General features: G+C 41.6%; 1 protein-coding gene across 1 annotated transcript; it reads right to left on the reverse strand.

Moving 5' to 3' along the window:
- Positions 1 to 16,447: 16,447 nt before the first annotated feature.
- On the reverse strand, positions 16,448 to 88,341 carry LOC136881265 (serine/threonine-protein kinase 33-like). The gene is made up of 4 exons (XM_067154035.2): positions 88,151 to 88,341; positions 80,530 to 80,634; positions 79,569 to 79,704; positions 16,448 to 16,746 (listed from the first exon to the last, which is right to left on the reverse strand). The coding sequence occupies exons 1-4, from the start codon at positions 88,292 to 88,294 to the stop codon at positions 16,544 to 16,546; spliced, it is 588 nt and encodes a 195-aa protein (XP_067010136.1). The 5' UTR covers positions 88,295 to 88,341; the 3' UTR covers positions 16,448 to 16,543.
- Positions 88,342 to 144,179: the final 55,838 nt, after the last annotated feature.

Consider the following 144,179-nt stretch of genomic DNA (forward strand, 5'->3'; position numbering starts at 1 on the left):
GATTGGTCAGGCGACTACCGAATTATCAACACAAAATCAAGCAGGAGAAATGCAGGAGTTGGTTTAATAATGAATAAGAAAATAGGGCAGCGGGTAAGCTACTATGACCAGCATAGTGAAAGAATTATTGTTGTCAAGATAGACACCAACCAATACCCACCAAAATAGTGCAGATTTAAGTGCCTACTAGTTCAGCAGATGATGAGGAAATCGAAAGAATATATGAAGAGATAGAAGATTTAATACAATATGTAAAAGGTGACGAGAATCTGTGATGGAAGAGGGGAATGCAGTGGTAGGCCAAGGAAGATAAGGTAATACAGTAGGAGAATTCGGATTGGGACAAAAGAAAGAGGAACTTGGCTGGTTGAATTCTGCACAGATCATAATTTAGTCCTTGCCAATACTTGATTCAAACGCCACAAACGACGGCTGTATACGTGGACGAGACCTGGAGACACTGAAAGGTATCAAATAGACTTCATTATGATTAGGCAGAGATTCAGAAACCAGGTATTGGATTGCAAAACTTTCCCAGAAGCAGACGTGGACTCTAACCACAACTTGTTAGTCATGAAATGCCATTTGAAGTTCAAGAAATTGAAGAAAGGAAGGAATGCAAGGAGATGGGATCTGGACAAGTTGAAAGAAAAGAGTGTGAGGGATTGTTTCAAGGAACATGTTGTACAAGGACTAAATGAAAAGGCTGAAGGAAACACAATAGAGGAAGAGTGGATAGTCATGAAAAATGAAGTCAGTAGGGCTGCTGAATAAATGTTAGGAAGGAAGAAAAGACCAACTAAGAATCATGGATAACTCAGGAGATACTGGACCTGATTGATGAACGACGAAAATTCAAGAATGCCAGAAATGAAGAGGGCAGAAAAGAATACAGGCGATTAAAGAATGGAGTGGAAAGAAAATACAAGGTAGCTAAGGAAGAATGGCTGAAGGAGAAGTGCAAGGATGTTGAAGGTTGTATGGTCCTAGGAAAGGTAGATGCTGCATACAGGACAATCAAGGAAGCCTTTGGAGAAAGTAAATTTAGGTGTATTAAGAGCTTAGATGGAAAGCCATTTCTAGGGGAAGAAGAAAAAGCAGAAAGTGGCAGGAACCTATCCAACAGTTGTATCAAGGTAAAGATGTAGATGATTTGGTTTTGGAACAAGAAGAGGCTACTGATGCTGATGAAATGGGAGACCCAATTTTGAGGTCAGTGTGTAAGATGTATGAGCCAGGAGAAGTGCCATCCGATTTTCAGCAGAATGTTGTTATACCTATTCCCAAGAAAGCCGGTGCTGACATGTGTGAAAACTACTGCACCATTAGTTTAGTATCTCATGCCTGCAAAATTTTTACACGTATTATTTACAGAAGAATGGAAAGACAAGTTGAAGCTGAGTTGGGAGAAGATCGATTTTGCTTCAGAAGAAATGTAGGAACACGTGAAGCAATCCTGACTTTACGTCTGATCTTAGAGGATCGAATTAAGAAGGACAAGCCCACGTACATGGCGTTCGTAGATCTAGAAAAGGCATTCGATAATGTTGATTGGACCAAGCTATTTAAGATTCTGAAGGTGATTGGGATCAGATACCGAGAACGAAGAATTATCTACAATCTGTATAAAAATCAGTCTGCAGTGATAAGAACTGAGGGCTTTAAAAAAGAAGCAGCAATCCAGAAAGGAGTGAGGCAAAGCTGTAGTTTGTCCCTCCTCCTGTTCAGTGTTTACATAGAACAGGCAGTATAGGAAATCAAAGAGGAATTTGGAAAGGGAATCATAATCCAAGGAGAGGAAATCAAGATCTTGATATTTGCCGATGATATTGTTATTTTATCTGAGACTGCAGAAGATCTCGAGAAGCTGCTGAATGGTATGGACGAAGTCTTGGGTAAGAAGTACAAGATGAAAATAAATAAGTCCAAAAGAAAAGTAATGGAGTGCAGTCGAACGAAGGCAGGTGATGCAGGAAATATTAGATTAGGAACTGAATTCTTAAAGGAAGTAGATGAATATTGTTACTTGGATAGTAAAATAACTAACGATGGCAGAAGGAGGACATAAAATACAGACTAGCACAAACAAGGAAGAGCTTTCTTAAGAAAAGAAATTTGCTCACTTCAAACATTGACATATGAATTAGAAAGATGTTTCTGAAAACTTTCATCTGGAGCGTGGCATTGTATGGAAGTGGAGCGTGGACGATAACTAGCTCAGAAGTAAAGAGAATAGAAGCTTTTGAAACGTGGTGTTACAGAAGAATGCTGAAGGTGAGATGGATAGATCGAATCACGAATGAAGAGATACTGAATCGAATCGGTGAGAGGAGATCGATCTGGCTAAATGTGACGAGAAGAAGAGATAGAATGATAGGACACATCTTATGACATCCAGGACTTGTTCACTTGGTTTCTGAAGGAAGTGTAGGTGGTAAGAACGGTAGGGGCAGACCAAGGTATGAATATGACAAGCAGATTAGAGCAGATGTAGGATACAATAGTTACGTCGAAATGAAAATGTTAGCACAGGATAGGGTGGCATGGAGAGCTGCATCAAACCAGTCTATGGACTGATGAATCAAACAACAACAACAAGAACAACAAAATAATGGATGGATTATTCCTGTTGTCCAGTGCTGCGAAAGTTTCTCTGCGATCCATATTTCTACTAGATGTTGATTTATTATAGCAGATTTTCCGGCGTTTTTCCAGATGTCTGACTCCATGACTAAATGGTTAGCGTGCTGGTCTGTGGTCACAGGGTTCGATTCCCGGCAGGGTCTGGAATTTTAACCATAATTGGTTAATTACGATATGTGTCGTCTTTATCATCATGCCATCCTCATCATGACGCGCAGGTCGCCTACGGCTGTCAACTCAAAAGACCTGCATCTGGCGAGCCGAACTTGTCCTCGGACAATCCTGGCACCAAAAGCCATACATGATTTCATTTCCAGATGTCTGCAAAAAGTAGGTCTTCACCACATGCCTTGTAATAATAATAATAATAATAATAATAATAATAATAATAATAATAATAATAATAATAATAACGAGCGAGTTGTTCATGCTATTAAGGTTGCGTAGCTGTGAACTTGTATTCGGGAGATAGTGCGTTCGAATTCTACCGTCGCGTCGGCAGCCCTGAAAATGGATTTCCTTGGTTACTCATTTTCTCACCAGGCAACTGCAGAGGCTGTACCTTAATTAGGGCCACGGTCACTACATTTCCATCCTTGCATCGCGGAAATCCGATGTGTTACTTAGTGCGACTTTAAAGCACTAGCAATAATAATAATGGTGGTGGTGAATATTGTTTTAACAGGAAGTACAACTTGGTAACCATCCTCCATTTACACTAATCAGAGGAGGAAAATAGAAGAGACCCGTTACTTCTAAAGAAGAAGATGTCGGCCAAAAGAAAGACAAGGGCCACGAAGGGCGTGAAAATGAAGGACTCCTTAGGCCTCGATTGCTCTAATACCGTCGGGGTCGGAAAAGAATTGTCCAAAGGAGGTCGAATAGGATAGATGAAAGTGAGAAGCCTGGCACAAATAAGTGGAAGGAATGCCAGGACTCAGCTAAGGGCCCCTTGGTTGTCAGCCCACGCTCCCAAAATAGGAGCCCCTAGTGTCCCTTATAGTCACCTCTTACGAGAGGCAGGGGATACCGTGGGTGTTATTCTACCGCCCCCACCCACAGGGGATAGAAAGACAAAGGTCAAGAAGGGCGTGAAAATGGAAGACTCCCTAGGTCTCGTAAACCTAATACCGTCGGGGTCGGAAAAAAACAAAAGTTAACCAAGGGAGGTCGAATAGGATAAATAAAAGTTAAGGAGTCTGACACAAGTAAGTGACATCAATGCCAGGACTCAGCTAAGGGCCCCGTGGTTGCCAACCCACGCTCTCAAGTTAAGAGCAGCTTACGACAGGCAAGGGTTACCGTGGGTTTTATTCTACCACCCCCAACCGCAGACAGGGGGGTACATGGAAACATTCTACTGTACTACCCCCAACATAAGGCAATGAGTGCTGTCTGTAGTTTTCCGTTGCTTTCCTCACTATAATAAATATAAATATTATTATTATTATTATTATTATTATTATTATTATTATTATTATTATTATTATTATTATTATTATTATTATTATTATTATTATTATTATAAACTGAGACGTGCTTCTTCACCTCAACGCTCGCCGCTATAGACCACTCACTATAGACTCAAAGAGCGTTAAAATTAACGTAATATAGAATAGCACCCTCCTACAGCGACGACAGATGGCTGAAACGTGCGTAGGGAGGGAACGACTAGACACAATGAAAGCCGCTTCACGATAACAACTCTTTCCACTATTAAATCCACGCAGTAACGGATGTCGAATACACCATTCATAAAGTGAAAAGCTTACTCTGAATCTGTTCTGCGTGCGCATGTGCAGTTCCTGTTGTCGAGATCAGCCACGTAGCTGGCTGTGACGTCACTGTCTCCATGGCAACGTTCATCGAGCCTAATAATACAACAAAAAGTAGTCTTTAAATAAACCTTCCAAAATAACACTCTAACGATGTGGAAATGTCCTTTATTTCCTTCATAGCGAAACATTTCTAACGCACTTCCTATGAATGACGCCTGATTGCATCACGCTAGCTGATCCATTAAGTGTGTTTTCGCTGTTAGCTTATGAGCCTGTACATCTACACTTGCAATATTCAGAAAGCGAAAATGCATTAATTTTAGGTTTAAAGGCATAAACTTATTTTCATACAAGGAATTAAAATGATGTATTTATAACCTCCCACAATTTGTTTACTTTCTTTCTTTCTTTCTTTCTTTCTTTCTTTCTTTCTTTCTTTCTTTTTTTTCTTAATCTGTTTACCCTCCAGGGTTGGTTTTTCCCTCGAACTCAGCGAGGGATCCCACCTCTACCCCCTAAAGGGCAGTGTCCTGGAGCGTGAGACTTTTGGTCTGGGATACAACTGGGAAGGTGGGCCAGTATCTCACCCAGGCGGCCTCATCTGCTATGCTGAACAGGGACCTTGGTGGGATGGGAAGATTGGAAGGAATAGACAAGGAAGTGGGAAGGAAGCGGCCGTGGCCTGAAGTTAGGTACCATCCCGGCATTTGCCTGGAGGAGAAGTGGGAAACCGCAGAGAAACACTTCGAGGATGGCTGAGGTGGGAATCGAACCTTCCTCTACTCAGTTGACCTCTCGAGGCTGAGTGGACCCCGTTCCAGCCCTCATACCACTTTTCAAAATTTCGTGGTAGGGCCGGGAATCGAATCCGGGGCCTCCGGGGGTGGCAGCTAATCACATTAACCACTACACCACAGAGGAGGACATTTATTTAATTCAATGTATTAATTTATCTTGTGGTAACTCCGGATCAGCTCAGCAAGTAAACAATCCGAATTATTTGAACTTATTCGAGCATTTTCACGACTGAAAAGGCAGACAAAAGATGCTACTCACAAAACTTCATGACCAATATCAATATCCTGATGTAAATTGCATTACATTTCTCTTCATATTTTGTTAGAATTAAGAGAAATGATGCTATGTTTAGTTATTGAACTACCGACTAGAATCTTTTTATGACACTCATGTGAAGCAGCTACAGAACAATTTTTGCTTACATTTTCAGGTTCTGTACTTCTTTTCTAATTTAATTAAGTGAATACTTTTCCCGCGCGTTTCATATCTTGTATCTTATTTTTCATCGTGTAATACCCATTGGTACCACACATAGTTTCTAAGAATATCTCTGCCGGGCTGAGTGGCTCAGATGGTTAAGGCGCTGGCTTTCTAACCCCAACTTGGCAGGTTCGATCCTGGCTCAGTCCGGTGGTATTTGAAGGCGCTCAAATACGACAACCCCGTGTCGGTAGATTTACTGGCACGTAAAAGAACTCCTGCGGGACTAAATTCCGGCACCTCGGCGTCTCCGAAGACCTTAAAAAAAGTAGTTAGTGGGACGTAAAACAAATAACATTATTATTATTAAGAATATCTCTCGTCAATGGAATATTCCGATTAATGGCTTTGCAGTCCTATTTTACAGAACTGAAGAACATCCATAAAAATAAAATTCGATCTTCTTTATTACGCCTCATAAATGCTTCTTCTTCTTCTTCTTCTTCTTTATCTGTTTACCCTCCAGGGTCGGCTTTCCCTCGGACTCAGCGAGGGATCCCACCTCTTCCGCCTCAAGGGCAGTGTCCTGAACCTCCAGACTTTGGGTTGGGGATACAACTGGGGAGGATGACCAGTACCTCGCCCAGGCGGCCTCATCTGCTATGCTGAACAGGGGCCTTGCGGGGGGATGGGAAGATTGAAAGGGATAGACAAGGAAGTGGGAAGGAAGCGGCCGTGGCCTGAAGTTAGGTACCATCCCGGCATTTGCCCGGAGGAGAAGTGGGAAACCACGGAAAATTACTTTCAGGATGGCTGAGGTGGACTTCCCGGGGCTGAGTGGACCCCGTTCCAGCCCTCGTACCACTTTTCAAATTTCGTGGCAGAGCCAGGAATCGAACCCGAGCCTCCGGAGGTGGCAGCTAATCACACTAACCACTACATCACAGACCACATAAATTCACTAATATTTAAACGTTAGAAATATTTGTAGCACCATGTTCAAAATGTTCACTTTTTGCTTTTTCCATCGCTTGAAATAATTTGGGCTGGAAAGGGTTGAGTCCTCGGCACGAAGGTTGGTTAAATGCCTAACAGATGCACCATCAGCTGTCAGTCGTCACTGAAGCGGCGTACTAGGAAGATGAGGAGTGATTATTAGTCTCCGTCTGTCCTCACCGAACCAGGAAGTGCTATTCCGTACCAGTCTGCAAAGCACAGCGAAATATTAATTCACATTGTGGATCAGTGGTTGAGTGTCTACCTCCGGATCCCAAGATCGCTGGTTCAAACCCGACAGAGGTTGGTTGGTAGTCGGAATTTTGAAGTGCAGAAAAAGTCTATTCTACACTCCATGGCGTACGATGAAGGTGTGTAAAAGAGTAAAAGATCTCTGATGACACATTCGGAGTTTACCCGACAAAATTAATTAAATCTCAGTCATAGATCGATATTAAAAAGCCTGCGCGTGTACTGTATGTTGCAAATCCCGCAGTGTCGAGATTACCTGTGCGTAATTTCTGAAAAGGTAATCTCACTGTTGCTGACTTGCAATTTTTTCTTTAGTTCTGAAATTTCCTCGGATAATATGCAGGCAAATAGTCTGCTGTACACCTTAATATATACATTGTAATGTAAATTACAAACATTAGTTTAGTAGCATTTTTTACGGTTAGCTTCAAGGCCAGACTTGAGGTGGAATTGGATTTACAATGAAAGAGGACATTCTGTAATTTACTGACGTTACGAATGAAGGTTTTTTTTTTTGTTTTTTTTTTACAGCGCGTTAAGTTGGCGGCAATCAGCTGTCTGACATGGCGGCATACAGATAGCACGGCCAACGATATCTGCGCTGCGCTCAGCCAGCTAGAGCGACGCAAGTCGGCCCAGCTATAGGGACGCATGAAGTCGGCCGCGAGAAAGGTGTGAGGTAACAGGGTCCGTCGTGCAGATGGCGCGCCAGCTGAGCTACAGAGCAGATGATTGTAACTTGCTTATCAGCGATAAGTGTGTGGGCTGACCGGCATAGGCCCTAATGCTTACTACATTTGTACTTGACTGCCACTTTATACCTTTCAGTAAATGATCCGTGTATACTATGACCAACGAAGGTAAAATAAAATGTAAACTCGTACCCTCATCCCTCGGTGGTGCAGCTCTTTTCAGGCACACCCCCAATGGAGGTGAGCTGCATGTACCATTTCAAACACATACCAGCCCTCCTGCCATTCTTAAATTTCTGACAGCACCGCGAATCGAACCCGGGCCTCTTAAAACGACAGCTAGTAACACTAACCGTTGCGCTACTACCATGAATCACCTTCCTATTATTATTATTATTATTATTATTATTATTATTATTATTATTATTATTATTATTATTATTTGCGAATGGGTCACGCGGAATCAATTTCTTTTCCTTTTAGCTCAGTATTCCTTCATACGTAGTGAATGGGTGTGTTTTCGTTGCAGGGACCATACATGTCGGTTAGTCTATCTCTCCTCATCTTCAAAACCCCGCGTGAGTTGTGATTTTATTTGAATCCATCTCGGTCCAGTAGATTCGGTGACCCTAATTCCTTCAATTGCCTTTGCTGGCGGGACCTAGTGTTTACAGTGCACTATGTCTTCTGGTATGGGCTAGAGAAAATTTGTTGCTTTCATCGATTTGTTTCAGTCTGATCCTTGGCATTGCCAATATGAGGTAAGAGCGATGCCAGTAATGCATTCCTTATGCAGCCAGTCCCTGTTATGAATGGTGTGAAAATGTTGCTTTTGGGGTCGGTTGATGTATGCATTTTAGTGGGCTTGGCAGACTGATATAGAATAGCAACTTCTGGCTCGGTGAGGAAAGCAACGGGAAACTACCTCACTCCTCATTTCCCTAGTACGCCTCTTCAGTGATGCCTAGGCCATCTGTGACAGCTGATGGCGGAGCTGTTGAGGATCCAACCAGCCTTAGGACTGAGGACTAAACATACATACATACATACATACATACATCCGATTCCTTCAGGTCTTTCTCTGTCTGTTTGTACTACTTCGATCTAATGGTTGTATTCTTTAAGAATGCGTGAATTCCGTGAATTGAAAAAAATATTCTCCGCACGGGGAGTCGAACCCACGACCATCGAATTACTAGTCCAAGCTCTTACTGCTATGCCAACAACTGCTCGGCGTGTGCGCTAACGTAAGTGGCTTATACGGTGCGGGAGCCACGTCAACATTATTATTTTTATTTTCTATACGCTTGGCCATCTGGAGTTCCAACTTGAGTACTTTCATTTGTAGCCAAGCCCTGCATGTTCTATAAATTTGAGCGAAATCGGTGGTGACGAGTAGGGAATGCCCCCTTGTGAGCCCATTTTTTCTAAGCACCCATGAATTGTATTCTTCGCATGCGCATTGTGTCTGTAATTTTGGAGATTCTTTGATATATCTACGCGTTTGGTTTTCGTAAATGTAAGCCTACTCCATCTTTGATTCTCGGTCCTAAGATTTTTCTGGTTATTTTACATTATTTCACTTCTGATTGTCCTTTTAGTGTTTTGTGTTGGAGATTGAGAGTTTCTAATGCGCAGAGAACTTCGGGTATAATTATTACTGTAGTACAGTGCCGGATTTTGCAGTTTCAGGAGAGACTTTTTTTGTTGTATTTTTGTTGACTGAAATGCAGTCTCCATTTTACGGGGTCGCGATTCAATGGATTTTTTTTTTCATTACAATTTTCAGTAATCCATTCACCTAAATATTTAAATTCATTCGCTCAAGAGATGTGGTTGGAGGCAATTTGGAGTTCAGATGGGGCAGTTTTGATGTCTGTCATAAATGTTTCTTCAAATGAAATTTGTAACCCAATTTTCGTTGCTTGTTCTTGCACGAGTTCAAGTTGGTTTTGTGCATCGGAGATGTCTTTCGCAATTAGTGTCTTGTCGTCTGCAAGTGCTAAACAGTCCAATTCTATGCCTTTATGTTTTGTTTCTTACAAATTTTTCAAGCGCACAATTAAAGAGTAATAGGGGTAATCCATCTCCTTGTCGTACCCCTGTGTCTGTTGGAAATTCTCTGCTCAATTCTCCTATAAATTTTACCTTAGATTTGGTCTCTGTGAGTGTATCTTTAATGATATTTGTTGTCTTGTGATCTAGTCCGAATTCTGTTGGTAATTTGAATCCATTATATTCTATATTCTATATATTCCATTATTATTATTATTATTATTATTATTATTATTATTATTATTATTATTATTATTATTAACAATAATCATTTTTTTAGCTCCAGTTTTCTGGGTGTGGTGTAGAAGCGCTCGGCACTGGCCTCTCCCCTATTGGCCACTACTGGCCTCTTTCTCATTTCTCTTTCAAAGCAATAATTCCTTGCTGTTCTCGTTCTGTCCATCCTCTTAACATGTCCAAACCATTGTAGCCTACGTCTTCCTAGAAGCTCGGTAACAGGTATTTTGATGCCAGCCTCCTTCCTGTTTGCTTCTCTGTTCTTTTGGTTCATTATTCTGATGAATTTCATTTCTGTTGACTGGGTTTTACTATTAGCCTTGTTTATGTAGGGCACATGTTGCGAATCCATAGGTGATAATTGGAATAAAGTAGGTATGAAACATGGATAATTTTGCCTTCTGGGGTATTTTATCATCCCAGAGTTAATTTCTCTCTTGAAAATGAAGTTGAGAAGCTTTCCGAATCCTATTAAGTATTTCTTGGCTTCTTGTGCTGTTTTTTGAAATGATGCCTTTGCTGGCAGGACCTAGTGTTTACAGTCCGCTATATCTTCTGGTATGGGCTAGAGCAATGTTGTTACTTTTATATCCTTGGCTTTGACAATATGAAAGTGACTGAGGTATGCGCGATGCTAGTAATGCCATTCCTTCTGCAGCCAGTCCCTGCTATGAAATGTGTGAAAATGTTGCTCATAGGGTCGGTTGGTGCATGCATTTCAGTGGGCTTGGCAGACTGATATGTAATAGCAACTTTTGGCTCGGTGAGGAATGCAACGGGAAACTACCTCACTCCTCATTTCCCTAGTACGCCTCTTCAGTGATGCCTAGGCCATCTATGACAGCTGATGGCAGAGCTGTTGAGGATCCAACCAGCCTTCGCGCTGAAGACTGAACGTACACATACACCTCCAAGATATTTGAAATAGATTGTAAGAGAGTTCCCTCCAGGAAAATATTTGAATCTGTGCCTTTCCTGTTGATAGCCATTTCAACAGTTTTTGTTTTACTGATGTTTAGTCCATCTATATATATAAAATAAGAGTTTTGTCTGTACATTGCTCAGAATTTGAAAATAATGGTATTTCTGTATCGGCCATGTCCATAGTAACAAGAAAATGCACTTTTTACTTTTCCGTAATTTCTGTCTGTCTGTCTGTCTGTCTGTCTGTCTGTCTGTCTGTCTGTCTGTCTGTCTGTCTGTCTGTCTGTCTGTCTGTCTGTCTGTCTGTCTGTCTGTCTGTCTGTCTGTCTGTCTGTCTGTCTGTCTGTCTGTCTGTCTGTCTGTCTGTCTGTATGTACACGCATCACGAGAAAACGGTTGAAGAGAATTTAATGAAAATCGGTATGTGAAGTCGAAGGATGAACCTCTACAATCTAGGCTATAAATCATTTTACTCATGCTGAGTGAAATGGTAGTTTAGGGGAAGGCCTAAAATTGAATTCTCAACTATTTATGTTATTAGTGGTCGTATTTTAAAGAAAATGGGTATGTAAAGTTGGGGAATAAGTTGCTACAATCTAGGCTATTCACGCTGAGAAAATGGTAGTTTAGGGGAAGGCCTAAAATTTAATTCTCAAATATTGTTGTTATTGGTAGTCCTATCTTGATGAAAATCGGTATGCAAAGTCAGGAAATAAGTCGCTATAGTCTAGGCTGTAAATTATTTTATTCACGCTGAGTGAAATGGTAGTTTAGGGGAAGGCCTAAAATGTAATTCTCAGATATTTCTTATTAGAGGTATAATCGATGAATGCTACATAACTAAGTTTATATAGTATTAAATTTCCTATTATTCATGTCTTATACATTGTTACCGTTCTGGCTATGATCACAAAGATATTCATGAATTTGGATTTTTGTTACTAAGTCCATATCAGCACCGAGTAACGAGAAAATGGATAAACAGTATTTAATGAAAATCGGTATGTAAAGTCGGAGAATAAGAAACTACAGTTCATGATATAAAATATTTTACAAATCACAGAGTCGAAAGAAAACTAAATGTGACGGCCTACAATATAGAAAGCTCATACATAACATTGATCAACAATAACATTACATTGACCATTGTTTGTCGTGATGTGCTTTGTGTCTTCTCTTGCCCCTCATCTCTGGCAGATAGGATTACTGCTGCGTACAGAGTATTTTTTTGCAAGTTATGAATCTCATTCCGTATTGACGGTTATCACTTTACAAAAGAAAATATTTATAAATATGTATTGATAGGAGGATTTTATAAATATTTTCAGAGTATTTTTTATTTGATTTACGTCGCACTGACATAGATAGGTTTGATGGCGACGATGGGATAGGAAAGGGCTAGGAGTGCCTTAGGCCTTAATTAAGGTTCAGGCCCAGCAAACTGACTGGTGTGAAAGTGGGAAACCATGGAATACCATCTTCAGCGCTGCCGACAATGGGGTTCGAATCCACTATCTCTCGGATGCAAGCTCACAGCTGCGCACCACTAACCACACGGTCAACTCGGCCAGTTGTACAGAGTGTAACAGCCTGTCTAAATATTGATGGGAAGTAGCTGGGGCGTTAGGTAACTTTCTTTTTTAGCATGCCATTCCCCTGGTTTATAAATTTTCTGATACTACTGGTACGTAACACACTGGATCATCATAGCATTCGGGCTATTCAACCCCTACTCTGAGGCACTGATTGGAATGAACAGTGTGCATATTTAGCGGAATAATGGCAGATGAGTGTTCATGGCAATATGCGGCCTGGTCATCCCAGCTCTGGAACTTTGGACTATTAAATTGGCACCGCAATCTAACCGCAGCACTGTTCGTTAAAAGTGATAAAACGTGCGGCTTTCCATTTGATCGAGTATTTTATATGATAGCATTGCTTTTAATCGCTACATTCATACTTACGTTTTAGTAATGACCTATGTTGATTTTAGGTTAGGAAAACCACAAAGTCAGTCTTTCTGAGAATCCCGTAGCGAAGCACGGGTACAACAGCTAGTATTATTTAAACTTGCCATTCCAAAGATTTAGTTTCTCCCGTACTTCCGATTCTTTTTCTCCCTAAATCAGAATATCGTCTGCAAATATCAATAAATATGTGATTGCGCACAATGCGCATGAATACAAGTATACAAAGTATACATGTTGCGAATTTCATCTTTCTCAGAGATTCTGTTCTCAATTTGCACTTCAGTACATGGTATCTCTCGCAGAGTTCACCACATCTTCTGCACTTACAGTCATGGCAGGGGTCATGGAATTGCTTGGATTCACACAGTTTATGGTGAAATCCATGCACGGCGAGCCTTGTTAATATATGTCTTAATTCATAACCCCATTGCATCCACTCTAAGTTAATCATTACGTCACTGAGGTAAAAATCGTCCGATATGTTGTTCCTCTTTTGATGAAGTTCCTGCAGTAGTGCTTTATACGCCGCGGTGGTGGGGAGCAGGAACTTCAGACGCAGCTCTTCTACATAGAACAGTTCCTCTTGTCAGCACGTAAATATTAGAGTTTTTGATGGATCCACGACAATGATGAACAGGAGTAGTGACATGGCACTTACCTGCTGGACTCCTTTTATTATTATTATTATTATTATTATTATTATTATTATTAACAATATTCAAGCTGCAATGTCTCTTTTCATCATAGACACAAATATCTGACCTACACAAAACACAGCGTGGGTTCTTATATTTGCTACCAGATTGTTTTCTTTTCATAGAAGATATCAGTTTATCTCAACATTTACAATGTCGGCAACTTTGTAATAAGGCCACGGTGAGCGCCGCAGTCAGTCTTTTATTACTGGCCGATGGAGCTCACATGACAAAATAATTATTAGTCAGAGCGCTAATCGTCACAAACCAATGATCTGTCACTCGCCATGCACTTCAACAGAGTCATATCCATTATGACTCTTAATAAGATCAATGAATATTCAAGATACGATTTTATTACATGACGTTATATTTATTTCATCTTCCATTTCACGTTACTTATATTTAAATTATTTTTTATTTTATTTATTTTATTTCAGATAAAATTATATCCATTACCACACAGAACTTTACCATCACGGCCCCGATCTGACTTTAAATTCTGAAGCATTTAAATTTTATTATACCATCTAAGGAATGCTTAATAAGTTTCAACAAATCTTTCACCAAGAGATACAAATCAAGTGCGCTATTTACAACAAATGATATTTTAAGATTTTATAAGCAAAACTGGTATTTTCCAAGAACATCAACAAGAGAAATATGGACAATTTAACTGTTTTATCTGTCTTATGACATAATTTTAACAAAAAACCGAAGATCTTATTTTAAATGTCAAAAATTTTAAGGTGTCTTTCCAATTTTAATATTTCTGGTATATTAATGTTAATTTATTATTAGTTGTTGATGTCCCTTAGGGGACGAAACATGTACTAGATATAATAAATTATATATTGTATTGAATAGGCGGACCGCTTAATTATAATATTTAAGTTTATCTTGAATATTCATTGATTGATTATAGTCAATACGGGATTAGTATTACTTGAAATGAAGCTGTTAAAGCTTATCACTTGCAAATCTTAATGAGATGAATTATTCAGCATACATCATCATATATTTCTAGAGTTAGTATTTCAATCTTTCTTTCTTTCTTTCTTTCTTTCTTTCTTTCTTTCTTAATCTGTTTACCCTCCTGGATTGGTTTTCTCTCGAACTCAGCGAGGTATTCCACCTCCACCTCCCCAAGGGCAACATCCTGGAGCGTGCGACTTTGGGTCGAGGGATACAACTGCAGAGAAGAACCAGTACCTCGCCCAGGTGGCCTCACCTGCTATGCTGAACGGGGACCTTATGGGGGGTTAGGAATATTGGAAGGGATAAACAAGGAAGAGGGAATAAAGTGGCCGTGGCCTTAACTTAGGTACAATAAAATGCAAGATAATTTTTACTGTATTTTAATGACAATAATGTGTTTCATGAAATTATATATAAAATTTAAAACATTTTGAATAATAATACATTAAGTATTCATTTTTGCCAGTGCAGTATTGCAATGCATAACCAGCAACTACCGTATTTCGTCGAATGAAAATGATGGTCACCTCTTATAAGCGTACCTTTATTTGAAGCTAGTCCGGCTCCATGGCTAAATGGTTAGCGTGCTGGCCTTTGGTCACAGGAGTCCCGGGAACTTTAACCATCATTGATTAATTTCACTGGCACGGGGGCTGTGTGTATGTGTCATCTTCATTATAATTTCATCCTCATCACGACGCGCAGGTCGCCTACGGGAGTCAAATCAAAAGACCTGCACCTGGCGAGCCGAAAATGTCCTCGGACACTCTCGGTACTAAAAGCCATACGCCATTTCATTTCATTTGAAGCTAATGAGTTAACTTCACAACCCAAATTTACATTGAAGGTCAAGATGTAGAATTTTCCTGAGCCTAAGCTATTTTTATTAGGACTTTTTCCATCCATACTAGTTAGAAAACTCGCCTGGTGTCGTTAATGCGTCAAGCTGGTATCCTCTCAACCCGTGCTTAGCCGGTTCGAATCCCGTTAGTGGAAAAACAAATCACCACCAGAATGTTGGTCGACAGGATAGGAGAGGTGGAGGTAATAGAATTTCTAAACACGAGATTGCGTGTCAAAAGCCTGGATTCAATTCCAAACTCACAACCAGGTGTGCGGGTCACCCATGGACTTCAAATAAAGAAGACCTGGACCAAGCGAGCCGAACATGTCCTCGGATACGCCAAGCACTAAAATAAATAAAACTAGTTTGAGAGGAGATAATAGTAGCGCATGGGCTCCGAAGAGGTGGTGGTGATTATTGTTTTAAGAAGAAGTAGAACTGGGCAACAATCCTCTGTTAACACTACTCAGAAGAAAAAATAAAGGATTTGTCAAAAGAAATACAACGGCCACGAAGGGCGTGGAAGTGAGACTGCCTAGGCCTCGAGTGATCTAATATCGTCGGGGTCGGAAAAGAACAAGAGTTGATCACGGGAGGTCGGATAGGAGAGATAAAAGTGAGGAGGCAGGCAGAAGTAAGTCGAAGCAATGCCAGGACTCAGACAAGGGCCCCGTAGTCGCCAATCCACGCTCCCAAGTTAAAAGCCACTGGGGCCGCTTTTAGTCGCCTCTTACTGCAGGCGAGATACGCGTCTGTGAGAATGGGGCTCTACCTAAGATGCGGAATTATCCATCGAAAGTTAAAATCTCTGACCCGGCCGCAAATCGAACCCAGTAACGCTTCGACCAAAGACCAGCATGCTAACTATTTAGCCATGGAGCCGGTGAGAGGTAGCATGTATCCTTGTTGAAACATGTTTTTGTGTGTCGACTTCGTACAAAATAACGTGTAAGTTTTCCAGTCTGTTGAAACAAGACCACACGGTGCATTTCATTTTTTGATAGGGCCAACTGTTTACCCGTTATTTTAGTTGATGTACGGAAAAAATGCTCAAATTTGGGACATATCCCTGAAAAATCCCCAGTAGTTCGAAACGATGAAATATATTAAAATCAAAAGTGTTCCATGAGTGACACAGGGTTTCAAACTATAATCCTTACCAAAATTCAGCCCAATCGGTCGAACAGTTTTCGAGCCTATTCAGAACAAGCAAGCAAAGAAACAAACATACAAAAAACAAGCAGACACACTCTTATGGTTATTAATAGTATAGATATAGACGAACTTTCTCACCACTGTAGAATGAATTTCCAATATGAGCTGGCAGTCTATACTTGCAGTCCCAGGAACTCATCGTAACACTGGCTCCGAAACCCGTCAGCTTCACGTACATCTCATCGTTGAAATCACGTGGGTTCCTCACCAACAAAACTGTTTCTAGTGACAAGTCTTTGTGCACGATATCTACGAAAGGAAATACAGTTTTCAGTTTTAAAACACGCTTGTTTCTCTGCGACCAATAACACTAGGACCTACAATATACTGCTGTATTTTCTTAAGTCTGTACATACATTAGTAGGCTACAAGTAATCAGAGTGGTAGTGATTATTGTTTTTAGAGGAAGTACAACTAGGCAACCATCCTTTATAGAGAGTGGTTGGAAACAACGAGAACCAGGTAAATGAGCGTTACTGGGTGTTTATACATCTCTTATCAGTTTACCCTCCAGGGTTGGTTTTTCCCTCGGACTCAGCAAGGGATCCCACCTCTACCGCCTCAAGGGCAGTGTCCTGGAGCTTCAGACTCTGGGTGTGGGGATACAACTGGGGAGAATGACCAGTACTTCGCCCCGGCTGCCTCACCTGCTATGCTGAGCAGGGGCCTTGTGGGGGGATTGGAAGGGATAGACAAGGAAGAGGGAAGGAAGCGGCCGTGGCCTTAAGTTAGGTACCATCCCGGCATTTGCCTGGAGGAGAAGTGGGAAACCACGGAAAACCACTTCTAGGATGGCTGAGGTGGGAATCGAACCCACCTCTACTCAGCTGACCTCCCGAGGCTGAGTGGACCCCGTTCCATCCCGCGCACAACTTTTCAAATTTCGTGGCAGAGCCGGGAATCGAACCCGGGCCTCCGGGGGTGGCAGCTAATCACACTAACCACTACACCACAGAGGCGGACTACGGGGTGTTTATACCGATAAATAACTTGAAAAATAATATTAGATATCTCGCGCCGTTGTCATTCAATTCGTGGGCGAATTCAAATGGGCTTTACAATACGGTGTTGCTAAATTTGCACGTGACTTAAGAGAAGACCGGCTTGGAAACCCCAGTCAGGGAGATAGTGGGTTCAAACCCCACTGTCGGCAGTCCTGAAGATGGTTTTCCGTGGTTTCCCATTTTCACACCAGGCAAATGCTGTGGCTGTACCTTAATTAAGGCCACGGCCACTTCCTTCCCACTCCTAGCCCCTTCCTGTCCCATCGTCGCCGTAAGACCTATCTGGGTCGGTGCGACGTAAAGTAACTTGCAGAAGAAAAAAGAAAAGAAAAAACAGTCAAAGAAGAAAACTTCGCAAGAGGAGGGGATTAAACACGGTCCTGCGAGCTGACAGGATCGCACCACGGTGTCCGGCTCCATGGCTAAATAGTTAGCGTGCTGGCCTTCGGTCACAGGGGTCCCGGGTTCGATTCCCGGCAGGGTCGGGAATTTTAACCATCATTGGTTAATTTCGCTGACACGGAGGCTGGGTGTATGTGTTGTCTTCATCATCATTTCATCCTCATCACGACACGCAGGTCGCCTACGGGAGTCACATCGACAGACCTGCACCTGGCGAACCGAACCCGTCCTGGGAACTCCCGGCACCAAAAGCCATACGCTATTTCATTTTTTCATCGCGCCACAGTAAATACGCTACAGTAACACCGGGTGAAACCCACGGTGTGTTTGTGTTTGATGCTGATTTCTCAGCATGGCTCCCAAGCCTATCTTTAGTCACGTGCGGATTTAGCAACTTCGCCCGACAAAGCCCATTTGGATTCGCCCGCGAAGCGATCTGATTGGCTAAATTCAGCAGCTGATAAAAGACAAAGGCACGAGATCAGGGTTGCCAGCTGTCCCGTATTATACCGGATTTCCCGCATTTGAAGGTCCGAAGTACTGTTCTGTCTAAAAAACATACGGGCCGCAGTGGCGTCGATTTTGGATGGGCAAGGCGTTTTCTGCACCCGCAAAAATGATCTTAGCCCCCCCCCCCCCCAAACGTACAGTTTGGTAGTCTTCGGAGGATGCTAAGGCATTAAATCTGAAGAAGATGGCAGAAGATTTTATATCAAGAAATGAGATTAGAAAGCGGGCATTCCTTCAGAGAACTACATTTCCCAATGGGGACTGTTCAGGCGGTACGATAGAGCTTTTCACAATTCGTATCATGAAATGCATAATATGCATTAATAGGATCATTTATGAAGTAACTTCTAATTCTTTTATAACTTCATTTATAAAATATTCCTTCAAAATATTTATTTATAAATCAAGTTCTATTTTCCTGTTTACTTGTGAATATTATAGAAAACTCCGTACATAAGACTCGTTCAAAAATGTATTTGAGAAACAAGCTCTATTATTGTTCTTTTTTCTATTTGTTTGTGAATATAGTTATTATTCAGGAATGTTTGTATTGATAGTTTTTCCTCATTTCACATGCCTGTGTTCATGATAACAGTGCCCCCCCACCCCCACAATAATTACCCGAAGTCTGACGGGACGCCCTCTTTTCCTACATTTAAAAAAGTCACTTCTGCCATGGTTCAAATTATCTGTTTATATTATCATTTACCGATCCTGCATTTCTGCACTATGATCGGAACCAGTGTTGCCAACTTATATTTTCAAGATCCGCTAAATGCTACTAAAAATCTGCTAAAATTCCGCCAAGAAATCCGATCTTAAATAATGAGCAATAATAATAATAATAATAATAATAATAATAATAATAATAATAATAATAATAATAATAATAATAATAATAATAATAATAATAATAATAATAATAATTGTACCGGGCGGTACACCGCCGCGCCGCTAATTCAAACATTGCGCCTGTTGGAACTCCTCTACTGGAGGAAGCCTGAACTTTAACAACCATGTTAATTCTAAAGTTTCTCAGAAGATGTCTCTACTGTAAATTTTGAAGTGTTCTGAACTATGTCAATTTCGATTCGTGTTTGTCTGCTCCATAGCAAGAACTTTGAACATTCTCTAACAGATATCTCTACCAAAACTGATAACGCTCTCTGGTGTAAAGGAATGAACTGTCCGGAAGAAATTTAACATTCATAAGTTTTGTTTTTGCTAAATTTTGTTCTGTGGTTTGAGAGTTGGCAATATAATCCTTTCTTTCCGCCTGTTTTGTATGTAGCCAATCAGGAATTTCTGTAATTAATTTTCCACCAATAAGGTGTTTCTTCTTCGTCTGGTGTATTAGTTTTGCTGTTATCCAATAAAATTTTGTGGGCGGGTTGTAATCATTCATGAAACGTCTCGAATTTTCCGCGAGGGTATATAAACTGCTGATTTTCTGGTCTCCTCGCCACTTCAGTAACATCTTTCTTAGTGTGATTACGTAGCAGGGCGCGGGAAGCGCCTTTTTCTTCAGGCGGCAGTTCATCCATCACGTAATGGCCTTTTAACAACTTCTTTACTTGCTAGCTCAGCAGTTTAACCCTCGGGGCAGGTTCGAAACTTTTATCATGTAACACTTGGTATAAAATTCTGTCTCTTTGACTACAAATCGGGATAGAGAGTGCCTACCCTCTCGAGCTCCCTCTCATATTGTTTTTGAGGTGACTACGTTTTCGTACCTGTTTTGTTTTGTTTCATAATGTAATTAATTTTCCTATCGTGTCACCTCCGCAGTATGGGATTAGCCCTTGTATAAGCGGCCTAAGAGCCAAATAGGTTTTAAAAAGGTGTATTAGGAGTGCATGTTACGCCTCCACTCAAATTGGTATTTTGGGGTCATGTAATTGAACTGTTTCTTTCTTGAATAGGCTTCAGTTGGTTGGGTATTATTACCCCCTTCTGGCGTGCCCGGAGGGCAGCTTGAAAGTGGAGTTTGGTGTGGCCTTTGAATTGGCTTGAACTTTGAGAGCGGGTTGCTCTTTCTTGAATTTGGTTTCTGTGTGCCTCGAGCAGGCTTTACTGGGTAATTGGGAGCTAGAGCTCCTTGGTATGATTGGGGTTTTCTGCCCCTTTGTTAAACCTTGTGTATAAGTAAAGTTGGGCTCATTGCTCAGGGATTGTGTTTCTGGAACTCGAAGTCCAAAATACATTAATAAACTGTAATTGTACATTCTTATCTTGTTGCTATATAAATGAGTTCCTGTTGTACTTGTTATTTCTCGATCTCGAAAAGAAAATATAACCTTTGTTGAATTTTAAATTAACTTTAATTTCGTAAGTTGAGACCTGTTCATCCCAGCACCTTCTTTCACCTCTAACTACCACGGAGAACTCCGTAACAAGTGGTAGCAGAGCGTGGTTGAATGGGTCTCAATTTAGCCCCTTTTGACGGCTGAACATTGCTCTGATTCGAACTCTAACAATTTTCTCAGTTGCTGGAATTTTTTTGTTTATTTTTCTCTCTCAAAAATTTTCTGTCATCATGTCCGGCCCTCGCGAGGTTCTCCATCCTTTCTATTTGCGTAAAGAGGAATTAATTTATGAACTATCTCTCAGAAACGTTCAATCTGGAGGCACGGTTGCAGTCGACTCCAATAAGCTAAAAGATTCCCTTGATTTGCCTATTACCATCCCGACTTTGGGAGAAAAAGAGGTTGACGACGCTCTCTCCACGATCAATGATAATACTACTGAGCTAGCATCTGTAGTTAGTTTTTTTTGAAGTAAGTGATCCATCTCCTAATCAACTCAAATGAGTACAGGCTAGGCTGTACCACTTTTATAATAGGGTGTGTGATCTATTGTCTCTGAAGTTAAATGACCTTCAGGGTAAGGAAGCTAGTGCCCTTGCCGAAAACTTGTCCCAAATGTCCAGTAAAGTTAGTCAGTTGTTATCTGGACCTGCTATCCCTAAAGTCGACCAACCTATGGTAGTAAATATTGTAAATGGGGAGGATTCCTCTAAAGAGGAAGGAAGTAGTACTAAGGTGATTACACAACGAACATCTGCCCCATTAGGAACCGAGTCCGATCGTCGCACGTCCATTCCACCCTTTGTGTTAAATAATGCTCCCTCTGAATCTGCTTCTCCGCCACATATGCCCTTCCTACTACGTCTCCGGGTTTCAGCAGTTTGCCCCATCCTTTAGCAATGTTGCTCAGAGGTATTTCTAACTTTTCGGTTAACTCTACCAGTGACGTGATTTCATTCTTAAGGTTTTTAGTTGAGTTTCAGGATCATGCTCTTGTTTTTTCTCTTTCTGCTTGACAGATTTTGCAAATCATCTATCCCTATGCAATGGGTGTTCTCTCCGACAAAAGAGTTAGGGCAATTGCGGAACAGTCATCCATAGAAGACTTCCATGCCCACCTGTTGGCAAATTTTATCCCCGCCCGAGCTAGGTCTTCGCTCATTCAAAAGTACTACTACCGAGTACAACGGTTGGATGAAAATTTAGCAGACTTCATCCAAGACATTAAGTTTTACACTAGGGTATTTGCCCTCCATTTTCCCGAAGATTAAATTGTTCAGGCCATAGTGGAAGGTATTTCCCCATCATTCCGCTCATACTTGTGTTTTGCGTCGCGTCCGCAAACTTTCGCTGAGTTAGAGGCTATGGCTGTCTCAGCCGAAGGAGTCAGATACGCAGATACCTTGCGTGTAGCGAAAGAACCCCCTCCATCATCTGGTAATTTTCGGCCTCCACCTCGCCGACCCATCACACCCCGTCAATGTTACGCTTGCGGGTCGCCTGACCATCTTCGTAATAAATGTTCATTGATCAAAGCTAGTAGGACAAATAATGGAGCAGGTTCATCCCAAGGCTGCTTTAAATGCGGCGCGTTTTCACATATTGCCAAGAACTGCCCTAATGCTAACAGCACTCCCTCCTGCTCAACTTCGAACAACAATCAAAAGTGACTAGGGGCTTCGGCTGAGACGATCCATCCTTCATTCCGAGGCTCAGCCCCAAGTAAAACGGCCGAATTACCAGGGAAAACTCTGTCTTCAAATTTATCTTTTGAAGGTTCCAAAGAATGCCTTAGGATTGCGGCGGATCCCCCCGCACCTGTTCCTTTTCTCAAAATTGAATTAAATAATGAACCTGTGACTGCTCTTTTAGATTCTGGCAGTGTTTGTTCCATTATCTCGGCCGAATGGTATTCGAAATTGAAATCTGTTTGTAAACTTCCTGCTTATTGCTCGTCTTCGGTTCAATACGTTTCGGCAAATTCTTCTCCATTAGAAATTTTAGGCTCTTTAAAAGCCAAAATTCGTATTTCTAAATTTACTTGGAAAGTTAGATTGTTTGTGGCAAAGCACTTGTCTTGCCCCATTATATTGGGAGCGGATTTCATGTCTTCTACTGGTTTAGTTCTCGACATCCAGAGCAGGTCGTGCACATTCAAATTTGCTTCTAATTGTAAAATCCCCTTATTGAAATGTAATTTTGTATCATGTTCATCTATTTCGCCTACCCAGGATGAGATGTTGTTAGATCTTAGACATCTACCTGAGGAGCAGGCTGATAGTATTCGTAAGTTGTGTCAGTCGTTTCCAGAGGTGTTCTCGGATACTCTTGGTGTTACTGACCTTATTGAATACACGATTGAGGTTACGGATTCGATTCCTGTCCGTTTTCCACCTTATAGGCTATCTCCACCTAAAATGAAGGCGCTGAAAGAAATCATTGATCAGATGCTGAAGGACGGTATTATTCGGCCCTCTAAGTCGGCGTATTCTTCGCCTATTTTTCTAGTCCCGAAACCCCAAGGTGGCTTCAGGCCTGTGATTGATTATAGGGCTCTCAATCGGAAGGTGGTGTTACAATCTGTGCCCCTTCCAGACCTTCACTCGTGTTTTTCATGGTTTCGTAAGGCTAAGTTCTTTACTATCCTAGATCTTAACCAGGCTTATAATCAGATACCGTTAGCAGAGGAATCTAAACACCTGACAGCGTTTGCCACGGATTGGAATTTGTATGAATACAACCGCGTGCCTTTCGGGCTCCACACGGGAGCAGCTGTACTCACTAGACTGCTAGATAGGGTCTTCTCCGACATCAAATTCGAGTACTTGTACCACTATCTTGATGATGTCGTCGTATTTTCGGAGACCTTCGAAGAACATCTAGATCATCTGAAAGAAGTTCTCAATCGCCTCCGTAAGGCCTCCGAACTTCTGCCTTCCAATTTGATGTTACGCATATCAGAGGTACTGAAAACGTGGTTGCTGACGGACTAAGCCGTATGTTTTCTAATGATGTAGAGACCCCGGATCTGGATGATGGTTCTTCACCTCCCGAGTCCATACCATCTGAGGTTAATGCCATCTTAACAGATGCTCCCATGCTCTTTAGGGATATTGAGAAATATCAACGTGAAGATCCGACGCTGGCTCAGATCATGGAAACCCTTTCTTCTGGGGAACATGTCGTCCCTTATGTTTTGAGGAATGGTGTTTTATGTTGCCCCAAATAGGCATGATCAAAAAATGAAAGTTGTAGTTCCAGCGGTTCTTGTACCAATGATCTTCAGGTACTATCATGAGACCCCATTGGGGGGGGGGGCATTTAGGCATCTTCAAAACCCGAGAAAAGATTCGTGAAATGTTCATCTGGAAGGGTATGGACGGAGAAATCCGTGAATTGGTAAAATCTTGTAAATCATGCTGGCTTAGTAAACCCACCATGTCAACTAAGCAAGGGCTTTTGTCTTCTCACCAAGCGTCGCGCCCCATGGAACGTCTTTACATCGATTACGTAGGACCCTTTCCCCAGTCAAAGGGGAACGCCAATAAGTTCATCCTTGTATGTGTAGATGGTTTTACTAGATTTTCCTGGTTATTCCCGACTAAGCTGGCTACCGCTCAGTCCACCATTACTTGTTTAAATTCCATTTTTGCTTCTTTCGGTCCGTGTCAATATATTGTATCTGATAATGCTAAAGCTTTCACATCCAATCTCTTTCATAAATTCTGTTCTGATCTGTCCATATCTCATGTGACTACTTCGGCTTATTATCCCCAACCATCTCTAGCTGAACGGGTCAATCGTAACCTGAGGTCGGCCCTTATTGCCTATCATCACGACGATCATTCTAGGTGGGACACGTCCTTGCATTGGTTAGCTTTTGCTTTGAATTCGCCGGTTCATGAATCTCATAAATTTACTCCAGCTTCTTTGATGTTCAAATTCTTTCCCAACACGCCGCTCTCTAACCTTTGGTCTCTTAGTGATATTCTACCTGAGACAATAGATCCAGATAATATTAAAGATCTTTGGAAGAAGGCTAAAGCCAATCTTAAAGTGTCTCATGAAAAGATTAGGGAAAGATATGATCGTGGACGGAGACCCACCCATTTGAAGGTAGGTGACCAGGTGATGGTCAAGAACTTTGTTCCCGCGGGCAAGCTTGCTCCCAGATTTCATGGGCCGTGCATAATTGTAGATTTTCTCACGCCGGTCACGTTGTTGCTAAGCAATCCAGCCACCGAGAGGATATTTAGGGTTCACCTGTCCCAGGTGAAACCTGTGTAATTTCCGCACTAACTTAGCTTGTTTTATTTCTTGTTACATTTTGGAAGAAATCTGAAGGTTATATTTTTGGTTTCATTTTGAGGCCTTCTGCCCGTGGAATTATGTTCTTTGTTTCCTAATGTTCGTTGTACAACCTCCCCCGAACAGTTAAACTGCTATCCTGTCCTTGTCATGGCCATTACCACGCTCCCGTCTCCTGCTTAACCACACACAGTGGCTAATTAAAATGAAATAAAGATCTCCACGCCGCTGGCCCCTCAGCCCCACCACAATTACTGTACCCGAAAATCATTATGGTCCAACAAATTCTGCCGCCGAGATCTTAATGTTTCAGTGCCCCCGCAGCCGCGCGGCGCCGTGCCGCTACTGGAGTAGAGCATGGGCCCGATCTACTTCAGTGAGGTCAACCAGTGTACGGCGAGCCGGAGCCCTCCTCCCGGCCAAGACTGACGTGCGGCGCACCACCTGCAACTTGCCCGCGGCCTGTAAACGTTCGTCGCGTGTGCGGCGTGCTTCACCACCACTAACCCTCTCATGGTGCGGGCGAGCGGTATCTCAGGGTACTTGAGGGGTCCGAGCGGCCTCCTCTGGACACAAGCAGCGGCGGCTGGTCTGGCCGTCAAACTTAATCAACATTTAATGTACTTAATTAGCCACATGGACATTTCATATCAACAACTACTACATTTTTGGATTCAACTGCAATATTTGGTGGACTTAAAAAAAATTTTCTCTCAAGAATTAAAAGTTTTCCTTCTGCATTCAACTACTACACGCATAAAGACATTACATCAAAGTTACTACAAATAATTTTGAAACTGGATCCAACCAATTTAAGAAACTTGTTTGTAAATCCTCCTGCAATTAATTTCTATATCAACATCATAACTTGGACCTTGTTTTAAAACAAAATCTGGTGTTCTTCTGTGTTACCCCTTGGAGGGTCTTTTGGGGGGGGGGTCTGTACCGGGCGGTACACCGCCGCGCCGCTAATTCAAACATTGCGCCTGTTGGAACTCCTCTACTGGAGGAAGCCTGAACTTTAACAACCATGTTAATTCTAAAGTTTCTCAGAAGATGCCTCTACTGCAAATTTTGAAGTGTTCTGAACTATGTCAATTTCGATTCGTGTTTGTCTGCTCCATAGCAAGAACTTTGAACATTCTCTAACAGATGTCCCTACCAAAACTGATACCGCTCTCTGGTGTAAAGGAATGAACTGTCCGGAAGAAATTTAACATTCATAAGTTTTGTTTTTGCTAAATTTTGTTCTGTGGTTTGAGAGTTGGCAATATAATCCTTTCTTTCCGCCTGTTTTGTATGTAGCCAATCAGGAATTTCTGTAATTAATTTTCCACCAATAAGGTGTTTCTTCTTCGTCTGGTGTATTAGTTTTGCTGTTATCCAATAAAATTTTGTGGGCGGGTTGTAATCATTCATGAAACGTCTCGATTTTTCCGCGAGGGTATATAAACTGCTGATTTTCTGGTCTCCTCGCCACTTCAGTAACATCTTTCTTAGTGTGATTACGTAGCAGGGGGCGGGAAGCGCCTATTTCTTCAGGCAGCAGTTCATCCATCAGGTAATGGCCTTTTAACAACTTCTTTACTTGCTAGCTCAGCAGTTTAACCCTCGGGGCAGGTTCGAAACTTTTATCATGTAACACTTGGTATAAAATTCTGTCTCTTTGACTACAAATCGGGATAGAGAGTGCCTACCCTCTCGAGCTCCCTCTCATATTGTTTTTGAGGTGACTACGTTTTCGTACCTGTTTTGTTTTGTTTCATAATGTAATTAATTTTCCTATCGTGTCACCTCCGTAGTATGGGATTAGCCCTTGTATAAGCGGCCTAAGAGCCAAATAGGTTTTAAAAAGGTGTATTAGGAGTGCATGTTACGCCTCCACTCAAATTGGTATTTTGAGGCCATGTAATTGAACTGTTTCTTTATTGAATAGGCTTCAGTTGGTTGGGTATCATTACCCCCCTTCTGGCGTACCCGGAGGGCAGCTTGAACGTGGAGTTTGGTGTGGCCTTTGAATTGGCTTGAACTTTGAGAGCGGGTTGCTCTTTCTTGAATTTGGTTTCTGTGTGCCTCGAGCAGGCTTTATTGGATAATTGGGAGCTAGAGCTCCTTGGTATGATTGGGGTTTTCTGCCCCTTTGTTAAACCTTGTGTATAAGTAAAGTTGGGCTCATTGCTCAGGGATTGTGTTTCTGGAACTCGAAGCCCAAAATACATTAATAAACTGTAATTGTACATTCTTACCTTGTTGCTATATAACTGAGTTACTGTTGTACTTGTTATTTCTTGATCTCGAAAAGAAAATATAACCTTTGTTGAATTTTAAATTAACTTTAATTTCGTTAGTTGAGACCTGTTCATCCCAATCCCAGCACCTTCTTTCACCTCTAACTACAACGGAGAACTCCGTAACAATAATAATAATAATAATAATAATAATAATAATAATAATAATAATAATAATACTAATAATAGTAATAATAATAATAATCTGAGTAAAATTCTCCGCCCCCGGAAAACAGAAGATGGATATAGACTGAGGTCACGCAAAGTGACAGAAGAGTTTTCCAACACTGCAGCAGACATACGCAAAAGACATCTGAAATTTTATGGGCACGTCCGCAGACTGCCGGCAAGTAGACTAACACACAAGATTATCACCTACATAGAACATCTAAAAAGTATTCCATGGGTACTGGAAGTGAAGAAGGATCTGGAAAAAGCCCAGATGAACTCAAATGACACCGCGGACAGAAACCTCGATAGGAAAAAGATTAATGGATGGAATGTGCAACCAGAGAACGAAATGAAGAAGAAGACTGGAGCAAAGTGGACAGAAGAACGAAAAAGGATCCACGGAGAAAGGATGAGAGCTGTTTGGCAACTCAGAAAACAGAATCGTTAGAGCTTTGCGTGATCCATTGGGTTCATACGAATATAATAATAATAATAATAATAATAATAATAATAATAATAATAATAATAATAATAATAATAATAATAATAATAATAATTGTACCGGGCGGTACACCTCCACGCTGCTAATTTAAAATTTGCGCCAGTTGAAACTCCTCTGCCGGAGGAAGTCTGAACTTTATCTACGGTATTAATTTTCTACTTTCTCAGAAGATGTCACTACCTGGAAATTTTGGAGTTTTTGAACTGTGTCATTTTCGACGTATTTTTGTTTTGCTTGTAGTAAGAAGTGTGAACTTTCTCTTCTAGAGGACACTACTGAAAAACTACAATGGTGCACCCTAGTGCGATGTGAAAGAACTATTTTTTGGAGAAATTTTTATTTCAAAAGTTTGTTTCTTGTTAAAAATTTTTCTGTTATTGTTTAAGTTGGCTGTATACCCCTCTCTTTCCCCTTGTTTTGTATTTAGCCAATCCCGAATTTCTTTAATTAATTTCTGACCAATCTGATGTATCTTCCCCCAACTTGAATATGTTGCTGTACCCTACCCAATAAAGTGATTGTGGGCGGGTGTTTTCTTCCCTAAAACGCCTCGAACTTTCCGCGAGAGTATATAAACTGCTGATTTTTGGGTCTCTGCGCCACTTCTGTACCATCTTTCAGTGCGTAAAGTACCTAGCAGGAGGCGGGAAGCGCGTCTTTCTTCGGCAGCGGTCAACAACAAGGTAATGGCCGATTAATAACTTCCTTCTTTGCTAGCTCAGCAGTTCAACTCTCGGGGCGGGTCCGAAGTTTTTCCATAATGTAACCTTCCTTAAAATGTAAAGACCCTTGGTATCTATTCTCTCTTTAAACTGCATATCGGGATAGAGAGTGCTTAACCCTCTCGAGCTCCCACTCATATTGTTTTGAGGTGAACTTATTTTTCTCAACCTATTCTTCTTTAACGTAATGTAAATTGTTTCTTTCTTAAGTCACCTCTTTAGTATGGGATTAGCCCTTGTATTAACGGCCTAGTGCCAAGTAGGTTTTAAACAAAGTGTATTAGGAGCGCAAGTTCGCCTCCTCTCAAATTGTTATTTTAGAGGTCATGTAATTAATCTTTTTCTCACTTAATAGACCTCAGTAGGTTGGGTAGTTTACCCCTGTGTCTATGTCCTGAGAGGACAACTTGAAGGTGGAGTTTGGTGTGGCCTTTGAGAGGCTTAAAGTTTGAGAGCGAGTGGCTCTTTCTTGAAAATTGAGTGTTGTATGCCTCGAGGAGGCTTTTCTGTGTAATTTGGAGCAAGTGCTCCTGAGCATGAATGGGGTTTTCTGCCCCTCTGTTAAAACTTATTTTGGAGTAAGGTTGGGCTGATTGCCCAAGAATTGTAAAGCCGGGGCGCGAAGCCCAAATCCGGTAAATATTGTAACTATATTTTGTTGACTTGCTACTCTGTACCTGCCATGCTTGTTATTTCTTTATTTTGAAAAGAAAATATAACCTTGTTAATTTTACATGAACTCTAATTTCGTAGCTTGAGACCCGTTCACACCCGCACCTTCTTTCACCTCTAACTACCGCAAAAACACGGTAACAAGTGGTAGCAGAGCGTGGTTGAATGGGTCTCAATTTAGCCCCTTTTGACGGCTAAACATTGCTTTGATTCAAACTCTAACCATTTTCTCAGTTGCTGGAATTTTTGATCTTTCCTGTTTCAAAATTGTTCTGTCATCATGCCCGGCCCTCGCGATGTTCTCCATCTTAACTATTTGCGCAAGGAGGAGTTGATCTATGAGTTAACTATCAGAAATGTGCAATCTGGAGGCACGGTTGCGATAGACACCAACAAGCTTAGAGAGTCCCTTGATTTGCCCATTTCCAACCCAATTTGGGTTAGAAAGAAATTGACGACTCTCTTTCCACGATCACCGAGAATACTACTGGGCTAGCATCGGTAGTTAGTTTTTTTGACGAAAATGATCCTTCTCCTAATCAGATTAAGCGTGTGCAAGCCAGGCTATATCATTTTTCAAATAGAGTTAACGATCTGTTGTCTCTGAAGTTGAATGACGTTCAGAGGAAGGAAGCTAGTACGTTGCTTGAAAGTATTTCTGAATTATCTAGCAAGGTCACTCAATTGTTGACTGGGGAAGTTCCTCCCAAAATTGATCAACCCACCACGATGAATGTAGGTAGCGAGGAAGAGCCTCCTAAGGGAGAAGTCAATAGGATAACCGTTGCGGCTCAAACTATCTCTGCCCCACTGGACAACGAGTCTGAACGCCGTGCATCGTTGAATAATATACGTTCTGAATTAACTTCCTTGCCACTGAAACCTTTACCTACTATGTCACCTGGGTTTAGCAGCTTGCCTCATCCATTGGCAATGTTGCTCAGAGGTATCTCTATGTTTTCCGTTAATACCACCAGTGAAGTAATTTCATTTTTAAGATTTTTAGTTGAATTTCAGGATCATGCCCTTGTGTTTTCTCTTTCCCCATGTCAGATTTTGCAAATCATCTACCCCTATGCAATTGGTATTCTCTCAGACAAAATAGTAAGAGCCATTGCCGAGCAATCATCTATTGAGGATTTCCACGCCCACTTGCTAGCTAACTTCATCCCGGCTAGGGCCAGGTCCTCCCTTATTCAGAAGTACTATTATCGTGTACAGCGTTTGGATGAAAACTTAGCAGACTTCATCCAAGATATTAAATTCTATACTAGGGTGTTTGCCCTTCATTTTCCTGAAGATCAGATTGTACAGGCTATTGTAGAAGGAATTTCACCATCCTATAGGTCATATTTGTGTTTCGCGGCGTGCCCGCAAACCTTATCTGAACTTGAAGCATTGGCCGTCTCAGCGGAAGGAGTTAGATACGCCGATTCTTTGCGTGTCGCGAAAGAACCCCCTCCTTCGTTTAGTAATCCTCGGCCTCCACCTCGCCGACCAGTCACACCCCGTAAATGTTATGCTTGCGGGTCGCCTGACCATCTTCGCAATAAGTGTCCATTGATCAAAGCTAGTAGGGCAAATAATGGAGCTGGCTCATCACAAGGCTGTTTTAAATGTGGGGCTTTCTCACATGTCGCCAAGAATTGTCCCAATTCGAATAGCACCCCCTCCTGCTCAACTTCAGGGGCAACTTCCAACAACAATCAAAAGTGACTAGCGGCTTCGGCTGAGTCGACTAATCCATCTTCCCGAGGCTCAGCCCCTGGCAAACAGGTCGTAAATTCAGGGAATGTTCAATCTGCAAATCTATCTTTTGAATGCCCCAAAGAGTGTCTTAGGATTGCGGCGGATACCCCCGCACCGGTCCCTTTTCTCAAACTTGAGTTAAATAATGAACCTGTAACAGCTCTTTTACATTCAGGCAGTGTTTGTTCGATTATTTCGGACCAATGGTATTCAAAATTGCAATCTGTTTGTAAACTACCTGACTATGTCTCTTCTCCTGTTCAATATGTTTCGGCTAATTCATCTCCATTGGAAATACTAGGTTCTGTAAATGTCAAAATTCGTATTTTTAAATTTACATGGAAAATCAAATTGTTTGCGGCTAAGCACTTGTCTTGCACCATTATATTGGGAGCCGACTTCATTTCTTACACTGGTTTTGTGCTCGATCTCCAGAGTAGGTCGTGCACATTCAAATTTGCGTCCAATTGTAAAATTCCCTTGTTAAAGTGTAATTCTGTATCATGTTCATCTATTTCGCCTACCCAGGATGAGATGTTGTTAGACCTTAGACATCTACCTGAGGAGCAGGCTGATAGTATTCGTAAATTATGTCAGTCATTTCCAGAGGTGTTCTCTGATACTCTTGGTGTTACTGACCTTATTGAATACAAAATTGAGGTCACGGATTCGATTCCTGTCCGTTTTCCACCATATAGGCTATCTCCACCTAAAATGAAGGCATTGAAAGAAATCATCGATCAAATGTTGAAGGATGGTATTATTAGGCCCTCTAAGTCGGCGTATTCTTCGCCTATTTTTCTAGTCCCGAAACCCCAAGGAGGCTTCAGGCCTGTCATTGATTATAGGGCTCTCAATCGGAAGGTGGTGTTGCAATCCGTGCCCCTTCCTGACCTTCATTCTTGTTTTTCATGGTTTCGTAAGGCCAAGTTCTTTACTATCTTGGACTTGAATCAGGCCTATAATCAAATTCCCCTTGCCGAAGAGTCTAAACATCTTACAGCGTTTGCCACGGACTGGAACTTATACGAATACAACCGCGTGCCTTTCCGGCTCCCCACGGGAACAGCTGTACTCACTAGGCTGCTAGATAGGGTCTTCTCCGACATCAAATTTGAGTACTTGTATCACTACTTGGATGATGTCGTCGTATTTTCGGAGACCTTTGAAGAACATCTAGATCATCTGCGAGAAGTTCTCAATCGCCTTCGTAAGGCTGGGTTAACTGTCAAGTTGTCCAAGGTTGCCTTTGCTAAGCCCTCTATGTCATTCCTAGGGCATATTGTGTCACCTGAGGGTGTTGCCGTCGATCATTCCAGAACACAGGCCATCCGTGATTTTAAACCTCCCAAGGACGTTAAAGGTATCGCCAGATTCATTGGTATGGTCAATTTCTTCAGGAAGTTTATTCCTAACTTCGCTAATAGAGCGGCGCCCTTAAACCTTCTTCGTAGGAAAGGCATCAAATTCGAGTGGGGACCTTCTCAACAAGCCGCTTTTGAAGATCTTAAATTAGCTCCCTGTAATGCGCCTGTACTTGCTATGCCTGATTTCTCGAAGAAATTCATCGTCCAAACCGACGCGTCGTCGTCAGCAGTAGCTGCAGTCCTTCTTCAAGAGACTGAACTAGGGAGGCGACCCATCGCCTATGCATCTAGGACTCTATCGGCTCAAGAAGCCAAGTATTCTATCTATGAGCTCGAAGGGTTGGCAGTCCTATTTGCCTTAGAGAAGTTCCGTCTCTATCTGGAACATGTCAAATTCGACCTGGAGACAGATAATCAAGCCTTAAGCTGGGTCTTAGGTAGGCCGCGTCGTACTGGTCGTATAGCCCGTTGGGCCATCCGTATTTCTGCCTTCCAATTCGATGTCCGGCATATCAGAGGTACCGAAAATGTTGTTGCTGATGGACTCAGCCGTATGTTTTCCAACGACGTTGAGAACCATGAACCGGTCGATAGTTCATCTCCTCCCGAGTCCATGCTATCTGATGTTAATGCCATCTTAACAGATGCTCCCATGCTCTTTAGGGATATCGAGAAATACCAACGTGAAGATCCGAGGCTGGCTCCGATAATGGAAACCCTTTCTTCTGGGGAACATGTTGTCCCTTATGTTCTGAGGAATGGTGTTTTATGTTGCCCATCGAGGCATGATAAGATGATGAAAGTTGTCGTTCCAGCTGTTCTTGTACCTATGATCTTCAAGTATTATCATGAGACCCCATTAGGAGGGCATCTTGGTATCTTTAAAACTCGTGAAAAGATTCGTGAAAGGTTCATCTGGAAGGGTATGGACGGTGAAATCCGTGAACTAGTAAAAGCTTGTAAATCTTGTTTGCTCAGTAAACCAACCATGTCCACCAAGGTAGGCCTTCTGTCTTCGCATCAAGCGTCACGCCCCATGGAACGCCTGTATATTGATTATGTAGGACCCTTCCCCCAGTCAAAGGGAAATGCCAACAAGTTCATCTTTGTATGCGTAGATGGTTTCACAAGATTTTCCTGGTTATTTCCGACTAAGCTGGCTACCGCTCAGTCCACCATTACTTGCTTAAATTCTATTTTTGCCTCTTTTGGTCCGTGCCAATATATTTATTTATTTATTTATTTATTTATTTATTTATTTATTGCACACTACAGGACTTAGTGTCCCAATTACAGTGGCAACTACGACAGACAAGCTACAGTTAACATGGTGAAACTTATATCTAAACTATATTCTACAATTTTATCTAATCTCCTATACTATTGATATAAAATATGAAAGTATTTTTCTAAAGACTAAAGAGGCTTATGTTAATGCGGTGGAACAACACACGACAAAGTAAAATGATAAAATATATAAAGCGATACATTATATTGCATAATATTGATATAAAATATGAAAGTATTTTTCTAAAGACTAAAGAAGCCTTATATTAATGCGGTAGAACAACACGCGACAAAGTAAAAAGATAAAATAAATCAAGCAATGCATTATATTACATAGTATTGATATAAAATATGAAAGTATTTTTCTAAAGACTAAAGAAACCTTATATTAATGCGGTGGAACAACACACGACAAAGTAAAATGATAGAATAAATAAAGCAATACATTATATTGCATAATATTATAGAACTTCACCTTACAATTTCCCCTGTTTTTGGACTTCATATAATTGCGCGATGAAGTTCAGTTACAAACTCACTCAATGGCAAACTGAAGTCAAGGCCATTATTTTTCTGAATGGCACTGTTGAAGATACTGCAGAGTCTGTTTACCGGCGAGTTATCATGGGCACACGTCCTGGATTTTACGTTTAAAAATGTTATATTATTTCTGGAATTGAAGCGAGGTACATGGAAATTTAGGACAGAAAGTAATTCAGGATTATCAACAGCATAGTTTACAACTTTAAAAAGAAATTTTACTGCATCCTTCCGTCTGCGAATTTCTAAACTCTCCACTCCGAAATTTAAAAGGATATCACTATAGGGTACCATACGGGGATAGCAGCCAGTTTTTTTATATTGTAAGTATTTTAAAAATCTTTTTTGTAATTTTTCAATCTGATAAACATATGTTTGACACCTAGGGCTCCAAACGATGCTGGCATATTCTATTTTTGGTCTTACTATGGTATTGAACAGACGAATGCAAGTTTGTGTGTTTTTGAAGGGTTTTATATTCCTGATAATGAATCCTAGGGTCTTGTACGACTCAGCTACCATTTTCAGTATATGCGAATTGAATGTAAGCTTGTGGTCGAATAAAACCCCGAGGTCTTTCATCTCGCAAACTGATCGCAAATCACTGTCACCTAGTTTGTAAGTGTAGTGGACGGAAGTTTTCCTTCTAGTGAACGACATCGATACACATTTTTCTACATTTAAGTACAGTTTATTTTCAGTCGCCCACTCCAATACACTTTTCAAGTCTAGCTGAAGCTGTTCACAGTCGTTTATGTTTTCAATGGCTTTGAACACTTTGAAATCGTCGGCGTATAGCAGACAGCTGGAATATTTCACTTGTTCAGGCAAGTCATTGATGAATGCGAGAAAAACCAAAGGGCCTAAATTTGACCCCTGAATTATTCCTGAATTTACAGGGTATTCCCGAGAAGAATGTCTCTGGAAAGAAACGAACTGCTTTCTATCACCCAGATAGGAACTGAAAAAATGCAAGAGTTGTTTCGAGAAACCGAACAGGTTTAACTTACTTAGTAGAGCATCGTGATTAATTTTATCGAATGCTTTTGCGAAATCTGTAAATACTACGTCCATTTGTCCGCCCGTGTCAAGTTCTGTGGACACTCGCTGAGTGAAGTTAACCAAGTTTGTGACTGTGGAACGTCGTGAAAGGAAACCATGTTGTTTGTCTGATATAAGAGGTCTTAAAAATGTTGTTAGTCGATTACATAACATAAATTCGAAAACTTTTGCTATCGCGGATAAAATAGAAATAGGCCGGTAGTTGCTTATTAGTGTAGGATCCCCTGATTTAAGTATGGGGCACACTCGTGATAACTTCCAGGCGGATGGAAATATAGATGTTTTAATAATCAAATTATAAATAAATAGAAGTGGATGCTTAAGAACTTCTGAACATCCTTTTATCACATACGGTGGTACATGGTCTGGTCCTGCAGATGCTTTAGGTTTCAGCTTTTTAAGTGCTACTTCAACCTCTTCTAAAGCAAAGTTGTCAATATGCAACGTATCGTTAGTGTAAGATGGAGCGTTAGGTATGCGATATTGTGCCTTATGCGGGGAATATACTGATTGGAAGTAGTCCGCAAAGCCTTCTACAATTTCATCTTTAGTATCTAATACTTTATTTTCATATTTATAAGAGTCGCAATCCCTACTATTCTTTCTCCTATTTTTAACGTATGCCCAGAAAGATCTAGTGTCATTGTTGATACCTTGTTCCACTGTCTCAATGTATCTTCTGTGTGCGGACTTAATTTCAGATTTAATTTGCGCTCTCAGAATTTTATATTGACTATCATAATGTTCCGTAATGTGCTTCCGCTTTCTGTAATATTCTTTTTCTTTCAGTTTTCGAATTATGCTATCTGTAAACCAAATGGGGTATGTTTTGCCGTTACCTGTTTTTATCGTGGGAACCGATTCGTTTATAGCTGAATAAAGGTTGCCGTAAAAACAATCTACTGCAGCATCAACTTCAGTGCATTCATAGAGAGAGTTCCAATTCGTATCCCTAAGCCTCATGAACAGTCGTTCGTAGTTCGCTTTTTTAAAATTATATGAAGTCTGGGGAGTAGTGTTAGGTTTAGCCCGTTGCAATGTAAATCGTAGCTCTATTTCTAAGGCTGGGTGGTGTACATCCTCTGGCAGTAGCGGGTCTGTGCTCCTTGTGCATTCAATATTTGAAATATTTTGATTAGTCATTACTAAGTCTAATGTTTTTCCGTTACAGTTTGGAACTGAATTACATAAGAAGAGATTATGAAGATTAATAAAATTTCTTAATTGTTGACTTTGCGTATTTGTGTTCAAATCACTGTTAATGTTATTTATTGACGGTATGTTGAAATCACCGACAATGACGACATTACTGTCGTGTAGCTCGTAATGAGATTCTAGCCATCCAAATATTTCACTGTAGACAGCTGATTTTGAGGAAGGAGGTACATACACATTACCGAAATACCATACCTTTCCTTGAATGACAACTTTCAGTAAGAGCCCCTCAAAACTATTTGTGACCTGTTCGGCCTTGAGCACAGTTAATCCTCTCCTGACAGCAGTGAGCACACCCCCACCCCTCCTAGTGCTACGGTCAGCCCTGTACACTCTGTACTGCTCACTACAGACCTCACTATCGAACACAGTAGAGTCCAGCCAAGTCTCTGTTAGGGCCACGAACTGATATTCATTGGCCTGAATGTTCTGACTCAGTTCATCAAGTTTTGTTTTTAACCCGCGCACATTTTGATAATAAATATTAAGCCTAGTGTCATCCATTAATTTACAGCTTATTTAGATCATCCTGGTTGTTAATTACAACTACTTTGGAACCCTGAGTTTTACGCATTTTAATGACTCCGTTTCTTACCCATATGTACGCGTAGTCCTTCTCTCTGCGGATGACTCGGGCCTGGGCTAGCAGTTTTCTTCTCTGCGGTGACAGGCTCTCGTTGATGTAGATGACATTGTCGCCTGGAAGATCTGCGTGCCTGGTGGAGAGGTTTCTCTTCACTCGCCGTCTTTCCATGAACAGATCTTTGTCCATTCGCCTTACCAGCTTCACTATAATTCCGCAGTGTTGTTGGTGCGGGGCTTTGGGGAGGCGATGACACGCGTCCACCATTTCTTCTTTTACCTCTATGTCCAGAGCCCGTCCAATCTTCTTAACTGTGTCCAGTACACTTTCGTTTTGGATATCAGGAACCCCCTGGATTTCAATTGTGTTCCTTCTTGAGTACATTTCCGCGTCATTCACTCGGCACTCTAGGGATTTTATTTTTTCCCTTAAATTGTAGTTTTCCTGAGTCAGGTTTTCTATGTGATTAAAACACTTATCGAGATCAGTTTGTTGCTTTGAAATAAGCTGGGCCGTATCGTCCAACTTCTTATGACACAGTTCGAGTGAGTTCCCTAAATCAGTCTCTCTTGTCTTTTGGTCTTCTTTCATTTGCCGAATTTCTTCGGTTAGCTCTTTTAGAAGAGAAAATATACTATCTAAGGATGGGATAGTGTTCCCCACTGATTTCCTTTTACTGTTGTCTCCTTCATTTACACTGCAACTTTCACAGGACCACACACTATACCTATTCAGGTTGTTCACACAATTCTTGTGGTACCACTTTTTGCACTGAGCACACTGTACCTTAAGGGCTCTTCCCAGCTCCAAACCACATTGCTCGCAAGCGCCCATTCTGCTATGTCCACAACAAGCTCCGGAATTAATACTATTACGGGATTCCCGATAAGTAAATTCGTGTTTTTCTTTAATCACTTCACAATAGATATCACACACTTGAACACGTTGTATGCGTACACTCAAAATCTCGCTGTTAAACACTTGAAATTACACACTTTTGAGGAGCTCGTTTCGCGCGTGCCACTCACTCAGACGCCACGACCATGGCGTCGATAATGCTAAGACGTTCACATCAAATCTTTTTCGTAAATTCTGTTTTGACCTGTCCATCTCTCATGTAACTACTTCTGCTTATTACTCTCAACCATCTCTGGCTGAACGGGTTAACCGTAATCTCAGGTCCGCGCTTATTGCCTATCATCATGAAGATCATTCCAGATAAATTTACTCTAGCCTCTTTGATGTTCAAGTTTGTTCCCAACACGCCGCTCTCTAACCTCTGGTCCCTGAGTGACATTCTACCTGAGACAATAGATCCGGACAACATTAAAGATCTTTGGAAGAAGGCTAAAGCCAATCTTACAGTGTCTCATGAAAAGGTTAGGGAAAGGTATGATCGTGGACGGAGACCCACCCCTTTGAAGGTAGGTGACCAGGTAATGGTCAAGAATTTTGTTCCTGCGGGCAAGCTTGCCCCCAGATTTCATGGGCCGTGTGTCATTCTCGATTTCCTTACGCCGGTTACGTTGTTATTAAGCAATACAGCCACCGAGAGGATATTTAGGGTTCACCTGTCGCAGGTGAAACCTGTATAATTTCTGTGCTAACTCGCCTCATATTATCTTGAAAGGAATATGAAGGTTATATTTTTTTTGAGTTTCACCTTTAAGGCTTTCTGCCCCTTCTATAATATTTTGTTTTATATGTAAGCATGTTTGTAAAACCTGCCCCGAACCGTTAAACTGCCATCCTGTCCTTGCCACGGCCATTACCACGCTCCCGTCTCCTGCTCCACTACACACAGTGGCTCGCATCTGTAATGAATTGCTGCACGCTGCTGGCCCCTCAACCTCTCCACAATGAATGTACCCTACTATTATTCTGGTCCAACAAAAATTCTGCCGCCTAACTTTAATGTTTCAGTGCCCCCGCAGCCGCGCGGCACTGTGCCGCGACTGGGGTAGAGGAAGGGCCCCCTTGATCCCAGCGAGGACGACATGTGCACGGCGAGCCGGAGCTCTCCTCCCGGCCAAGGCTGATGTGCGGCGCACGACCTGCTACTGGCCCGCAGCCTGTATATGTTCACCGCGGGCGCGGCGTGCTTCAACACCTCTGCTCCCCTCATTGTGCGGGCGAGCGGTATCTCAGGGTACTTGAGGGGCCCGGGCGGCCTCCTCTGAACACAAGCAGTGGCGGCTGGTCTGGCCGTTAAAATCATCAACGTTTGAAGTACATATCCAGCTATATGGACATTCCAGTTCAACTTTACTACCTTTTCTTGAGTATTCTACTGCAATATTTGGTGGACTTAAAAAATTTTCCTCAACCTTAAAAACTAAAGTTTTCCTTCTGAATTCAACTTCTACAAACATAAAGACTTTACTTACCAGTAACTACAAAAATTTTGAAACTGAATCAAACCAAATTAAGAAAATCTTATAAATACTTCTGCAATTAATCTCCATATCAACATCAAAACTTGGACCTTGCTTTCAAACAAATTTCATGTGTCACCCCTGGAGGAACTTTTGGGGGGGGGGGAGGTCTGTACCGGGCGGTACACCTCCACGCTGCTAATTTAAAATTTGCGCCAGTTGAAACTCCTCTGCCGGAGGAAGTCTGAACTTTATCTACGGTATTAATTTTCTACTTTCTCAGAAGATGTCACTACCTGGAAATTTTGGAGTTTTTGAACTGTGTCATTTTCGACGTATTTTTGTTTTGCTTGTAGTAAGAAATGTGAACTTTCTCTTCTAGAGGACACTACTGAAAAACTACAATGGTGCACCCTAGTGCGATGTGAAAGAACTATTTTTTGGAGAAATTTTTATTTCAAAAGTTTGTTTCTTGTTAAAAATTTTTCTGTTATTGTTTAAGTTGGCTGTATACCCCTCTCTTTCCCCTTGTTTTGTATTTAGCCAATCCCGAATTTCTTTAATTAATTTCTGACCAATCTGATGTATCTTCCCCCAACTTGAATATGTTGCTGTACCCTACCCAATAAAGTTATTGTGGGCGGGTGTTTTCTTCCCTAAAACGCCTCGAACTTTCCGCGAGAGTATATAAACTGCTGATTTTTGGGTCTCTGCGCCACTTCTGTACCATCTTTCAGTGCGTAAAGTACCTAGCAGGAGGCGGGAAGCGCGTCTTTCTTCGGCAGCGGTCAACAACAAGGTAATGGCCGATTAATAACTTCCTTCTTTGCTAGCTCAGCAGTTCAACTCTCGGGGCGGGTCCGAAGTTTTTCCATAATGTAACCTTCCTTAAAATGTAAAGACCCTTGGTATCTATTCTCTCTTTAAACTGCATATCGGGATAGAGAGTGCTTAACCCTCTCGAGCTCCCACTCATATTGTTTTGAGGTGAACTTATTTTTCTCAACCTATTCTTCTTTAACGTAATGTAAATTGTTTCTTTCTTAAGTCACCTCTTTAGTATTGGATTAGCCCTTGTATTAACGGCCTAGTGCCAAGTAGGTTTTAAACAAAGTGTATTAGGAGCGCAAGTTCGCCTCCTCTCAAATTGTTATTTTAGAGGTCATGTAATTAATCTTTTTCTCACTTAATAGACCTCAGTAGGTTGGGTAGTTTACCCCTGTGTCTATGTCCTGAGAGGACAACTTGAAGGTGGAGTTTGGTGTGGCCTTTGAGAGGCTTAAAGTTTGAGAGCGAGTGGCTCTTTCTTGAAAATTGAGTGTTGTATGCCTCGAGGAGGCTTTTCTGTGTAATTTGGAGCAAGTGCTCCTGAGCATGAATGGGGTTTTCTGCCCCTCTGTTAAAACTTATTTTGGAGTAAGGTTGGGCTGATTGCCCAAGAATTGTAAAGCCGGGGCGCGAAGCCCAAATCCGGTAAATATTGTAACTATATTTTGTTGACTTGCTACTCTGTACCTGCCATGCTTGTTATTTCTTTATTTTGAAAAGAAAATATAACCTTGTTAATTTTACATGAACTCTAATTTCGTAGCTTGAGACCCGTTCACACCCGCACCTTCTTTCACCTCTAACTACCCCAAAAACACGGTAACAATAATAATAGTTAATGTCTGTACTCACCTGATCTGTGAGTTTCACTAGTACCGAGCTCGATAGCTGCAGTCGCTTAAGTGCGGCCAGTATCCAGTATTCGGGAGATAGTAGGTTCGAACCCCACTGTCGGCAGCCCTGAAGATGGTTTTCCGTGGTTTCCCATTTTCACACCAGGCAAATGCTGGGGCTGTACCTTTATTAAGGCCACGGCCGTTTCCTTCCCACTCCTAGCCCTTCCCTGTCCCATCGTCGCCATAAGACCTATCTGTGTCGGTGCGACGTAAAGCAAACTAGCAAAAAAAAAGTTTTACTAGTATTAAACCCCCGCCTGCGAGCCGGCGAGCTAAAACTTGTAGGCGTTGTAGTGCCGGGTACAAACTAGGTGAATCCCCTACCTCAAGGGCCACAACAGAATAGGCCACTTCATTAAACGGTCTTCCTTCATAGCATAAATATAAATGCTACTCTCTCAGTTTCATTATCTGTCGTCATTTGTCAACGAAGAGATAAGTACCCTTTCCCCACGCATTACAAATTTATGATATCACGATCTCATAACATCAGATCCAAATACCATGTTTTCCTCATGTGACTGCTAGCTCCTGACAAGAAATACGGAATAGCTCAGGGACAGACTGGAGTACATTTTTTTAAAAAAAGTAATATAGTTAAAACGCTAAATTCCGCTATAATAAATCTAGAATTCCGCCAAAAAATCCGCTGTCCGCTAAATGGTATATTTCTTCGCCGACACTCTTCTAATTCCGCCAAATTCGGAACGTGTAGTCGGCGAGCGAACCGCCTGCGCCGAGCCAAAGCGCGGGACAAGCGGGAGCAAGACGCAGAGCCATCTGTTTTGAAATCCTGCGTTCTTTCATTTTCAAATGCTTTTAACCAAAACCAAACCCCATGGCACTACAGCCCTTGAAGGGCCTTGGCCTACCAAGCGACCGCTGTTCAGCCCGAAGGCCTGCAGATTACAAGGTGTCGTGTGTTCAACACGACGAATCCTCTCGGCCGTTATTCTTGGCTTTCTAGACCGGGAAATGCTTTTAAAAGAATTGTTAAAGCTAGCAGTTTGTGTTGTGCTGTGGTGTGGTGGGAGTACTTGTTGTTAAGGGAGATTCGGCATTATTGAAAAAGGCTAATAGTGAACAAAAATACAAGTTTTTAATGTTGAAAATGAAATGTCAAAATACCATAATAAAGATAGTGCCTATAATGTAATTATACCTAGTACAGTAAATTAAATATCAGTGTTTTCTTGAACAAATGTCTACGTCGTGTCCCTTATTGGCATTTCTGAAACCTGGCAAGCCTACACGAGATACTGATATATATATTTCCAAATTATTTATCAGTATGATCAAACCTGTAACGTTCATATACCGGGTCACGTTGTTTCCGACCACACTGTGTAACACTAATCAGAGAGGAAAACAAAGTAAAGGGATCCGACACTTCGAAAAATGAAAGTATCGGCCAAAGAAAGATGAGGGCCACAAAACATGTAAAAGAGAGAGCGTATAAGTTTGTCGTAAGACGCCAATTAGAGTATGGTTCCAGTGTATGAGACCCACACCAGGATTACTTGATACGCGAACTGGAAAAGATCCAAAGGAAAGCCGCACGATTTGTTCTGGGTGACTTCCGACAGAAGAGTGCTGTTACGAACATGTTGCAAACTTTGAGCTGGGAAGACTGAGAGTAAGGAGACGAGCTGCTCGACTAAGCGGTATGTTTCGAGCTGTCATTGGAGAGATCGCGTGCGGTGACATTAGTAGACCAATAAGTTCGAGTGGAGATTTTAAAGATAGGAAGAATCATAATATGAGGACTAAAATTGGAATTCAAAGGACAAATTGGGGCAAATATTAATTTACAGAAAGAGGAGTTGAGAGTTGGAATGATGTTATCAAGGGAAATGCCGGATACATTTCCTAGTACTTTGAAATCATTTAAGAAATGACTGGGTAAACAATTCGTAGGGAATCTGTCACTTGGTTGATAGCCCTAAATGCAGAACATTGATTGATTGATTGATTGATTGATTGATTGATTGATTGATTGATTGATTGATTGATTGATTGATTGATTGATTGATTGATTGATTGATTGATTGATTGATGAAAGACTCACTAGGCCTCGCAAACTTAACTCAACAATATGCTTTACGTCGCACTGACACAGATAGGTCTTATGGCGATGATAGCATAGGAAAGGGCTAGGAGTGAGAAGGAAGCGGCCGTGGTCTTAATTAAGGTACAGCCCCAGCATTTGCTTAGTGTGAAAATGGGGTTGGAACCCACTGTCTCTCGAATGCAAGCTGATAGCTGTGTGACCCAAACCGCACAGCCATAAAAGAATAAGAGTTGAGCAAGGGTGGTCAGATAGGAAAGATGAAAGTAAAGAACCTGGCACAACGAAGTGAAAGCAGTGCCAGGACTCAGCTAAGGGCCCCGTAGTCGCCAAACCACGAAACAAGTTAAGAGTCCCTGGAGCCACTTTTAGTCACTTCTTACGACAGGTAGGGGATACCGTTTATGTTATTCGACTGTCCCTACCCACAGGGGGTATCAGTAGAAAGATGGCGTTCGGATGACATCAGTAGACGAGTAAGTTTGAGTAGGAAATATCATAATATGAAGATCAAGTTTGAATTCAAGAGGTCAAGTTGGGTCAAATATTAGGAAGAGGAGTTAGGAATTAGAATAACTGACTAAGGGAAATGATGTATTATTATTATTATTATTATTATTATTATTATTATTATTATTATTATTATTATTATTATTATTATCTATATAAAATAACTTGTCCTGACTGACTGACTGACTGACTGACTGACTGACTGACTGACTGACTGACTGACTGACTGACTGACTGACTGACTGACTGACTGACTGACTGACTGACTGATTCATCATCGCCGAGCCAAAACTACTGGACATAAAGAAATGAAATTTTGGGGATGTATTCATATTAAGATGTAGGTGCTCGCTAAGAGAGGATTTTTGGATATTCCGTCGCTAAGGAGGTGAAAAGGGGGGGGGTGAAATTTTAAAATGAGTGTATCTATATCTCAAAACTTTAAATGTTTACAGATGTGAAAATTGGTATTTAGAATCTTCTTTAAAAATAAAGAAACACGTATTTTTTTGTTTTCGGAAAATCCCAATAGGAGGGGTGAAAAGGGGTGAAAAATGGGTTGAATGCCTTTAATCAGGATACCGGTACTTATATCTCAGAAACTGAAGATATTGCAGACCTGAAAATTGGTACTTTTGATCGCTTTTAATAATAAAGAAACACGTATTTTTTTGTTTTTGGAAAATCCAATTAATGGGAGGGTGAAGAGGGGGTGAATTTTTTAAATGAGTGCATTTATATCTCAAAACTTTAAAAGTTTACACCTGTAAAAATTGGTACTTAAAATCTTCATTAAAAATAAAGAAACACGTATTTTTTTGTTATCGGAAAATCCCAATAGGAGGGGTGAAAAGGGGGTGAAAAACTGTAAAATGCCTTTAAAGATAATACTTATATCTCAGAAAATGAAGATATTACAGACCTGAAAATTGGTGTTTGGGATCTCCATTAAAAATAAAAAAACATGTATTTTTTTGTTTTTGGAAAATCCAATTAATGGGGGTGTGAAAAGGGGGTGAAATTTTTAAATGAGTGTATCTATATATCAAAACTTTTAAAGTTTATGAATCTAAAAACTGGTATTTAGAATCTCCTTTAATAATAAAGAAACATGTATTTTTTGTTTTCGAAAAATCCCAATAAGAAGGGTGGCAAAGGGTCAAAAGGTGGTTGAATGCCTTTAATGTGGCTACTTATATTTCAGAACCTGAAGATATTACAGACCTGAAAATTGATGTTTGGGATTTCCTTTAAAAATAAGGAAACACGTTTTTTTTGGAAAATCCAATTAATGGGGGGGGGGTGAAAAGGGGGTGAATTTTGAAAATGAGTGTATCTATATCTCAAAACTTTTAAATTTTATAGATGTAAAAATTGGTATTTAGAATCTCCTTTAATAATAAAGAAACACGTATTTTTTGTTTTCGGAAAATCCCAATAGGAAGGGTGGAAAAGGGTGAAAAAGAGGTTGAATGCTTTTAATGAGGCTACTTATATTTCAGAACCTGAAGATATTACAGACCTGAAAATTGGTATTTGGGATCTACTTTAAAAATAAAGAAACATGTATATTTTCGTTTTGGGAAAATCCAAATAATGGAGGGGTGAAAAGGGGGGTGAACTTTTAAAATGAGTGTGTCTACACCATAAAACGTTAAAAGTTTACAGATATAAAAATTGGTTTTTAGAATCTCCTTTAAAAATAAAGGAACACGTATTTTTTTGTTTTCTGTAAATCCCAATGGGAGGGGTGTAAAAGGGTGAATAATGGTTTGAATGCCTTTAATGAGGATACATATATCTCAGAAACGGAAGATATTACAGAACTGAAAATTTGTATATGTGATCTTCTTTAAAAATAAAGAAACACGTATTTTCTTGCTTTTGGAAAATCCAATTAATGGCGGTTAAACAGGAGTGACAAATTGGGGTGAATTTTTTGATAGACTACATCTACAGAATATCTGAGAAACGTAAAATGTTACAGACGTAAAAAGTGGGTATTTGGAATCTCCTGTAAGTATAAAGAAACATAGGTGATTTGTTTTTGCAAACTCCACTTAAGGGGAACTAAAAAGGGGTGAAATTTTAAAATGAGAATTTCTACAGTATATCTCAAAAACTTAACATGTTACAGAAGTGAAATAGGTATTTTTTTATCTCTATTAAAAATAAAGGAACGTGTTTTTTTATTTTTCGGAAATACCCCTTGGATGAGGGGTGGGGGGTTTAAACGTGACTGAAAATTGTGTGGAATTCTTTTATTAGGCTACTGATATCTCAAAAATGATGATGTTACAGACATTAAATTTGATATTTGGAATCTGTTTTAAATGAAAAGAAACACGTATTCTCGGAAAATCCAATGAAGTGGGGGAGCTTAAAGAATAGAAAAATTAATTGACTTAATTGTATGAGAATACATACATCTAATAAAAACTAAAATTGTTACAGACGTGAAAATTAGTATTTTGATCTCCTTTAAAAACAAAGAAAAGCGCGTTTGGGGGGGAACCATCTTGGGGGGCGGGAGTGGAAAGGAGTTGAACTCCTTTCACGAGGACAAATAAATCAAAAACTGAAGAAGTTAGAGTCGTGATAATTGGTATTTAGAAGATCCTTTACTATTAAAGAAACAAATATTTTTTGCTGGAAAATTCAACTGGGGGGCGGGGGGGGGGAGTGTGAAAGGAAGTGAAAAAAGTGAATTTTTTATTGGGGTACTTATATCTCAAAACTGAAGGTAATAGCCGTGAAAACTGGTGTTTGGAATCTCCTTTAAACATAAAGAAACACGCCTTCTTTTAATTTTTTGGGGGTGCGGGGGGGGGGGTAAAGAAACTTAACTACGGTGGGGTGTAAACGGAGGTGAGATCAATTGATTTTACTGTTCATAATGTAACTTATAAGGAGCCTCCGTTGCTCAGGCGGCAGTGCGCCGGCCTCCCAGAGCTGGGTTCCGTGGTTCAAATCCCGGTCACTCCATGTGACATTCGTGCTGGACAAAACGGAGGCGGGACTGGTTTTTCTCCGGATGCTCCGGTTTTCCCTGTCATCATTCATTCCAGCAACACAGTCCAATATTTCATTTCATTTGTCATTCATCGATCATTGCCCCAGAGGTGTGCTTCGGCAGCCGGTAAAATTCCTATTGTCGCCGCTAGATGGGGCTTTATTCATTCCATTCCTGACCCTATCGAATGACTGGAAACAGGCTGTAGATTTTCGATGTACGTATTCTGATCATAAACCGATCATTTTTAATCTTTCCTGCGTTCGTTTTCAACAGCCATCTTTTCCTTCGGAGAACGTTCTTAGATTACAGCAGATTATCCTGACATATAAATACAAATTTCAGTATAATACCGTAGCGAAGCACGGGTATCTTGCTAGTCTATATATAAAACACTAACGTATATGTTTCACAAAACTCAAGCTGTTAAACGAGAAGGAGTTAAAAGGTGCGGTTTGTACCAAAATCTTCCAAATCGTCTCATTAGGACAGGAAAAATCTTGCATTTCTTGTAAAACCAACATAAATATGTTTATTTTATGTAATTCATCTACAGTAATGTAATAATGAGAGAGTGCGAATTTTGTGAGTTTGTGTATATAACTGGAGGTTAATCTCAGAAACCACTGGAACGATTCTAAAAATTATTTTGCTAATGTAAATATACATTATACCTGAGGGACATGGGCTGTATTTTATTTTCAAAAAAAATTCGAGGGGGGACGACGGGGGGTAGGGTATAAAAATACTAGGCTAATGTAGGCGAAATATCGATTTTGTCGCACAAGGACGAGACAAAGCTCATCTTGAGCCCCTTGACGCAAGGAACAAAACTCGGTTAGCCCTACGGGCCCGAAAACCATGTTTCAAGGCCCTAAAAGCAACCGTTATGGAGATATTGCCACCACATTACCCCTGCTCTAGGAATCGGATAAAAGAAATGAACTGCCGTAACCATGGCAACGTCAGCTCCAAGATTCTGCAGCAGCGAGATCATGCATGTACATTTGGGCATAGCTGTTAACCAAAATTGGTACAAATATGACTTACCATCTGGAAAAAAATATACTGTTGTGTAAGACACTCATAGAACTCCTTTTGGGCGGGGATGGAAAGGGAGTAAAGTAGCCTATAAAAATAACGGTAAACGACTTATATTAATGCAGAATCCATAGTTTTTGGGGTCGCTGAGGTGAATAGTCACACTCCAGATAGAATTTAAATCCAAGATCAGCCCCATTGGCACGGCGATGAGAAGGGGCGGAAAAGAATATGTCCAAAATGATCGAGATTACGGATGAAGGTATGTATGTTCCAGCATAGCTCTCGACCAAACTTGGTACACATACAACTTACTATCTGAAACAAAACACGACTGTGGGGGAAAGAAACCCCTAGCACCCAGGTATTAATGTCGAATGCATAGTTTTCAAGGTCCTCGAGAGGAACTGTGACAATCTGGATGCCGTTTAAGTCATAGTTCAGCCCCAGTCGGAATGTCCAATATGACCAAGATTATGGATGTATGTGTGTGTGATCAAGCATGCGTTTTTCATCAAGTCGTAGCAGTTGTACGACTGAGCTTGGCATGGTCTATCGTGTTGTGCTGAGTATAATTAGCAGTACGGTAACGTGGCGAGTCCTTCAAAACTTAGCCAGATAGGTTAAGAGAGAATTTGGGGAGGGGGATATGAAAATCCGTGGTTCGTCTTATTTTACGACCTGTGATTGAGTGTCCGCGAATATTTGACCTATGCTTGGTTCGGTGCGGTTTGATGTTCGTATGGAAATAACTTCTACTACGAAAATATTTTCATTCCTCCCCTGAAGGGGGAGGCGGGCCTCTTAGACGGTGACGCCGTCTCTCAGGCCGGGAGATTTGTTACGGTGAAGGGGATGCTCGGAGAAGGTGAGGGGGTTGGCGGCCGTGGCCTAAGTTAGGAACTGTCCCGGCATTCGCCTTAGTACAGGAGAATGGAAAACCACGGAAAACAATTCTCAGGTTAGCCGACGGTTGAGGTTAGCCGTGAGGTGGTGGTGGTGGTGGTGGTGGTGGTGATTATTGTTTTAAGAGGAAGTACAACTGGGCAACCATCCCCTATATAACAGTAATCAGAGAGAAAAAATTAAGGGGTCCGACACTTCGAAAAATGAAGATATCGGCCAAAGGAAGACAACGGCCACGAAGGGCGTGAAAATGAAAGACTCCCTAGCTCTCGCAAACCTAGTAGCGTTAGGGTCGGAAAAGAACAAGAGTTGACCAAGGGAGGTCGGATAGGATAGATCAAAGTGGGGAGCCTGGCACAAGTAAGATCCAGCCCTGTCCCGTCTCCCGAATGCAGGGGCGTAGAGACATGGTTGAACCGTTCAGAGTACTGAGCTGTTGAGCCGCGGACCAGTGGCCACTTATGGGCCGAGACCCACTCTGCATCTACCGACTATGGAAATAATGACTCATGTTTGGTTTAAAGCATAAGGCATGCATAATACACCAAGGGTAATTGCGGTTAAATGCAACTTGATACCAATGATCAAACATTGTATGCAATCAATCAATCAATGTTCTAAATGCTAATGCCTTGTCGAAGCAACCACTCTCTTCTTTCATTGGCTGTTCGTTTCAGTTCCATGTAATTGTTACAACCTAACCTCTTCTTGATGTCCAAATACTTCATCCTAGGTCTTCCTCTCCCTTTCTTTCCCATCACTTTCCCTTCAAGTATGTTAGTGATGAAAGTATTGTGTCTGATGACATGTCCAATAAATTTTATTTTCCTGTTTTCCATTTCCTTTAAGAATCTTCTCTCTTCTTTAACTTCCCTTAAGACTTCCAGGTTGGTTTTTCTTTCCGTCCAGCTCGTGCTGGTCATTTTCCGACATATCCACATTTCAGCAGCAAAGAAGCGTAATAAGTCAGGAATCACCCTTCATACGCATGTGGGGAGAAAGTGGGGGTGGGAGTGGGGAAGCGGATTTCCACGTGTGAGAGTTCTCGCACGGGTAAGCTAGTTATTATTATTTCATCAGTTTACCCTCGGACTCAGCGAGGATCCCACCTCCACCGCCTCAAAAGCAGTGTCTTGAAGCGTGAGACATTTGGTCGAGGAACAAACTGGGGAGGAGGACCAGTACCCCGTCCAGGTGGCCTCACCTGCTATGCTGAGCAGCGGCCTTGAGGGGTGATAGGAAGATTGTAAGGGACAAGCAAGGAAGAGGGAAAGAAGCGGCCGTGGCCTTAAGTTAGGTACCATCCCCGCTTTTGCCTGGATACGAAGTGGGAAACCACAGAAAACCACTTCGAGAATGGCTGAGGCGGGAATCGAACACATCTCTACTCAGTTGACCTCCCGAGGCTGAGTGAACACCGTTCCAATCCTCGGACAACTTTTCAAATTTCGTGACAGAGCCGGGAATCGACCCTGGAGCTACGGGGGTGGCAGCTAATCACAATAACCACTACACCACAGAGGCGGACTCTAAGGTGTTCGATAAACCTCCAATTTCTTTGAAATCATTTAAGAAAGGACGGGGTAAATAATTCATAGAGAATCTCCACCTGGGCGACAGTCCTACATGCAGATCAGTGGTAAATTGAATAACATGAAATGAAATCCATTTGCTAATGAGATATCGACCATCATCTCCTTCTCACCCAACTCCAGTCTGAATTAATATCTGGGTCGCTATTATATGAACAGAAATATTACTGCTCTATTGAAATATCTTTATTTTTATCAGCCACATATTTCATGTAAGGTTAGCCGGAGGTCTTCGCTCGAATAACATTGCGTGCTTCAGGACGGGACAGACGCGACATGCGATATGTCGTGGCACAAAGTGGATGAATAAGAAGCTGATTGTAGGTAGTAACCAAGTGAAGTGGACTTAATCTGACTTGTATCTTGAATGTTTAATATTCTCTATAGCAGTAGCTGGCAAAAGAGGCTTCATGAGATACCAGAAGCACGAACTCTCTGATTTCAGGTAGAAATGCTCTCAGTGGTAACGAATTTTTAATCGAACTGTATTGAGTAGCACAAAAAACAGGCTTGCCTTCTCTTCGGGTAGCCGTCTGCTGTGGCCGGGAATCAAGGCTGACTAGTTGCAAGGGAGGGGAGAAAACTGGGTGCCAGCCCCGCGAGTCAGGACCCTCGAGGAAAACGGAGAACAAGACATTTTAGAAGTTAATCATAGGGAAAAACAATGAGCTATTCATCAAACGATTTTCAATTGGATTAATGCCAGAAAATAACATGGCAGAACTGAGCTGAAATCCAATATCTTGGAGCTTGGAAAGAGTAGTAGAGAATTTCCAGGACTAAAGCGACGATCAAATGTCATGTCTGGAATACAAAAGTCGAACAGGCAGATCATTTCAAGTATTTAAGGCGAGTATTCCCCAAGATGGTAGTATAGTAAGTCAAAGTGAATCGAGGTGCAGCAGTTCTAATGCAATGAGCTCGAATTTGCATCAACATTAAGGAAGAAGTCAGCTCCCGGATGAAACTTCCTAGGTCTCCAATACTCTAACACCGCCGGGAGTCGGAAAAGAACAGGAGTTGACCAAGGGAGGTCGGGTAGCATGGATGAAAGTGAGGAGCCTGGTACAAATAAGTGGAAGTAAGCTAGGATTCAGCTAAGGGTCCCGTGGTCGCCAAACCACGGTCCCAAGTTTAGAGCTCCTGGGGGCCCTTTTAATCACCTCTTACGACAGGCAGGGTATACCGTGGGTAAGAGAAGTAGAGGGGGACCAGGACGACGATGGTTAGACTCGGTTTTTAATTATTTAAAAGTAAGAGGGATGGAACAAAACGACGCCACAGAGCTATTTACTGATTGAGGATTGTGGAAGCGTTTAGTTAATCCATAATGGCTGGCAGGCTGAACTCTGAAAGTTATAACTACAGTATAATGAAGACGTATTGATGAAAATAACGATCTTCAAATCAATCTGAAGCTAGTCAGTTTACGACTGCAGTAAGATTGGCGTGCATTGTTATTAATCTATTATTATTATTATTATTATTATTATTATTATTATTATTATTATTATTATTATTATTATTATTATTATTACCGGGCGAGTTGGCCGCGCGGGTAGAGGCGCGCGGCTGTGAGCTTGCATCCAGGAGATAATGGATTCGAATCCCACTGTTGGCAGCTCTGAAGATGGTTTTCCGTAGTTTTACATTTTCACACCAGGCAAATGCTGGGGCTGTACCTTAATTAAGGCCACGGCCGGACAGGAAAGGGCTAGGAGTGGGAAGGAAGCGGTCATGGCCTTAACTAAGGTACAGCCCCAGAATTTGCCTGGTGTGAAAATGGGAAACCACGGAAAACCATTTCAGGGCTGCCGATAGTGGGGTTCGAACCTACTATCTCCCGAATATTGGATACTGACCGCACTTAAGCTACTGCAGTTATCGAGCTCGGTATTATTATTATTATTATTATTATTATTATTATTATTATTATTATTATTATTATTATTATTATTATTATTATTATTATTATTATTATTATTATTATCCTTTGTGAATCAGTCGTAGAGTGTCGGGCTCAAGAGTTGTGGTGGTGATTATCTTTCACTTTTTTGATTCAAACCCCAAAACCACAATTCCCTGGTTTAGAAATACCAAAGAAGACCTGCAAATGCTACATATCTCAGCTGAAGACGCCCTTAACAGAGATCTCTTCCGCAAGAAAATATTGACGAACGGGCTAAACCGAGACGAGCAACCGAAGAGAAGACACGGTGCCCCTTGGACAGAGGAGCGTAAGCAGGCCCACTCACAAAGAATGAGGGAAATTTGGGCTCTAAAGAAGGCCAAGTTCAGTGTCAAATGCAACAAGACTTAACGTGGTCCTTGATGGCCCCAGCGAATTATATAATAATAATAATAATAATAATAATAATAATAATAATAATAATAATAATAATAATAATAATAATAATAATAATAATAATAGGCTTTATGTCGCGCTAACTACTGTCACCGCTTTCGGAGTCGCCGAGGTTTCGGAATTTAGTCCCGCAATAATTCTTTTACGTGCGAATGAATCTACCGACACGAGGCTGACGTATTTGAGCACCTTCAAATACCACCGGACTGAGCCAGGATAGAATCTGCCAAGTTAGGATTATTGTTTTTAAGAGACAACTGGGCAACCATCCTCTATTAACACCTAATGAGAGGGGAAAAATGGAAGGGATCCGACACTTCGGAAATGAAGGTATCGGCCAGAGGACAAGGGCCAAGGAGAGCGTGAAAACGAAATACTCCCTAGGCTTTTACACCTAATACCGTCGGGGTCGAAAAGGAACAAGCGATGACCAAGAGAGGATGGATAAAGTGAGGAGATTGACAAAAGTAATTGGAAGAATTGCCAGGACTCAGCTAAGGGCCCCGTGGTCACTAACTCATGCTCCAATGTTAAGATCTCTGAAGCCCCTTTTAGTCGCCTCTTACGGCATTAATTCTTCAGCCCCAACCCACAGAGGTGACCATATGAAACTGCGTGTTTGTAAAACCACTGAGGACTTTGCTAAAACCACCCAGGTATAGATGAGCACTGCTAGGACTACCTTAACCCTGCAACTCGCAGTTGTGACTCATAATCAGAAACGACCAGAAAGTCAAAAGGAAAGGAGAGCATGCACTGTTAAATAAATTACACTTAAGAAAATGGAAATTGCAACACCATGGTCGTTTGTGTAGATTTTCAAGATATGGAACGATGCCATGTAGGTATGTAAACGATCAAAGTTTCAGACCCATTGGATTGTTGCTACAGGTCTCTCCACGTGATTGGTCGCGGAGGAATCAACTCCAGTATACGGAATCTGGTGTAGCGTAGTTGACTTGCAGTCTGTGCGGTGAAGTGTTCCCCGTCAAACATGCCTCGACGACGGAGAAGAGCACATTATCAACAACTGTCGCCGTTTGAGAGGGCTCGGATAATTGGGCTGTGTGAGGCTGGATTATCGCTAAGGACCGTCGCTGCACGTGTTGGCCGACAGGCATCTACGCTACAACGTGTATGACAGCAGTGGTCAAATGAAGGTACCCACACTCGTAGACCTGACACAGGCTCAGCGCGACAGACAACTGTGAGAGAGGATCGCCGCATCATTCAGATGGCCCGGATGGAACCCCATGCAACAGCAGCGCAAATTCGAGCAGCTGTGGTACCCCACGTTACACAACAAACAGTTGGTAATCGCCTGCGTGCAGCTGGCTTACGAGCCCGTGTCCCTGCAGAAGGTGTTCCATTGACCCCACACCAGCGACGTGTAAGGCTGGCCTGGTGTCGAGAAAGAGCGACGTGGGTCGAAGAATGGCATAGGGTCGTCTTTAGTGATGAATCGCGCTTCTGTCTTGCCCGCAGTGACCGCCGGAATCGTGTGCGCCGACGTACCGGGGAGAGGGGCCGCCCAGATCTTATTGTCGAGAGGCACACAGGGCCAACACCAAGTATTATGGTCTGGAGAGCTATTGGCTTTAATGTGAAATCACAATTAGTGCTTGTTGAGGGCACTATGACTGCTCGACAGTACGTTGTCCCTATGATGGCGAACATTGCTAATGGGATGTTTCAGCAGGACAATGCCCGAGTTCACACTGCACGCATCTCCAGAGAAGCTCTCCATGACATCGCAACCTTAGAATGGTCCGCCAGATCCCCGGACTTCATTCCTATTGAGCATGTGTGGGACATGATGGGTCGACAACTGGCCAACCGTCCTCAGCCACCCACAACTCTGGAACAACTGACCCGTGCAGTGCAGCAAGCATGGGCCACAATTTCTCAGGAAGCGATCCAGGGCCTTATTGACTCCATGCCTCGACGATTTCACCAATGTATTGCAGCTCGTGGTGGGCACATCCTGTATTGATTGTTGTCCAAACTTGCGGTCAGAGGGACCTGAAAGTGTAAACATCGAATCACAACCGAACACTCGTCCTGCATGTTCAATTGCAGCAATGCAGCACCACTTCTTCTGGGTGTTGCAATTTCCATTTTCTTCAGTGTAAGTTATTAACAGATTAGATGGGCTATCATTTCAGAGATTGAGAAACATTATCCTAAGTGACATCGATACCCATGTCAGTGCAACAAATTCATTTACCTTGGAATTACTATCCCATTTGAATCGCGACGGATCATTTAGCAAAGCCCTATTATTTTAGAAGCGTGGAAAATATTATTTCTGGTTTGTGTATTCCCCCTCACAAACTTAGCATTTTGTAACATCATATCGTAACACGTTTTGCTTCATCAACTGGGATGCAACCTTAATAACCTACTTTCCGTTATATACTGCAGAAACGTTGGCTATACGTACTGCGATCGTATATGGACTGATTGAAGGTACAAATATATGTCTTATTGCAGATATTACAATTTTTCTACAGCAGTGCTTATAACATCTCCAGAGGGACTTAATCTTCTCTCACCTACCGAGTTGGCCGTGCGGTCAGGGTTGCGCAGTTGTGAGGTTGCATTCGGGAGATAGTGGCTTCGAACTCCACTGTCGGCAGCCCTGAAGGTGGTTTTCCGTGATTTCCCTTTTTCACACCAGGCAAATGCTAGGGCTGTTCCTTAATTAAGGCTACGGCCGATTCCCTCCCGCTCCTAAACCTTTCCTATCCCATCGTTGCCATAAGACCTATTTGTGTCAGTGAGACGTAACTTGGGGGAGCGTGGATTTGCGAGCACAGGACCCTTCCTTAGCTGAGTCATGCCATTGCTTCCACTTACAACTGCCACTTTCATCTATCCTATCCGATCGCCTTGGTCAATTCTTTGTTCTTTTCCGACCCCGACGGTATTAGAGCATTGGAGGCCTAGGAATTATTTCAATTTGCCACTCTTCGTTGCCCTTGTCTTTCTTTGACCGTTACCCTCATTTTTCGAAGATGTGGAACCCTTCCCTTTTTTTACCTCTGATTGGTGTTTTCTTTCTTTCTTTCTTTCTTTCTTTCTTTCTTTCTTTCTTTCTTTCTTCTTCTTCTTCTTCTTCTTCTTTTTTTTTCTAGTTGTTTAAAGTCGCATTGGTTGGTAGGGGTCCCAGCATTTGCCTGATGTGAAAATGGTAACTGCGGAAAACCATCTTCAGGGCTGTCGACAATGGGATTCAAACCCAAAATCTCCCGAATGCAAGCTCACGGCTACGCAACCATAAGCGCATAGCTAACTCTCTCGATTTGATTAGTGTTAATAGAGTCGTACTTTCTCGTAAAACAATAATCACCGGGCGAGTTGGCCGTATAGTTAGTGGCGCGCAGCTGTGAGCTTGCATCCGAGAGAAAGAGTGGGTTCGAACCGCACTGTTGGCAGCCCTGAAGATGGTTTTCCGTGGTTTCCTATTTTCACACCAGGCAAATGCTGGGGCTGTATCTTAATTCACACCACGGCCGCTCCCTTTCCACTCCTACGCCTTTCTTATTCCACCGTCTTCAAAGACCTATCTGTGTCGGTGCGACGTAAAACAAATTGTAAAAAAAAAAAAGAAAAAAAAAAGAAAGAAAGAAAGAAAGAAAGAAAGAAAGAAAGAAAGAAAGAAAGAAAGAAAGAAATCACTACCACCGCCTCTCTGTTAAAATGTTATTTGTTGCTATAAAACCCTTTTTCATTAAATAATTCCTTAATTTTGAAAGGGGGGTGTGTGATTAGCGAAGTTGCTTAGCTGGTGGCTTTGCTCCCGGACGGCCGAGGTTCGATTCGCAGTCAATCCTGGGTTGAAATTTTCTCCTGAAAAATTACATAGTGTCAGGAACAGCATCCGACCTTCAACCCAAATTGAGTCAGGTGCCTTCAGTGATCGCAGACATATTGGGGATGAGCTGAAGAAAGTTTCGACCGATTCTTTGGCTGAATGGTAATTACTGTTTTTAGAGGAAGTATTAACATTAATCAGAGGGGAAATGGAAAATGTCCATACCTTGAAAAATGAAGGTATCGGCAAAAGAAAGATAAGGACCACGAAGGGCGTGAACATGAAATACTCCCTGGGCCTCCAATGCCCTTATAATGGCGGGTTCTTTATTTATTTATTTATTTATTTATTTATTTATTTATTTATTTATTTATTTATTTATTTATTTATTTATGAGGCACAAGACACAGCTACATTGAGAAAATTTCACTTGTACTCTCAACAGACTAATTAACAAATGCAAACTTTCATAATAGAATACAGTCGAACCTCGATATCTCGAACCTCCATTACCCGAATTTTCAGTATCTCGAAGTAACTTAAATTTCCCGCCCGTTTGTTCTATTCTTCATGTGTATTTATTTCTCTATTAATCAAGGAAACCTTTGGAGAAAGGAAATCTAGGTGCATGAATATTAAGAGCTCAGATGGAAAGCCACTTCTAGGGAAAGAAGACAAAGCAGAAAGATGGCAGGAGCATATCCAACAGTTGTATAAAGGTAACGATGTACATAATTTCGTTCTGGAACATGAAGGGGCTGTTGATGCTGATGAAATGGGAGACCCAATTTTGAGGTCAGAGTTTGACAGAGCTGTGAGTGACCTAAATAGGAACAAGGCGCCTGGAATTGATGATATTCCCTCTGAATTACTGACTGCCTTAGGAGAAACCAGCATGGTAAGGTTATTTCATTTAGTGTGCAAGATGTATGAGACATGAGAAGTCCCATCCGATTTTCGGCAGAATGTTGTTATACCTATTCCCAAGAAAGCCGGTGCTGACAGGTGTGAAAACTACCGCACTATTAGTTTAGTATCTCATGCCTGCAAAATTTTAACACGTATTATTTACAGAAGAATGGAAAAACAAGTTGAAGCTGAGTTGGGGGAAGATCAATTTGGCTTCAGAAGAAATGTAGGAACACGTGAAGCAATCCTGACTTTACGTCTGATCTTAGAGGATCGAATCAAGAAGGACAAGCCCACGTACATGGCATTCGTAGATCTAGAAAAGGCATTCGATAATGTTGATTGGACTAGGCTATTTATGATTCTGAAGATGATAGGGATCAGATACCGAGAACGAAGAATTATCTACAACCTGTATAAAAATCAGTCTGCAGTGATAAGAATCGAGGGCTTTGAAAAAGAAGCAGCAATCCAGAAAGGAGTGAGGCAAGGCTGCAGTTTGTCCCCTCTCCTTTTCAATGTTTACATAGAACAGGCAGTAAAGGAAATCAAAGAGAAATTTGGAAAGGGAATCACAGTCCAAGGAGAGGAAATCAAAACCTTGAGATTTGCGGATGATATTGTTATTTTATCTGAGACTGCAGAAGATCTCGAGAAGTTGCTGAATGGTATGGATGAAGTCTTAGGTAAGGAGTACAAGATGAAAATAAATAAGTCCAAAACAAAAGTAATGGAGTGCAGTCGAACAAAGGCAGGTGATGTAGGAAATATTAGATTAGGAAACGAAGTCTTAAAGGAAGTAGATGAATATTGTTACTTGGGTAGTAAAATAACCAACGATGGCAGAAGTAAGGAGGACATAAAATGCAGACTAGCACAAGCAAGGAAGAGCTTTCTTAAGAAAAGAAATTTGCTCACTTCAAACATTGATATCGGAATTAGAAAGATGTTTTTGAAGACTTTTGTGTGGAGCGTGGCATTGTATGGAAGTGAAACATGGACGATAACTAGCTCAGAAAGAAAGAGAATAGAAGCTTTTGAAATGTGGTGTTACAGAAGAATGCTGAAGGTGAGATGGATAGATCGAATCACGAATGAAGAGATACTGAATCGAATTGGTGAGAGGAGATCGATTTGGCTAAATTTGACGAGAAGAAGCGATAGAATGATAGGACACATCTTAAGACACCCAGGACTTGTTCAGTTGGTTTTTGAAGGAAGTGTAGGTGGCAAGAACGGTAGGGGTAGACCAAGGTATGAATATGACAAACAGATTAGAGTAGATGTAGGATGCAATAGTTACGTAGAAATGAAAAGGTTAGCACAGAATAGGGTGGCATGGAGAGCTGCATCAAACCAGTCTATGGACTGATGACTCAAACAACAACAATCGAAATTCTGTTATACGAATTTCTCGATTTCTCGTAGCAAACATTTCCTCCCTTGAACGAAAAAAATATTCTATAACTTGAATTTTGTGCAACATTAACTGTGCAATACGGCATTTGTGGTTTTAGAGGAACAGTTAACAAGTAAAAAAAGGGGGGTTAGAATAATGCTGGGAGCTAATAGGACAGGAACCGGAAAACTATAACTTCTAGTAATCGGGAAATCGGCGATGCCTCGCTGTTTCTCGGGTGTGAATTAATTACCGGTCACGTATGAAAGCAACCCCCGAAGTCGCGGATGACAAGCTCCATTTACGAATCTCGGCTGCGTGGTTTTGACGAGAAGTTTCAACGTGAAGGGAGGAAAGGTTAACAGTTACAAACAGAAGAGACTAACGGATTTTTTTTCAAAGATGTTAACGGAGGTTTTTTGTTTCACTACTGTATGTACAATATCCTGTCTTCTAAAAAGCGGTAATAAGGGTTATAATTAAAGTGATGCCGTAAAATAGATTTTGTCTGTAAATTTTTAAATACTGTTAAAATAATGTATTCAGTATAAGCCCGTAGATACATATGATTCAATTATGTGCTATAAACGGTATTCTCTAGGCCTATACCGAGCTCGATAGCTGCAGTCGCTTAAGTACGGCCAGTATTCGGGAGATAGTAGGTTCGAACCCCACTGTCGGCAGCCCTGAAGATGGTTTTCCGTGGTTTCCCATTTTCACACCAGGCTGTACCTTAATTAAGGCCACGGCCGCTTCCTTCCCACTCCTAGCCCTTCCCTGTCCCATCGTCGCCATAAGACCTATCTGTGTTGGTGCGACGTAAAGCAACTAGCAAAAAAAAAAAAAAAAAAAAAAAAAAAAATCTAGGCCTATATCTCGAAATAAAATTTAGCTCCCGAGGTAATTCGAGATATCGAGTTTCCACAGTATAACAAATATAACAAAATATAACAAGATCAGGTACACAGCCTACAAATAACAACTGTCCAGATCGAACACCATGAGAATGTCCAAGTTCATAGCCAAGTCGTCGTGGGTCAAGATGGCGATATAACCACTTCACATCAACTTATCTTTAAGAGACTCTTTACACCCCCTCCTCAAGTATTGTTTTACTTGATGGTATACCAAGCTCTTGTCTCCTATTAATAGTGTTAAAAAGAGTTGGGAGGGAGAAGAACAAGAGTTGACCAAGGAAGATCGGATAGGAAACATGTAAATGAGGTACCTGACACAAGTAAGGGGAAGCAATGACAGACTCAGCTAGAGAAACCGTGGTCGCCAACCAACGCTCCCAGTCTGAGAGCTCCTGGCCACCCTTTTAGTCGCCTCTTATGATAGGCAGTGGTTTTATTCCACACCTTGTTGAAGATCAATCTGTACACCTCCAACAGTATATATATATATATATATATATATATATATTTGTAAGCTTTCTTATGCCAAGCAATCTTGCAATCAAGAAAACGTTTACCGAGCTCGATAGCTGCAGTCGCTTAAGTGCGGCCAGTATCCAGTATTCGGGAGATAGTAGGTTCGAACCCCACTGTCGGCAGCCCTGAAAATGGTTTTCCGTGGTTTCCTATTTTCACACCAGGCAAATGCTGGGGCTGTACCTTATTTAAGGCCACGGCCACTTTCTTCCCACTCCTAGTCCTTTCCTGTCCCATCGTCGCCATAAGACCTATCTGTGTCGATGTGACGTAAAGCAACTAGCAAAAAAAAAAAAAAAAAAGTTGACATAATTAAAGGGAGTGTGCTTACCGCAGCGAGTTTGCAGTCAGACGATCGAGATTCGAAATCCAGTGGATGATACGGTGAGATTTTCATTTGAAATATCATGGTTAGTCAGAAGGACATTTAGACTTGAGTGGCTGTAGTGATGCTTAAAAATGACCGCTGTTAATTTTTTTTAAAGGTCAGGCTTAGATGTTGACTTTGGTGATTCAATGGAGAGTTACAGTACATACTGTGTCCGCCTCCGTAGCGTAACGGTTAGTGTTATTAGCTGCCGTCCTCGGGGGCCCGGGTTCGATTCCCGGTACTGCCAGGAATTTAAGAATGGCAGGAGGGCTGGTATGTGGTTGGAATGGTACATGCAGCTCACCTCCAATGGGGGTGTGCCTGAAAAGAGCTGCACCACCTCGGGATGAGGACACGAGTTTACTTACTAGTACATACTGTGCATTGCAGATGGATGTTCTCATTTCTTAGAAGATAACTGTGGGTTAGCTTTGAGATCGTATTCTCAGTCGTGATATTAAAATCTGATCTTGGCTGCAAAGGTTCTTAACTGGGAACGTTTGATTTCCATTGTTGGATAACATTTTTTTAAACATGTGTGATTATGTCGCTGTGCGATATAGGTTTTGTTGGGTCACTCAGTGGATGCCTCGTAGCTTCTTTCGCTGCCTGATCAGCAGACTCATTACCTTGGATTCCACTGTGTGAAAGTATCCACATTATGGTAACATGTTTCCTACGTCCTTGATTTTTTGAGAAAGGAACTAAATTTCCTTTGCGAGAACATGGATCTAAGAAGAGTTTTGAATTGCACTTTTGGAGTCAGAAAATTATAAATGAACTAGAATAGTTTGCTTGTATAATCTGTAACATAGCCAGTTTAAATGCAAAGAGTTTGTTAGAAAAGATAGTGATTGCCTTTCTTGTGTCTATGCCTTCAATTCTTCGAAGTGACATGATATCGACAACCATCCCGGCAGTTTTCTCCTCTATGCGCCGCTCGGAGTAGTTCTCTAGTTGAGTGAGGTCCAGTTTCCGTGACTCTTTAACCAGGAAGTTCCTCTCCTACCAACACTCCTCTTTCCTGATATCTTTCCTTGAAGGATACAATGCAGTAGTTGATATTTGTTTTCATTCCTTATAATGTCGCCAAGCTTGGTTTCATCCTCTTCAGAATACCTGGATACTGGGTACGTTCGTGATATGATCTGTCTATGGAGCCCCTCAATATTCTTTGACAGAGTCACAGCTTTCAATCTTTTACAGGGTTACAGCCCCTGTTTCAGTTCCATAATATAGGACAGGAAGTAAGATAGGAGAGATAAGGAAAGAGAGGAGTGGGAAACGAAGATGTTAGAAAGGAAGTCGGAATAGGAAGCCTAAATGAGAGAACTGATAGGAATAAACCCAGATGGTCTGGATATGTAAAGACAATAGAGGAGAACAGAATACCAAAACAGAATGTGGACATGAAGGTCGAGGGAAAGAGAGCGAAAGAGTAAAAAGTGCAAAAAGAAGAATTAATAATACTAATGTTAGTCGCTTTACGTCCCGCTAACTACTTTTTGACGCTTTTCAGAGGCACCGATGTGCCGGAATTTTGTCCCACAGGAGTTCTTTTATGTGCTAGTAAATCTACCGACTCGAGACTGACGTATTTGAGCACCTTCAAATACCACCGAACTGAGCCAGGTTCGAACCTACCAAGTTGGGGTCAGAAGGCCAGCGCCTCAACCGCTTGAGCCATTCAGCCGGGCTTAAACATTACAATCAATTGACAAGTCACGATTTGCCACTTCTCTAATCTGCTGTAATTTCGTACTGCAAGTAAATTGATATCAGCTAATGAACTTTGAAATAATTTAATATTTAATAGGAGAAGGAAAATCTAATTTGAGCGGTGTAATGTTACTGTGTTACGCTAGAAACTAATCCAATACCTGTGGAATATTTTGCAAGATTGGGGTTGTGTCATATTTCTTACTCAAGATTGCAATCGTAGCAAAAGACAGACCTGCATTATGACAGACTAATGAATCCTGCCTGTCACATCTAATGCAAAGCCTGCAGAATGTCGAAGTTTATGCGACGTTGAGGCTTCATTTCCTTTCATCTTAACAACAGCTCATCTTGTAGCGAATGCACATTTACATTTTTCATGGATTCGTTTCTTTTCTACACCATCTCGCCATGTTTATGTGCGATTTCGGAGCACCCAGGTTCAAATTAGGTTACGACTGACAACGCACCCTGCCCAATCGAACGTCCAGACATCGAGATGAGAGTTGGTGGGCAAGAAGCACATTAAATTAATAAGTCGTACGCAAATTCTCGACAGGTAATGGCGAATAGTTTCTGAGAGGGGAGGGGAAGAATGCCTTGACTTGGAAGAGTCAAATATGTGAATAGTTGATATAATCGCGTTATCTATGCAGAGTTTTGTAAAGCATTAATAATAAACTCATAAGACATAAGAACTTAATAATTCTGTTTAGTGTGTAACAAGAAAATAATTCTTCATACAGTAATATATTTATAATGTCAGAATGTATGGTACGAAAATGTCCAACTCGTTGGCTGAATGGTCAGCGTACTGGCCTTCGGTTCAGATGGTCTAGGGTTCGATTTCCAGCCAGGGATTTTAATCGCTTCTGATTAATTCTTCTGGCTTGGGGACTGGGTATTTGTGTCCGTCCCAACACTCTCCTCTTCATATTCACACAATACACTACACTACCAACCACCACAGAAACACGCAATAGTGATTACGTCGCTCCGCATAGGGTTGGCGTCAGGAAGGGCATCCGGCCGTAAAACAGGGCCAAATCCACATGTGCGACACAGTTCGCACCCGCGATCCCACACGTGTGGGAAAAGCGATAGGAAAAGAAGGAGAAGAAATGTATGGTACGAAAATCAGCGTGGATAAGAGAAAAACAGTAGTGATGACAAGAGGAGAAAAAGAAGGAAAAGGAATCGTTAATCAATCAATCAATCAATCAATCAATCAATCAATCAATCAATCAATCAATCAATCAATCAATCAATCACTACCGATCTGCATTTAGGGCAGTCGCACAGGTGGCAAATTCCCTATCTGTTGTTTTCCTAGCCTTTTCTTAAATGATCGCAAAGAAATTGGAAAATTATTGAACATCTCCCTTGGTAAGTTATTCCAATCCCTAACTTACCCGGGTAGCGCCGGCTAATACAGCTGGTGTTAAAGTACAGACCCAGTATTTGCATGGTGTGAAAATGGGAAACCACGGAAGACTATCTTCAGGGCTGCTGACAGTGGGGTTCGAACCCACTACCTCTCCAATGCAAGCTCACGATAAGGTTCATTGTTAGCGCCAGCCAGGACTGCGTGCCCTCTTTAATTGGCACCTCAATGAGAAAAACAGTGGGCCTGACGTATGATTTCGTCAACGACCTATGTTATACTAGTTGTTTAAATAATAATCAGTATCTGAAAATGTGGCACTTCATTGTTTCCTCTCCGTATTTGCAATACAATTAGATTAACAAGATGCAGGCAGTGACACCGAATTAACAGATGTTGCTTCGGCTACGCACTCGACACGACTCGACACATTACATTACCACATCACCTTCTTCTCCGCCTACAGAAAACATGACGGGGCTGCTTTCAATTTTTTTCAAAGACGACAGGTCATTCGCCAGTCTATGTAGTATAATATAGGTCGTTGAGCTTCATACTCGACATACAAGACAGTTATAAATCCCCCATGGACACCATAGACCCTCACGATTTATCCATACATTTTAAAGTTTATTTTTATAGAATTTTTAAAATGCTTAACAGCTTCATGGAAGTACCGCACTCGGCCTTAAACTTTATGGCCCAGTCTTATTTATATTCTTAGCAGCTGTCGCTTTGGCAGTTAGTTTATATGAAACTAGCTGATGTACCCGTGCTTCGCTACGGGATTCTCAGAAAGACTGACTTGGTGGTTTTCCTAACTGAATTCAACATAGGTCATTACAAAAACGTCAGTAGGAATTTAGCGATTGAAAGCAATGTTATCATATGAAATAATCAAATGAAAAACCGCACACTTTCTCACTTTCAACGAACAGTACTACGGTGCCGATCTAACAGTCCAAAGTTCCAGAGCTGAAGCAACCAGGTCGCAGACTGCCATGAACACTCCTCTGTCATTATTCCGTTAAAAATGCACACTACTCATTCCAATCAGTGCCTCAGAGTAGGGATTGAATAGCTCGAATGCTATGATGCTATTTTTAATTTTTTTTTTTTTTTGCTTTATGTCGCACCGACACAGATAGACCTATGTCTTATGGCGACGATGGGTTAGGAAAGGCCTAGGAAGTGGAAGGAAGCGGCCGTGGCCTTAATTAAGGTACAGTCCCGGCATTTGCCTGGTGTGAAAATGGGAAACCACGGAAAACCATTTTCAGGGCTGCCGACAGTGGGGCTCGAACCCACTATCTCCCGATTACTGGATACTGGTGAATGCTATGATGAACCAGTGTGTTACGTTCCTGCAGTACCAGAAAATGTATGAACCAGAGGAATGGCATGCTAAAGAAGAAAGTTTCCCAACTCCCCAGCTATTTCCCGCCAGTGTTCAGTCAGGCTGTTATACTCGGTACGCAGTAGTAATCCCATCTATCGGAGTTGAGCAGCACCATAAGAAACGAAGAACATCACAACAAACAATGGTCAATGTAAAGTAATTGTTGATCAGTGTTAAGCGCTTTGGATATTGTAGGCCTTCTGAAATATCACTCTTATCATAGTCGGTACAGTAAAACTGAATGAAACATAAATGATAGGAAATTGTATTGTCTATGACTATAGTTATGTAGTACCGTACTTTTTTCTAGCACCAATAACATAGGTACCGGTATTTAAAATTAAATTTTAGGCGCCTTCCCCTAAACTACCATTTCATCTCGGGGAAAATAAAATTATTTACTGCCTAGACTGTAGTTTCTTATCCCCGACTCTATATAGCGGTTTTCATTAAATTCTGTTAACCCATTTTCTCGTGGCTCGGCGTTGATATGGATTTAGCAACAAAAATACAAATTCATTAATATCTGTGTTATCAGAGCCGGTACGGTAAAAATGTATAAGACATAAATGACTGGAAATTGAATTCTATATAACTTTAGTTATATAGTATTTATCGATAGGACCGCTAATAATATAAATATTCGATAATTAAATTTAAGGCCTTCCCCTAAACTACCATTTCACACAGCGTGAATAAAATGATTTATAGCCTAGATTGTAGCGGCTCATCCCCCGACTTTACATACCGATTTTCATTAAATTCTCTTCAGCCGTTTTCTCGTGATGCGTGTACATACATACATACATACATACAGACAGACAGACAGACAGACAGACAGACAGACAGACAGACAGACAGACAGACAGACAGACAGACAGACAGACAGACAGACAGACAGACAGACAGACAGACAGACAGACAGACAGACAGACAGACAGACAGAAATTACGGAAAAGTAAAAGGTACATTTTCTTGTTACTATGGACATGGCCGATACAGAAATACCATTCTTTTCAAATTCTGAGCAATGTACAGACAAAACTCTTATTTTATATACATAGAAGATTATAGAAAAGATCTGAGTAATAAAATATACTCCCATCGTATTATGCAATGCCATCACAATAGCTTTGTCAAATTGCTTATGCATCATTCCTAGGTATCTTCCTGTTCCTTCAGTCATCTTAATCCATTTGGTTGGATATTTGTTAAAATTTTGTTTATGCAACCTGATTCCTCCATTGCTTGAGTGGCTCTTAAAATTCCGGTGTCCATTGAGGTTTACAGTGGGCAATATCGTTCTTAATTATTCATCCGCTGACATTGTGAAAACCGAACAGTCTGGTAATTATGAAATTCACAAAGACTGCACTGGACCTTAAAATGTAAACCCTAGTCTTATTTCTTTCTTAACAGCTGTCGCTTTGCATCTTCCTTTTCACCTCCTTTTAAATTCAGCTCTGTTCTTACAATTGTACGATCTGACTCTTCTGCTTCTTTCTTCAAATACACAATCAAATCTTTCATTCGCGGGTGTGATTTACCCACGATTGAGTTCAACTGCGATATTTGTTCTGCGTCTCCTTTGGCCTGCGCCTGAATATCAACAAGACCAAAATCATGACAACAGGGTACCGTCAAACATTATGATGAATGAGTTAATCAAAGAGGTGAATCATTTCTGATTGTTGGGATGAACCATCAGAGGAAGTGGCTCCAACAGTCGAGAAAATCGCCGAGGACTTCCCTTTGAAGAGCAGCATTCTAAAGCCTGGACAAAATCTTCAATTATTCAGATGTATCTTTGCATAAAGTCAGAATGGTTAAAGCATTACTAGCTACATATGGTTGTGAAAGCCGGAACATAAGGAACCGAAATGAATCGGTTATATTTAAAACCCGTAAGTCAAGATTTGTAAATTTTTGGGAAAATAAGAAAACTGGATAATTAATTACGTAGAGAACTTTTATAAGATTTTATTGCTTCTGAAATTGAAATTTCGATTCATCATGCCATGGAGGTATTAATTTGCTTGTATAAATATTACAGTCGTTGCAAGACTGGTTTAAATGTTCATGACCTACGGGATTTCAGAAATTAATGAAGAATTTTAAATCATAACATGCCACACATTCCTTAGAATAATATGTATCTAGAAAATAATTTGCATGTCAATTAGTTAAAACATAGCTAAAAATTTAAAAAATGCGTTTTTATGAAAGTATACACCGTAGAAATTATTTTGAAATGAACAACGTCTCTGTCAATGATATCTCTGTCATATATTCGTTTTTCCATCATCTTTCAATTTCCCCTTCGTTCGCTATGTACCCTTCCATTCTTTTTTTCAAATCTTCCATTTTCTGTATATTTATTGGAAGATTCTGGTCGCACGCTCTTCTTTCTGGCATCACAGTGACACTGGGATTACTGTCACGAAACCTGAGGTTTTCGATTTTAAGACTGACAACGTACTGGGTAATATTAACTATACCAAAGTGGTCCGAAGAATACACAAACTATTTATACTATGACACCTGAAATTTTACTTTCTTATCTCGACACACTCCCTCCCCATGGGATTCAATAGACAGGAAAGACTTCTTCAACAGTGGAGGCCTCCAGGAGTTGTAGCCAACAATAGTTACATTGAGAAACCCTGCAAATCTATGATTTAGAGAGTTTCAAAACCATACTAAAAGTTCTCTGTGTCCTCACATCCATTCTGTTCATCAGACGGGATTTCTACACGGAACGATGCACCTATGTTGCAGCTTCCATTTTCTCTCATAACATGACAATGTGAGGGCTTACAGGTTTTTAAATATAACCGATTCAAACAGGAAGCATATCGATGCATTTAGCTCAGATGTTGGAGAAGGATATTGCGTATCCCTTGGACAGCCAAGTAGACAAATGCATGGGTCATTCAAAAGATCAAACCAGATCTGTCTCTTGAGGCATTCATTACAAGATTACAGCGGTCATATTTTGGACACATTATGAGACGCTCTGAATTATCGGGAAGATGGAGTGGTCTCGGAGACGAGGGCAGTCAGCATTGAGATGGATAGACTCCATCATATCCAATATGAGCATGTAACTGAAGGATCTGAAGTACTGTATACGGATGAAGACCGAAACATCTGGAGGCAGTCCATCCATGCAATCGCCAGGAGACTACATCGACTTGATGGCACTTGATCATCTATCATATGCTAGTGGTTCCACATGTCACTTGAGTCATTATCATCATCATCATCATCATCATCATCATCATCACACACACACACACACAACATGTAGTCATCATACTGAGCACAGAAACGCGTATAGATAATATTAGCTCCACCCATAAATGCTGTAATGGGGTTTACCAACTGTATGCATTCGTTCTTGCCAGTTTTTTGTGGTAAAGAAAACACGTAATTTTCAAAGGAAATTAATTTTGTGTTTATTCAAAATATTGGCCATCTGCTTCTACACACTTCGCCCATCTTTCACGTAAGATATGAATACCAAGCCAGAAAAATTGCTTGTCTTTTGCGGCAAACCATTCGTCGAGCCATTTTCCAACTTCCTCGAAATTGCTGAAGTGCTGCTCTGCGAGCGCGTGGCCCATTGCCGCGAAGAGGTGATAGATGGCGCCATGTCGGGCGGGGCAGTACGGCGTGTGCGGAAGGATGTCCCATCCAAGCGATATCAAGCTGTCTTTCACTGGTTTTGCTGTGTGAGGCGGCGCATTGTTGTGTAACAAAATCACTTTGCCACGTCTTCTCCATTCCGGTCGTCTTTCGATGAATGCGTGATTTAAATTAATCATTTGTTGGCGACAACGTTATGCATTAACGGTTTTGCCACGCTTCAAGAGTCTTCGCACTTTTGTGGTCCACCAGAGCACGCTGTCTTTCATACTAAAATCACCACGTTTAAGTTGTCGAAACCATGTCTCACATGTTCTAATCGATGGAGCGTGCTCACCATATGTTTCTACTAGAAAACGATGACTTTCCACAGCCTTTTCCTTTTGATTAAATAAGAAAACAATGCGTGCCGCAAATGTTCTTTTTCAGGAACAAACGTTGACATGATCACTGAACGATACAACAAAGACGCTAGTGTTTGGCGGACTCACCTCGTGTGTGTTGGTAGGTTAATGTCAGACGAACAAACTGACATATGTGTCAAATTCATATGCTGCGTACTGGTCGCTGGCGCCATCTCTTAGTGAAATCGGAAAAGACTTATGCATACACTTGATTAATCTGGCGACTGGAGTGGTGTTTGCAGCATATAAGGTGTCTTGTAAAGAAACCAGTGGTTAACGACCCAGGAAGTACGTTTCGGGTCATTAATTTTTGGAAGCAGCAGTCTCTAGCGAGAATGGGGCTCAAATGCTGCTTTAAAATGACCAAATACACCATCCTATCCATTGTTGCAGGTATTATGTAGAAGTCGCCTACACCAGCCTCGGACATGCACCCCGATGTCTATAACTGTAGGATGAAGGTTTTTACGATGGATTTCCTCGTTCTTCTTTCTCCACACACGGCATTCATACGTAAATAACACTCGTTTCCAGAATGTAAGTGGCTTGCAAACATATTGTTTTCGAAATTGCAACTCTTCGGGCTGTTGACCTTACTTACCCAGGGTTTCTTTTAGCTTCACCTTTCATACCAGCTCTGTGTAACACTCGTCTTACAGTAACTGGACTGATGTTCGTTCCACTTCACGATTCTACATCTGCTCACAGTAAAGGATCAGAAACATGCGGATTTTGGGGCACGGTGCGCAGGCTGCGTCTTGCTTCACGTCGTGTAAGCTTCCTACGGCGTCCTGTCGTGGTTTATTTATCACAAATGAAGTGGTATTGAACCTGTGAATAATACCTTCTACTGTTGATTCCTGTCTTCTCAGCAATTTGTCGTTGCGAATGTCTTTCTTTATGGAATTCAACAATTCGCTCTCGTTCAACGAGTGCTTTCCCTTGTCTTACCTATTGTAGCTCTGAACGTGATGTTTACTTATGGCAGCATTAGCACGTACTGCTCTCAAGATCCCTGACTAATGTACAGTATTTCCCCGTGTTATGATGTTAGACATCACGGAGAACATAGCGGACAAATACTTTTGCGATACCGTTTATTACGCTATGTTCGTACGTTACCGGTGATGGATTATTAACAGAAACGGAGGTAAAAATAATATATTATAATACCTTTATATTCGCATTGATGTTACTTTGTTAAATACTATCTTCGGGGCTTCGTGAAGGCATTTGGATGCCCTCCTAGCAAAGTGGGTATCACACCAGCAGATGAACCGATACTTTTGCGACTACCTTTACTCATCACTCAAGTAATGTCTTCGCCTCTGAGACAAGCAGTACCTAACTCCTTGACCAAAGATGGCATGCACAAAATACTGTAAATAAAGATCACAAACCGCCTTTCATCACGGCTAATGGACTTGTATACGAGTGGCTAAGCATTAAGAACACTTAACACGGATGAGAGTAAATTTAATATATTTTGCAATGATGGTAGGATATTCGTCTGGAGGAGACCGTATAGAACTAGACCCTAAAAATCTTCAAGCCACGGTGATCCATGAAGGTGGTGAAGTCATGGTTTGGAGATATATGGCAGTATTCGGTGTGGGGAACTTGTTTCTTCTTCTTCTTCTTCTTCTTTTATGACCACATAGGATCACTTTAGTCAGTCCGTCGTTCAGGTCTCTTTGAAGGGATTGTTCGGGCTTTGCGGTCCTCCCAGTACTTCTTCAGACGCTCCGATCTTCGTGCCCTTTCCTCAGTTGAAAATGTGCGTGTTGTTGGTTTGTTTTGTGTAAGGGTAAAGCGGAGGTTTGTATTCTTGAGTTTTGTATTCAATTTTATCTTATTTTTGGTGTCTTCTGTTGTAAGGCCTATTTCCTTCAGATCCTCTCTTACTTCTCTGATCCATTTACATCCTGTTGTGGTATTTTTTGAGACGAGATTGTGTTGTACTAGTTGTTTCAGAAGTCTCGAGTCCTGCATCCTCATGATATGTCCAAAGAATCCCAGTCTCCTCTTACGCATAGTATCTGTAATGGGTTCTAGCTCTTTGTACACGACTTTGTTAGGTATTAACCGCCACTGTCCATCTTTCTGATATTTTTTGTTGATACAGGTTCTTCCAATCCTCCTTTCAATTTTCTGAAGTCTGTCAGTCTTTGATTGTTTATTCAGGTAAAAGAGTGTTTCTGCTGCATATGTAGCTTCCGGTTTTATAACTGTGTTGTAGTGTTTTATTTTTGTATTTATTGATAGACATTTCTTTTTGTAGATATCCCATGTTAATTTTTGTGCTTTAGCTAATCTATTTGTTCTTACTTGGATTGAGATTTTTTCATTTAAGTTATGTGTTATTACTTCTCCAAGATATTTAAACTGAGTTACTATTTTGATTTTATTACCATTTATGGTGACTTCTTTTAGCTGTGTTGGTTTTTGGGGCATAATTTCTGTTTTTTCAAATGATATTTTGAGGCCAATTTTATTTGCAATGTTTTGAAGTTCTGATATCTGGGTTTTTGCTTCTTTTATGTCCACTGCTAGTAATGCTAAATCGTCAGCAAAACCCAGGCAATTTGTTTTGATTTTTCGGCCAATCTTTATTTTGGGGGGACATTTTCTAAACCATTCCCTCATTACCATTTCTAGAGCACAGTTAAATAATAGTGGTGAGAGCCCATCTCCCTGCCGTAGTCCAGTTTTAATTTCAAATGTCTCTGATGTTTCACCCCTAAACTTCACTTTTGACTTGGTATTGGTGAGAGTCAATTTTATCATGTTTATTAATTTGGGGTGTAGTCCAAGGTGTCTTAAAATTTTAAACAGAGATTCTCTATGGATGCAATCATAAGCTTTCTTGAAATCTACAAATGTTATCACCATATCTCTGTTTCTTCTCCTGTTATAGTCCATTATCAACTTAAGACTCATGATCTGATCAGGACAGCTCCTCCAGGGTCTGAAACCTCCTTGTTTACTGATGGTAAAAGAGATAAATTTGCATATTTGAATATTCTCAATGTTGGTGCCTTAGGTTTTGCGAGAAATGATTACTTTCAATAAGACAATGACCCAAAATATACAGCGGGCATTGTACGCCTGTCGTTGCTGTACCAAACTCTCAAAACTCCAGCTCAGAGTTTGCACCTGATCCCAATCGAGTACCTGTGAAGTGAACTTGAAATAAATCTGTGAAAACACGAAATTCGTACTAAGACAGCTTTGAGAGAATGTCTGTTACGGGAATGGAAAAGTCAGAGACTGCAAGAAGATTGGTCCTTTCTATGCCAAAGAGGTTCTGAGAGGTGATACGTAGAAGTATGCATACGAGGTATTTTTTTGCTAGGGGCTTTACGTCGCACCGACACAGATAGGTCTTATGGCGACGATGGGATAGGATTGGCCTAGGAGTTGGAAGGAAGCGGCCGTGGCCTTAATTAAGGTACAGCCCCAGCATTTGCCTGGTGTGAAAATGGGAAACCACGGAAAACCATCTTCAGGGCTGCCGATAGTGGGATTCGAACCTACTATCTCCCGGATGCAAGCTCACAGCCGCGCGCCTCTACGCGCACGGCCAACTCGCCCGGTATACGAGGTATTAAACCAGTTGTGACTTTGTTACAAGTTCAGTCAGTGTGTGAATAATTTCGCAGTGCAAAAGAGCGCTTGGCAGTGTGTTTCTGTATTGTGTTTTTTAAATGCTTGCCTTTCTACTTGCAGAGCTATAGTTGTGGATGGACAACGTTTAAGTTACAAATCCAATGAGTATTTTTGTTTTCGTAGTGGTAAAATTAAAGTTCATTCTACACTGCAGCATATGAATACTTATTTCCATAACTGTGTGTATTTCAAACAGCGCAAACCTTCCTGGGTCGCTTCTCTTTTTTTAATGGATATACGAGGGCTGTAAATGAAGTAGAGCCCGGCTGAGTGGCTCAGACGGTTGAGGCGCTGGCCTTGTGACCCCAACTTGGCAGGTTCGATTCTAGCTCAGTCTGCTGAAGATCTTGGTGGTATTTGAAGGTGCTCAAATATGTTAGTCTCGTATCGGTAGATTTACCGGCACGTAAAAGAACTCTTACGGGACAAAATGCCGGTACCTCGTCGTCTCCGAAAACCGTAAACGTAGTTGGTGGGACGTAAAGCAAATAAAAGTAATACTAATAATAATAATAATAATAAAGTAGTGACAACGTAAGAATAACGGCCGAGAGGATTCGTCGTACTGACCACACGACACCTCGTAATCTGCAGGCCTTCGGGCTGAGCAGTGGTCGCTTGGTAGGCCAAGGCCCTTCAAGGGCTGTAGTGCCATGGGGGGGGGGCGAGGATATGGTGGCAACGTAGTCCAGACATTCGCAGGAAATCGGGCATGTGCAAATAGGATATGGGAGCGGTCACGTGGTGCTGATGACGATGTGTACTGTGCATTTCATGGGCATCCAGTTGGGTGCGTTGTTGCTGTGTGGCGTTGAAGTGAAGAGTGTCAGCTTCACCCCTTCTAAAGCATGTTTTGAAAAGGTGATCAGCGTTCATGGGTTAAAATCGAGGTTGTCCGTGGCAAAAATGCATCAGAATGTTATCGAGAAAGCCTGTGGCGAGAATGAGACTGCTGATTTGCACCGCACAGGTCGGTCGTCCATTCCTCAAAATCAGATTGACACCGTGAGTGGTCTCGTTTCCGTAGACCATCGACAGACTGTCCGGGAATTACCCTCAGAGACATCTGTCGCCCCTCGACTGGCGTTGTGGTTTCTTTAAAGATACCAGTGACTTTTTACACCCCTGGTGCTCCCTCTGCATTCAGTTTTGGCTATCGCCGTTCACTGTAGCTGTCACTTAGTGCAAAGTCAATTGCTATGTTGACTTGTAGCTTTGAGTAAATATTGGTTTTCTCAGGAAGTTGATTTAAATATTGTGCGGTGCCGTTTACGACCTCACAACGGCGTTTGTATTACAAAGTTTGTCGTGACTTAAAATTTTGTAACTGTTCATATTTCATTCGAAGTGCGTGTTTGTCGTGAAAGCCTTGCTATGGCTTCCATATCTCGCCCTGCTGCTAGGATTAGGATGCGCAGATGGCTCCCCCCCCCCCCCCCCGACTTTCTTCACCATCCTCAATGTTATTGGAATAAATTCTTTCATTGTACAGACATCGCTCAAAAACTACATGGCTGTCAGTAGCTTTCAGTTTCTGAAAACATTGGACGGACAATTAACTGAACCTTATCTCTGTGGATCCGTGGTAGAGTGTCGGCCTCCGGATCCCAAGATAGCGGGTTCAAACCCGGCAGAGGTAGTCGGATTTTTGAAGGGCGGAAAAAAATTCCATTCGACACTCCATGTCGTACGATGTCGGCATGTAAAAGATCTCTGGTGATACATTTGGTATTTACCCGACAAAATTAATTAAATCTCAGCCATAGACGCCCAAGAGAGATCCGGTTCACTCTAGGTCCGCTAGATGGCAGACAGAGTAAGCCGGAACGTCGAAATTGACGAGCAGACAGCCAGATGGCGTCAAATCGAAATGTCTGCAAACGGTAGCTGAGGCCATACGATTATTATTATTATTATTATTATTATTATTATTATTATTATTATTATTATTATTATTATTATCTCAATGAAAGACTTGTCAATGGCCGACTTCCAAAAGAACTGTGAATAGTAGTGTCAAGAATTGTTGATGATGATAATGCTGATGATGATGCTTGTTGTTTTAAGGGGCCTAACATCGAAAGGTCATCGGCCCCTCAAGAATTTTTAATGAGAAAACTGTTCCAAAGGTGAAATCATCCAATCAAAACTCAAAGAGGAAATGATGTGCACTGTGTACTCGTTCTGCTGAAAAACAATACAAATCAGTACCGTGTGAAATGTGACCGTCCAACCTGCCAAACGTGCCGTTCCGTGGTGTGTAAGGACTGTGAAGAAGAAGACATGTAGTGGGTTTTAAGTGGTTGTGAAAATGATGTAAATGCATATGAAATTCAAAAGTTTTATGAGTTTTGTATACTACAATATTTAAATGTACCTTTGAATTTGCTTTGGAGCAATTAACATTTAAAATTTGTTTTCATTTAAGTTTAATTCATGGGAGTGTGATTTTCATTTAAAATCAATGACGGTAAAACAATTGTGCATTATCTCACAATCGATAATGAGTAAAGAGGTTAATTTCTCATTATAGGTAATGAGAAATGTATCAGGAAACATAATTGACGTGTATTTATTTTTGAAACTTAAATAAAAGGTGTTCGTGGTCATCCATTCTATGGTATCATTTTCGACCCCACAACGCCATTTACATACCAAAGTCTTCACAACGCCAGTCGAGGGTTAACAGAGGACGCCTTGCCAACGGTTTTCAACGGATTCCCGACATTTGAGTTTGCGGGTGACCATTTAAAGGAATGTAATTGTTAGTTAATGTATTTGTTTGTTACTTGTTAATGTAATTGTTAGTTAATGTATTTGTTTGTTACTGTCCGGCTCCATGGCTAAATGGTTAGCGTGCTGCCTTTGGCCACAGGGGTCCCGGGTTCGATTCCCGTCAGGGTCGGGAATTTTAACCATAATTGGTTAATTTCGCTGGCACGGGGACTGGGTGTCTGTGTCGTCTTCATCATCATTTCATCCTCACCACGACACGCAGGTCACCTACGGGAGTCAAATCAAAAGACCTGTACCTGGCGAGCCGAAGTCCTCGGACACATCCCGGCACTGAAAGCCATACGCCATTTCATTTCATTTGTTTGTTACTTGTTAATGTACTTATTAATATAATTGTTAGTTAATGTACTTGTTAATGCGCTTGTTAATGTAATTGTTAGTTAATGTACTTGTTTGTTACTTGTTAATGTAATTGTTAGTTAATGTACTTGTTAATGCACTTGTTAATGTAATTGTTAGTTAATGTACTTGTTAATGTAATTGTTAGTTAATGTACTTGTTTGTTACTTGTTAATGTAATTGTTAGTTAATGTATTTGTTTGTTACGTGTTAATGCACTTGTTCATGTAATTGTTAGTTAATGTACTTGTTAATGTACTTGTTAGTTCATTAAATATAGCGTTCTATCAATATTACCACTGCTTTATTTACGACCCTCGTATTAGTGTGCAGTAAGTGTTTTTCTACATAGTGATAGTCTTTTGTAGTCCAAGTAGACAGGCTGTAAGTGCGATGAACGAAAGCGAAGCGTAACAGGAAATAAAATATGATGTGGTGCAAGGTCGCTACGGACTGGTTTCACTGTATCACATTTCAATGTTTTAAAAATCTAAATAAGAGGAAAGTACAGACGTTGCGAGAGAAAGTCTTATGCTATAGGATATGTATCAAGTCTGCATGTGTGTCTCAACGTTGGCAGGTGCTTTAATGAACCGGAAATTGTGTGTAGGCGCTGGCAGAATGGAGCTAGCAGGCGTGTGTACGGGCTGGCTACAGCTGCTAGCCCACACGGCATCAAGTATCGACTCAAACAAAGTGGAAGTCCTTTCTGACTGTTATCACATAAGTAGAGGCATGATTTTTTCGCATTAATTTATGTTCGATCTCGCGAAAAGGTAACAATTTTTCGCGTACCGGGCGAGTTGGCCGTGCGCGTAGAGACGCGCGGCTGTGAGCTTGCATCCGGGAGATAGTAGGTTCGAATCCCACTATCGGCAGCTCTGAAGATGGTTTTCCGTGGTTTCCCATTTTCACACCAGGCAAATGCTGGGGCTGTACCTTAATTAAGGCCACGGCCGCTTCCTTCCAACTCCTAGGCCTTTCCTGTCCCATCGTCGCCATAAGACCTATCTGTGTCGGTGCGACGTAAAGCCCCTAGCAAAAAAAAAAAAAAAACAATTTTTCGCGTTATTTCGCGAAATAGGGCTGACCTCATCGCTTTAATTTCGCTTTAATCATTCCGTAAAATTATTCATAAAATGTTTAATTCGTGAGATTAGTGATTTATTTATGTGAAAGATAGATAAATAAATAAAGAGAAACAAAATTGATAATCATTAATTATGCCTTATGTAATCTTGATTAGAATTATAATATAGGCCTAATCAAGATTAATAAAAAAATTGCCCTAACACTATATATGGCCGCAGCTGTCACTCTACTGTATAATGCCATACCACTAAGGGATTTTACAATTTTAATTAATACGAAGAGATACTTCTGTCGAATTGAGAAGTCGTTATTCTGTCACCTGTTTCTCTTCATACACGAGATATTGGCATACAATTTCAAGATCGTTATTTTCAATGAATTTCGCTGCATTTTCGCACTTATCGCAAAAATAAGTGCATTTCGCTTTAAACTGGCATTGTCGCTTTAATTCGCAGTAATTCGCAAAAAAAGTCACTGATTTCGTAATCAGAATCATATGATTCTTTAAGATATCTCAAAATCGCTTCAAAATATTTTTTGTCGCGCTTATCGTTAAAGCGAAAATATCATGCCTCTACACATAAGCAATGGGATTTACGGTCTTACATGGAATCCGAACCATAGGTACGTGACTTTATCTTTGAGACTATCATTTGCATTTATCGGAATTGAAACCTGGAAGATCTTGGTGAGAACCTTGCGACGAAATCACATTCTTATACGCTCAAGAGAGTGGTAGTGATAGTGATTTTTTAAAAAAACTGCTTTACGTCGCACCGAGACAGATAGGTTTTATGGCGACGATGGGATAGGAAAGGACTAGAAGTGGGAAGGAAGTGGCCGCAGCCTTAATTGAGCACAGCCCCAGCATTTCCATAGAGTGAAAATGGGAAACCACGGGAAACAATCTTCAAGGCTGCCGACTGTCTCCCGATTGCAAGCTCACAGCTGCGCGATCCTAACCGCACGGCCAACTCGCTTGGTGATTATTGTTTTAAGAAGTACAACTAGGCAACCCTCCTCTATTAACACTAATCAGAGGGGAAAATAGAAATCTGACACTTCGAAGAATGAAGGTATCGGAAAAGAAAGTGAAGGGTCACGAAGAGCGTGAAAGTGAAGGATTCCTTAAACGTCGCAAACCTAATACCGTCGTGGTCGGAAGAGAACGAGGGTTGACCAAAGAAGGTCGGACAGGGAAGATGAAATTGATGAGTCTGGTACAAGTAAGTGGAAGCAATGCCAGGACTCATCTAGAGAAACCGTAGTCGCCAACCCATGCTTCCAAGCTGAGATCCCCTGGTCCACCTATTTACCCTTTCAGGAAGAGGATATCGCGGATGCACTTTACCGCCTCCACCCTCAGGGTGACCTATCGGTGGACCAAATTCTATGTTTTCACGGCAGTACCGGTATATCGTAAAAAAAAAAAAAAGCTATGCACAAAGTGAAATAACAACAACAACAACAACAATAATAATAATAATAATAATAATAATAATAATAATAATAATAATAATAATAATAATAATAATAATAATAATAATAATAATAATAATAATAGCCGGGCTGAATGGTTCAGATGGTTAAGGTGCTGGCTTTTTGAGTCCAACTTGGCAGGTTCGATCCTGGCTCAGTCCGGTGGTATTTGAATGTGCTCAAATACATCACTCCCGTGTCGGTGGATTTACCGGCAAGTAAAAGAACTCCCGTGGGACATAATTCCGGCACCTCGGCATCTCCGAAAACTGTAAAAATAGTTAGTGGGACGTAAAAACCGATAATAATAATAATAATAATAATAATAATAATAATAATAATAATAATAATAATAATAATTGTATGGCCTCATCTACCATGTACAGGCATTTAATTCTGACGCCATCCTGGCTGCCTGTTACGTCAATTTTGACGTTCCACCTTACTCTTCCATATGGCAGAGTAAACTAGTTGTCTGTTGGACGATTATTGGTTGAGTTTTAATTAATTTTGTCGGGTAAACATCTAATGTGTCACCAGAGATATTTTACTGTACATGATGACATCGTCCAGCGGACTTCTTTCCGCCCTTCAACAATCCCATTACATGTGCTGGGTTTGAACTCTCGATCTTTGCATCCGAATGTCGTCACTCTACACCACTAAATCACAGAGGAAGATTCAAACTTAAATAAATTCATTTTTTTTTTCGAAAATTCCTCATTGTTGTCCGTATCCTACATCTGTAATTTGTTGGGTAACACCCTTAAATTCTTCCGAAGTTGAATAATAAACCACATCTTTCACCTCATTCCAAACCCCGTGCCAGGGTTTTAATATGTCTATCCATTTCGGAGTTGAAAACTGAGTAGGCGAAAAGGTACCATCACAATGACATCAAAGAATAAACTTCTTCCCTGGTATGTGCTTACCGTTGTTATGGAGATACGCTACGGCCTCACACAGTTGCTTCATCACGTATCGGGACTCATCCTCGGTGAAAAACTTCTTCTCGGCTAGTACAGTTCCAAGTGCCTTTGTGCCCATTTCTAGTACCAGATACAGCCTCTGCAATATAAAACGAACTTGTTATAACAAAGTTTCAAAGCTAGCTTTTCGTATCTAATATGTAGAAGTAATGCACGTTGACTCTGTCTCCAGGGACTCCCCAGAACCGGCCCTAAGCCCGGAATAAAAGAAGGTAAAGTGGTTATTGTTTTAAGAGATGGTGGTGGTGGTGATTGTTAATATTGTTTTAAGAGGAAGTACAACTGGGTAACTGATCGAAAGGAAAATGGAAGGCGTCCGACACTTCCAAGAATGAAGGTGCCGGCCAAAGAAAGACAAGGGCCACGAAGAACGTGAAAATGAAAGACTCCTTGGTCTAGCAATACCGTCGGGGTCGGGAAAGAACAAGCGTTAACCAAGGGAGGTCGGCTAGAAAAGATGAAAAGTGTGGAGCCTGGCACAAGTGGAAGCCATGTCAGGATTCAGCTAAGGGCCATATGGACGCCAACACACGCTCCCAAGTTAGGAGCTCTTCGTCTCCCATTTAGTCGTCTCTGACGACAGGCAGAGGTTACCGTGGATATTATTCTGCCGCTCCCACCCACATGGGGTAATGACTGTCTTAGTCTCGCGAATCTAGTGCCGTCGGATTCGGAGGAGAACAAGAGTTTGCCCAGGGAGATCAGATAGGAAGTATGAAATGAATGAGCTTGGCATAAGCAAGCGGAAAACGGCCTAGGCTTGAAGGAACTGCGGTTGTCAACACACGGTACAAACTCCACGAAAGGGCGAGGTAGACACGAAGAACTCAATAACAACCAGAATAGTTCAAACGATAATGAACCCTGCTGGACGTGGCCAACTACAATTTGTTTGTAAACTTACCTTTGGGGTGTCGATCACTTGATCCAACTTAAGGATGTTTGGATGATCTACTCGCCACAGGATATCTATCTCACGCATCAGATTCTTCATTCGATCTGAACCTGGCTGTTGACAGAGAAATCCTTCATCAGTATCCAATGTCATCTTAAGGTTTGCACATCATGAAAAAAAGTTGACTGATTAGAAGCCCTGCTTCCTTGTGTCGACATGTTAACAATAAGAACGATTTTTTTTGCAGTAGGTAGTATACAGTTTGTAATAAATAAATAAATAAATAAATAAATAAATAAATAAATAAATAAATAAATAAATAAATAAATAAATAAATAAATAAATAAATAAATAAATAAATAAATAAATAAATAAATAAATAAATAAATAAAATTCATTAATTAAAACATTTAAAAGGTTACGATGTATGAGCAGAAATACAGAAAATAAATATTAATCCTTTGAAACTTCAATTTCTCTTAGTTCTTTTAAAAAATTCCTTTCAGAAGGCCGAATGGATCTCATTTTTGCCGTAAGAATGCTTACAGAAAAGTATTGGGAGCATGGAAAAAATCTTGTGATTACAGTTTTGGACCCTTTTTTTACTGAATATATTCCGCATTAGGAACGAAACATGTTCTTGTTTAAATAATGTAAACTAGATTTTAAGCTGAAATATGTTTTATAAGTACATAGATTAACAGTAAAAAACAAATAAGTATTGGAAGGTGGGATTCTCCCTTCAACCAAACCATTTTGGACATTGAAAATGCCTATGACAGTGTCCCCCGGAACAAGATCTGGGAATTCCTGGAAGACCTCAAGGTGCCAAAATACCTCACTGACAAAGTGAAGATGCTATACCAGAATTGCTACAGCTGTGTTCAGATAGACAATGGAAGATCTAAAAGGTTTCAGACAAAGAGAGGTGACCAACAAGGAAGTGTCCAATCACCACTCTTATTCATAATAATAATGGACATGTTCATAAAGTCTATCAAGAAACTGGACAGCAGATCAAATGCCCTGGTACTTGCTGATGATGTGCTATTATGGGGAGAAGCAGAAGCTTAAGAACAGAAAAACTAACAGTGGAACAATATGTTCAATAAATTTGAGATGGAGATAAGCAAAAGAAAGACTGGAGAAATTACCATCAATAAGAAACGAACAAACTCAAACCTTTTTGTAAGGAGCAAAACTAGAATCAGTTTCTCACCTCACGTAGCCTACCTCAGAAGTACAGTCTCCAAAAACAACACTGTCAAGCAGGAAACACTCAGCAGGACACAGAAAGCATCAAACGACTACAATCAAGTCAGAAATCTACTCTGGGACTGAAAAATACTACCAAAACCAAAAACAACCCTGTACCGATTCTCACATATTGGTCTAAAGGCATGTACTGTACTAAACAATGACTACAGCAGAATTCAGGCAACAGAAATGAGATGCATTAGAACTATGAAACAAACTGCTCGAAAGGACAAAATCGGGAATGGAATAAACAGGAAAGCAGCTGGCATTGAGGTGTCTATTACCAGTGTAATAAAGAAGTGTAGAGTTCTGTGCTATGGGTACATTATGAGAATGAAGAGCGAGAGATCTGCCGGAAAATATTTCGACTTACTGTCCAATGAAAATGACCAAGGGAAAGGCCAACGAAACGCTGGATAGACACAGTAAAATCAGATGTTGAAGAGAGAGGTCTCAAATGGGAAGATGTCCTGGAACAGAAGATGTATGCACACAGGAAGAGATGGCGAGCGCTTGTTCACCAAACCCGGGAAACTGGAGTTGGAAAGTGATGATAACGATGATGATGATGATGATGGTGATGATGAAGGCCGAGTTTTATAAAAGAATGAAGAGAAATCGAAGTGATTACATGAGGCACAACTTCATTTTCAACGCCTATGGCGAGGCCCAGCTCTCAAACCTAGACATCACGGGGTGAGGTACAGATAGGCCCAACATTATACTGAATGCCCTTTTCAGAATTTGTATAAAGTTCTTTTCGCACAAACCTTGATACTGACGATCGTCGGCAATGTGTTTGGAGGCCTGGTCAGATTTCACGTCTCAGAGACGCGTGATGTTTTTAGATATAATTACTTCGGCCCACCGTACACCACTCCTTGTCATGCAGAGCATGACACAACTGTACGATACAGGGTCGACTTCCTCCGACCCATAGTGACACCGTAGCGCCATCATTTTGGAGGTGAATGTGTCTTGATGGACGATAACGCGAGCAACCATCCTGTAGTTCTCCTTAATAAGTTTCTTCGTGATCACGTTATCGCTCGCCTAGGGAGACCGCCGTGTAATCCGGACATGAACCCTACCGAACATGCCTGGGATAGATTAAAGTGATTAGTGGATCGAAACCACTCTGCGAGATCTACGTGGAATCACGATTGAGGAGTGGGCAGTTTGGGCCAACATTACCATGATGAACTAGTGGACAGTATGCCGAGACTAATTCAGGCATGCATCAATGCAAGAGGACTACTCATCATCATCATCATCATCATCATCATCATCATCATCATCATCATCATCATCATAATCATCCTCATCCTCATCATCATCATCATTATTTCTTCGCTCCAGCAAGCCGGGTGCGGTTGTGCACGAGCCTCCTGCAATTTGTCCTGTCCATCAACAATTGTTGTTTATGTATGCGACGCCAGTTTACGTCTCTTTTTTCAAGGTCCTTGAAAATCGCTTTCTCCCAAACATCACGATGTCTTGGTCTCTTCCCCGGAGCACTGCGGTCAAAGTATGCTCGAGGAGTTCTGTGGGGATCCATTCTTTCCATGTGACCATACCATTGCAATTTCATTTCTAGGGTCTCAGCAAGCTTCTTTCGAATACAAGCTGCTCTCGGATATCCACGTTCCTTTATCCATTTTTGTTTTTTGTAGACAAGAACGGAGGAATTGCATATGTGTTGCCTGAAGACGACTCTTTGTTGATCCATTAAGTGTTGCTTCTTCCAGACCATGCGTCAATGTAGGTTCCAGATATATTTTGTATAAGCTGATCTTGGAAACTAACGGAAATGTTTTATCCCAAAGTATTTGACGTACAGCGTGATAGAATTTGGAAGCTTTCTGTATTCTGCATTGACATCGGTGGATGCAGAGTGGGTCTCGGCTTACAATGGCTACGGCTGGTCCGTGGTCCAACAACGGTGCACTCCGTCCGGCCAACCGAGCAGAGGGGTGGCCGACTTGAAGGTAAGGGAACGTGTTACCTAGTAGTAAAAGGTACTGGAGCAAAGCTGTATTCTTGAAGAGATTCTTATTTGTTGTTTTGTTGGGCAATAAATAACGCTGATATGGTACCTCTGTATGTCTTTCTTGAGGTTTTTTTTTTCTCGTAAAGAATCAGGAACTCTTTGATCCGAGGTGATGCAAAATTTGTTTTGATGTGTGTAACTTAACGCAGTACAGTATATCGGAAGTGACAAATGACGGGGAGGAAGGACAAGAAAATCTACTACCTACTACTCTCGTGATAAACTTGCCTTTGACTCCCTGACGATGATTTATTTTGACTTTATCACTTACAGAATATGATATCCTTTCTTGCGACATCGCGCACATGCGGCGAACTCTGAATTCAACACAATGCGCGACAGTACTGTATTACAGTCTACATTGTCGACAGGAGGAGTGAGGGCTTTGGTGGCTAGTTCCACCTTAGCAGGAATTCTTAGAAATGTCTCCACTGTACTTTCTTTTTGGACACTCGGCGATAATACACTGGATGGTCTGCTTAGAGGCACCACAGTCACAATCAGGTTTAGAAATTATTTTCCATTTGTAGTGGAAATCTGCACAGTTGGTAGGACCCGATCATATCCTGTTAAGAGTAGACCAGGTTTCACGAGGAAACTCAAATCCAGGTGGTAGCGGCGAACCATTGTGTGGCAGAGTTGACTCAGGCCTTCAGTAGTATCTTGTCTTCCCTGCCATTGTTTAGTCATATTGAAGTTGGTATTCTTCAGCTCTATTGCAATTCTTATTGGAGGATTTCGAGACCTTAGACGATTCAGATGGACATCAGCGATGTCGCCATATATGGGTAATTAGAGATTATTAATTACTTTCTTGAATTCCCTGAGGAGAGCGTCTTTCCGCCCTGGACTCGGGAGGAAATGTGTTCTAACCCCACGTTGGCCATCTTGAAAATGGTATTCCGTGGTTTCTTATATGTTTCTAAGCAGACTAATTTATTGACTTTCGAAATGAATTTTCCTAATAAATTAATACTGCATAATTTTGCGAGTACATGCTCCTCACCGCGTAAAATTGAAATCCGCGGTGTATCTGACCACGTTATGTATTAACAAGCCTCGTCGTGTAGAGGTAGCGTAGTACCTGGAGGCCCTGGGTTCGATTCCAGACCATTTTAGGGATTTTAATTCCAGTTTGAAGGCTGGAACCGAATTCACACAGATTCGAAAATCCAACTGGGGATCTGAAGATAAGAATGGTAGCGGATGGTGATGGTGGGGATTATTTTTTAAGAGGAGGTACAACTGGGCGATCTTTCTCAAACATTAATCTGAAGGAAAACGGAGGAGTTCTGACACTTCAAAGAATGATAGTACCGGCAAAAGAAAGGGAACGAACACGATGGGCGTGAAAACGAGACACCCTAGGCCTCGCAAACCTAATGTCATCGGAGTAGGAAGAGAACAAGAGCTGACCAACCGAGCTCGACAGCTGCAGTCGCTTAAGTGCGGCCAGTATCCAGTATTCGGGAGATAGTAGGTTCGAACCCCACTATCGGCAGCCCTGAAAATGGTTTTCCGTGGTTTCCCATTTTTCACACCAGGCAAATGCTGGGACTGTACCTTAATTAAGGCCACGGCCGCTTCCTTCCCACTCCTAGCCCTTCCTTGTCCCATCGTCGCCATAAGACCTATCTGTGTCGGTGCGACGTAAAGCAAGTAGCCAAAAAAAAAAAAAAAAAAAAAGAAAAAGAGCTGACCAAGGAAGGTCGGATGGAAGAGATTAAAGGGAAGATCCTAACTAAGGAAGTAGAAGCAACGCCAAACTCAGATAGGCGAACCATGGTCTCCCGAGTTCAGAGCCCCTGGTCCCCTTTTAGTCACCTCTAGCGACAGGGGGAGAGAATATCATGAATGTATATTGAGATTCTATTATGGAAAATAACAGCAAATTTTTACATTCTTCGTCCGCTGTTGGTGAAAAAGATTATTGATGTAATTAATTAACTTCTTTAGCTGCTACCCCTCGGAGGCCGGGATCGATTCCCGGCTCTGCCATTTAATTTGAAAAGTGGTATGAGGAATGGAACGGTGTCCACTCAGCTTCGCGAGGACAACTGAGTAGAGGAGCGTTCGATTCCCACTTCAGTCGTCCTCGAAGTGGTTTTCCGTGGTTTCCCACTTCTCCAGGTAAAAACGGGCATGGTACTGAACTTAAGGAGACGGCCGCTTCCTTCCCTCTTCCTTGCCTTTCCCTTCCAATCTTCCCATGCCTCCCCTCCCCCCTCCAAAGGCCCTTGTTCAGCATAGCAGGTGAAGCCGCTTGGGCGAGGTACTAGACCTCCACCCCAGTTGTATCCACCGACCCAAAGTCTCCCGCTCCAGGACACTGCCCTTGAGGCGGTAGAGGAAGGATCCCTCGCCGAGTCCGAGGGAAAAACCAATCCTGGACGGTAAACGAACTAAGGAAGGAAAGAAAGAATTAACTTCTTTAATTCTATTTTTCTCCAGCCCATAGAGGAAGAAGGTATTTCTCAATACCAATTCATAAAAACATACGAGACAATATTTCAACACATTCTTTACGTGTACCAATCTCAGTACTCAGCTGTGGTTTCCCGCCTACTTATCCTTATCCCTATCCCCATTTTGCAATGTTTTTCACCCACAGCAAACACATGAAAACTGTAACATTCGTCAATGTGATATATTTCTGGAATTGGACAAATTAATTGTAAATATTAGTAGGTTTATCTATATTATTATTATTATTATTTATTATTATTATTATTATTATTATTATTATTATTATTATTATTATTATTATTATTATTATTATTATTATTATTATTATTATGAAAATTGTAATTCGTTGTATGTTGTATGTTAATTTCTTCGTAGGAAGCAAAATGTTAATTTATATTGTGTATTATAATAGTTATTTTTATGTACAGCAGGATAGCATAGTACCATAGTAATTTGTTTCAGTCTCTTTTTTTTTCATTTATTCAGTATTTTATATATTTTTATGTTATTTATGTATTTCACTGGTTAAGTGTAAGACAGGGACACGTGTCCCTAACTTTGCCAGTTAAAATAAACCATGTCTATCTATCTATCTAATCTCATAAGCGATACCAAGTCAGTGCATGCGGATAGCGTGATACGTGAGCGCGTTCGTGTACGGACAATGAACTGCTTGTTGCAAATAACCTGTAATGATGCAGGCAGTTCCAAATTCTGGATAACTCTTACATCAATTACACTACAGGCACAGCACTTCGGGGCACAAGATGGGCAATAACTCCTCTCTATCCACTGCACTTACGGAACCAATGTCAGTCGACACTTCGCAATGAGCGCAGGACTAACAACATTAGTGGAGGCTTTCATAACAGATTTCAAATTGTGAGGGAGAATTTGCTTTACGTTGCACCGACACAGACAGGTCTTATGGCGACGATGGGATAGGAAAAGCCTAGGAGTGGAAAAGAAGCGACCGTGACCTTCATTTGGTAGAGCCCCAACAATCGCCTGGTGTAAAAATGGGAAACCACGGACAGTGGGGTTCGAACCCACTATATCCCGAATGCAAGCTGATAGCTACGTGACCAAAACCACGCAGCCAATTGCTTGGTGGTGGTGGTGGTGGTGGCGGTGGCGGTGGCGGTGGTGGTGGTGGTGGTTTTAAGAGAGAGTACAACTAGGCAGCCATCCTCTATATAACACTAATCGGAGAGAAAAATGAAAGGGATCCGACACTTCGAAAAATGAAGATATCGGCCAAAGAAAGACAAGGGCCACGAAGGGCGTGAAAATGAAAGACTCCCTAGCCCTCGCAAACCTAATAGCGTCGGGGTCGGAAAAGAACAAGAGTTGACCTAGGGAGGTCGGATAGGATAGATGAAAGTGAGGAGCCTGGCACAAGTAAGTGGAAGCAATGCCAGGACTCAGCTGAGGACCCCATGGCCGCCAACCCACGTTGCCAAGTTGAGAACTCATGGGGCCCCTTTTAGTCGCCTCTTCCGACAGGCAGGGGATATCGCGGGTGTTATTCTACCACCCTCACCCGCAGGGGGAGCTCGGTAGGGGAGGCATCACCCAGGCTCCTACTCTACCTCTACTTCGCTAACCCACGACTTCACATTATAAATTTTTCATCGGCTGTTGTTATCCGAACATTTTTGTAATTTTCAAGAATAATGTTGAATGAAATGAATTTCAAATAATTTCGAATTTAATGAGTTTAGGTATAAATAATTTTCGGAAAATGTATATTCCATAAAATGGACGTAGGAAATATTAACTTCCAAAAATACGATTCGGAAATTCGAGCCACAATTATGGTCTATTATATACTTAAAAAAATTCCCTCATACTCACATTTCGATTTTTAGCGATGATTTTGATAGACCATTTGTCTTTGTATTCTTTATTTATAGCTCGTATTACTTTTGCAAATTTTCCATGTCCTAGCTCCTCAGCAAAGTCAAATAGACGTCTTTGAATATCGTTTGGATCTTCCATCTGTGTGAAGACTACGTCGTCTCGCCTTTCGAGTGGACAGTTCGGTAAGAAGTTGTCCTGAAATGAGAGATTGTATAGTTAGGTGCTGACGATTATTTTTTAAGAGAAAGTACAACTAGGCAACCATCTTCTATTAACACTAATCAGAGGGAAAATGGAAAGGGTCTGACACATCGAAAAAGGAAGGTATCGTTCAAAGAAGGACAAGGGCCACGAAGGGAGTGAAAATGAAAGACTCCCTAGGCACCGGTAACCTAACACCGTCGGGGTCGGGAAAGAACAAGAGTTGATCAAGGGAGGTCGGATAGGATTAGGATAGGTGAAAGTGAGAAGCCTGGCACAAGTGAGTGGAAAAAATGCCAGGACTTAGCTAAGGGCCCCGTGGTCGCCAACCCACGCTCCCAAGTTAGGAGCTTCTGGGGCAGCATTTAGTTACCACTTACGACGGGCAGGGGATACGTGGGCGTTAATCTACCGCCCCACGCATATCGAAGATTTTATAACGGAATTAAAATAGCAAATCACTACACAATAAAAGAAATCGAATTAGTGCATAACTATTAACACTCAATAACAAAGAAACATCGTATTATAAACCCGTTGATAACATTGGCAGCAACAAAACAATACTCTGAAACTGGAAATACGATAATTGCAATACATAACGTCAGAACCATTGGCGGCCAGCGCCACAGCGGCATTATGGAGAAACTTTCCAATTTCAGCTTTATACTAAGAGTTCATAAGAGATTGTCACGGCCGGTACAAGGAGCACAGCGCAGACCTAGTTGCCCGTATTGATCAAAGAGAGTTCCCATTCTTCCGACATAAACTGAGGAAAACCTTTCTTAAATAATTTTCAATGAATTAATGTAAAATATTGCTCATAGGGTCGGTTGGTGCATGCATTTCAGTGGGCTTGGCTGACTGATATGTAATAGCAACTTCTGGCTCGGTGAGGAAAGCAACGGGAAACTACCTCACTCCTCATTTCCCTAGTACGCCTCTTCAGTGATGCCTAGGCCATCTATGACAGCTGATGGCGGAGCTGTTGAGGATCCAACCAGCCTTTGGGCTGAGGACTAAACATACATACATACATGCAATAGTTCGGCCCTTAAATCGTCATGTACTGGAGCACTTACCCTATATTATTTAATAATGATGTCCGTTTACATTAATTTACCGAAACAAATGAATGAAAACCTACAACCTGTTTTCCAGTCTTTGACCGGGTCAGGGATGTAATGAATGAACCATAAATAGGCTATTAGTACAATTGGGTCGCCACTCCCAAGGTGATTTATTAATGACTGATAAATGCTATGAAATGATAATGGAGAGTGTTGCTGGAATGAAAGATGACAGGGAAAACCGGAGTACCGGAGAAAAACCTGTCCCACCTCCACTTTGTCCAGCATAAATCTCACATGGAGTGACCGGGATTTGAACCACGGTATCCAGCGGTGAGAGGCCGAACGCGCTTCCGTCGGAGCCACGGAGGCTTCAATTTACCGAAATAATTCCTGCAATATTTCCCCACTGGGAAAAATCTATTGCACATCCGATGCAAAGACAGACTGCGACGGTATTGGACCAAATGGTCTGATGGTTGGTGGGAGATGATTTTTGGAGATGATGAATTCAAATGAAAAAAAAAAAGCTCTCACTCACGAATGTCAATGTCCTATGTATATTAATTTATATATTAAGTAACTTGTTACCTTTTCTTTGTGAGTAATATCTCCGTGCCCAAATCTGCCACTCCCTCCCACCACCAGGTGGTGATTATTGTTTTAAGATCAAGTACGACTGGGCAACCACCCTTTGTTAACACTAATCAGAGGGAAAAAATGGCAGAAGCCCAACACTTCGAAAAATGAAAATAGCGTTCGAAGAATTCCAAGGGCAACGAAAGGCGTGAGAATGAAAGATTCCCTAGGCCTCGGAAACCTAATACCGTCGGTATCGGAAAAGAACATGAGTTGACCAAGGAAGGTCGGATAGAATGGATGAAAGTGAAGAGCCTTGCACAAGTAAGTGTACCGAGCGAGTGTGCTGCGCGGTTTGGACCATTCTGGAGGTAATGGGTTCGAACCTTACTGTCGGCAACCCTGAAGATGGTTTTCCGTGGTTTCCGATTACCGCACCAGGAAAATGTTGGGTCTGTACCTTAATTAAGGCCACGGCCGCTTCCTTCCCACTCACAGCCGTTTCATGTCCCATAGCCGCCGTAAGACCTACCTGTGTCGGTGCGACGTAAAGCAAAAATCGCGTAAGTGTAATAATGCCAGACTCAGCCAGGAAAACCGCGGTCTCCGGCCCACACTTCCGAGTTGAGAGCCCATGTCCCCGTTCAATTCACATGTTACGACGAGTAGCGGATACCGCCAATGTTTTCTACCACCCATGTGGTGATGGTGATGATTGCCTAATTGTACTTCCTTCTAGAACAACAGCCATCCTCTTTGAACAAATTGAGTGGAAAAGAAAATTAAAATAAAAAATAATTAATTCAACAAAGGAATTTCAAAATGAATCTATATATATATATATATAAAATAAGAGTTTTGTCTGTACATTGCTCAGAAATTGAAAAGAATGGTATTTCTGTATCGGTCATGTTCACAGTAACAAGGAAATGCACTTTTTACTTTTCCGTCATTTCTGTCTGTCTGTCTGTCTGTCTGTCTGTCTGTCTGTCTGTCTGTCTGTCTGTCTGTCTGTCTGTCTGTCTGTCTGTCTGTACACGCATCACTAGAAAACGGCTAAAGAGAATTTAATGAAAATTGGTATGCATGGTCGGGAAATAAGTCGCTACAATCTAAGCCATAAATAATTTAATTCACGTTGAGAGAAATGGTAGTTTAGGGGAAGATCTAAAAGTTTATTCTCAAATATTTATGTTATTAATGGTCCTATCCTAATGAAAATCAGTACGCAAAGTCAGAAAATAAGTCGCTACAATCTAGGTCATAAATACTCGTATTCATGCTGAAAGAAATGGAAGTTTAGGGGAAGCCCCTAAACTTAAATTCTGGAATTTTTATGTTATTAGTGGTCCCTATCTTAGTGAAAATCGGTATGCAAAGTCGGAAAATAAGTTCCTACAATCTAGGCCATAAATATTTTTATTCACGCTCAGTGCAATGGTAGTTTAAGGGAAGCCCTAAAATTTTATTCTCAAATATTTGTGTTATTAGTGGTCCTATCGACAAATACTACATTACTAAAGTTATATAATATTAAATTTCCGATCATTTATGTCTTATACATTTTTACCGTACCGGCTATGATAACAGAGATATTCATGAATGTGGATTTTTGTTGCTAGGTCCATATCAGCGCCAAGTCACGAGAAAATGGGTAAACAGAATTTAATGAAAATTGTTATGTGAAGTCGGGGAATAAGGAACTACAGTCTACAAATTTCGTAAGATGCCCTAATATCACAGAGTCAAAAGAAAACTAAATGTGAAGGCCTACAATACAGAAAGCTCATAACACTGAACAACAATAACATTACATTGACCATTGTTTGTTGTGATGTGCTTTGTGTCTTTTGTTCCCAGTCATGTGCGATAGATGGGATTACCACTGTATACCAAGTATATTTTTAATTTGCTTTACGTCGCACCGACACAGATAGGTATTATGGCAACGACGGGATAGGAAAAGGCTAGGAGTGGAAAGGAAGCAGCCCTGGCATTAATTACGTTACAGCCCCAGCATTTGCCTGGTGTGAAAATAGGAGACCATGGAAAACTATCTTCAGGGCTGTCTACAGTGGTTTTCGAACCCACTACCTCCCGGATGCAAACTCACAGCTGCGCACCCCTAACCGCACGGCTAACTCTCCCGGTCGTACCGAGTATAACAGCCTGCCTGAATATTGGCGGGAAGTAGCTGGGGAGTTAGATAACTTTCTTCTTAAGCATGCCATTCCTCTGGTTCATAAATTTTCTGATACTACAGGTACGTAACAAAATGGTTCATCATAGCAGTCAATCCCTACCCTGAGGCACTGATTGGAATGCGCAGTGTGTATATTTAACGGAACGATGGCATAGGAGTGTTCACGGCTGTCTGCGGCCAGGTCATTCCAGCATTGGAACATTGGGCTGTTAGATCGGCATCGTAGTACTGTTCGTTAAAAGTGAGAACATGTGCGGTTTTTCATTTGATTGAGTATTTTATATGATAACATTGCTTTTAAACCCTACATTCCTACCGACGTTTTTGTAATGGCCTAAGTTAACTGTAGTTAGGAAAACCACAAAGACAGTCTTTCTGAGAATCCCGTAGCGAAGCACGGGTACATCAGTTAGTTTAAAAATAAAACAAAAATGATTGCATTGATCCGAAAAGCTCACAAACGATTCAAAAGGGAACGTAAGTTCCATGAGTGACAGAGCACTTGAAATGTACACATCCTTGATTAATCCACTCTCGCACATAAAGCGGATGACGGGTATGAGTTCGAGTGTCTTCTGCAAACCGAAGTTCTGTCGTAGGCCAGGGAGATCGGCGCAGTCTGTGAGGATGTGGGCCACGATGAAGTCGGCACACAAGAACACACTGGACGCTCCTCCCTCTTTAGAAGGTAAGAGTGCGTAGATCGTCAATGACCTATCCTCAGCCTACATAAAACTACGCCTTCTATCCGTGAAGGTAGTGGTCTTCTTAATTCGATTCCCGGCAGGGTCGGGAATTTTAACCATCATTGGTTAATTTCGCTGGCAAGGGGATTGGGTGTAGTCTATGTGTCGTCTTCATCACCATTTCATCATGCCGCGCAGGTAGCCTATGGGCGTCAAATAAAAACCTGCATCTGGCGAGCCGAACTTGTCCTCGGACACTCCCGGCACTAAAAGCCATACTCCATTTCATTTCAGTTCGGATAGGGAGCCACTCCAATTCCCAGGACGCCGAGATTGTTCGACATAGCTGAGAAAAAATATTCCTAGCTGGTACATTCATAGGTCTAGGAGGTAAAAGTACCACTTGTTTTGCTGCTTCATCCACCAGTTCATTTTCCGCAATCCCAACGTGGCTTGGGAGCTACGTGAAAGTATATCTGGTGCCAGCATCACACGATCTGACTGGAATGTTATGAATTTGCTTCATCAGTGGGTGTTAAGGGAAATAGGTGTCAATAGACTGCAGAAAACTTAACGAATCGGTACACACAAGAAAGTGGTGTCTCTCGTTATCGAATGTAAACTGCAGAGCTTCTAAAATGGCGGAAAGCTCCACAGTATACACGCTCCAGACACTTGAAAGGGAAATTTTCACCCTAACATTATCAGTGAGGAAAGAGCAACCCACATTTTCTCCGATTTTAGAACCATCCTTGAAGATATGTCTCGTGGCCGGATACTGGTGAACGAAGGTCTGGAAATACCTCCGATGAACAGAGGCGTCCGTGTTCACCTTGGATCCACAGTAGATCTAGCCGTATATCCGGTCGTGGAACAAACAGTTAGCCCAAGACAGCCACCGATACTGCTTCTAACTCACGGCACATGGAGGTCTACTTGCAGAGTTAAAACAAATATGGTATTTTGAAATTATTCGGTAGCAAAATATCAAAATGGGAATTAAATAAAAAAAGCACAATAACTGCGAAAGGTCTCCTAGATACTAATCAATGTCGCGTAAAAGTATTTAAATGTGATCAATTCAAGAAATAATTATTTGCAATTTTTAATAATAATGTTATTGGCTTTACGTCCCACTAACTACTTTTACGGTTTTCGGAGACGCCGCAGTACCGGAATTCAATCCTGCAGGAGTTATTTTACGTGACAGTAAATCTACCCACATGAGGCTGATGTATTTGAGTGCCTTTAAAAACCACCGGACTGAGCCAGGATCGAACCTACCAAGTTGGGGTCATAAGGCCAGCGCCTCGACCGTCTGAGCCATTCAGGCCGGCACTTGCAATTTTTAATAAAGAAATGTTTTAAAGCTATTTACCACCGCTTATTTAAGAAGTCCGATAACATTTCTGTAGTCTATTTCAAAACTTTCTAGTACTACGAATTAACGTAGTTTCTTCTCCTTAAAATATAGAATCATTTCTAATGGAATAATTTTACCGCCGGAGTTGAAGATTACGGTTGTTACATGCCACAGAATGATCATCGCCAGCATTCCCATCACCATCTTATATCTCTTAATTTACTGTTCTCGAACCGTCCTGGAAACACTGGGTATATTTGGACTTCATGATGTCTGAAAGCCTGCATAGCAATTCGAATTTAGCTTTTTCATCACCTCTTAGGTTGCTAAATTATACCGAAATTAATTACTGTCCTGCTTAAGGGAACTACGAAATATTTACTACATAGGAAATATTTAAAGTGGATGTGTGACAAAAATAATGTTTGTTTTGAAATCATTGTGAACACTAACCATGGCTGAGCAGAACTTTACGTAGCAGAGAGCTTTTATCACCAAGATGTGATTTTGAAGTCGAGATCATAACATATTTTCCAGTTCATTTTAGCCGACTGGAATTTGAGCATACATTTCGAATTTAGTGTGCTTCGAGAATTATCACTGACGAGGTTAAGTGTGCGTTGGGCACACTAGTCCTTATTCAACCATAACGTTAGAAAGAACAAATGAAAGCTGTATCGATTCCAGATGATTAAAATGAAGATAGTGCATTTCAGTTCATAAGTGATTATTAGCATCGAGTTTACAAGTCACGTGACCCGAAATTACACATGGAAATGGCTTCTATGAACAAATAAGATGGCTACGATCTGTGATTACATGGAATATAATTATAATATGTATCAAACTATCTTTCTGGCTATACTTTTTAATTTTATGAAAGATATAGAAGAATAGTAGGAACTTTCTCCTGAATTCTGTCAAGGGATTGTAAGTTCATTTCGTGTTGCAGCTCTAAGGAAGATTTATATTCGTGATAAATTCACTCTTCATTCATTTCACACCGCAGTTAAATCAGATTAACATAATGATAACATAATGATACAGTTACTGCAATTCGTGAAGGGAGCAACCTGCCTCAAGACGTCAGAGGCATATCAGTGTCCAAGAAATTTGTAAGTGCATCCGCAAAATATCTGTTTGAAAGACACTAACATCAAGACATAATCACTTTCCTACTCCCTCGTCCTCTTTTCTTTTAAATCCTCTTCCACTCGTCTACTGTATCCTTCCCCTGTACCTTTCTCAACTTGCGTGGAAACTCACAGGACAAGAGATAATTATATTTTGTTTAGTAATTCTCTGTTTCTTTTTACAACGTAAGTGTTTATGTATATCTTTAAAAAAATCAATCTTTTTCTGTAATATCGTGCTATAATGTTAATGTACAAGTAGTTACTGTTAGCTAGAGGCCCTAGTTGAATAGTTCTACATAGGTTAAGTTTATGCTATGTTACTTTTTAATAATATGTAAGTACTCGTAGTTATTTATCAACCTAATTTTGATACTGGTTAAGTGTAATACAGTGACAGCTGTCCCTAACTTTGCCAGGAGAAATAAATGATCTATCTATCAATCATATAAATGCATATTTCGGTCTTACTTTGACATTAAGTCATATTTTGAGCCTTTTCTGTAAAAAAAAAAGTCACATATTAGTCATATTTTGGTGATCTGACAGCAGCTTTAGCTATCTATTTACAGTAGTTGGCTGAACGGTCAGCGTACTGGCCTTCGGTTCAAAGGGTCCCGGGTTCGATTCCCGGCCGGGTCGGGGATTTTAACCTTAATTGGTTAATTCCAATGGCACGGGGGCTGGGTGTATGTGTTGTCCTCATCACGACCCGCAGGTAGCCTACGGGCGTCAAATAGAAAGACCTAAACCTGGCGAGCCAAATCCGTCCTGGGATATCCCGGCACTAAAAGCCATACGACATTTCATTTCATACAGTAGTAAGCAGAAAACTGATCACTGGCGTCATTCAACATTATTTGGTATGTTCCGGCCCAAAAAGTACTTGCTTTATTCACGACGCGATGATTAGTGTAATAAGTATGTTTATGAACATACAGTAGTCAAGGAGCCATTTCAATCCATGGGGTAGAAAGCAATTTTCGGTCCCCAACACGAGGAGCTATTTTATGCAGTCCAGTCGGCCGTGCTAAGAGTAACAGTCCACAGGCCAAAGAAGTTGACTCTGAAAAGAAAAGACACTACAAACCCTGTTTTAAATACTTTGAAGCTTTGAAGTCCATAGCATAGGAAGCCATTTTCGTTCAGTTCGTGATATTTGAAATGTTTGTATGTGTATAAGGATGCGATGCCCAGCCAATTCTACGGCACGCAGAGATCTGAATTTTTTGTCACCGATCACACATGGTTGTGTCAAAGTGCAATTCTTGTTCAAAGAAATGAAGTGCTGAGAGGTGATTGGGTTACTCTTTGGTGCGCGAGGATCTGTCACAAAATTTTCAATTAATTCCTTTCTTCGTTTTGGTATTCTTGTTTCGTTTTTATGATAGCGTTGGCGGAGATGCAGAGGATCAAACCAGCCTTCGGGCTGAATACCCAACATACACATACATGTAATTCATTGTCAATGGTAAATCACCATTTCTACAGTTTATGTAAAGAAAAAATAAAGCTTTTCCGTACCCCTTGTTGTAGGGCAGCTATCCCTTGTGGATTTTCTCTCTCCCTATCCACCAATCCGGTATCTTAAGCACTGAAATTAACAATATTATTAAAAATAAAATAGTGTATTTCATACAATTTATGTAAAAACCACGTGTGTTAATAAATGCAATGTTTTTAAATTTATTTTTGCTAGTGGCTTTACGTCGCACCGATAGGTCTTATGGCGACGGTGGGATAGGGAAGGCCTAGGAGTTGGAAGGAAGCGGTCGTGGCCTTAATTAAGGTACAGCACCAACATTTGCCTGGTGTGAAAATGGGAAACCACGGAAAACCATGATATTGTATAGGCTTTTGGGCTTGTGCCGTGTCAAGGAAATAAGGTGAAGTAATTAATGGCAACACGGAAAACCATCTTCAGGCCTGCCGACAGTGGGATTCGAACACACTATCACCCGGATGCTATTTTGTTTTTTAATCAATGGTTTAAACATCTAACGGTTGAATTAATAAATGCGGGCGAAGCCGCGGGTGTATGCTAGTTATTAAACATACGGACTCATGGCTGCTTCGAGGTCGTCATTCTTGAGTTGATAACAAATGCAAAAAGCGATATGGAGACGACGTGAGTATATCGGAGAATGTGTTAAAAAGTGTGGAAATTGTAATAATAAATTCGTGGTGAGAACCTCCACCTCTTTTTTTTTTTTCCAGAAAAGGAAAGGAAGATGGCACTGAATACACGTAGGTAAGGAACTCGTCACGTAAGGCTATCGCCATCCTATTGTTTTTTTTTCTTTTTCTTGAATGGCTCGTCTATGCTGCCAACTTGACTAGTTACATATGAAATCACGTGACATAACCATCAACAAACTAACCTCAATATAAGTAACAATAATTGACAGTGGCGGCGATAAGGACCCCGCAGACCCCGCAGGGCGGTGGGAGGGACCCATGACTGTTTCTTCAGTAGCTGAAGAATGATTTTACATATTGATAAAACTACAGCACACAACACAGTATTATTTGTATTACAGAGGGTTATTCCAAGCTTAAGCCGTCGTAGTGCAGAGCTTCTTTCGTCAATAGGAGTACGGTAGTTATTTCTGAAAGAATGTGGGTTTCCCAACCTGTTCCAATAATAACCATCCCTAGCTGCCACTCACAACAATCAACAAGGCTTTCTAAGTAATTAGCCAGTTCTGAGAACCCAGTAGTCAGCGAAGATGCGATAACAAGGACATGCTCCCCATCTAAACTCTAAATACTGAAATTTCGAGTCTATTTATAACTCGCGGCAGTCTGTGTAGCTACAGTAAGTAGGCCTACGATGGACGGTTGAGTTGTAAATTATTTGATCCTAGGAACGAGATTATTTCTTAATATTGTGACGGTCTGCGTGTTTTGGTTAATTTAATTGGAATATGCATTTCTTGTGTGTGTGTGTGTGTGTGTGTGTGTGTGTGTTCGTACAATATAAGTGTATTATTTTCATTACTTCGGATCTGAAAAGTAAATTATGTAATAATAATAATAATAATAATAATAATAATAATAATAATAATAATAATAATTTCGTGTGGCTATTTCTAGCCGAGTGCAGCCCTTGTAAGGCAGACCCTCCGATGAGGGTGGGCGGCATCTGCCATGCTTAGGTAACTGTGTGTTATTGTGGTGGAGGATAGTGTTATGTGTGGTGTGTGAGTTGCAGGGATGTTGGAGACGGCACAAACACCCAGCCCCCGGGCCATTGGACTTAACCAATGAAGGTTAAAATCCCCGACCCGGCCGGGAATCGAACCCGGGACCCTCTGAACCGAAGGCCAGTACGCTAACCATTCAGCCAACGAGTCGGAAATAATAATAATAATAATAATAATAATAATAATAATAATAATAATAATAATAATAATAATAATAATAATAATAATAATAATAATAATAATAATAATAATAATTGTTACGGGGCTACCCATGGAAATGCAGAGGTGAAAGAAGGTGCGGGCTGGAATGGGTCTAACCACAAAGCCGAGATATGAATTAAAATTGCATTAAAGGTTATATTTTGGAAAATAGCAAAACTTAACCATTTTAACATAGAATTTGAAAATTTAACAAGTAACAAGTCAACAAGTAACCGACACTCAGGTGCAAGACCAGGAAAAGCCAAGATTTAGAGACGATTTAACAAGCTGGGCTTCAAGCCCCAAGTTTTACATTTTCTGAGCTCTCAGCTCACAAACACATATTACCAAAGCTCAGAAATCCCCTAATTACACGGAGCACTTGCTCCCACCTAGCAGTGTCAAGCCTCCTAGAGGCACATTTCCAATACATAAAGGCCACAACAGACTTTACGATTAACTGCCCTCAAGGCGCACTTACAAAGAAACAGGGGTATCTTGTACCCAACCTACTGGGCTTTAGTAGAAAAATAACAGATTAAGTTAATGGCCCAAAATGCAAAATGAATGGAGGCGTGAATTTGCACTCCTACATGAAACTTCTTAAAACCTAAGAGGCACTAGGCCGATGAAACAGGGGCTATTCCCAAACTATGGAGGTGACTCGTATAAGGAAAATTTAAGACATTACAGAAAGGAAGAAAACCAATTACAAAACGTAGTCACCTCAAAACAATATGAAGGGGAGCTCGCGAGGGTAAATCACTCCCTATCCCCGAATTACAGTTAAAGATATATGAAGTTTTACAAAAGAGACGGAAAAATTACATGTTTGAAGATAGGTTACATAATAAAAGTTTCGAACCTTCCCCGCGGGTTAAACTGCTGAGCACCGGGCGAGTTGGCCGTGCGCGTAGAGGCGCGCGGCTGTGAGCTTGCATCCGGGAGATAGTAGGTTCGAATCCCACTATCGGCAGCCCTGAAAATGGTTTTCCGTGGTTTCCCATTTTCACACCAGGCAAATGCTGGGGCTGTACCTTAATTAAGGCCACGGCCGCTTCCTTCCAACTCCTAGGCTTTTCCTATCCCATCGTCGCCATAAGACCTATCTGTGTCGGTGCGACGTAAAGCCCCTAGCAAAAAAAAAAAAAAAAAAAAAAAAAAACAAACTGCTGAGCTAGCAAGAAATAAAGATGTTAAGCGGCCATTACCTCACTGAAGATCTGCTGCCTGAAGAAAGAGGCGCTTCTCGCCTCCCGCTATACGTCCATACATTAAGTTAGATGTTGATGATGTGGCCGAGAGACAAGAAATCAGCAGTTTTTATACCCTCGAGGAAAATTCGAGACCTTTCATGAATAAAACAGCCACACCCACAGGCTTTTTATTGGCTAGCTAAAAGTTACACATCAAAATAGAAGAAGAAGGACACGATTGGTCAAAAATTAATTACAGAAATTCTGGATTGGCTCAATTCAAAACTGTCGGAAAGAAAAGATTAATATTGCCAACCCACAAATGAATGAACGAGAAAACTTATGAATACAAAATTTCTTCAAAAAGGTTCCTTCACTTCGCACCAGGGTGCATGATCATAGTTTTTTAGTAAGAGAATGTCCACACTTCTTGATCAATGGAAAACAAAACAAGTTGAAATCCACACAATATTGACAACTTCGTAATCACAAAATTTACGGTAGTGACATCTTCTGAGAAACTCATGAGTTGATCCAGTTTTTAAAGTTCAGAGTTTCTCCTGTAGAGGAGTACTTTAAGGCGGAAAATTCAAATGTGCGGCGTAGAGGTGTACCAGCCGGTACAACAACAACAACAACAACAACAACAATAATAATAATAATAATAATAATAATAATAATAATAATAATATTGTTATTATAGTTGCGTCGTTGTTGTTCATTGTAACAATATACAACCGTGTACTACAAAATAAACTACCCCTGTGGGTGGGGGTAGTAGAATAACACCCACGGTATCCCCTGCCTGTCGTAAGAGGCGACTAAAAGGGACACAGGGCTCTCAACTTGGGAGCGTGGGTTGTGACCACGGGGCCCTTAGCTGAGTCCTGGCATTGATTACCTTTACTTGTGCCAGGCTCCTCACTTTCATCTATCCTATCCGACCTCTCTTGGTCAACTCCTGTTCTTTTCCGAACCCGATGGTATTAGGTTCCCGAGGCCTAGGGAGTCTTTCATTTTCACGCCCTTCCTGGCCCTTGTCTTTCTTTGGCCGATACCTTCTTTTTTCGAAGTGTCGGATCCCTTCCATTTTTTCTCTCTGATTAGTGTTATAGAGTGCATGGTTGCCTACTTGTACTTCATATCAGATGTAAGGCTTTTCGGGCATTTGCTCTATTAACCAGCGTTTCGTCTTAGGTCTGACACTAGACTCGTCAGAGTGTGTCAGACCCTTCCCACTGACGCTGGGTGTATGCAGGTGAGCTTATCAGAAGCCAATATAAGAGGCACAGTCTGATAACTGCATACGGGAGATAAATCTCCACAATGGAATTATTGCCCGCCTAGCAATTCCGAATGGAAAATTCTAAGTTCCCATGGAGGGAATTAGATATTTTTCACCAATAGAGCATGTCCAAAAACATATCAGACTTCCTCTTGAAACAATAATCACCACCGCCACGAAATAAACTTGTAACTTTCCTTATCAGGAAATGAGGGGCCCATTTTCAATTAATGCCAGGGGGGGGGGGCGAGCTTCTTAGCGCCGCTACCGATAATTGAGGTTCCCTTACCCCAGTAAATGATCAATCAAGATATAATTAAGCCGGTTTTCAAGCTCAATGACGAATTAAGGAATTAAACACTCTCTCACGCCCTCACCCAATTTATTTTTATATAATTCTGCATTATTTTTTTTATATTGGCCTACGTATTACTATAACCGGTGTTTGCCTGATGTAAATAATTCTGCTCCCTTCTTGAAATTTGCTGTTAATTGTCGGACTTACGTGAAACTACACTGTAATAATACACACAAGCAAATGTAATACATATGCATATGCCGTAAGTCAGGGCCTCTCAGGGTGCATGCACCAGTGCATTGTGCGGTGCAATGTGCAAATGACGACTTCGCTTGGTTGACCAGAGTGCAGACCACCACTCCTCGATTTCTAGCAATAGCGCTATCTCTCTCTTTCCCCACGACTGTCTCGCTCTTCCCCACTTGCTCCGTAAGCACCAAATCCGAGCCGAGTTGAGCCGAGTTGAGCCGAGTTGAGCCGAGCTTAGCCGAGTCGCCCCGGGATGAAGTGCTGGTCTGAGCCGAGCCGTGTGGGACCGATGCTCTGTGCACAGGACCTCTGCGCCTCAGATTGCACCCGTGAGATTTTGGTCGTTTGAGAGGCCCTGCCGTAAGTCGATAAGAATACACCAACGAGCTAGAAAGAAGCTCGCTCGAATCAGTAGCGTAGCCAGGATCGAACGATGGTGGGGGGGGGGGCGTTATAGTTAGAAAATGATGATAGGACATAATGAGGGTTTGTGCGTGTGGTGCGCCCATGCACGAGTGCCATAAGGACACTGATACAAGTGAATTATGTTGATATTCAGATTGCAGTAGCCTACCGGTACATTACATTGTCTCTGTGAAAATATTTGTGTATTTGAATCTACTTTCACTTACTCCGACTCCTTGGCTGAATGGTCAGCGTACTGGCCTTCGGTTCAGAGGGTCCCGGGTTCGATTCCCGGCCGGGTCGAGGTTTTTAATCGCTTTTGATTAATTCTGCTGGCTCGGGGACTGGGTGTATGGGTCCGTCCCAACACTCTCCTCGTCATATTCAGACAACACACTACAAACCACCACAGAAACACACAATAGTGATTACACCCCTCCATATAGGACTGGCGTCAGGAAGGGCATCCGGCCGTAAAACAGGGCCAAATCCGCATGTGCGACGCAGTTCTCACCCGCAACCCCACAGTTGTGGGAAAAAGCGGTAGCAAAATAATAAGAAGAATCTACTTTCACTTGTTTATTGTCACTTTCTGTTTCTTTTATTTTCGTAAAGCTTCCATGGAGGCGGTGTTCTAACCCCCACCCCCCATCCCCACCCTTGGCTGGGCCCCAGGCTGGAATACACCAATGCTAAATCTCGAAACCGTACAGAAGTCGTGACAAGACGAGGTTAAGGTTCCATTTCAACTGAATTGATCTTTATAGAGAAGGTAAAACTTTCTTTTTTGAAGGAGTTCTTGCAGAGTTTTCTTGTTTCATATACATCCAAAGTTTGTAAATACGAACTGGACGAAATAAAAGCGTATTAATAAATGTTGCTTCGAATAAATACATTATGGGCATCCTCAGTACTATATACCAAGCCAAGTAAAACGGAAAGAAGTTCATCTTATGTGGATCAAAACCCACACTGGAGTTATACACAATGAGACAGTAGACTAACTGGCAAAGCAGAGCATTACAGAAGGCCAGTTCTAAGCACTACCCTTACCATACACGGACTTCCAAAGTCACATCAGCGAACAGGCCTTCAAAGAATGGTCAAATTACTGGGCAACAACTCAACTCATCAAAGGCAAGCATTACGCCGCTCTCCAGAGACACATCCCACAGAAACCATGGTTCAATCTACTATCTCTAACTCGTCGTGATATCACATCAATTATCAGAATGAAACTTGGACATGCATCTTACCCCAATCATCTGTTCAGACTCGAAGTTATAGATTCCCCAAATTGTCCCTCTGACCCCAATCAAGAAGCAGACCTCAACCATACAATTTTAGGATGCACTAGCTACAAACCACAAGTAACCAATTTATATCAAACGCTTATACAACTCAAAGTTCCACTTTCCACTTCCGTTTCGTCGTTGTTAAACAGCTATGACATCCGTATATATCAAACAATAGCCAAATTTTGAAGTGAAGCCAATTTAACATTGTGATACGTTTGTTCTATAGCCTGTAGTTAAACTGTTCTCCTCCAACCCAAGTTCCTGTACCGTGGCTTTCTATCACCAATTAGTCATAATGCCATGAAAGGTCCCATGTTGTAAAGATGTTGCTCTTTGACCTTCCTGTTTTCTAAATGTACAGACCTGGCTGCATGGTCTTCGGTCCAAATGCTGCGTTCGTCATTTAACACCACTATGTTATTAAATGCATTATTTGAACATGCCACAACTCTACTCACAGATTTACAATCCTACAGGAAAAGAAAATTAGCTTTACTTATACCCGCAAATGGAGCACGAGTGATTTTCATAATGCGGCAGTGGCAGTATGTATAATCTCGCAGGTCACGAAGAAATCATGACTGCAAAGTGCCAACCTGCAAGATTAACATTAACCCGAGGACGTCGTATCGGCAAGTAGGGTCCCTAGACTGTGTGGTTAGCGACACTGAATCGAACCCAACAGTTAGAAGATATCTATAAATCACTACCTTCAGTATTAACAGGGGAGAAAGAGAAAGGTTGTAAAAGCTTACATGGCAGGGAGTAAAATATATTGTAGCTCTATCGAGTGTCCCACTCTGTGGCTTTGTAACATCTGGGTTCACTATAATGTTCACACACTGCAGGAAACTCTCCGACTCGCCTGCTAACTTGCGTAGCGTGATGGTCTGCGTTGTGTGTGCGTGTTTGGCAAGTGACAACATCCGCTAGATCCACCTCGTTGACTGCGCGCCCAAACTACCAAGTAGCCACAAAGTGTCTGTTGTAGTATTGTTTCAAATAGACTTTCTCCTGCAGACATGTTGTTCAGCTCATAAGTGCAAACACTGGCTTTTATGCAGCCCTCCATGCCACACTGTGTGTCCAATGGTGTCGAGTATGAAATGAGATGAAACATCGTAGCGACTTTTACGACTGGATGCCATTTATTTATTTATTTATTTATCGTATTACTTTTAGTGCGGGGAGTGTCCGAGAAAATCTTCGGTTCGCATAGTGCAGGTTTTCCTATTTGACACCCATGGGAGACCTGTGCATCTGGATGTGGGGATTATGATTTCTTTATCGTGTCAGAAGCGAGTAACATTACATTAAAGAAATAATCGTGCATACATACATACGTACGAGGGTCGAGTCATAAGTCATGGCAACTATTTTTTTTTTCTCGCGAACAGGAGACAACACGGAAAATCTAAGATATGCATTTGGAAATATAGGGCGTGTACTTATGCATAGTGCGTGAAGACAAATTCTGACTTCAGGAGATTCTCGTAGGAAAGTGACAGAACACAGGCCATTGGTAAACATTGTTTCATTATGGTATAGACAGCAAATACACAAGACTACGTACAAAGGGCAGGTCTCCACTGGTTACAGATCTTCGAAATAATCACCCAAGGTTTCCACCGTGCGTTGCCAGCGGTGGGGCAGGAGCTGAATACCACTCGCTGCATGTGTATCGCTAACGTGTGACACCTCTCTCCGAAATGCTGTTGCGATGTCCTCTTTGTTAGCAAACCGTTGTCCACGTAATGGCTTCTTGACTTTGAGGATTGGATCATAGTCTCATGGGCTCAGATCAGGCGAATAAGGCGGGTGTGGAAGAGCCTCCCATCCCCACCGTTGTAAGCGACACTGAACGATGGCTGCTGTGTGAGCTGGCGCGTTATTGTGTAGGATTATGGCATTGTCCAAAAGATCTGGACGTTTGGTTCTTACTGCACGGCGCAATTGGCACAACAAAAAGGAATTGTAATAAACATCTTTGTCCATGGACACTGGACGTCCTGGGAGAGGCAAATCGGCAGTTGATAATCTACCCCGTTTGAACGTCTCCACCCACCTCGCCACTGTTCTGGAGGGCATGGCATTGGCGTGGATTTCTGTCGCGGAGAACTGCTATTTTAATATATGATCGTTGCTCCTGCTCAACGCTCATGGCCACCAGTCGGTCTATGAGATGAAATGAATGACATGGTATACAGGGGGATTTATTCCACCGTGTACAAACTCTAGGGATTACTCGAGGAGTGGATACGGAACAGAAAAGGTCTAAGGAACGTAAGTCCGGAAATGCATGTTTTGTTTGTTAGGGACCATGGATTCAATCATCTTTTGTTACAGAAACAGCGGTCTAATGCGCGCTGTACCATGCAGCCACAGTTACAGTATGTTGAAAATGATTTCTATGTGCCTCCGCGCATGCATGTTCTGTCTCACACGTTCACAGTGGCCAGGCTGCATCCGAACAGTGTCAAAGGCAGCATGAATACACTGATCCAGTGTCTCCTCATCTGGATTGGGCTCTGCATACACGATACATTTGAGATGGCCCCATAACCAGAAATCGCACGGGTTGGGATCTGGTGAACGAGCAGGCCATGCAACTGGATCACCTCGTCCGATCCATAGACCAGGGAAGACACGACTGAGATGCGTCCGGACGTTCACGGTGGAGTGGGCTGGAACACAATCATGTAGCAGCCACACAACCCTGCAGGGGAGGCAAAGTCACCTGCAAGAAATGCCGATAGTTCCGGCCTGTTAGGCGACGTGGAAGGAAGATTGGTCCCAAAACATTGTCGTCAATTATCAGCGGATCCAACTCACAATACTGAAAGTTAAAAATAATTTCAGAATCAATCCACTGACTAGAATTCAAAAAATATTACGACGAACAATGTTTATGAACTTAAAACAATCAGTGGATCCGACCCGCAATGCCCCACCTTCCCAGAAACATTTTTTTTATTTTTATTATTAATGATATTCGTTCGTGGCGTCGACTCCTGTGGATCTTTTGCCACTACTTGCACCATGTGATGTGAACCTGCGTGTCATTGGAATTGCGGAAGGGGAGAATGTTGAACATTAAGGACGACACAAACATCCAGTCCCCAGGTCAGGGATATTAATCATTTACAATTAAGTTAAAAAGCCCTGACCCGGCCGAGAATCGAACCCGGGGCCGCCGGGTGACAGGCGAGCTCATTGCCCCCTACACCGCGGGCCCGGACAGAAACTATCTTAAAACAATGGTAGGGGAGAGTCCTACAGTACCGGCCGGCTTGCAGTACCGGCCATTGCTGGTTCTCGTTTTAGGTGCTATATGGCAGTAGCTTACAGGTGGCATATGAAGGATGCTACAATCCCACGTGTCATACTTTGGGGGTTTCGTTTAGCGTTAAGTCCTGTGTGAGGTGTGAGTGTTGTACATTGGGCGGCTTATGATCACGCGCGAAAAGTTATTTTCAAGCCCCAGGTAATCTATTTCCAGGTAAGCTGTTGATTTTGTTTTTACTTATATATTATACACATTCCTTGAGGACGCTATAGCTGGTAAAAGTTTCACGACATCGTCTATTAAACAATATCCAGTTGGGGAAGTTCCTTCACATGAGTGTCGTACAGTACCGGCCAACCACATGTCTTCCAGTACCGGCCAATAGGACTTTTAAAGTAACCAAATGATATCCACTTCTAATCACTTTCCATAGTGAAATGACAGGAAAAGGGTGTAAAATAAAATGAAAGTGGATCGAGGACGGGATGAAGATGGCACTGAACTAAATTATTTCTAACAAAATGTCAGCAAGGCAAGCTGCTGAGGCTTTTTGTGCGCCAAGAAGTACGTTAGGAGATCGTCTGAGAGCACTTAGAATGGGTGTGGCTGTGAATCTAACTCCTCAGATGGGAAGAATTAAAAATCCGTTTATTACGATATGTAAAATCAGTTGGTTACTTATATGAAGGATCTAGAAAATCTTCATGTCCCTCGGCAGGAAAAAATGTACAATTAGCATTCGCTTTGGCCGAGCATTCAAAAGTATCTCACCAATTCAACAAAGAAAACAAAACTGCCGGAAAGCAGTTTTATTATGATTATTATGTAAATACTAAGAAAATGGAAGAAGACACATCGTGCATTATTTGTTTTGAGTCATTGGATCAAGAATGGGTGCAGTGTACCAAATGCAAAGATGTTGGATGTGTAGACCACGGAAATATTTTGTATTTTATTTGTAATTATTGCAAAACTAAACCAAACTTGAATTTAATGGATGTCAATTCCAATAATTATGTGTTGTCGAGTTCTTTCTGTGTTTTTTAATACTAGTTATGTATTAGACATATATATCTTAGAAAATAGTAACTGGCCGGTACTGGAAGAAGATTTTTGTAGTCCATGGAAATTAAGCTTTGTTGTATTTTTAAATATTATTAACTTTTGGTAAGATTTTATGGAGATCACACCCTTACATTGAAAAAGCATTTAGTAAAGTACAAGATTATTGTATGAAAATCTCATACCATAGAGCATTTTACTTTTTATAAGGGAAAAAGTTAAGGTGGCCGGTACTGTAGGACTCTCCCCTATATACTGACCAAAGGACTGCTTCCAAAGCACTATCCTGAATCGATGATGCTTTTCGTCTAAAAGGGTCCAAAATCTAAGTCAACGGCCTCTCAGAATGGTACTTAGCGCTCATATAGTGGTACTAATCTCAGGCAACGCCCAGACCCGTGATGTCCACAACCAGATCTAAAACACCCCAGTGAGGTTAGCCTCTTTTTATCTCCCTTGGGGCGTTCCAACCGAACCTCGACAGAGGGGAGCCGCCGTCATAGTGGCGGGTACTGCAAAACCATAGTGATCCACCGACAGACCCCATGGTATTCCTCACATAGTGGTACTAATCGCAAGAAAAGTCGACTCATGTTGTTCCTCACGTGATTGTACTAACCACAGGTAATCTCATGGTTCAAAATACAGCATCCCTTGGTCACCCTCTTAGTTACCTTTTACGATAGGCAGGGGATACCGTGGGTGAATTCTTCATCTATGTCCCCACCCGCAGGGGGTCTTGGAAGATGAAATCGTAATTGGGTTGAGAATATGGCGTAACTACACGGCATTCACCATTTAATTGATTTCCATACATTTCTGTTCATACCTTTCCATCGGCCTCCTATAAAATTAATTTTTGTTAACTTGCGACCTTTCTCAAAATCAGCAACAGGATTAAGAGGTAGACATACATGGAAGGATCTCGATATCACTGAAGATGAGAATAGTATCCACAGTGTTCCTCTGTGGAGCCGTGCTACAGACCTGAAGAAAAAAAAAATCGATTCTCTTGAAATGTGGTGTTGGCGAAGAATGTTACGCATACCTTGGACAACATTTCGCACCAAACAGTATTAACCAGCTCAATCTCAGAATCATCATCAATATGTAAACAAAGAGTTTTACAATTTTTTGGAGACACTATGCGGCGTAGGAATGACAACACAGGAAAAATGTTCATCCCTGGAAATGTTCCCGGCTAGAGACATCGTGGACGAGTTTCCTTGTCAGGCAGACCCTCCGACGAGGATGGGTGGCATCTGCCGTGTATAGGAAACTGCGTGTCATGCTTCTTTTTTTCTTCAATTGGCTTTACGTCGCACCGACACAGACAGGTCTTATGGCGACGATGGAATAGAAAAGCGCTAGGAGGGGGAAGAAAGCGGCCGTGAGGTTAATTAAAGTACAGCCCCAGCATTTGTCTGGTCGCGTTGGGAATGAAAATAGGAAACCACAGAAAACCATCTTCAGGGGTGCCGACAGTGAGGTTCTAACCCCGTCTCTCCCGAATTCAAGCTGACAGCTGCGTGCCCCTAACCGCACGGTCAACTCGCTCGGTCATGTTATATAATATTGTGGATGTTGTGTGTGTTGCAAGAGTGTTGGGGACAGCATAAACCACCATACCCCGATCCAAGAGAATTAATCGTTTGCGCTTAAAATCACTCCACCCGGCCAGGAGCGGAACCCGGGTCTCTGAAGACCGAAGGCCAACACGCCGACCACTCAACCATAAAGTCGGACTATGACGGTGCAAACTACTGCAGACAGAACAGGGAACCAGTCTGTAACCGTCGTAAACATTTTTCAGAAGTGAGATCCTAGAGAAGGCGGGTAGCACTCACAATGGGCAACGGCCTGTAATGGACAAAGAGAAACAAGTGTAGCCATAGAAGGCAATTAGGAAAGAGAGTGAAGGGTCTGTCCGCTGTAGGCGGGGTCTATAATGGCCAGTTTAAAATAATTATATTAATGACGGCAAGCCTTCACGCGACTTTCCCTAGTCTTACAGTTGACTGCATGTCTCGCCTAATGCGTCAGTTAATATGAGCTAGGTTATTATTTTAAAAAAACCTCTTCACCCTGTCTGTGTATGGACTGCAATACACGATATTAATAACAATGAGAAGTTGTTTGTTTGTTTGTTTGTTCCGGATAGGCTCGAAAACTACTAGACCGATTGAGCTGAAAATTGAAGTTCCGAAACACGCAAGACATACTTTTTATTTCGATATATATCACCGTTTCGAACTAGTGGGGGATTTAAGAGCTTAGGCAGAAGAGCACCGGAAGAAAGGTAGCGAATGCAAGAATTATTGGGCACGAGGAAACTCCCCACGGGGTTGGAACACTTGCAATGAGACTCGATTTTCATATACTCGGGTATTAATAGATACGTACTGCCTCTATCGAAGAGCTGGCCTACCTCCTCGGTGTATTCTCTGTTTCCCTCGCACGTTTCTCTTCCTTTCTTCTTCTTCTTCTTCTTCTTCTTCTTCTTAATCTGTTTACCCTCCAGGGTCGGTTTTTCCCTTAGACTCAGCGAGCGACCCCTACTCTACCGCCTCAAGGGCAGTGTCCTGGAGCTTCAGACTCTGGGTCGGGGGATACAACTGGGGAGAATGACCAGTACCTCGCCCAGGCGGCCTCACCTGCTATGCTGAACAGGGGCCTTGCGGGGGGATGGGGAGATCGGAAGAGATAGACAATGAAGAGGGAAGGAAGCAGCCGTGGCCTTAAGTTAGGTACCATCCCGGCATTTGCCTGGAGGAGAAGCGGGAAACCCCGGAAAACCATTACCAGGATGGCTGAGGTGGGAATCGAACCCACCTCTACTCAGTTGACCTCTCGAGGCTGAGTGGACCCCGTTCCAGCCCCCGTACCACTTTTCAAATTTCGTGGCAGAGCTGGGAATCGAACCCGGACCTGCGGGATTGGCAACTAATCACACTAACCACTACATCACAGAGGCGGACTTCTTGAAATCTACCCGGTAATAAGTCAGTTGATCTTTATTGTTATAGTTCACAATGTACTGATGTCCGCTGTAAATGAACAAATGCTTTCCCTTGGTGGTCTTGGTGATCTTTATAACTGTAGAAAAAATATTAGCAGTTCAACACGGAACACTAGTTGTCACCAAGATTGCTTCAAACAAGGACAACGAAAAATTACAACAAGACCTCACAGCACTCGTTGAATAGGGAAAACACAATTCCTTTCAATTTAATGTTAAGAAATGGGAATCAATGATCTTTACTAGAAAAAGACAACCAAAAATCCATTCTTTTGAAATGAACAGTATCAGCCTAAAACGAGTTGAAGAAAAGAAGGATTTAGGAGTAGTATTTGACAGTAAACTCCAGTTCAATATACAAATAAATACCTTGTAAATAGGGCCTATAGGAACCTAGGATTTCTAATGAGAAACACAAACAAATTCAAAAATATCAAAGCCATTATACAGGTATACAATTCACTAGTTAGAACAGTAAGAGAATATGCATCTATAGTCTGGAATCCATCATGTAACAAACGTATAAAAGGTAGCTCTATAGAAAATGTTCAAGCTAAATTTCTAAGATATCTGTATTTCTGTAGGCAGCGCGTTGGCCTCTCACCGCTGGATACGGTGGTTCAAATCCCGGTCACTCCATGTGAGATTTGTGCTGGACAAAGCGGAGGCGGGACAGGTTTTTCTCCGGGTTCTCCGGGTACTCCGGTTTTCCCTGTCATCTTTCATTCCAGCAACACTCTCCATTCTCCTTTCATAGCATCTATCAGTCATTAATATATCACTTTGGGAGTAGCGACCCAATTGTACTAACAGCCTATATATGATTCATTCATTACATCCTTGACCCGGTTAATGACTGGAAAACAGGTTGTAGGTTTTCATTTCATTTTCATCTGTATTTCTGTATCTCTAAAACTAGTGCAAAATATGTGGCATAAAGTGACTTAATAACAAATTTTGGGATAGATAAGTTGCATACTAGGAGAACATTAACGAGTGTAAAATACCTTCATAGAACTCTCGAAGGTAAAGCAGATAACTCCATCAAATAAACCTGTATGCATCGTTTGGAAGTAATATAAATAATTTAACTTTCTTTATTAATAGGTCAAACACAAATCACCATATGAATTCACTAATAAATAGAATACGCCAGTCAATTAACAAAATTTCAAACGTGGACCTGGACATATTTCACGAGGAGAGTGTCTTCAGGTCAGTCAGAGGGGAACTCACACAGAGAGATTTTTTTTTTTTTTTGCTAGTTGTTTTACGTCGCACCGACACAGTCTTACGGCGACGATGGGACGAGAAAGGGCTAGGAGTGGGAAGGAAGCGGCCGTGGCCTTAATTAAGGTACAGCCCCAGCATTTGCCTGGTGTGAAAATGGGAAACCACGGAAAACCATTTTCAGGGCTGCCGACAGTGGGGCTCGAACCTACTATCTCCCGAATACTGGATACTGGCCGACACAGAGAGAAGACATGCTGTAAATTAAATAGAGTAGCATACTAGTGTAACATGAATAGTTTAGTCCTTAGGTTAATTTAGATTAACAATGAATATTTTAGGAAAATTAAAATAATAAGTTGAAAGACACACTTAGCATTATGTTCATATGTTCATTTTTATTGTAAATTATTTATAATATTATAAATAAGAAATGGAAATGTTCTATAAGTGGGCAGAAATGCCAGTTGAACAATAAATCAAATAAGTTATTAAATAAAATGAATATCAACTGTATCAATGAACTCTATAGGTTTTTATCTATCTTTTTACCGGGTGGGCCTTGCCCTGCACTCCAACCCTCCGTGAGCCCCCGTGCAAGTGTCACTGTTAGACATACCCAAGCTAAGTAATTTCCTGGAATGTTAGGTGTTCCGTGCAAATGTCGACATATTCTATGTCCGTGCAGGTGTCACAACTTACTCCACACACAGAGAAAGGAATGAAGTTGTTGCGTGATTCTAAGAAGGCAATTCACTTATAAAAGTAAAGTTATAGGTTTTACGTCTCACTGACTACGTTTACGGTTATCGGAGACGTGAAGGTGCCGGAATATTGTCCCGTGGTAGATTTTTAACGTGTCAGTAAATCTACCGACAGGAGGCTGACGTATCTGAGCTAGGACAAGATTTCTTGTGTTGCTACTTTTATCGAAATGACCCAGTCTCATCTTTCGCTTTGCCAGTATTAAAGTGACTATAGCATGGGCGATTCCTTACTTAGCCATGTTGCCTTCAAACTGCAATAATTGATGTGAAAACGTTGCTCATAGTGTTGGTTAGTGTATGCATTTCACTAGGCTTGGCGATTTGATTTGTAGTTGCTCTTTCTGGCTCGATAAGGAAAGCGATGAAAGAAAGCCTCACTACTCATTTCCACAGTATGCCTTTTTAATGTCTCCTAGGCTGTCTTTAACAATTGGTGGTCAAGCTGTTGAATAACACCCGCGGTAGCCTTAGGCTGTCGTATGTGGCGACTATAAGGGGCCCCAGGAGCTCTAAAATTTGGAGCGTAGATTGGCGACCAAGGGGCCCTAGCTGAGTTCTGGCACTGCTTCCACTTACTTGTGTCTGGTTTCTCACTTTCATCTATCATATCTGACCTATCTGACCTCCCTTGGTCAACTCTTGTTCTTTTCCGCCAGTCGTGGCCCTTATCTTTCTTTGGCCGATACCTTCATTTTTTCCAAGTGTCGGATCCCTTCCATGTTTACCCTCTGATTAGTGTTAATAGAGGATGGTTGCCTAGTTGTACTTCCTCTTAAAATAGTAATTACAGTCGAACCCCGATATCTCGAATCACCTCGGGAGCTAAATTTTATTTCGAGTTACCGAAATTCTGAGATATAGAGAATATCGTTTCTTGAGCATGTACTGTATAGCACATAGTTGAATCATATGTATCTACGGGATACTGAATACATTATTTTAACAGTATTTAAAAATATACACACACACACACACTATTTTACGGCATCACTTTAATTATAATATACAGGGTTATTCACCTAACATGTTACACGCAAATAACTTCTAAACCATTAAAGATATCAGCATTCTGTTTTCATATTCGTAAATGGTACGCAGGGTCTTGTAAAATAACGTGCTACTTAGTCTCATGGGGGTGATTAATAACCGAGATATTGATACTAACTCCATATTTTTAAATGGAACCTCACAAATTTAGACAGCTGATTTAAAAGTTCATCTGCGGACAAGTTCAAATATGTAAGTATTTTCAAAATCGGACAATTACTTTTTGAGATATAAATAAGAACAGCATGCGTGGTTTTGCATGCCGCATCAGACGGCCTCGATTCCAGCCACAGAACGGATACCAGGCATGTACTGTAAACATAATGTGATGTAACGCAACATACCCTGGGTGTGCAACGTTATTGTATGACTGGCGAACACACAACGGGGAAGGGAGATTAAAGTTGTATTGTTTTGTTTTGACATGTAATAGGCTGCGCTCAGTTTAGCATTTTATCTGACGGATGGGAATGGGAAGGATTTGGAAAGAAAGTCGACCGTGGCCGCTCACATAGGTACCTATCCGGTATTTACCTGGTGTTGAACATGGGACACCATGAAAATCAATGTCAGGTTGGGCGAGGCAGGACTCGAACCTACGCTCTCCCGAATGCACGCTACTACAGTCGCGCTGGAGCTCTGCGGAGATTAATGCGTGTAAAATAAAACATAAATAATAGTGTTTCTGCCATCTCACTACGATCAGCTCTGAACATTTGCTTTTCTAGAAGGCTGCTGCTGCTGCTTCAATGCTTTCATTCCCCACCCTGAAGGGGTGGGGCGGGCCACCTAGAGGGTGTCGCCCTCTCTCTGGCCAAGAGATGCGGGCGGGTTGGGGAGATGTGATGGAAGAAGGAGGTGGGTAAAGGATGTGGAGAGTTAGGAGATGGGAGAGGATTTGCGTCTTGTCTAAGTGCTGGTATATAAGACTTTATTGATATTTTGGTGAGTTTTACAATGCAGACTGATGGATGAGGTGATACAATTCTTAAAGATGAGTATGATGTGCCTAAGTCGGTCGGACGTAGGGTCCGGGGTAGCTATGGGAGGTTAGGAACTGGAGGGTGGTGGTGATGTTATGGAGAGATAGAATGAGGAGGCGAAGAAGGTCGTATGTTTGGAGAGGTAGAGGGATGGGTCCAGTTGGGAGAGGGAACGGAGTTTGTTGTAGATATGGGGGAACACAGGGGAGGGTTGGCTGGGGGCGGCGGTGTGAATTGATCGATGGTTGGCGGTTTCGTGGGGGTAGGGGTGGGGAGTGGGAGGGCTCTACTCGATGGCGGCGACCATAGACTTGTGCGCCGGTACTGATGAGGTGCTGGGCGTCTTCTTTACTGGGCATCTGGAGGCGCATCATGAAAGTAGGTCCATGGCTGTTGTAAATTCTGATGGCTCTAAGTACGTTGACTCCAGTTTTCCGTAGTTCTTGGATTATGTTTTGCTCGGTAACTTCTGGAGATATCCCACGTAGTACACAGCTGAAGACGGCTGGTGGGGGCGTCTGTTGTTGGTTTGCTGGTGGTGAGACTGCGGCGTCCGGCGGAAATTGCAGTGGTGGGGTGGCTGGGGTCTGCTGGGATGATGACATTACTGGGGATGGGTGGGAAGTTGTGACGGTGGTGAATATGTCTGGGGAGGGGGTACAAGTTGACGGAGTTATGGTTGTGAGGGTAGTTGTTGTTGTTGTTGTTGTGGGTAAGGTTGGTAGGGGCGATGGGGGCACCTGGATGATGGGGATGTGATAAGGGTCGGCTTTTATTTGGTTCAGGATGCATGGGGGGGTTGGCACCACTGCGTAGGTTTTATTATGGATGTTTGCTCCGGTGGTGAACAGGCGGCGTTGGGCTGCTTCTCCTTCTAGTTGGACTAAAACGTGAGTAGATGGTGCTGCGGTCTGACCGTCCTGTAGTCTGAAGGCGTGGAGAACTGGAACGTCGTCTGCTTGGAGGTCTTCAAATATGTGATCTTCGGGAATGTGGAGTTCCACGCCAGGGATGAGGCAGTAGGTCATGATGAGGATAGGCGACTGCCAACTAGGCGTCTGCCTGTTTGTGTTTATATTGGGCCGACTGAGTGGGCTATTAAAGATGATGGCCACCCAGCCGAAAAATTTCGGGCGTGTGTTATGTGTTTTCCCCTCTCCAACCAGAGCAGGTGTGTTGAGAGTCGTCCTCGGCCCCCTTCTAGAAGGAGCTCTTCCGGTGTTTTGTGTTATGTTTATTTCTCAATTCATAGAGTAGTATGAACCGTACACTGACAGTGACAATTATAGCTTTCGTTATGTTCCTTTCAAGGCAAAGAACTTATTTTATTCGTTTTAAACACATCAACCCTCCCTGTCCGGTCATGTGTTCGCCTGTCATACACACTTTGCAAACCGATCACATGTGTACGAGGTGCTTACATGCCTGGTACCCATTCTGTGGCTGAACTCACTCCCAGGAAACTGCTTGCGCCTCAATATGTCCTTGTCCGACTTCACGCCGTCTGATGCGGCATGCAAAACAGCGCATGCTGTTCTTACTTATATCTCAAAAAGTAATTGTCCGATTTTAAAAATACTTACACATTTGAACTTGTACGCAGATGAACTTTTAAATCAGCTGTATAAATTTGTGCCATTCCATTTAAAAATATGGAGTTAGTATCAATATCTCGGTTATTAATCGCCCCATGAGACTAAGTAGCACGTTATTTTACAAGACCCTGCGTACCATTTACAAATATGAAAACAGAATGCTGATATATTTAATGGTTTAGAAGTTATTTGCGTGTAACACGTTCGGTGAATAACCCTGTATATTATAGTAACCCTTTAGAAGACAGGATACAGTACATGCAGTAGTGCAACAAGAAACATACCTCCGTTAACACCTTTGGAAAAAAAATTCGTTAGTTTTTTCTGTTTGTTACTGTTAACCTTTCCTCCCTTCACGTTGAAACTTCTCGTCAATACCACGCAGCCGAGATTCGTAAACGGAGCTTGTCATCCGCGACTTCGGGGGTTGCTTTCGTACGTGACCAGTAATTAATACCCCCATTTTCCGATCACTAGAATTTTTAGTTTATCGGTTCCCGTCATATTAGCTCCCAGCATCACTGTAACCGTTTCTTTACTTGTTAACTGTTCCTCACAAACCACAAATGCAACCGGGAGATAGTGGGTTTGAATCCCACTGTCGACAGCCCTGAAGATGTTTTTCTGTAGTTTCCCATTTTCACACCAGGCAAATGCTGGGGCTGTAACTTAAATAAGGCCACGGCCATTTCCTTCCAACTCCTAGGCCTTTCCTTATCCCATCGTCGCCTTAAGACCTATCTGTGTCGGTGTGACGTAAAGCCACTAGCAAAAAAAAAAAAATTAAAAAAATAAATAAATAACACAAATGCCGTATTGCACAGTTAATGTTGCACAAAATTTGAGTTACAGAGTATTTTTTGCTTCAAGGGAGGAAATGGTTGCTTTGAGAAATTCGTGTAACTGAATTTCGAGTAATAGAGAAATAAATACACGTGAAGAATAGGACAAACGGCCGGGAAATTTAAATTACTTCGAGATACTGAAAATTCGAGTAATGGAGGTTCGAGATATCGAGGTTCGAGATATCGTGGTTCGACTGTACTACCACCACCACTGTTGAAGATCCAACTAGTCTTCGGTCGGAGTACCCGATAGGCGTCCGGCTCCATGACTAAATGGTTAGCGTGCTGGCCTTTGGTCACAGGGGTCCCGGGTTCGATTCCCGGCAGTGTCGGGAATTTTAACCATCGTTGTTTAATTTCGCTGGCACGGGGACTGGGTGTATGTGTCGTCTTCATCATCATTTCATCCTCATTACGACGCGCAGGTCGCCTACGGGCGTTACATCAAAAGACCTGCACCTGGCGAGCCGAACATGTCCTCGGACACTCCCGGCACTAAAAGCCATACGCCATTTCATTTCACCCGATAGGCTATTTATGCGTTTCAGCGGACTTGGAAGACTGATATACAGTAGCTCCGACTGCCTTGTGAGGAAAGCAATGGGAAACTGCCTCATTCCCGCATTTTCCTAGTACGTCCTTTCATTTGGTGGCTGAGGTTCGCGTGGCAACTGATGATGGGCTGAAGACTCAACATACGTACCGAGGACAAAGCGGTAATAACATTCATCTCTCAATAGATCAATTGGTATTCACTTACAACACGTGCTCCTGACTCATTAACTTGCTTCTCTCTATATTTGGTGTAATGTTCCTAATAGTGGTAATTTTCTGGTTAATTGAGTTGACTCACCTGGACATCTCCATTATCTTCAGATGAGACTTGGACCCATCCGCCCACAACAACGTCAGTGATTCATCAACGAGGTGTGATAACAGGTTATGTAGAAAATACACAAATAGAAGTTAGGACGTGGACTTTCATGCACTAAAACGTAATATTGCTTTGAACGTAGAGTATAATGACTCCTTACATGTGAATGATCAATATTAACAATCAGACTGATTTAACAGAGCGAGTTGGCCGTGCGGTTAGAGGCGCGCAGCTGTGAGCTTGCACTCGGGAGATAGTGAGTTCAAACCGCACTTTCGGCGGTTACGTCTCAAAACTCAGGAGTTTCAAAATTCACGGGCTAAAATTAGTTACAAATAGTATCAAAACTCACGACTACAAACTGGTAGCTGAAGTAAACATTCTAATGAGTCTCAAAATTCACGAATCTGGACTGCAGGTGCTTGCGATGACCGCATGAGGGATGAGGTGCGCTGTGACTCACGCTTCCCTTACGACAGGCAGGGGATACTGTGGATGTTCTTCTGCCACCCCAAGCCACAGGGGAAAATAATGGCTGGGGAATGAAAGAGACCAAGGTGTATTATTATTATTATTATTATTATTATTATTATTATTATTATTATTATTAATAATAATAATAATAAAATACTTTGCTCTTGTCTTAAAGATAATATAATGCATTTTTTACCTTTCACATAAAGTTATAATAATGACGTGTGGCCTCCGGGGAGGTCTGGTGCAGGTCTTTAGAGCTGACGCCGTATAGGTGACCGGCACGTGTGTAAGGATGAGACCAGTGGCGGCTGGTGCAGAAAATCAGTTGTGTGCTGTAACCAATCCCCCGTCCAAAAATAAAAAATAAAAATATTTAGAAACATATGCGGTTTCAAGAGGCTCTCCACTGAGATTTCGTACTGAACAAACACGCAAACAACCCCAACACATTCCTCATACAAAACTAATGAAATACACAATAACACCTGCAATGACAAAACATTCACGAACTCAGAAACACTTGGTGTGAGCGCGCAAAAGCAGAACTTCGCAACGTTATAAAAACCATCGACATAAAATCAGCAACATCGTAATGCAAAATTACATGTTATGTTGTTATACCGAAATTTATGTCCGCCTCCGTAGTGTAATGGTTAGTGAAATTAGCTGCTGTCCTCGGGGGCCCGGGTTCGATTCCCGGTACTGCCAGAAATTTAAGAATGGCAGGAGGGCTGATCTGTGGTTGAAATGGTACATGCAGCTCACCTCCTGTGCCTGAAAAGAGCTGCGCCAACTCGGGACGAGGACACGAGTTTACTTAGTGAAATTTATAAACTAGACATTTGTAATTATAGGACATGACAATATCATGTCCTTATTTTGACAACATAAAAAGTACATTTTTTTAAATAGTTCATCGATTTACAAATGTGGCTATGGAATAGGCAAGGTGGGAGTATTAAAAGACCTGAAGCTGATGGCTTTCTCTACAGTATTTAGTTTCCCGTTTGCTTTGAGCGATCCACTCTTAAATACTACCGCTGAGTCACCTCCCACGTTCTCATTTCGGTCTAAATGCTGGTGTGATCAGTGTTGCCTCTGTGTGGTCGAACGAAGACTCGCTGTGAAGTGATGTCTTGGCTGTTCTTTCCACAGCCTACCGAAGAAGTTAGGCACGCATGCGCAAAAGGCGGAGTTCCTGCTTTGTGGCAAAAGGCTTAGAAATTCTCGCTGAGCCACGCTGAGCTGTGATCTGCACAGCCAGCACCCGGCGTGGAGCCCACGACTAACGTGGTTGTGAGGAGAGATGAATGATTTGTTATTCTTTGGCTGGCGTCTTTTTCATTGGACTGTAGTTGATTGTAGATAATATTATTACAGTAATTTATTTTTCAAATAGACAATGTGCTGCAGCACTTCAGCATATAAGGTACGGCCGCCCCTGGATGAGACCCTACTTAAGATGAAGTCTAATGCTGAAGACGACACGAACACCCAGTCCACGAGCCATAGGAATTAACTAATGAAAGTTAAAATTTCCGACCCGACCGGAAATCGAACCCGGGACCCCCTGGATCGCTTGGACCAAATGCCAGCATGCTAACAATTTATGCATGCAGCCGGACGACATAAAATTAAAGTAGGTATATTCCCCGCTGCTAGTTAAAACAAACTGTCAGTTGGTAGTACTGGGGTTTAGTTCCATTATGCAGCCAGAAGGCGGCATTTACTTGAATAAGGAGTTTTATTTAGAGATATTAAAGATCAAGAAAGTTAATTCACTCATTTAGTTTCAACACTTGGAGATTAATTTGAAAAAAGGCGTATTTCTATTTTTCGTAAGTTCATCTATTCGCTTATTTCAATAGATCGTCTATCTGGCACACTTAAACCGAAAAAAAATACTCATGTCGCATCCGATTATTCTGTGCGATATAACTGAATGATATTTGAAACTCATTCGATAATCGGATGGAGGTTATTCGATTATTAAAAGTATCCCATTATCCCATCAGTAATAGGGTGGACATTTATCCATTCAAAGAAGAACTGGCCCTGCTCGTGAGTTTTAACACTGGCCCAGGTAGAGAAACCTGTTCTTACAAATCCTCTTCCTGGAATTCGTGAGTTTTGGGACTCGTGAGTTTGGAGACTCGTAAGTTTTGAGACGACACGCTTTCGGCAGCCCTGAAGATGGTTTTCCGTGGTTTCCCATTTTCACACCAGGAAAATGCTAGAGTTGTTTCTTAATTAAGGCCACGGCTGCTTCCTTCCCACTCCTATGCCATCGTCGTCATAAGACCTACCTGTGTCGGTGCGACGTAAAGCAAATTGTAAATATATATTTATTATTATTATTATTATTATTATTATTATTATTATTATTATTATTATTATTATTATCCTACTGGACCCACGGACGTGGTTTGGCGACAACAGTTCCCCTAGCTGACTCTAGCATTGCATCGACTTACATTGCATCAAGTTCCTTAATTTTGATATTTGCTATCCGGCCTCCCTTGGTCATATATAGTTAGTTCTATTCTGACCCCGATGATGTTAGGATTGTGAGGTCTAGGGAGCCGCTAACTTTCACGCCCTTCGTGATCCATCTTTCTTTTTTACCCTTATTCTTCGAAGGATCACAGCTTTTTCATGTTTCCTCTGATTACTGTTAACGGAGAATGATTGCCCAGTTTTACTTCCTCTTGAAACAATAATCACCAGTGGCGGTGGGCTCTCAGGAGCACAGGAGCACGTGAACACCCAGTTTTATTACATATTTACGCATTCATTCTTTTCTTTCGACCTGATTTCGACAATCGATCGAAAGCATTCGACAATCGACTTATATCGAAGCTCCGTTACACCGACAGTTGTTCGTTTTGACTGACAGTGCAGCGAGCACACTGGATAATGCGCTATTGTGCTGAAGACTATACGCATGCGCAAAGCAGATGCCGTCATGGTTTTCTGCACTGATATTCCCATTAGCGAGGAGCACGGTAAGGTACGTGCCTTGTCGTCTAGAGCCACCCTCAACCTAGTGGCAGTATTACAGTTGACCACAAGGGTCCGCCACCTCCCCTATTATGGTTAGCCACAGCCTCCCAGGAGCTACTATTGCATTACATTACCGGCAGATTTCGCTAGTACCCTAATTCTGAATAGGCATTTTGGTGTCTATTCAGACTCTTTTCCAGAAAGAGAACTGAATACAGTGGCGCATATGTATCCCTGCCTAAATAAGACACAGCTGAAGACTGAACTAGAAGTATTGTAGGCCTATATGAGAAATGGCTTTCAGAAAGATGATGGGGCCATTTTCATGTTGCAGTTTCTGCTTGACAATGAACTAGATAGGGACACATTTCCTCAAGTATGCGAATTACTCCGAATTGTTGTCACAACCCCAATTACGACAGCGGAGCCCGAGAGGTGTTTTTCTACTTTGAATACGAATTAAAACGTTTCTGAGGAACACCATGACCAGTGGCGGCCGGTCAGTACGTGCTACCGGGCTCCAGCACGTAGCTTGGAACTGTAAGGAATATTATTTAGTACAATTATCCTGGTGCCTTTTCGTTGTTTTGAGTACGATATGAATTTGTGTTTTGTGAAAATCAGGACGAGATCTGTCGAACACCTAGCGCCGTTCTCCCGCGGAACAAGGCTCGTGCTCATGTGAAGTGAGCCCTTGCCTGTAGCCTGAAGGAAGCAATACGCGGGCGCAGCCAAGCTTGCAACACTCCCCCTAGCCGGCGGAGTATACCGTAAACCGGGATCAACTTTCACTGATCCCGTTTATAGTTACTTCCTCTCCCGCAAGGGGGTAGAATTACTCGATGTCTCCTGCTACCCGGAGCGCAGCGAGGGATCCAGTCGGCCGTGCTTATGTTGAACGTGGTAAGCGAATCTGCCACTAGAGAGTAGCATCGTCTGGTTTCGAAAGTAAAGCGTAGGTGGAGGCAATCTATCTCACACATGCTTATTAAAATATCCATCTTCCTTTTGTGTCAACAATAAGGAATTCGTAGGTGAGTCAAAGAATCTTTGACTGACCCTAAATGTTATCCCGCATTACAATGTAATTTACTCTGGTGAAATGAAATAGCGTAGGCCTATGGCTTTTAGTGCCGGAAGTATCCGAGGACATGTTCGACTCGCCAGATGCAGATCTTTTGATTTGACCCCCGTAGGCGACCTGCGAGTCGTGATGAGGATGAAATGATGATGACGACAACACGTACACTCAATGATGGTTAAAATTCCAGACCCTGCCGGGAATCGAACCCGGGATCCCTGTGACCAAAAAGGCCAGCGCGCTAACCATTTAGCCATGGAGCCGGACATTTACTCTGGTAACCTAATAGGGGAGGTCTCAATGAATCAGTTGGCAGCTCTTTCAGTTGCTTTGTCCAGTTTTTAATCTCGCGGTTATATTACTGGTGCGTGTTTTTCCTGTCATTGTGTTAGTGCTAAAGTTTATACGAAGATTTATCAAATTATTTATCCACTGCAGTGTATATAAAGTGAAATTAAATTAGTGTTCTTAGTGGGGATCTATATTCCCACGATTCTATTTGCACTGATGTAAGTTGCGCCATTAGGTTAGTAAAAACAATATTTCTTCAATGAATTATTTATCTCGTAGACAGTTGTCGAAGAATTCATCTACTTCCAAATTAATGTTGTTTTTGTTTGTTCTGAGTAATAAATTGCGAGAAAAGTTGTATTATTATTATTATTATTATTATTATTATTATTATTATTATTACTACTACTATTTCTATTATGATTATTATTAGTAGTAGTATTATTACCAAGTTTGAAGTATGCGTTGTTCATCATGGCAATATGCAGATTTAAAACAGCGTATTTAGCTTGTTTTTTGTAGCACGTAGGACGATTTTTTCACGAGCCGCCACTGACCATGACTGGAGAACGACTGTCAGCGCTGGCTATGCTTGCTATTGAGAAGAGATTTGTCAACATCATCAGTGACTTCAATCGTAAAGTGATTGAGAAATTTGTGCGATTGAAGGACAGAAGGATTGCTTTCCTGTACAAATAATCAGCATTTACGTGAGTTGCTAATCTAAATCCTATCATTTAAATAAGCATGATCTAGTATTGTTGGTTGTACTGCATGCTAAATTGTTTAGAGTAGTGGCTATAATTTGCAAAATGAGAATAATTACCATGTGAAACAGTAGAACCTGACTAACCGAGATAATGTGGAGACTATTGGGGTCAATTCGGAAATAATTATTTTAAAAAAATTACCGGTAAATGCGGTACACATTCCTTCTATGCTTCTCGTCATATCCAGGTGAACTTCGTGCTGTTTAAAAACCAGGAATAGTGCTCGCATCCTTCAGTGTTCGCAGTGCAGTAAAGCTATTATGAATTTTGCTACTGTTCTACACTAAGACAGCCTGCCCGCGGTGTAGGGGTAGCGTGCCTTCCTCTTACCCGGAGGCCCCGGGTTCGATTCCCGGCCAGGCCAGGGATTTTAACCTGGATCTGAGGGCTGGTTCGAGGTCCACTCAGTCTACGTGATTACAATTGAGGAGCTATCTGACGGTGAGATGGCGGTCAAAAAAGCCAAGAATAACGGCCGAGAGGATTCGTCGTGGTAACCACACGACACCTCGTAATCTGCAGACCACCGGGCTGAGCAGCAGTCGCTTGGTAGGCCATGAGGTTTGGTTTGGTTCTACACTAACACCCAGGTGAAATTCGTGTTGTTTGAAAACCAAGAATAGTACTCGCATCCTTCAATAATCTCAGTGTAGTAAAGTTATTGTGAATTTTACTTTTGTTCTACACTAACAGATTAGTCTCGTATAAAATTTATCCTCGGTTACAGGGGTTCTACCAAAGTATTTGTGAAGAAGGAACCGTACAAGGAACTGTTAGTGAAATGATTCATGTACCTATGTTACTTTTTTGCTGATTTGAGACATGAACAAAAATGTTGTGAACCCCCTAAAAATTTTGTCACGAGCCGCCACTGATAATCACCACCACTAGCATCGTCTCCGAAAATCAGAAAAGTAGTTAGGGCCTACTACAGAATTAGACCATTGTGAGATGGGGCGTACATATATTTAAAGCCTCGATATCGATCTTCAAGCACCTCTACTTAATAAAGATTATATCTGCTTCTTCTTTAGATTACTAAACTTATATTGTGTGATATTCTTTATTGGTTTGGCAACCTCAATCATTTGAGGAAGAATACATATTATTATTATTATTATTATTATTATTATTATTATCCATTTAAATTCCAAACATGGTTTTACCGCCGGACTCAGCAAGGGATCGCACCTCTACCGCCTGAAGGGCAGTGTTCTCGAACGTGGGACTTGGGCCCCGGGGGCTCTGAACTTTAGAGCGTGGGTTTGGGCCCTTAGATGAGTCCTGGCATTGTTTTCACTTACTTGTGCCAGGCTCCTATCCGACCTTCCTTGGCCAACTCCTGTTCTTTTCCGACCCCGACGGTATTAAAGCACTCGAGACCTAGGGAGTCTTTCATTTTCACGTCCTTAGTGCCCCCTGTCTTTCTTTGGCCGATACCTTCATGTTTCGAAGGATGGTTGAGGTGGGAATCAAACCCCTCTCTACTCAGTTGACCTCCCAAGGCTGAGTGGAACCGGTTCCAGTCCTCGTACAACATTTTAAATTCCGAAGCAGAACCGGGAATCGAACCCGAGCTTCCGAGTGTGGCAGCTAATCACATTCTGTAACTGCTAACATTGTTTTCACAGAAGTTTTATGAAGTAAAGAAGTTCGAAAACAAAATTAACATCTGACAAATATAATATCCATGTTTTTATTACATATCTACCTTTTTTTCTTTTTTTCTTTTTTTGCTATTTGCTTAACGTCGCATCGACACAAATAGGTCTTACGCCGACGATAGGAGAGGAATGGGAAGGAAGCGGCCGTGGCCTTAATTAAGGTACAGCTCCAGCATTTGCTTGGTGTGAAAATGGGAAACCACGGAAAACCATCTTGAGGGCTTCTGACAGTGGGGTTCGAACCCACTATCTCCCGGATGCGAGCTCACAGCTGCGCGCTCTTAACCGCACGGCCAACTCGCCCGGTAATCTAGTTTTTAAATGTGTTACAGTTAATCTTATTGTATATATAATTATAACGACTTTTTACAATGAGACTGATATTTACTAATACTCTTCAAAATAAAAATACCTTTCATTAATATACACTTGTGTTTCCACATATTACCTATCGTTGACTGATCACGATACAAAACTGCGAAATATTCGCACGGGTCAGCTAGTTATTATTATTAATTCTTGTATACTTGAAGGGTTGGGCATCTTATTGTTTTTCCTGTATTTAAGGTTAAGGTGGAATGATTAACTCGTGTCATTTCCCCTAATCACCATAACCTCACTATTGTATGTGACATCTGAACTCCAAAACTATTAGTTGTTCGATGGCAAGTGTATTTGATTTCGGACTACGCTACTGTTTACAGAAATGTGATTCAGGTTCATAGCAAGGTGAACTTTCGGGTTACCTGGGAAAGACCCACCCAAGAGGAAAGTTCTTTATCTCTGAGTGGCGCCATGGTTGTTGAGTACAGCTGGCGACGCCCTACGATCTCTTGTAGCGCGGTGACCTTTGGCTCGACCAGGCTTCTGGGTGTCCAATATATTACGCCTCTTCTGACGGTAACCGCTGAGTTATACAATAGTCACTCTATTCCTCCCAAATGATGGCAGCAGATGTGTTGGTAAGTCAAGATTAGTTCAGGGTCGAACATGCGGGGTAACCATGGGAACCCTCGTTGAGTTAAGTTAAGTACCCAAGGGAAACACATTTTGTGAGCGTGGAATGGTGACAACGAGCCTCGTCTAAGTCTGACATTCCTTCCAGCTTTCCTATTCGACCTCCCTTCACCAACTTTGTTCTTTTCTGCCCTACTGGATGCGAAACAATCCTGGTGCAGTTGGTTGGCCTCTGTTACACATTAAATATAACAGACCGAGCTCGATAGCTGCAGTCGCTTAAATGCGGCCAGTATCCAGTATTCGGGAGATAGTAGGTTCGGCAGTCCTGAAGATGGTTTCCGTGGTTTCCCATTTTCAGACCAGGCAAATGCTGGGGCTGTACCTTAATTAAGGCCACGGCCGCTTCCTTCCCAGTCCTAGCCCTTTCCTGCCCCGTCGTCGCCATAAGACCTATCTGTGTCGGTGCGACGTAAAGCCAATAGCAAAATATATATAACAGACGTTTGTCAGTCTGGTGTTGCTTCAGCTTGCTTTTTTACATGAATATGTCTCATGACTGGGGTTCACCTGAAAATTTGCGAAATGAGCGATACAACACGTGAGACGCAATGTTACCTAGCAACGTAGCAACCGTGCAGGCTGTGACGTTTAGTATTCCCAACTTGGCAGGCTCGATCCTGGCTCAGTCCGGTGGTATTTGAAGGTGCTCAAATAAGTCAGTCTCGTGTCGGTAGATTTACTGGCATGTAAAAGAACTCCTATGGAACAACATTCCGGCATTTTGGCGTCTCCGAAAATCACACAATGTAGTTCGTGGGACGTAAAACGAACATTATTAGTATGGGCCACTAAGGACCGCGAGATCTCAGCTGTTTGTCTTCTTGCGGACCCACCATGTTTTCATCCTTTCAGAGTGTGATTTCTTCCATGCATCAGCAAGGACATGCTTCAGTCGAGTTGGGACTTCTTCTTGATGAACCTGTCTAAGCTTGTGTTTGAGTGATGCTCGGAATTGAATGTATGTTTCTGAGATTCTCCCGTGCCAGATAAATTAACCAATGATGGTTAAAATTCCCGGTCCTGCCGGGAATCGAACCCCGGACTCCACGCTAACCATTTAGCCATGGAGCGGGACCATACTGAAGAATTTTCGTATGTTAAAAGATACTATGGTCGTCTATCGTCACGTGGTTGCGGGGTAAGAGGTGCGAGAGGTAAACATGGCGGCCGCGCACGCGCCTATCTCAAGTCTCAAGGTCTGACAATAAACACCTGTTTCGACCGCTGTGACTCTTGCGAAATGAGACGCTGTCGTGAAGTTTCAAAGTGGTAGAGGTTTAGTTACACATTTACTGTCTGTTCTGCACAATGAATAGTTTGATAATGAATATGCTTTCTTGCATTGATTCAAAGAGCTCACATTGTCTGTCACGACTGATGTTTGTAGCTAAGAATGTAATGTGTATACAGTAGCGGCGCTAAGAAGCTCCCCCCTCCCCTTGCAATAATTGAAAATGGGCCCCCTGTTTCCTGATAAGGAAAGTTACAAGTTTATTTCGTAGTACAAGGTTGTATGTATATTGTTACAATAAACAACGACGCAATGATAATAATAACATAATTTTATTTTCAAATCTGAACGAAAAGAATTATACACTTATTTGTAGTACGAACACACACACACACACACACACACACACACACACACACACACACACACACACACATATTCTAATTATAGTAACCAAAACACGCTGACCGTCACACTATTGAGAAATAATCTCGTTCCTAGGACCAAATAATTTACAACTCAACCGTCTATCGTAAGCCTACTTAGCTACACTGAATGATGCCGAGAGTTATAAACAGGCTCGAAACTTCAGTATTTAGAATTTAGATAAGGAGCATGTCTTTGTTATAGCATCTTCACTGACTACTGGCTTCTCAGAAGTGGCCAATTACTTCAAAAGCCTTGTGGATTGTTGTGAGTGGCAGCACAGGATGGTTATTATTGGAACAGGTTGGGAAACCCACATTCTTTCGGAAATAACTACCGTACTCCTACTGATGAAAGAGGGCCAATGACCTAGATGTTAGACCCCTTTAACCCGCGAGGACTCGCCGCGCGGTCTTTTCGACCGCACATTCATTTATTCACTTGTAATCTGCAATGAACTTACATCTCGTCTTGCTTTTGCTTGTCTTATCCTTCGCTGGAGAGTTGACAACGCTAGTGCAGTAACAGTTAATCTAAATTTGTTGTCCATTGTTACCGGGAGGACGAAACTCTGACCTCGACGGAAGTTGCGGTCTTTTCCACCGCGCGCGAGGCCTTGCGTTTGGCGTTGTTCTTATGTTTGTGTTCCGTAAAGATACGTTTGCGTAGGATTTTGGGTATTGAAAAAGAGGACCGACGTCACCAAACTGTAAATCAGACAGACAATGGTCGCTGTGCTTATTGTGACAGAAAGAAGAATCGGAAAACCAAAACTAAATGCGTTTCATGTTCACGTTTCATATGTAAAGAGCACACATGGCCATCATGTGTCCAGTGCGCGGAGAAAAGTGTTGAAATCGTACAGGAGGAGAAGGATGATGACTAAATTCTTCAGCATTTGTGATATCTGGCAAGTTCTGAACGGTTTTCCTGTATTGCACTCAGTGTTTAGTTCCGAGATTTGTTTTGAAGCAGCCATACGTGATGAAAATTACTAATGACTGGTGCATTGGGACTTGAGTGGATTTTCATTCTTTAATGTATATTATTGTTTGCATTTTACATTTCCAGAGTCCAATTTTTAAACATCGGTAGCCATAAGTTCTGACGGACAGATGTTCAAAGTAGTCAATTGAAATGAATATGTCTTTATTTTGTGTCTTGTAGAATATTTTCTCAGCTGATTAGACATGCATTTGAGTAATAAAGCTATGATATGACGATTCGGTGTATTGTGTTCGAAAAAATAATTTGTGCATTAAATAATCGCCCATGGATTCTGTGCGGTCGAAAAGACCGCGCGCGAGTTCTGGCGAAAAAATATCAGTGCGAGTTCTCCTGGGTTAAACAATAAGCATCATCACTGATGAAAGAAGCTCTGCACTACGACAGCCTAAGTTTGAAATAACCCTCTGTAATACAAACAATACTGTGCCGTGTTCTGTTGCTTTATCAATACGTAAAATCACTCTTCAGCTATGAAGTAAGAAACAGTCATGGGACCCCGGCCCCGCAGGGTGGGCGGGGTCCTTATCGCCGCTACTGTATCTATTGCTCGTGCCGTACCTACAAGCTCCCGCAACTTCTCATCAGACGCAGATAGTAATTCAATGTACTGTAGTGCCTGTGCAATATTAGCAGTACCATATGGCTGATAAAACAGGCATGAGGCAGTTTCTAAAAAGTAAATATGATCGATGGAAAACGGTAAATAAAAATGTAAACAGACTCTGGGATGGGTTTAAAGAAATTGTTGAGGAATGCGAAAATAGGTTTGTACTTTTTGGGAGGTAAGGAATGGTAAAGACCCACCTTATTATAATAGAGAAATAAAGAGACTAAGAAGGAGGTGCAGACTGGAAAGAAATAGAGTTAGAAATGGCTGTGGAAGTAAGGAGAAATTGAAGGAACTTACTAGAAAATTGAATCTAACAAAGAAGGCAGCTAAGGATAACATGATGGCAAGCGTAATTGGCAGTCATACAAATTTTAGTGAAAAATGGAAGGGTATGTATAGATATTTTAGGGCAGAAATAGGTTCCAAGAAGGACATTCCAGGAATAATGAATGAACAAGGGGAGTGTGTATGTGAGGATCTTCAAAAGGCAGAAGTATTCAGTCAGCAGTATGTAAAGATTGTTGGTTACAAGGATAATGTCCAGATAGAGGAGGAGACTAAGGCTAAAGAAGTATTAAAATTTACATATGATAACAATGACACTTACAATAAGATACAAAAGTCGAAAACTAGAAAAGCGGCTGGAATTGATAAGATTTCTGGGGATATACTAAAGACAATGGGTTGGGATATAGTACCATATCTGAAATACTTATTTGATTATTGTTTGGTCGGAGGAGCTATACCAGATGAATGGAGAGTTGCTATAGTAGCCCCTGTGTTTAAAGGAAAGGGTGATAGACATAAAGCTGAAAATTACAGGCCAGTAAGTTTGATATGCATTGTATGTAAGCTTTGGGAAGGCATTTTTTCTGATTATATTACACATGTTTGTGAAATTAATAACTGGTTCGATACAAGGCAGTTCGGTTTTAGGAAAGGTTATTCCACTGAAGCTCAACTTGTAGGATTCCAGCAAGATATAGCAGATATCTTGGATTCAGGAGGTCAAATGGACTGTATCGCGATTGACCTGTCTAAAGCATTTCATAGGGTGGATCATGGGAGACTACTGGCAAAAAGGAGTGCAATTGGACTAGACAAAAGAGTGACTGAATAAGCTGCCATATTTCTAGAAAATAGATCTCAGAGAATTAGAGTAGGTGAAGCTTTATCTGACCCTGTAATAATTAAGAGGGGAATTCCTCAAGGCAGTATTATCGGACCTTTATGTTTCCTTATATGTATAATTGATATGAGTAAAGGAGTGGAATCAGAGGTAAGGCTTTTTGCGGATGATGTTATTCTCTATAGAGTAATAAATAAGTTACAAGACTGTGAGCAACAGCAACGTGACCTCGAAAATGTTGTGAGATGGACAGCAGGCAATGGTATGTTGATAAACGGGGTTAAAAGTCAGGTTGTGAGTTTCACATATAGGAAAAGTCCTCTCAGTTTTAATTACTGCGTTGATGCGGTGAAAGTTCCTTTTGGGGATCATTGTAAGTATCTAGGTATTAATAAATGGAAACATAATCACATAAATGGGATTGTAAATAAAGGGTACAGATCTCTGCACATGGTTATGAGGGTGTTTAGGGGTTGTAGTAAGGATGTAAAGGAGATGGCAGATAAGTCTCTGGTAAGACCCCAACTAGAGTATGGTTCCAGTGTATGGGACCCTCACCAGGATTACCTGATTCAAGAACTGGAAAAAATCCAAAGAATTGCAGCTCGATTTGTTCTGGGTGATTTCCGACAAAGGAGTAGCGTTACAAAAATGTTGCAAAGTTTGGGCTGGGAAGAATTGAGAGAAAGTAGGAGAGCTGCTCGACTAAGTGGTATGTTCCGAGCTGTCAGCGGAGAGATGGCGAGGAATGACATTAGTAGACGAATAAGTTTGAGTGGCGTTTATAAAAGTAGGAAAGATCACAATATGAAGATAAAGTTGGAATTCAAGAGGACAAATTGGGGTAAATATTCTTTTATAGGAAGGGGAGTTAGGGATTAGAATAACTTACCAAGGGAGATGTTCAATAAATTTCCAATTTCTTTGAAATCATCTAGGAATAGGCTAGGAAAACAACAGATAGGGAATCTGCCACCTGGGCGACTGCCCTAAATGCAGATCAGTATTGATTGATTGATTATCGATAAATAAATAAATAAATAAATACATAAATAAATAAATAAATAAATAAATAAATAAATAAATAAATAAATAAATAAATAAATAAATAAATAAAAAAGATATATTTACCGGTACTCGTAAATTTCACCGGTATGTTGGTGAAGCATAGCATCATGGAAATGTTTTTGTGCTTAGAAGATGAGAAAGTAAGTTGGCCGTGCGGTTAGGGGCGCGCAGCTGTGAGCTTGCATCCGGGTGATAGTGGGTTCGAATCCCACTGTCGGCAGCCCTGAAGATGGTTTTCCGTGGTTTCCCATTTTCACACCAGGCAAATTCTCGGGCTGTACCTTAATTAAGGCCACGGCCGCTTCCTTCCAACTCCTAGGCCTTTCCTATCCCATCGTCGCCATAAGACGGTGCGGTGCGACGTAAAGCCACTAGCAAAAGAAAGTTTCTTACGACATGCAGGGTGTACAAATATATCGAAGGAAATATGTATCATCATGATCTACCAGGCGTATGCATAAGTTTTTACTGGTTTCTTTTGTGGTAAAGAAAACACGCAATTATCAAGGGAAATTTATTTTTTGTTTATTCAAAATATTGTCCATCGGCTTCTATATACTTTGCCCATCTTGCAAGTAAGTTATGAATACCTTGCCAGAAAAACTGTGCGGCAAACCATTCGTCGAGCCATTTTCCAACTTCCTCGAAATTGCTAAGTGCTGCTTTGCTTTGACGCGAAAAGGCGATAGATGACGCCAGGTCGGGACTGTTCAGCGGGTGCGGAAGGATGTCTCATCCAAGCGATTTCAAGGTGTCTTTCACTGGTTTTGGTGTGTGAGACGACGCATTGCCGTGAACAAAATCACTTTACCACGTCTTCTGACCCATTTCGGTCGTCTTTCGATCAATGCGTGATTTAAATTAGTCTTTTTTTTTTTTTTTTTTGCTATTTGTTTTACGTCGCACCGACACAGATAGGTCTTATGGCGACGATGGGACGGTAGAGGGCTGGAAGTGGGAAGGAAGAGTCATTTGTTGGCGATAGCGTTGTGCTTTAACGGTTTCGCCTGCAATTGCTCGTCTTCGCTCTTTTGTGGTCTACCAGAGCGCGCACTGTCTTTCACATTGAAATCACCACGTTTATATTGTCGAAACCATGTCTCACATGTTGTAATCGATGGAGCATGTTCACGATATGTCTCTACCAGAAAACGATGACTTTCCACAGCCTTTTCCTTTTGATTAAATAAGAAAAGCACTGCGTGCTACAAATGTTCTTTTTCAGGCACAAATATCGACATTATCACTGAACGATACAACACAGACGCTAGTGTTTGGCAGACTCAGCCACTGATCTCTACTATGGCACTGTTTAATGCAGCCCTATTAAAATGTGAATTCTCAGAATATCTTTAATGATGTACGTCCAACAACATGGCCGCTGCAACATGCATCACGCCTTCTGTATGACTGTGCAGGAGATTAAGATTGCGGCGCAGTTATCCTATCGTACAGCAGATCAAGGAACCAATACAACATGAATCTTAGGTAATGCGGAAGTTACTGTACCAAGAAACGCTGGCTTGTCGAGATCTTAAATATAATTTACTACCCGGTTATATCGGCGAATTTTGCCGGATAAATAAGAGACAGTGTGGTAGTGTCCCGTGTTCCATAGCTTATTCAACACGATGGATAAATCAGCTGCTTTACCGGTCCCTTAGAAGAGTTGCCATTACAGTAAGCTATTAGTTGAGCGAGTACGACTGCTTCCTAGCAGCCGGCCGAGGTTAACGTGAAGCAGAATATTTAATGGGCTGTACCGGCGTGTTCAACAGCTATTTGGTAAGGATAATAGCGCAGAAATTTATAATAAATAAAATGCTGATGATGAAGATATAATACGGTCCAAAAATCGTTGGTGCAACTTTTCAACTTTTGGCGTCTTTTTTATGTACAGTAGGTTTCGTAGATTTTAGCACTTGCAAATAAACACGAAATGTATCGAAAATATATTCCATTATGTGACTTCAGTTTGTATGAAATGCTGAGGCAAGAAGCCAAATCGGTTAGATATTCTATTTTTGTTACCTAGTGAGTTCGATGCCTGGTCGGTTGATATTGAGGGTGTTTAAATGTGACAACTCCGTATTGTTGGTTTTTGGCCCGTTAAGAAAAAAATCTGATGTTGTAGCATCTCTTAAAATCTTGAACAATGAAAGGATGATAAAAATAAATATTAGGCCTCTTACAGTGCTGTTTCTTTCTTAGTCCGTTTACTGTCCAGGATTAGTTTCATCCTCGGATTCAGTGAGGGATCCCTCCTCTACCTCCTCAAGAGCAGTGTCCTGGAGCGTAGAGATATTTCGTAGTGGAAACAACTGGGTCGGAGAACCAGTACCTCACCTCAGCTGCTATGCTGAACAGGGGCCTTGTGGGGGGAGTGGGAAGATAGGAAGGGATAGACAAGGAAGAGGAAAGGAAGCGGCCGTGGCCTTAAGTTAGGTAGCACCCCAGCATTTGCCTGGAAAAGAAGTGGGAAACCACGGAAACCACTTCAAGTATGGCTGAGGCGGGAATCGAACCCCCTCTAGTTAGTTGACCTCCCGAGTCTGAGTGAACTCCGTTCCAGTCCTCGTACCACATTTTTAAAATTTCATGTTAGAACCGGGATTCTAACCCGCGCCTCCACAGGTGGCAGCTAATCACACTATCCACTATTATTATTATTATTATTATTATTATTATTATTATTATTATTATTATTATTATTATACCGCTTTTCCCACACCAGTAAAGTCACGGGGCGAACTGTGTCGCACAATTGGATTTGGCACTGTTTTAAGGCTGGATGCCCTTCTGACGCCAACCCTATATGGAGGTATGTAATCACGATCTTGACTTGTACTCGTATATCTCCTGGCAAGGGAATCATTTCTCGTAGAAGATCTCAGGACAAGTAGCCTATGCCCCTACCAAACACCGGCGCATCAGAGAAACTGCTGGCAAAACTGACGGAGAAGAGAGAAGAAGTCCAACCAGACTTCTTTGGCACAGGGGCAATGATAGATCCCTCGTGGACAAAAGCTAATTTTGAATGAAGACATGTCATTACAAGATTAGCAGTTCACGTTTTTCATCACCTACTCTGCAAATCAAAACACTTCTATGACCCAAGTATGGACTGTGAGTGCACACTATGTGGAAAAACGTGTGAACAGTACCACATTGAATTCTGTACGGAAGAACAATGTCTATAAGTGATTATGCAAATATGTAACCCATCAATGTAAACTATATTCTCTGTTATGGCTATTTGGCTGCATTAAATATATTATTATTATTATTATTATTTTTATTATTATTATTATTATTATTATTATTATTATTATTATTATTATTATTATTATTATTATTATTATTGCGTGTTTCTGGTACTTGGTAATGTGGAGTGTTGTGTGAATATGAAGACGAGAGTGTTGCGACAAACACAGACACAAACACCCAGTCCCCGAGCCAGAAGATTAAAATCCCCGACCGGGCCGGGAATCGAGCCCTGGACCCTCTGAGTCGAAGGGTAGTACGTTGACTATTCAGCCAACGAGTCGGACGGATATTATTATTATTATTATTATTATTATTATTATTATTATTATTATTATTATTATTATTATTATTATTATTATTATTATTATTATTATTTACTTTTTTAAACTCCAGCTCCTATCGATCTTAAGAATTTCGAAATACCATTTGTGTAATACAGCTCTCAGCTTGCATTTGGAAGATAGTTGGTTCGAACTCCACTGGGGCAGTCCTGAAGATGATTTTCCGTGGTTTCCCATTTTCTTACTAGGTAAATGCTGGAGTTGTACAGTTATTAAGACCACGGTTACTTCCTTCCCGCTCCTGGCCCATTCCTATTCCATCATTGCCGTAAGCCCTATCTGTGTCGGTGCGACGGAAAGCAGATAATAATAATAATAATAATAATAATAATAATAATAATAATAATAATAATAATAATAATAATAATAATAATAATAATTCGAAGTAGCGGAGTTTTTCTCTGAAGAAGAGACTATAATGTGACAGTAAGAAGGCACTCACACGGCTCTGTCATTATGTCATTTATGTACTATTTTCCTTAGTTGGTACCTTAATTCTTCGGATTATTCTTATTTGGTGATAATCTGGTTGCACTACTAGCACATCCACTGCCGTTATAAGGTGGTGTTTACCAAGCGAGTTAGTTCGCTCAGCTGTGAGCTTGCATCCGGGAGATGATGAATCCCATCGTCGGCAGCCCTAAAGATTGTTTTCCGTGGTTTTCCATTTTTACACCAGCCAATTGCTGGGGCTGTGCTTTAGTTAAGATCACGGCCGCTATCTTCCCATTTCTAGCCCTTTCCCATTCTTGCGTCGCCAAAAATCTTTGATGTGTCAGTGCAACATTAAACTAGTATTAAAAATAAAGAAAAAAGTGCGAGAGATTCTAACTTACTTAAGCGACTGCAGCTATCGAGCTCGATGGTGTCATGTGGTGAGCAGGACGAATCCTCTCGGCCGTTATTCTTTGCTCTCTAGACCGGGGCCGCTATCTCACCGTCAGATAGCTCCTCAATTGTAATCAGCCGGACTGCGTAGCTCGGACGGTTGAATCGCTGACGTTCTGACCCCAACTTGGCCGGTTCGATCCTGGCTCAGTCTGATAGTACTTAAAGGTGCTCAAATACGTCAGGCTCGTTTCGGTAGATTTAATGGCACGTAAAAGAACTCATGCGGAACTAAATTCCGGCAACTCGGCGTCTCCGATAAACCATGAACAGTAGTTAGTGGGACGTGAAAACAATAACATTAATATTAGTTGTAATAATGTGGGCTGAATGGACCTCGAACGAGCCCTCAGTTCCAGCTCGAAATCCCTAACCTGCCTCGGAATCAAACCCGGGGCCTCCCGGTAAGAGGCAGGTACGCTACCCCTACACCTCGTTGCCAGCGTAAAAGAAACCCTCAGTTTGATCTTATTTGACCTCCGATGCTTTTCTTTAAGAACAGAACTAGTCAAATCACATAAGTCTACTGGCCCAGGAAAGCTAGGGTTCGTTCATCAGCTAAGAGGCCTAGATAGTTTGTCACCGACTGTACAGGTCAGCTGGCCCAGGGTCATCTGAACAAGGTAGTCACCTCCACCTACAAATTATGGTGACAAGCCGGCGGTTAACTTTCATGTCACCAGTAGTACGTGTTAGTGTTACTTTATAACAAACACAGATGATAAAATTGTAGACAGGGTATCAATTGATCTTCTAGCAGGAAGTTAGAGTTGTTTAGTTGTGGGCGCAGAAGATGGCATGTATTCCTATCTTGATCAGTTATTTTTCAACCTTTCTCAGTTGTTCCGCTATCCCCAGGGCGTCGCGACTTCTGTTACCTGTGTGGCAGTCATAAACGCCGCTTTTCACTGAGACAAGTTGCATCAACCCACTTGCCTGTAGCGTGCGATTATTCGATTATCGGTTGCCACCCGGACTGCAACACAGCATGCTAGCAATCCGTGCAGCTGCTGCTGAGTCCTTTACCCCATGTGCGACTGGTTGCTACACATTCTGTGTCAGTTCGTGCAGAGAGAAGCTACTGTGGATTACAGAACATCCTATTGAACAGGAGAAGGAAAGGTTTTTGTCGAAAGATGCTTATAAGTAGGGCTCGGAAGTTGAAGACCTATAATTTGCCTTAAACAAAGACCTATAAAAAGACGTAAAAATGCGATACAAATTCATTCATAATTTAAGTTTTTTTTCGTTTTTTGCTATTTGCTTTACGTCGCACCGACACAGATAGGTCTTATGGCGACGATGGGACACGAAAGGGCTAGGACTGGGAAGGAAGCGGCCGTGTCCTTAATTAAGGTACAGCCCTAGCATTTGCCTGGTGTGAAAATGGGAAACCACGGAAAATCATCTTCAGGGCTGCCGACAGTGGTATTTGAACCCACTGTCTCCCGGATGCGAGCTCACAGCTGCGCGCCCTTAACCGCACGGCCAACTTGTCCGGTTTGAATTATTTAATGAAGGAATATGATTTTTTTAATGCAAAATTCTGGTGGTATTCAACATACAGTGCATAAATATATGAGTGAAATACTTTTTCAGACATTATATATGTTTAGATTTACGTAATTTAAAAAAAGGAATTCCGCGTTTGTTAAAAAACACTTGTAGAATTTAGAATGACATATTTTTTTCCACTTAGAATGAATTCAACAAACCCGCAATGGACATCCTGCAGAAATAAATTAACATATTAGTATTACTGGAATCATATTTGGCTTAACCACGCCAGGATTATAGAAATTGGAATTGGGAAACCTTACCTCATTCGGCCTTGCAGTGTATAACAATAGTCATCTCCAGGTTCTTAGCTGTAAAGGATCGTAGGTTTTCAGACAGCACGTTGGGAACCACATAAACGGATGTTAAGGGTTCATACTTGAAGGAAGTGAGATCTTCCTCTTCAAAACCACTCATATCAAAATTTTCTCCTTTCATTATTTCACTTACCTTGCACATAATTTGATACCCCTGACGTTTTTCATGTATTAGTTTCGTTTCATTTTAATTTACATTTCTCTTTACTACAGAAAAGATGTTTAAGAGGTGATAGATTAACTAATGATGATTTAAATTGAGAATGGACTGTACAAATATATTCGAAAGAAGATGACGTTGCAATACAAGCTGTTAAGAAGGCTCAAAAGGGCCTATAAAAAACTCCAAAAAGGCAAAAAAGGGCAAATAAAATCCACCATTTTCTGGCCTACAATGACCCATAATGAACATATATTATGTTGGGCCTCGTCTTCGGACAGTCGAGAAAAAATATTACTTTTCCTCAACTTCCGAGCCCTACTCATAAACATACTTCGAAAGATAATTCTATATTGAAGCGAAAAGTTGTGTTACTGTTGTTTCCAATCCCTTCTCATTTCCATTTGTTCTTGGCCTTGAGGTAAGCAGGGGTGAGTGACTGGCTGTAAGGGCTACTACCACTACTAAAATGTTTTCATTCCTCCCCTGAAGGGGGAGGCGGGCCTCTTAGACGCTTACGCCGTCTCTCAGGCCGGGAGATTTGTTACGGTGAAGGAGATGCGCGGAGAAGGTGAGGAACTTGGCGGCCGTGACCTATACTAGGAAATGTCCCGGCATTCGCCTTAGCGCAGGAGAATGGAAAACCACGGAAAACCATTCTCAGGACAGCCGACGGTTGGGGCCAGCCGTGAGATCCAGCCCTATCACGTCTCCCGAATACAGAGGCGAAGATCCACGGTAAAGCCGTGACCACTCCTTCTCTGCTCGGTTGGCCGGTCAGAGTGCAGAGCTGTTGGACCACGGACCAGCCGTGGCCACTTGTTGGCCGATACCCACTCTGCATCTACAGACGCTGTAAGGGCGGGTGCGAAGGCTGGTGAATTCCTTGTGCTTGACACACGTTAAGAAATACTTTATCCTAATTATCAGAGTTCTGTATCGTGTTCCTACACATATTTTGGAAACACAAGACTCACGGGTATAAATCATGTCCTTACCCTTTCTTATAACTGATGGTCAGTTTGCTTGGTCATGAAAGATATTTAGCAAATTTTGCCGTACGTAAGAAACGTGTATGATTTCTTACCAGGTGTATGCATAAGTCTTTTCCGGTTTCACTAAGAGATGGCGCCAGCGAACAGTACGCAGCGTATGAATTTGACACATACGTCAGTTTGTTCGTCTGATATTAACCTACCAACACACACAAGTTGAGTCCGCCAAACACTAGCGTCTGTGTTGTATCGTTCAGTGATCATGTCGACGTTTATGCCCGAAAAAGAACATACGCATTGCTTATCTCATTTAATCAAAAGAAAAAGTCTGTGGAAAGTCATCGTTTGCTGGTAGAAACATATGGTGAACACGCTCCATCGATTAGAATATGTGAGACAATTTAAACGTGGTGATTTCTATGTGAAAAACAGTGCGCGCTCTGGTAGACCACAAAAGTGCGAAGACGAGCAAAACCAGTGAAACCGTTAATGCACAACGCTATCGCTAACAAATGATTAATTTAAATCACGCATTGATGGAAAGATGACCGAAATGGGCCAGAAGACATGGCAAAGTGATTTTGTTACACGACAATGCGCCGTCTCACACAGCAAAACCAGTCAAAGACACCTTGAAATCACTTGGATGGGACATCCTTCCGCACCCACCGTACTCTCCCGACCTGGCGCCATCTGACTATCACCTCTTCGCAATAATGGGTCACGCGCTCGCAGAGGAGAACTTCAGCAATTTCGAGGAAGTTGGAAAATGGCTCGGCGAATGGTTTGCAGCAAAAGACAAGCAGTTTTTCTGGCATGGTATTCATAACTTACCTGAAAGGTAGGCGAAGTGTGTAGAAACCGATGACCAATATTTTGAATAAATACAAAATGAATTTTGCTTTACCCCCCCCCCCCCCCCCACCAAAAACGGCAAAAACGTATACGTACGCTTGGTATGTTATCACTTGTGGACTTTTATCAGTCTGTCAAGGAATACATGCATACTTTTTTTAAAAAGCATTTAAAGAGTCAAAAGAATGCAAAATGAATATTGTACCTGTCCAAGGCTTCAATACATAAACAAAGTACCATGGCTTTTAAACATGATATTGGAATGGAGCACCTCTGATAGGCTTCGAACTCAGCCCAGTATCGGTCTCATCTCCCCTACTCGAATGATACGCTAGCTAAGCCGGTAGAACATTACGGGTCTGAATGGACCGTCCGATGGGGCGATAATCTTTTAATAATCCCTATAGTAGGGGAATATTAATTATGAGAGGAATACTAGTTCATTACTAATGAGAAGAGAAACTATATCTTATATAGAAACTTTACTATACTAGTGAAACACATGTTATTCACATGGATATGCCATACAATACACTTTGCAAATAATCTTTAGGGTGGTCTTGACGTGATAAATATCGGTAGTCTCTTTCTAGACTTCATTTTACGTTCAATTATTTCAAATTTAAAGAGGCGTTTCTACTTGAATTATCTATACTATTTCAAACTTAAAGAGGCGTTTCCTCTTGAATTATTTACACTTTGCACTTACGCTTATCACACTGCACATTGCCTGTAACGATTACACATATTTAATTAGTATGGGTATACTCTGCTATAATTCTTTTAACTGTCGAGAATCGATATATTCAAATTGTACCAAGTTACGATACCCTAACATCGGATGAACTGAAGTAATTTGTATTTTTTTTTATGACTACATTTCCAAATATTTGAAGGTCGTATCACGTCCTTTCCCTGAATTAATCATTGCTGAATATGCAATATAATACACACGCTTGTTTCATTAGGATTCCAGCAAATACACCAACATGACATTATATACAACGTTGCAACACTGTGTACGAAAAAAACATGGAACGACTTCAACATCCAATATCTCATGAATATACAATTTGCACTTCCTGTAATAAATAAACAAAAATATGCACTTTAAATACACTAAATGAAGTTGCAGGAGGTTCAATCCATCTGTCGGTAGTAACAGTGAACACCAACTTTCACTGTACCCAGGGAGCGAACCTAGGTCTCCTGAGACATGAATATGCTAATCTGTAACCCTATACTTTTTAAATAGCTAAGGAAGAAATTGGTGAGATCGATCAACTCATAACACTGTGGCTTAATTAACGGTGTAAATAATAAATGGTAGCTTGGAATAATTGTTTCGAGGGAAATACGACAGATAATGCTCTTCTAACCCTCACAGACAGGGCGAGCGGTCGGCCTGTCTTCGTCCTTTCGCCGGGTACCATAAATCACGCTAACTATGGCCTGGTTCACTTTCAAAACACAAAGGGTCGCCTCTCTGGGCTCCTTTAAATCTGCCTCCACACAGCGAAATACATTATTCTTTTCCTGGCGGCTTATCTCAACTTATTACACCTTGTATCTATTCCGGCCTTATTTTATCTATAGCGCGGCATATACCTCGCGCCAATCAAGTTTACTCGAAAGGAGGTTCATTTACATTTCTCAATACCAGTCTGAACTATAACCTGGATAATAAGCTGTCTCTTACCCCTCGACACGCTGAAAACAAGCCACCTGGCAGATGATTCTACTACATGGGTCAAGTTATTTCAAGCTGTTCCGTGCTAAATAGGTACACAATGCATATTCCATTCTTATGTCTCGTTCGTTGTCTACGAAGTCTTATTTTCTAAATGGGGGGTTCTTATATCATTCTGCTAAGCGTCCAATCAACATATTGAGAAACTTGTGATGACTCCTGTTAGCTAGTGAATCGGCGATGATCTGAGTCATTTATACAGAATATGTACGCCCTATTATTTGACGATACTTCGCACTTAGTTAATCTAGGGTTCTTAAATCTCTTATAAAACCCATCAAATAAAATGCTGTCATCACGCTGATATAGCATATTTGTGATCTACGTTACATCTACATGCAAATTTACTTTGTATTTATACTAGGATACGACGTTCAAAGATACTAATAGTTGAAAATGTACTCATCCTTCAGGAGCCATGAACACAGCTTTACAGGAGAGCACACCCATAGATTTACTCGGCCTTCATGATGCCTTCAGCGATGTGACATCCTTTGATGACCAACTGGTGAGTCAGGAACATGACGGCTTGACCTCGTGCGAAGTTCCAGACGATTCTGCTATACCAGGCGATATTCCGGCAGGCAGCTAGATGTCTCGTTCTTTCTGCTACACAGTGCGAAATTCCGGCAGACAGCTAGATATCTCGTTCACTCCGACGTTCTTGTAGACTCCTTATGTAAATGAGGGGAAGTTATTTCATGTGAATGCGCTGGTTTATATCACACATCACAGATTAAATATGTGGTTGGATCTGCTCAATGACACAAGCACCCCAGCCTAATGACGATTATGTCTCTGAAGCCCGACATTATTCCCTCCGCATCTACCTATCCTTCTTATTGACAGCTACTCTAGGTCCTGAAGCTCCACTGGTTCACTTAGAAACGTCACTGGATTCGCTACTAATGCGTTAACACTCTCGTACTACACAACAATAATTCAGGCATACTCTACTGCACTTAGCCATACGTAAGTCGAGCTCTTTACGGCGTTAGGGATTGATCTGACGAGGCACTGTCATTATACATGCCGACAATGATCCGTTCATTCACTTTCCTAAATATTTCACGTTCGTTTCTGATACACTCGCTCCACGCACTTAGTTACATGCGTGCCTATTTATGTAAATTGAGCCGTATTAGTTTAGGCATATATGAGGCTCGATGCACGACCTCTTCGTCACACGGACAGCGATCATCACGGTTTCGTACCGTTCCTACTAAATTTGCTAGCGGCACACTGTACGCGCAAATAGCTTAATCGGATTGTGGTTATTTCCACACTCACAGACTTTAATCAATCACTGTATTACACTGCTCACACTACAGAATGATTTCTTCATAAAAGACTCACACGCAAATCACGACGAACTGGTAATGAACTAATGTCGAACTGAAAATGTAATGGCTGCTCTGCAGCTCCGTACTATATAGGCAAGATACCCTGAAGCTAGCAGTGGTGAAAAGGAATGCCCCTTTCTCGAAATATGCTCCGGTAATACGTAACGGAAATTAGCGAACAGGCTATGAAATTGCAGCTCCTGTATTCCCATTTTCACTGAGTGAATCTAATTAAAATAGCTTCGTGGATTCTCAAGCAATCTTAAAAGCGTCCTTTGGTCTCTGTCGGTGGATGATGACGAGCGCTAGGGGAATCCTTGAGCTAGTTGCCACGGTTGAGACCCAACATCCGGTAACCATTAATGCGCACCCTTGTTACGGCGTAATTACCGTTCTTTCAATTATGTAGAGCACTTCTCGGCTTTGTAATTGTGTGTAAAATTCTCTGATTAAAATGAATGTTTGCACGTGACTATCCGTCGAGTATTTTGCGATTTATATTAATTATCTGGTGAAAACCAATTGAATTCGGCGAGTTGGCAGTGGCCGAATGAATGAGGGAAATACGGTATAATGTTAGTTCTTACGTTGGATGTCCTCCACGAGCTTTACTAGAGACCTAGATTCTCAGTCACGTGATAACGCGTCTCTTTTCATCACGCTCGTGGTTGGAGTGAGAAAACTTCAAGTA

Source organism: Anabrus simplex, chromosome 9 (assembly GCF_040414725.1).
Source record: "Anabrus simplex isolate iqAnaSimp1 chromosome 9, ASM4041472v1, whole genome shotgun sequence".
NCBI lineage: Eukaryota > Metazoa > Arthropoda > Insecta > Orthoptera > Tettigoniidae > Anabrus > Anabrus simplex.

Bases quoted from the DNA above. Each gene is read 5' to 3' on its own strand.
- LOC136881265 (XM_067154035.2), bottom strand. From the start codon at position 88,294: ATGGAAGATCCAAACGATATTCAAAGACGTCTATTTGACTTTGCTGAG. The intron at 79,705-80,529 runs GTAAGTTTACAA...TTTATATTGCAG, and splicing joins AAGTGATCGACACCCCAAAG to AGGCTGTATCTGGTACTAGA. The intron at 16,747-79,568 runs GTAAGCACATAC...TTCCTTTCGTAG, and splicing joins AGCGTATCTCCATAACAACG to ATATCGTGCACAAAGACTTG.